This window comes from Macaca fascicularis, chromosome 4 (assembly GCF_037993035.2).
Source record: "Macaca fascicularis isolate 582-1 chromosome 4, T2T-MFA8v1.1".
Taxonomy (NCBI): Eukaryota; Metazoa; Chordata; class Mammalia; order Primates; family Cercopithecidae; genus Macaca; species Macaca fascicularis.
Window position 1 is genome coordinate 170,041,820 of NC_088378.1, and position 107,164 is coordinate 170,148,983.

The following is a 107,164-nucleotide window of genomic DNA, read 5'->3' on the forward strand; positions in this document are numbered from 1 at the left end:
TAGACACTGGGAATCCAAAAGCGGGAAGGGAGGAAAGGAAGTGTTGAAAAACTATTGGGAACTATGCTCATTATTTGGGTGATGAGATCAATAGAAGCCCAAACCCCAGCGCCACACAATATTCCCCTGAAACAGTACCGCCCATGTACTCCTTAAAGCTAAATTAAAGACAAACAAACAAACAAACAAAATAGAAAGAAAAAAGTATCTCCAGGTAGCTATGTTGTAATTTTATTTCATGACAGCACCGTCTTCTCTTTGCCTGCGCCTGGGTCTCCTAGTGTGCTGCTTACGTGATGCCCACGTGCCACAGAGTTATTGCCCGAAGTACCAGGGGGCCGTGCAGGGGATGGGCTCCTCCTTCCAGATGGTCTGCAGCCTCTGGGACCATGCAGCCACCATCTCCTTTCTTTCTTCTTCGGATGCAATTTCAGGAGCAAAATTGATCTGAGGGGCAAGGACTTTAAATCCACAGAAGTGTAATGTGCCGTGCTAAAGCCACAGGGGAGGAAAAGAACTCATTAGAAACTACACCTGTTACATACCATTCAGTTAAATGATGTAAGGGGGGAAATGGTGTGAAACAAACCTTCAAAAAATCATGAAACAACCTTAATGTTACAAGGCAAGTGAAAGCTAAACTTCCCTATGGCTTTAGGATGCAAGCCTTGCATAAGAGCAGTGAAGAAGCTGGGGCAGCTGGAATTTCCAAGTTCTATTTTTATAACTGCAATTAACCTACAATCCTTGCAACTGATTCAGACACCAAACATGATAGTTCTGCTTGATTGGGCAAATTATGGTACATTCACACTATAGATTATTCCAGAATGAGGTTATTCTAGCTGTAATGTGTACCATGGAAGTTTGTTCAAGATATCTGTTAAATGAAAACAACAACGAATTTTAAGCAGTATTTACGATATACCATAAGAGCAGTAAACGTAATAAACCTATAATAAAAATTATGTATGTGAGAAAATATATAGGCCTTAAGAAAATAAATCAAATGATTTAAAGTGATTCTTTCTGAGGTGGGGGGATTAAAGGGACTTTCTCTTTTTATATTTCATATTGTCTCTTTTTGTTTGTTTGTTTGCCATAAAATGTACTTCTGCAAACTGAAAAAAAAGTAAAGATTTTTTTTAAAAGCAAGAAGAATTTGAACTTGGCTAATGACACATAAGAGACCCGTTCGCCTGTGAAGAAGCAAAGTCAGGCTTGTAAATTATGATTTCCTTCAGTAGACTGTAAGGAATTGGAACCACATACTTTCTCCTTTCTTTTTTTTTTTTTTTTTGAGACGGAGTCTTGCTCTGTTGCCCAGGCTGGAGTGCAGTGGCCGGGTCTCAGCTCACTGCAAGCTCCGCCTCCCGAGTTCACGCCATTCTCCTGCCTCAGCCTCCGGAGTAGCTGGGACTACAGGCGCCCGCCACCTCGCCCGGCTAGTTTTTTGTATTTTTAGTAGAGACGGGGTTTCACCGTGTTAGCCAGGATGGTCTCGATCTCCTGACCTTGTGATCCGCCCGTCTCGGCCTCCCAAAGTGCTGGGATTACAGGCTTGAGCCACCGCGCCCGGCCTACTTTCTCCTTTCAAAGAGGATCACTTTTTTTTCTAAAAATATCACACTCAGCCCTCTGCATTACGTCCTTTAAAACCCACACCCTCACCTAGGCCTGCCCTGTCAGGTGAGGAGTGAGAGGCCCACACACCACTTTTTACATTTTTTTTCCCCTCAGGCAACATGATTTTATTTATTTATTTATTTTATGACTCAGCATGAGAGTTTCCATTTTTTCATAGAAAAGTTTAATCTTTTCATAGCTATTGTTTTATTGCCATGTTTGGGCCTGTTTCTTAATTTTCTTCTTTGTCTTGTTTTTTAAATTGACTATGAAGTTTTAATTGAACAGCCAATTAACACATGTAGTTATGCGTTGCATGATGTTTTGATCAGTGATGGACTGCATGTGCAATAGTGGTCCCCTAAGATTATAATGCCATATTTTATTTATTAACATTTATTTAAGATTTATTTTATTATTTTTATAGATGAGGTCTCACTCTGTTGCCCCAGCTGGGTGCAGTGGCATGATCGTAGCTCACTGGGCTCAAGTGATCCTCCTGCCTCAGCCTCCCTAGTAACTGGTACTATAGGCACATGCCACCATGCCTGGGAGGTGGGTGTGGGCTGGCTCCATAGGCCCCTTGCCCGTATGGGGGTTGGCATGGCCAGCAGAGGCCAGCATGCGGCCATCAGAATGTAGGGCCTGGGGCGCCACTTGCCAGGGTCCAAGGGCAGTGCTGCTGTCACCAAGCACTGGCAGAGCATGTGGACAGCTTCACCCGCACGGATCACAACACGCGCAGGGCCACCTGGGGGCTTCTCTGCTGACCAAGAGCAGACATCAGGCTAAGCAGGCTTGGCTTAGCTTCTGCCCAAACTATATCAAAAGCTGTCATTAGGGCACATTTTCCCTATCAGTCAAGCTTTTCAAATCTGTCAAGTAAAACATTTAAAAGGGTCAAAATGTTATAATTTTCTGTATCCAGGGGAGTCCAAATGGTGTGGGGCATCACGCTTCCATCCCATCTCATCTCACCCCTCGGGGAGCTGAGGGCATGTATGTGTGTGCACGCGTGTGTGTGTATAGATGTGTGCATCTGTGTCTGTGTGTGCGTGTGCCAACTAGCAAGGGATCCACTTGCAGCTGGTCTACCTGGAGTGGCCACAGGAAGTATCGAAAATCCCCATTGACTCCCATCTTCGTGTACATTTCGGCCGTGCCTCCTGTGGTTACGGAAAGGAGCGCTAGTTTACCCTGCAAGGGAGAAAGCAGATGCATTTGTGTGGACTCCAGAAGAGGAAGGAAATGTTACTGAGCCTCCAGCACACGGGCTTAGCACAGCCAGCAGGGAACATGCGTGTGGGCACCCTCCAGGGATGGACAAATGTAACACTCCCATCCATAGGTGACAGTGACATCCCAACAGGAGGAGGAGACAATCCAAGTGAATGGACCAAGCCAACACAGAAGCTCTAACATGCCCAGGTTGCTGGTGGAAACCAGGTTTCCATGACGCCATGTGTGATGGATACAGCCAAGGCACTGACCACAGGACAAGGTTCCCAGCACACAGAGCCGCTCAGTAAGTGGTAGCACCATTCGTGGTCCAAGACACATCTTGGTTACTCAGTATGTTTCCCTTACATGCATTTATTTTCTGAAGATTTTAGAATTTAAAAATCATTCCTTTTTTTTTTTTTTGAGAGAGAGTCTCACTCTGTCGCCCAGGCTAGAGTGCAATGATGTGATCTCGGCTCACTGCAAGCTCCACCTCCCAGGTTCAAGACAGTCTCCTGCCTCGGCCTCCCAAGTAGCTGGGACTATAGGCACCTACCACCATGCCTGGCTAATTTTTGTGTTTTTAGTAGAGACAGGGTTCCATGTTGGCCAGCCTGGTCTCGAACTCCTGGCCTCAAGTGATCCACCCTCCTTGGCCTTTCAAATTGCTGGGATTACAGGTGTGAGCCACTGCACCCGGCCTTAAAAATCATTCTTTTAGTAAGAATTCATAGCTACCACGTGTTGCACATCTACCAGGTTCCAAGCTCTCCTCACCCTGCCATGTGGGTGTCACAGGATCTTGGTCTCACAGCAGGCACATGATGCTCAGGGGAGTGAACGTGTGCCAGGCCAGGACTGGACTCTGCACCAAGAAGGAGGTACTCCCTCTGGAGCCAGGGCTGACCGCTGGGTTGCCCACATAAGGTTGCCCAGGTCCCCCGTTACCTGACACCTGGCCCACTCCCTTGTTTGCCATGTGCGTGGTATGCTGTGGATGTGTCTGCAGCCCCACTAGATAAAAAGCTCCACGACTTCAGACATGGCGCCATGCCCACTGTGTGCAGTACATGGTGCTTTGTACATAGTGGGAGCTCAATGAATATTTGCTAAGAAAAGAAAGCAAACTAGAAATATAACTTGATAGAAGATGCATCCCTCCGTCCCCTCACTCCAACTATCCACAGCGATCCTTTTCCAAGAGCCGTACCTGGAGCAAACCGGAATCGTAGAATCCCGGGATGTCGAAGGCAAAGCCCCGGCACAGCACCCTATCCATCCAGCCCTTCAGGATGGCCGGCACGCTGAACCAGTACAGCGGGAACTGTGGGCGACAACACCAAAGAGAAACTGAGGCTGCGGCTCACCTCAGGTTTCCTAGTTTAGTCTATCTGGTGATTTGGAATGAAGCCCACAGCCCTCCTCTTCCCTGGCAGCTGGGCAGGTGAGGGTAACCCGTGTGGTCAGCTCTGAAAGGTGCAGTGGGGACGTGAGACGGGAAGGGGATGACAGTGGTCCTTGTTGCTGTTACAGGTAGCTCTGCATCCCCCAGTGATGACAGCCCCTGATGCTGGCTCCGGGCAGGCAGGGAGGGGATGAGGAGCTCTGCATGACGCTGGCATTGGAGCAGCAGTCTCTGACTAAGCCAATCGAAAGGAAGGGTGGGGAAAAGCATGCCCTTTCCCCTGCCTGGGGCATGTTGTTAGCATCTGGGAGTCGGACTGAGTTAGGTGCTAGCGGCTACGGATTTTGACACCAACTAAAGTCATATGTTTGTATTCCATAGACCAGCTGTAAGATCTCCCTATCCCATAGATGCCCTAACATTACATCCAGTGTTGCCGCCTGGGAAGGGAAATAAACATAGGCAATCATCTGTTATCAAAGGTGGAAGCCAATGTCTCGTGTGCTTTCAATAGAAAACTCACGACTTGGCATTGAAACCCAGGCTCCACAACCTGCTGTTGTGTGACATTGGCAAGTTACTTGACCTCCTTGTGCCTCCTTTTTCCTGATTCATCAAATAGGGCTACTAATAGTTCACAGCTCACAGCATTCTGGTGAGGATTTGAGGACACACCACAGTGCCCCAAACAGAATAAAAGCTCAGTGAGTGGTGGGCTCTGATATTAGTGGTGTAGTAGTGATGAATGACATTTTTATTAATGTTGAATAAAAAAATAACTTATAATGCAGACCCTCTGGACAAAGTATCAGAAAAAAAGAGAAGGTAGGGAAATGGAGTGAAATGAAGTGAAATAAAACAAAGGCCATTATAGAAAGGCCAGGTCTTAGCCTACCCAGCCACCGGGTTATGGGAGTGGAGTGGGAGCGAGGAGGAGAAGCGGGCTCCATGTGGCCGGCCGACCCGAGGGGGACAGGAGAAGCAGGGCAGAGAGCTCAGTGTGGTTCTGCTGGGACCACGTGCCCCAGGATACAGGCCCGTCGTACTGGCATGGTATTAAAGCACAGATGGTAAACTGCATGGTCACCCAGGCCTGAGGACTATGAGTCCACCCACCTGTAATTAGGACGAAGAATATCCTGCACTTTGGCCGAATTAGCAGCTCACGGTCACTGAGTAAAGAAAGGGCTGGTGTCAGGAAAGGGTGCACAGAGGCAAGCCTGGGTAGGGATGAGGCAGCCCTCTTCCCGCACATGCAGGTTGCTTTTCTGAAGGCTTGGGAACCTCATCATTCTGGACATGTGGTTTTGTCTGGAAAGTGGTCACATGCCCCTTATCCCCTGCCTTGCACTCACATGGTGGGCTCATGAGAACAGTGCTCTCGTTCTCCCACCTATTCCCCATCCTCAAGCAGGGTTGGAAAGCAGACACGATCTGAACCAGTCAGATCCCATGCTTGGAAATTCTGGATCTAGGGGATCCAGTCCCTGGCATGCAGTGAGAGAGAACAGAGCCAAGAGGCAGAAAAGAGCAGATGGAAATCCAAGGATGAGAGCAGCTACAGCTCTGCCCTTGGGATCCAGGAGGCCCAAGTGACCAGAGCCCTTATAATAGACTCCCCTTTCTTTCTAGTTGGACAGGAATTTCTGTCAACCCAACCATACCCTCAAAGCTCATGTGTGTACTCTGCTGCCAGGCTTCCACAGTCACAGCCATGCCTGCACATCTTCCTTGCAGGGTGGGAAGTGGCCTGATAAGTGAGCACTCCTGGAGGCCATTTTGTGGGGCCAGTTCACTCTGCAGTGGCATCACCTCCTTCTGAACAAATACAGGAAGGTGGCTGGGTTGGGGGTGAAGCAACCACTCAGAGGATAGAAAGCAGAGATGTTCCTCTTAATGATCAGGATATTTAAGTCAGGCTATTTAAGGAGATGCATTTGGCCTGATTTACCCTGATAAACATTTGTGCATAGAAATGTGGTTCTCAAGCAGCCCCAGAATGTTTCAGGGCAGGAACTGGAAGAGAAGGGAAGCAACGAGACTGGCAGGTTTCAGATGATTCTTGGACCACTGGGCTAATGGAAAGATCCTTCATTCCTATTTACATGGCAGTCGGGATTTGGAGTGAGTGATATTGGCTACATGGATATCTTTACCCCATTAGGTAAAGTGTTAAAAGTAGTGTTACAACTAGGTAAAGTGTTTAAAGTAGTGTTGTAACTAGGTGAAGTGTTGTAACTAGGTGTTGTAACTAGGTTATAATATTTGCTCAGTAAGTGTGCAACTGTGCTAAAAGCACTGATGCCACTTCTAGAAGCAGCACAAAACTCAATATTCAGAAAGAGTTTGTACATAAGATGAATCTGATTCAATATATTAATTGGAGGAAAACAAACCTGAAATATCACTAGGTCAGCCTCCCCAACCTTTTTCTGCTCATCAGTGATGTCGCTAGCCAGAGACTTTTGCTTGTAGGCTTCGTAGGTTTCCACTCCGTAATTGAAAACCTCAGGATTAGAAAGAGCAGCTGTGGGGGAAGAGACCAAACATTCTCACTCCTAGGTGGGCATCCACAGCCCATCCCAACCATCCCAGTAGCACTGTGTATACTGGACTCCTCAGAGCAAGTCAAAGACTTGCTGCAACCTGACCAGAAGCTGCACCCCGGGTCCAAGCTAGGGAAAGAGAAGCAGTCTGGGAGGGCCACTGACTGAGCTCTTCCTACCTAGCAGGTGCTGTGCTCTACACACATCACCTTTCTTCATAACAACTGGTGAATCTGGTGTATTTCTCAATTTACCGGAGAGCAAACTGAGACCTAAGAGAGGCTGGATGTCCTGTTCAATGCCAAGCAGGTCTAAAAAAATAACTCTACACTTTAATTTCATGCTCACCTCCACATTTTTTAGTATTTGTGTCTCGATTTACGCATTTTATATTGTGTATCTCTAACTCTTAACAGGTCACCGTAGTGATTATTGTTTTTGATAGCTTTGTCTGTTAGACTTAATACTAGCAATGAGTGGATTGCACACAACCTAATAGTATTAGAGTGTTCTGTGTACTTACTTTTACTAGTGGGTTTTACATCTTCAAATGTTTTCTTTTTGCGCATTAGTGTTTTTCTTTCATATTGAATTCCCTTTAGTATTTCTTATAAGGTGGGTCTGGTGGTGGCGAATTCTCTCAGTTTTTCTTTGTTTGGGAAAGACTTTCTCTCTCTTTCAGAGTTGAAGGCTAGATTTTCTGGGTACAGTATTCTTGGTTGACAGTTTTGTTCTTTCAGCACTTTGAAAATGTCCCACTCCCTCCTGGCCTGTATGTTTTCTGTTGAGAAGTCTGTTGCCAGATGAACTGGAGCTCCTTTATATGTTATTTGCTTTTAGGATCCTCTTTTTGTTCTTGACCTTTGAGAGTTTAATAATTATATGCCTTGGGGTAGTCCTATTTGAGTCAAATCTGTTTATTCTATGACCAGGATATTTGTCTCTTTCTCAAGTTCCGGAAAATTTTCTGTTATTATTTCTTTGGATAAGCTTGCTATGCCTTGCTCTTGCTCAGCTCCCTCTTAGGCACCAATCGTTCTTCGATTTGGTCTTTTGAGCTAATTTTCTATATTTTATAGGAAATCTCCATACCTTTTTCTTTTTTATCCTCTGTGTATTTTCAAATTGCCTGTCTTTGAGCTCACTGATTTTTTCTTCTGCTTCATCCATTCTGCTGTTGAGAGCCTCTAACGAATTTTTCAGCAAATGTATTTCTAGTTTCAAGATTTCTGTTTGATTTTTTAAAAATTATTTCAATCTTTTTGTTCAATTTAGCTGATACATTTCTGAATTGCTTTTCTCTGTCATCCTGAAGATTACTGAATTTCCTTAAAAGTGCTATTTTGAATTCTTTTTTTTTTTTTTTTTTTTTTTGAGACGGAGTCTCGCTCTGTCGCCCAGGCTGGAGTGCAGTGGCCGGATCTCAGCTCACTGCAAGCTCCGCCTCCCGGGTTTACGCCATTCTCCTGCCTCAGCCTCCCGAGTAGCTGGGACTACAGGCGCCCGCCACCTCGCCCGGCTAGTTTTTTGTATTTTTAGTAGAGACGGGGTTTCACCATGTTAGCCAGGATGGTCTCGATCTCCTGACCTCGTGATCCGCCCGTCTCGGCCTCCCAAAGTGCTGGGATTACAGGCTTGAGCCACCGCGCCCGGCCGCTATTTTGAATTCTTGGTCAGAGAGCCCAAACAGTCCCATCTCGTTAGATTCAGTCACTGGTTCCTTGCTTTGTCTATGTGGAGAGGTTATGGTTCCCTGTTTACTGTTATTTCTTGTGGATGACTTCTATTTATTTCAGTCTTCTATGTCTGACTTGTTTTCATTTTTATTACATATATTTGCTTAGAAAGTCTTTGCAATTTTCGCCGGGCGCGGTGGCTCACACCTGTAATCCCAGCACTTTGGGAGGCCGAGGCGGGCGGATCACGAGGTCAGGAAATCGAGACCACGGTGAAACCCCGTCTCTACTAAAAATACAAAAAATTAGCCAGGCGCGGTTGTGGGCGCCTGTAGTCCCAGCTACTCGGGAGGCTGAGGCAGGAGAATGGCGTGAACCCGGGAGGCGGAGCTTGCAGTGAGCCGAGATTGCGCCACTGCACTCCAGCCTGGGCGACAGAGCGAGACTCCGTCTCAAAAAAAAAAAAAAAAAAAAGAAAGTCTTTGCAATTTTCTTATTAAATTTCTTTTTTTTTTTTTCCTCTACTAAGTCACTGCCTCCTTTTCGGCACTAGATAGTGGTTTATGCCTGGGTTTGCCTCTGCTCTAGTAACTGTTCTGAGTAATGCCAGTCCTGAATATGAGAGGTTCCAAAGGGGATAGCATGGTAGTGTTGGAAGGCTGGCTAACAGTTCATGCCCAGGAAACCTGCTGAATGTACCTCCACAGTGTGGTGCTGCTGAACAGCCACTCTGGTTTGGCATCTCCTTTGGCTAATTTACAGATGAGAGTTTCCAGGGCTGGGGACGATACTCCCATCTCCCTCCTTTGTCTCCGGCTGTTGTCAGGGATATTTCTTCCTTTAGGCACTCCTGATGTTTCCCGTGGGTTGAGGCAGGAACAGGTCTCCTTCCTGCCTGTTTCTGGGAATCCCAGAAAATTGGGAAGCTGATTGTCCACCTTGATCTCTTTTTCCAGTGTAGAACCTCTGATGTGGGAGGAAATTTCCCACACAGTTGGTGCTGGGTAGTTTGTGAGGAGGGGTGTTGTGGATATAATAGTCCAATCTCTTACTGTCTGCTTGCAGTTTTTTCACTTATGTGGTCTTGGGAACTACTTCATCCTCATATTTGACTTCTGGGATATTGCTGGTGATCATCTCAGTGCTATCTATTTGTTTTTGGAAAGTGAAGCTAGCTTGCTTCTATAATGCCATTTTGCAACTGGAAGTCAACATAAAGTAAAAAACATAAAGATGGTTTTTACAAATAGAGCATTTATCCCATGACTCACCAGTGATATCTTTCCTTGTGGCCCTCGGCTCAAAGTTCATGGCGTATAAATCAGACACTGTGACCGTGCAGCCCTGCCTGCTCAGTTCATCTACAGCCACATTCTTCAAGGATCCGTTGAAAGACCTGGGTTCCTCGTGCGCATAGACAATGAGTACTTTCTTCCCTAAATCAGGGTAAGAAACAGTTCCTCTTGAAGAACAACCTCTCTCTGTTAAATTCAGTGGAGACTAAGATGAAAATTGAACATTTAGGTGTGTCATAGTAATTGAAGCTAAGAAATAGCAAATTTTCTTTTCTTTCTCTCTCGCTTTTTTTTTTTTGAGACAGTCTCGCTCTATCACCCAGGCTGGAAATGCAGTGGCATGATCTCAGCTCATTGCGACCTCCGCCTCCCAGGTTCAAGCGATTCTCATGCCTCAGTCTCCCGAGTAGCTGGGACTACAGGTGTGTGCCACTACGCCCAGCTAATTTTTTGTATTTTTAGTGGAGATAGGGTTTTGTGATGTTGGCCAGACTGGTCTTGAACTCCTGGCCTCAAGTGATCCACCTGCCTTGGCCTCCCAAAGTGCTGGGATTACAGGCATGAGCCACCGCACTTGGCCAGAAACACCAAACTTCCTTTTCTTTTCTTTCTTTCTTTTTTTTTTTTTTTGAAACAGAGTTTCGCTCTTGTTGCCCAGGCTGGAGTGCAATGGCACGATCTCAGCTCACTGCAATCTCTGCCTCCCAGGTTCAAGCAATTCTCCTACCTCAGCCTACTGAGTAGCTGGGATTACAGGCATGCACCACCAAGCCTGGGTAATTTTTTGTATTTTTAGTAGAGACAGTTTCTCCATGTTGGTCAGGCTGGTCTTGAACTCCCAACCTCAGGTGATCTGCCCACCTCGGCCTCCCAAAGTGCTGGGATTACAGGCATGAGCCCCCGCACCTGGCCCCAGAAATACCAAACTTTCTAATAGGTAGCAGTTTTAAAGTAATGGGCATTTAAAAATCCAGTTATTCATAGCTCAACATCACTTGAGATTACCAATATACAAAAATACAATGGGTCAAATTATATCTCCTCAAAAATACCACCACTAAATCTTTTAAAAGACCAACTTAATTTGATTGTGCTCTATAAGAAGGTTTAGACCAGCTCCCTAACGTCAAAATAAAGAACAGCTGGAATTAATCTTCCATGCTAACCCACATTTACACATATCAGCTACAGGCACCTTTCAGTGTGGCGTGGTTCTGCGTCCATCTCCCCCGGTCCATCAAAATCTGACACCTAAACAAAACATGAGGAATCAGACCCGCTGGTCTCGCGGGAAGGCAGGGCCACATGGAGCCCATCTTTCATGGTGATGCTGATAACAAAGAGGACTCTAGGAATAGAATCAGGCCTTCCCGGCACTGGCTGTATCGTTCACACCAATACTGCTTCTGGAGCAGTATTTTCCTCATTGTTAAGAGTCTCCAGGATTATATACTGACTTCCTCTGGGAGGCAGCCTGGTGATTTGCTTAATTAAATTTACCCTGGTAACCTTTAAGAGGATGTTAAACTCTTGATTTAAATTTTTCATAATGAGATTTAAGGAGAAAATACACATATCAGTTTGAAGCAACGGGTTTCAGGGCATTGAGCTGGCTGCAAAGGTTGAATTCTGTAAGTCAGATTAATGGCTAACATTTTAACTTCACTTTCTCAGACTCTTATTTCAATAAAGGAACTATACTCAGGGGCTTCACAGGAGAATAGATGCACATGAAATACCTACACCAGTGGTTCTCAACTGGGGGCAGTGTTGTGCCTGCCAGGGGACATTTCTCAATGCCTGGAGACATTTTGGTTTGTCACAGTTAGTGGGGGAGGGGTGCTATTGGCATCTGGTGGGCAGAGGCCAGGGATGGTGCTAAACATGGTGCACAGGATAACCCCCCAAAACATAGGATTATCTGGCCCAAAATGTCGGTAGCGCCAAGGTCGAAAATCCTAATCTACACTATAATGTATAGTATAAGGTGAATCTGTGTGTTCTAACATGAAAGGCTCTCCATGTTATATCGTTAGGTGAAATAAAAAAGTTGCAAGATGGTTTGTTCGTGTATATGTGCATGATAAGCAGTTGCAAAAGTAAAGATAGAATCCTACTGAATTTTTACCCAAGGTGCCTCCTGGGGTTCACCTGAGCCCCTGCTATGGCCCAGGGATAATTTCAGGGCCTGGAGGCACAGCAAAGACAGGATAGGCGGGGCCCCACTTTTGAGGAACTTACATTCTGAAGGCAGTCGAAAGGAACAATAAAACAAGTGAGAAAATAGAAAACAAAATAATCCAGATAGTTTATACACTTCCATGTGGCTTGGATTTTTTATGACAATGTATTCAATTTCTGATTAAGAGTCTAACTCCTGAGCCGGGCGCGGTGGCTCACGCCTGTAATCCCAGCACTTTGGGAGGCCGAGGCGGGCGGATCACGAGGTCAGGAGATAGAGACCATCCTGGCTAACACAGTGAAACCCTGTCTCTATAAAAATACAAAAAAATTAGCCAGGCGCAGTGGCAGGCGCCTGTAGTCCCAGCTACTGGGAAGGCTGAGGCAGGAGAAAGGCGTGAACCCGGGAGGCGGCGCTTGCAGTGAGCTAAGATCGTACCACTGCACTCCAGCCTGGGCGACAGAGCGAGACTCCGTCAAAAAAAAAAAGAGTCTAACTCCTACTTGGAAGGTCAGTGTGGGAGGGTCACTTGAACTCAGGAGTTTGAGACCAGCCTGGGCAATACAACAAAATCCCGTCTCAAAAAAAACCAAAAAAGGTCTTACTCCACAACAGTGAATCATTACCTGCCATGGCGTAAGAAGATGGATTCTTTCCCTCTGATTTGGTGGGTGGCTGGGGCTTTCAAGTACAGTCTCTCTTCCGCGAGCCCAGCAGTCTGAAAGACAAAACGAATCCAGGGGAGGTGGGGAGAGGCACAGGTGAGGTCGGCTGTACCACATCCAGGCGTCACTGCTGCTCCCTGACAGACATGCAAACACATCAGAGAAAGCCCTCTCAAGAGAGGCCAGGAATCTTCTGGAGACTTAGGACTCAGAGGACAAGCCATGCAGGATGTCAGAACCCACTTTTTTTCTTTTTTGAGAGGACTCCGAAACTTCCATCCAGACAGTCATACAGCAAAGGACCTAGGAAATAAGCCACGGTAGGAAGCAGGAGTTGAGCTCCTTGGCCTTCCTGCCTTCCCCAGTTTTCCCTTCAGATCAAGCAGAAGGCTGGGGGATCAGCGAACCGCCACACGGGCAGCCTGCACTCCTCGGCTGGTGCCAGACACTGGTGGGTCAGCAGTGGCAATTATTGGCCCTTCCCCTCACTTGAAAATAACGGGAGTTGGCTTAGACCCAGGCTCTAACCAGAAGTCTCAGAGATTCTCCAGGGATGCAGCGGAGGCCAGAGGAGACCCCCACGTCCGACAGACTTGGTGCAATTTCCAGCTCTGCCCGTTGTAGCTGTGGGCCCTGCAGCACATCCCTCCACCGCTCTGTGCCTCAACCTCCTCATCAACAAAGTCACAGCACGGCCCAGAAGAGTGAGGGAGAGACAGTTGCAGCGTGCGGTGGCTGGCACACAATGGGGCTACGGAAAAATGTGAGCTCTCCCCAGGGGGGCCTTTGGCCTCGCCCCCTCCTGGCCATCTCTGAAATTCTGGCTTCCTTCTGGGAGAGACAAGGAACCTCCAACAAACCCACTCTCCCTACCAGAAAAAACAGCTCAGATAAAACTTAACAACAAAAAAGCAAACAACTCAATGCAAAAATGGGCAGAGGGCTTGCATAGACCTTTCTCCAAAGAAGATGTATGAGTGGCCAGTAAGCCATGAAAAGATACTTAGCATCACTAATCATTAGGGAAATGCAAATCAAAACCACAATGAGATCCCATCTCACACCCGTTCGAAAGGCTACTACTACCAAAAAACCAGAAAATAGCACGTGTGGGTGAGGAGGCAGAGAAATTGGAACCCTGAGCACCTCTGGGGAAAGGTCGAGTGCTGCAGCTGCTGTGGAGGTGCTGTGCCCCCAAAAATTACAATTAGTAAGTTAGAATCAACATGTGACTCAGCGATTCCATTTGTTACTCTGAACCCAAAAAACTGAAAACAGGGTCTTGAAAAGCACTTGCCTACCCATGTTCAAAGCAGCATTTTCCACAACAGCTAAAACATGGAAGCAACCCGAGTGTCTATCAGGACATGAATGAAAACAGCCAGAAAACTCTACCCTTAAAAGTGGTTAAAATGAGGTCAGGCACCGTGACTCACACCTGTAATCCCAGCACTTCGGGAGGCCGAGGCAGGTGGATCACCTGAGGTCAGGAGTTAGAGACCAGCCTGGCCGACATGGCGAAACCCTGTCTCTACCAAAAATACAAAAATTAGCTGGGTGTGGTGGTGTGCACCTGCGATCCCAGCTACTCAGAAAGCTGAAACAGAGCGAGACTCTATCAAAAAAAAAAAAAAGAAAGCAGTTAAAATGGTAAATTTTATGTGAGATGTTTTTTACCACAGTAGGAAAAAATGGGATAAAAAATGAAACAATGCAGAGAGTGTGACTAGGGCTTAGTGTGAGGACACGCATCCTGCGTGTTGTGTCCAAACGACAATGTGAACCTATCAGTGTGTCTTCACAGCAAAACAAAAAGCACAGAGACACACAGAAGTGGTGCTTGTCCACACCAGGACTAGAATCTTGAGCAGGGCCTGAATGAGCATCTTCCAGGGCCTGCTCTCTACCTCCAGCTATCCAGGAGCGCAGGCATAGGTCTGGGGTCTGCAAAATACTGCAAGAAGTGAGGTGGGTGCAGAGGAGTGGGCTCCACCCAGGCCAGGTGCCCTGTGGACATAGAGGAAAAGAAGTTAGTTACATCATTGTGGCTGAAGCTGAGTTGGGGGCAGGCATGGGACTTAACAGAGTGGGGCACTGCCACCCCCCAAGGAGTCAGACAGCTCTGATCACTCCAAACACCCAAAGTTGAGTTCAAATCCTTCCCCGTTTTCTTGACTTCACTGGACAGCTGGGAACCTGCATCTTTGGTGACTGAACATCCTCACTCTGGTTCCCTAAAGACAGACTCTGAATTGATTCCAGGAATCCATGCGTCCAGGGAAACACTACACTTCCTAGGCTGCCTTGCAGTTGAGATGGCCAGTGAGGTGTCAGCAGAAGTGGCAGGCAGGGCTTCCGGGAAACACCCTCAAGAAGCTAACTCAGCTGGGGCTGGGAGGTGTGGAGCTAGTTCCCTCCGGCTTTGTCCCTGGCTCTCTTCCCAGCTGGACTGTGGGTCGTCCTGGGGATGGAGGCTATGCACCAAGGACAGGGAGCAGAAATATCAAAGAAACCTGGATTCCTGAGGCTCTCTGGGGGCTGCAAGATGGTGGTGGTTTGTCAACCGCAGATATTTGTGTTTATGTATTTTCCACGCAGGAACTTCTACAATGGCACTGAGTCTGTAGGGAGGGCTATGGCCTGTCAGTCTGAAACTGCATAAGGGCTCCGGGCACTGGCTTTGTGTCCAAGCACCGCGCTGTGTTTAAGGCACATCACAGCACCGGAGAATGTGGGAGAGGTCACATTCATCCATTCAAAGTGCAGGGAGGTTCCTATTCTGACACCAGCAACACCTACAAGAATGAACTAAAGCTGGGCAGTGAGGACGGAAAGGAAAAAGAAAGTTTATGAATACAGGTGGTATTGTTCGAACCGGTCAGTTGCACTGTAAATCACAATAAAATATCACTAAAACAGAAGAGTTGGCCTCCCTGAGGATGAGGCCTTTGGGTCTCTAGGCATTTGCCAGCTCTCCTAGCCTGGGGCAGGGGCACCTGCACAGCCCTCTGCTTTCCCTAGAATTACCAGCAGCGAGCATACGTCAGGGAGACACAGTTGTCTTAGCACTGAGGCTGAACCCCTGGATGTTCTTGGGAGGGCACTGATTGTGAAGAACAAGCTACTTGTCTAGTCCCTGGAGGTCACTCCTCAAAGCCTCCCGATGAGGCAAGTTTATAAGATCCACGCTCCCCGAGCCAGCAGTGACACCCACGCTTGGCAGTGAGAAGTAGGACTGTAACTTACAGGGTGAGCCAAAATGGCAGGTCAGGAAAGGGATTATCTTAAAGGAAAACGAGAGGAGAGTGAATGACCTCATCATTAGCTGGGAGGCTCAGGAGTGCCCTGGTAGACAGTCACTGCCTGGAGGTGACTTTGTAGAAAGCAAACTTTGGCTGTCACAGCGCACAGGGAGGCCTGGCACAGCCTAGGGAAGCAGGCTGGTCGGTGAGGCCGAGGAGGAGGGGCTTTCTCCTGACCCCACGGGCGTGGCTTGACCAGGCAGCTCAGGGGTTGGCCACCTTCTCAGGTTGCTCTCAATCTATCTGGAACCTGGAGAGAAGGCGGCTGCCCCTGGCGCACACGGTGGAGGGACCCTGAGGCCAGCAGGGAGCAGGTCTAAGGTGAGGCAGGTGCTCTCAGGTTAAAAACAGGGGAAGAATCTGAAGGACAATTACGGACAGGCCCCCAGGAGGAAAGGTCAAGGTGGAGGCGAAACTGAGATTGGAAGGTGAGTATGGAACCCGGAGTCACGGAGGTTCCGGAGCAGGTGACGGTTTCTGAGAAGCTCCAGGCTCTTCACGAGTTCTGTGAAAGCCTCTGGAGTTGGCCGGGCGCGGTGGCTCAAGCCTGTAATCCCAGCACTTTGGGAGGCCGAGACGGGCGGATCACGAGGTCAGGAGATCGAGACCATCCTGGCTAACACGGTGAAACCCCGTCTCTACTAAAAAATACAAAACAGTAGCCGCCGGGCGTGGTGGCGGGCGCCTGGAGTCCCAGCTACTCGGGAGGCTGAGGCAGGAGAATGGCGTGAACCCGGGAGGCGGAGCTTGCAATGAGCAAGCTCCAGCCTGGGCGACAGAGCGAGACTCCGTCTCAAAAAAAAAAAAAAAAAAGAAAGCCTCTGGAGTTGACTCCGTTACTAGCAGTGAGTGGGACAATTCCTAACCCCATACACACGTTCGTTCAGTTGGACCCCTCCTGGCAGAAGGGCTCACCTCTGGGCAGGTGCTGGGGCCACAAGACAGATAAGAAGGGAACTTTGTACTTTTTGGGCAGAGGGCAGGGGTGGGCAAGAAACAATAAACAAGCCAGCAAAGAAAGTGCCACAGAATTCCAGGTGGCGGTAAGTACCAGAACTGTGGTACCTAATAGAGATAAGCAAATAAAGTACTCTAATGGACCAAACAGCAGGGGAATGTTTGCTATTTTAGATAAGTGGTCCAGGAAGGTGTCTCAGAGCAGAGACCGGTGACCTGGAACCAGCCACCCAAAGATCTATAAACAAAAGTCCAGGTAGATGGGATAGTAAGTTCGGGCCTGAGATGGGTGCTGGTTTCAGGTTCAGGAAACAGCAAAAAAGTCTGAGCTAGGCTCAGTGGCCTATGCCTGTAATCCCAGCACTTTGGGAGGCTGAGGCAGGAGATCACTTGAGCCTAGGAATTTGAGACCAGCCTGGGCAACATAGTGAGATCCCATCTCTACCAAAGATTTTAAAAAATTAGCCAGGTGTGGTGGCACATGCCTGTAGTCCCAGCTGCTCAGGGGGCTGAGGTTAGAGGATTGCTGCACTCCAGCCTGGGTGACAGAGTGAGACTCTGTTTCAAGAAAAAACAGGGCCGGGCGCGGTGGCTCAAGCCTGTGATCCCAGCACTTTGGGAGGCCGAGACGGGCGGATCACAAGGTCAGGAGATCGAGACCATCCTGGCTGACACGGTGAAACCCCGTCTCTACTAAAAAATACAAAAAACTAGCCGGGCGAGGTGGCGGGCGCCTGTAATCCCAGCTACTCGGGAGGCTGAGGCAGGAGAATGGCGTGAACCCGGGAGGCGGAGCTTGCAGTGAGCTGAGATCCGGCCACTGCACTCCAGCCTGGGCGGCAGAGCGAGACTCCGTCTCAAAAAAAAAAAAAAAAAAAGAAAAAACAGAAAGTAAAAGAAAAAAAAAAAGCCTGTTTGGCTGAACTATGGTTAAAAAAAAAAAAAGAGTTGGGTGGTGGTAGATGCAGTCAGGGAGGTGGGAGGGGTCTGACCCCTCCTAGGGTAGGGGTGAGATTTTATTCTAAGTCTGACAGAAAGCCCTTGGAGCCTCTTAAGCTAGAGAGTAATATGGAATGATGGCCAGTTGTGGTGGCTCACACCTGTAATCCCAGCATTTTGAGGGGCCAACATGGGGCGATCACCTGAGGTCAAGAGTTTGAAACCAGCCTGGTCAATGTGGCAAAACCCCATCTCTACTAAAAAATACACAAATTAGCCAGGTATGGTGGCACGTACCTGTAGTCCCAGCTACTTGGGAGGCTGAGTCAGGAGAATTGCTTGAATCTGGGAGGTGGAGGTTGCAGTGAGCCAAGATTCTGCCATTGCACTCCAGCCTGGGCAACAGAGCAAGACTCTGTCTCAAAAAAGAAAAAAAAAAGAGTGATACGAAATGATTTACCTTTGTAAACGTTGCCGGTGTTTCTGCAGCCTGGAGGAACACCTTATCCTGATTCCCAAAGTGATTGCCCGCAGACATGTTGTTTGTATGAAATGCTTCATTTTCCCTCTTCTAGACAGCGCATCCATTCTTCAGTGTCCCCAGCTCACCACACCCTATTGTATTCCTTGGCCCAGTTTACATGTTTACATCATATGCCTGGTGGCATGTGAGTCTGTGACGTCTGTCTCCATCCCCCTAGTGGTTAAGAATAAGAATCTGAGGTCCAAGAGCTGAGTGACTCAGCTCTATTTGAGTGACTCAGCTCTATTTTCTATACTATTTGAATTAGTAGAGAAAGACTCCAACCCAGGCTCTTGACTTGCAGTGCGTCACTGTTCACTTCACCCCAGGCACTTCCCTTGGCACCCCATCCACAGCAGTGACAGTTCTCTCCCTTGTTATAAACTATGCACCTACCCAGGCCTACAGGAGAAAAGAGCCATGTGCTTATTAAACTGTACATACCAGGTCAAATGGGCTCTGATATTTTTGATGTGTACGTTATTTGATTTTAATCAGCATGCAGAAGTTATTTTGTAATGTTTTCACTTTATTTCCTGTGCCTCTTTCCATGTGGACAAGTCCCCCTGCTGGGCATTCTAACAGACAACACTTCACAGTGTATTCAGTGTGTATTCATGCTGCAGCTAAACCATTGCCTGCATACCCTTGTGTGCCCATCTTCCTATTTCTGGGACCTTAGATTATTTCCATTTTTTTCCCAGCCCTATAAACAGCACAGCTAGAAGTGTTTATTATCTAATACATATTCCTTTTCATGTATTTCTTTGGCTGAGATCTTCGGAGATTAAAGGTTAAACTGATTTATTTTTTCACAGATTAAAGGTTAAACAAGCTGATTTTTGGCCAGGCATAATGGTTCATGCCTGTAATCCCAGCACTTTGGGAGGCAGAGGCAGGCGGATCACCTGAGGTCAGGAGTTTGAGACCTGCCTGGCGAACATGGTGAAACCCCATTTCTACTAAAAATACAAAAAATTAACCGAGCGTGGTGGCGAGCACCTGTAATCCCAGCTACTCGGGAGGCTGAGGTAGGAGAATAGCTTGAACCTGGGAGGCGGAGGTTGTAGTGAGCTGAGATTGCGCCATTGCACTCCAGCTTGGGCAACAAGAGCGAAACTCTGTCTCATTAAAAAAAAAAAAAAAAGAAAGAAAGAAAAATGAGTTCAAGACCCGCCTGGCCAACATGGCGAAACCCCCGCCTCTACTAAAAATACAAAAATTAGCTGGGCATGGTGACGGGCGCCTGTAATCCCAGCTACTTGGGAAGCTGAGGTGGGAGAATCACTTGAACCCGGAAAGCAGAGGTTGCAGTGAGTGGAGATTGCCCCACTGCACTCCAGCCTGGGCAACAGAGTGAGACCCTTCTCAAAAAAAAAAAAAAAAAAAAAACAGGGCCGGGCGCGGTGGCTCACACCTGTAATCCCAGCACTTTGGGAGGCTGAGGCGGGCAGATCACGAGGTCAGGAGTTTGAGACCAGCCTGACCAACATGAAACCCGACTCTGCTAAAAATACAAAAAATTAGCCAGGCGTGGTGGCGCGTGCCTGTAATCCCAGCTACTCAGGAGGCTGAGACGGAAGAATTGCTTGAACCCGGGAGGCGGAGGTTGTAGTGAACCGAAATCGTGCCACTGCACTCCAGCCTGGGCGACAGAGCGAGACTCCATCTCAAAAAAAAAAAAAAAAGCTTATTTATTTTTTTTCAGAGAGATTATAGGTTAGAGAAGCTGATTTTTTTTTTCCAGACTGCCACAATATCCTTGACAAAGGCAGTGCAAAACAGTGGTTCACCTGCACCTTCAGGGCAGCGCTGGGCAACGCACGGGCCTAAACCCCGGTACCCGCTTTACAGACTGACCTCGGGCCCGCTGATTCCTACTTGTAATGTGACTATGATACCAGCACCCGCTCCATAGGGTTGACGGCAGATTCAACCAGACGATTCGACACCGGGGCCCTGCGTGCGGGCGCGTTCAGTTACAGCCAAGTACGATCCTATGTTCAGAATGGTTCCTGGCCTGGGCGCGATGACCCACAGGGCCATATGTCCGGCCAGGTGAAATCCCAGGGAGCGTTCTGGCCCTCCAGTCCGGGAACTGTCCCTCCCAAGTCCCCCGGTCCCCGACCGGGGATCACTCACCCTCCGACCAGCGCACGCCCCAGTAGGAGCCTCAGGGCTGGGACCCGCGTCTCCCCAAGGACCGCTCTCGGAGTTGCCCCAGGTTCCGGCCGCACAGGGCCGCGCACTCGCAGACGCCTGGCGGGCGGGAGCGCTGCGACTGCGCCCTCGGGGACCAGGGACACGCGCCAACCCAAGCAGCCCAGAACCCGCCCCGAGACGCGGGACTGCAGGCGTCTTTCCGCAGCACGCCTGCTACACTGAGGCCCCGCCCACTCCCCGTCCCGCCCATGATCCGCGCCCCGCCCCGCCCACACCCCGCCCCCATAGCACCGCCCACTCCCCGCCCCATAGCACCGCCCACTCCCCGCCCCGGAGCCCCGCCCACATCCCGCCCCGGCGGTGCACCGCCTCGCTCCACGCCCGCCCACGCCCCGGCCCCGCCTCCACGCCGGCGTCCCGCCCCACCCACACCTCGCCCCGGCCCCTAAGCTCTGTCCACTCCCCGCCCCTGAGGTCCGCGCGGGGCCTCGCCCCGCGATCCAGGATTGGGGAGGACCCTGCTGGCTTCCAGGGAGGTGGAAACTGGATTGATAGAAATCCAGCGCGGGGACGCTGTGCCGAGAAGAGGGACGCCCCTGCCCTGCGCCTCCCGCTCCCCATCCCTGGCAGGTATCCCGGTTACAGAATGAGGGTCCGTGGTGCAAAAGAAAGAATGAGCCACTGATACACTCATCAGCTTGCTCGGATCTCCCAGGGAGTTAGGCTGGTGAGAGAAACCAGTCCCAAAGGTCACTCACCCACGGCGCCGCTGGTGTACTGGTATTATGCAAGATGCTCCCCCAAAGGTGCATCTTGGTTCATTTCTCCAAAAAACAGAGGAGAGAAATGCAGTACTTATTAGCGGTACCCAGGAGTTAGGGAGGCGGGTGCGTGTGGCTATAAAAACGCAACCCAGGGGTTGCCTGTGAAGGAATCTGTGTCCCGCGGAACGCAACATGCCGTTGGGATACTGGACCGTCCTTTGTGAGATGTCACCATCGGGAGAAACCGGATAAAGGGTGCATGGCTCCACAGAAAAAGTTCAATTAAAGGAAAATGGTTTAAGGTCAAAGAAATGCCTAGAAAATGGGAAGTCTTGGAACCAGAGCCAGTGGGGGGTTGGGGGCAGTGCTGGTGAACAGTTTGGGCCGATTGTCTTTCTCCAGCGCTTGCTGGATTCTGCCACCTCATTTGGCAGCCACCTGCCACTGTGACCTCTCCCAGTCCCTTCTCCAAACTCTATACCTTGATTTCTGGTGTCCCAGAAATAGAGACCAGAAACATTGATGTCCCACTCCAACAACAGAGCAGAAGGAAGGTTTCCCCTGTGTTTAGAATGTGCCTAACGAAAATAACTGCAACTGTTGATTGCACTTCCTGAGGGTCGTTGGGACTTTCCCTCTCATATACTTACTGGTTCACTCATTCGTTCATTTTGCTTCAACTCACAGTGGCCCTGCCCATCCTAAGGTGCAGTGCTGGCATTGATTGGTCTATGTGTTGATGATGTCTTCAGAGGTGAGAATGTGCCCTCTCTCTGAGATGCCCTCTTGCCCCTAAGCTCCCCAGCGGGGAACAGGCTGCCTTGTCTGGTGAGTCCAGATCCTGGGAGCAGCTTTCATTTAGGAATGCAACGGCAGGTCCTGGGAGCATTGGCGCCTGCGCGCCCATCAGGCGAGTCTGTGATGCAACGTCACCACCTTGTGGCAGCGAGGAGAGATCACAACGTGGACTGAGCAAGTTGCTCCCTGCTTGGGGTTGGAAGCTGGACTGGCCTAGTTCCCTGGGTCTTTTGAATAGTGTAAGTTGAACGGTGGTAGATTCCAGGACAGTTCAGGAGGACCCCATCGTCAAAAGGAAAATAACAGAACTTCCTGCTAATCTGGTATTGGAGCTGAGCAATTACTGCAAACAAATGAGATGTGACCATAATTGCATCCTGAGTTTGAGGAGGAGGTCATGCTACTAAAACGAGATAGTCAGCTCCAACGACAAACATCGTATCTGGGGGTTTCCAGATTCTCACTTTTCATTTAATCCCCAGCCTTAGTGGAATGCAAGAGTCGGAGTCGGCATTCTGGGCAGGGAGGCAGGTGAGGCAGGTACACTTCTCTTCTCCCCAACGCCCCATGTTTCTAATTCTGGATAAAATGGACCATCATGGTGCTAAGGTAAGGCTAAACTAGCTGAGCCACCTCCTGAAGAGGTCATTGCTTTTGTTTTTATTTAATGAAATTTATTTTCCTTCTGCTACCAGCATCCCCATCCCTTTGGAAAACTGCTTATTCATAACAACATAAAGGTTTTTGGATTTTTTGTTTTGGTTTTTGGGTAGCAAAATCTGTATAACATGAAATTTACTATTTTCACCACTTTAAGTGTACAATTCAGTGGCATTAATTACCTTCAGAGTGCTGTGCAATCATTACAACTATTTATTTCCAAAACATTGTCATCATCCCAAATAGAAACACTCGGGTCGGGCACCATGGCTCATGCTTATAATCCCAGCACTTTCAGAGGCAGAAGTGGGCAGATCACCTGAGGTCAAAAGTTTGAGACCAGCCTGGCCAACATGGTGAAACCCCGTCTCTACTAAAAATAAAAAAATTTGCCAGGTGGTGTACACCTGTAATCCCAGCTACTCAGGAGGCTGAGGCAGGAGAATTGCTTGAACCCAGGAGGTAGAGGCTGCAGTGAGCTGAGATCGTGCCACTGCACTCCAGCCTGAATGACAGAGACCCTGTCTCAAACAAAAACAAAAACAGGCCTGGCGCGGTGGCTCCCACCTGTAATCCCAGCACTCTGGGAGGCCGAGGCGGGCGGATCGCGAGGTCAGGAGATCGAAACCATCCTGGCTAACATGGTGAAACCCCGTCTCTACTAAAAATACAAAAAAAATTAGCTGGGCGTGGTGGTGGGCGCCTGTAATCCCAGCCACTCGGGAGGCTGAGGCAGGAGAATGGTGTGAACCCGGGAGGCGGAGCTTGCAGTGAGCGGAGATGGTGCCACTGCACTCCAGCCTGGGAGACAGAGCAAGATTCCGTCTCACAAAAAAACAAAAACAAAAACAAATAGAAACACTGCACTTATTGGATAATAAATCCCCATTCTGCCCTCCTTCCACTCCTGGTAGCCTCTAATCTACTTTCTGTCTCCATGAATTTGTCTATTGCATATATTTCTTTTTTTTTTTTTTTTTTTTTTTTTTTTGCATATATTTCTTATAAGTGGAATCCTACAAGATGTGGCCTTTTCACTCCACTTATTTCCCTCAAAAACCTTGTTGCTGAGTTTCATCCATGTTGTAGCATGTATCAGAAGTTCATTGCTTTTTATGGCTGAATAATAGAAAAATGTGTATACCACGTGGCCAACATGGGGAAACCCAGTCTCTACTAAAAACACAAAAATTAGCCGGGCGTGGTGGTGGGCACCTGTAATCCCAGCTACTCGGGAGGCTGAGGCAGGAGAATTGCTTGAACTCGGGAGGCGGAGGTTGCAGTGAGCTGAGATCGTGTCATTGCACTCAAGCCTGGGCAACAAGAGCAAGACTCTGTCTCAAAAAAAAAAAAAAAAAAAAAAAAAAGGAAAGAGAAAGGAAGGAAGGAAAGAAGGAAGGAAGGAGAGAAAGAAAGAAAGAAGCAACGAAGGAAGGAAGGAAAGAAGAAAGAAAGGAGAGAAAGAAAGAAAGAGAGAAAGAGAGAGCGAGAGAAAGCAAGCAAGCAAGCAAGCAAGCAAGCAAGCAAGCAAGCAAGCAAGCAAGCAAGAAAGAAAGAAAGAAAGAAAGAAAGAAAGAAAGAAAGAAAGAAAGAAAGAAGCAACGAAGGAAGGAAGGAAGGAAGGAAGGAGTATATACCAGGCATTGTTTATCCATTTATCCACTCATCTGTTGTTTGACTATTGTGAATAATATTGCAATGATTATTGGTGTACGAGTATCTGTTTCAGTCCCCGTGTTCAGTAATTTTGGTTATACACCTTGGAGTGGAATTGTTGGTATTACAACAATTCTATGGTTATTCTATGTTTAGCTTTCTGAGGAACAGCCAAACTCTTTTCCACAGTGTCTACACCATTTCACATTTTCACCAACAATGTACACAGGTTCCAACTTCTCTACATTCTCACGCACATTTGTTATGTTTCTTTTCTTCCCTCTAAATTATAGCCATCCTTGCTAGTGGGAAGTGGTATCTCATTGTGGTTTTGATTTGCATTTCCCTAAGGACTAATGACTTTGAGCATCTTTTCAGGTGCTTATTGGCCATTTGTATACCTTTCTTAGAGAAATGTCTGTTCAAGTCCTTTGCTGACCATTTAATTGGGTTGTTTGTCTATTTGTTGTTGAGGTGTAGGTTTTTCGTTTGTTTTTTGAGACAGAGTTTCACTCTTGTTGCCCAGGCTGGAGTGTAGCAGCTTGATCTCCACTCACTGCAACCTCTGCCTCCCCGGTCCAAGTGATTCTTGTGCCTTAGCGTCCAGAGTAGCTGGGATTACAGGAATGCGCTGCCACACCTGGCTAAGTTTGTATTTTTGTATTTTTTAGGGACAAGGTTTCTCCATGTTGGTCAGGCTGGTCTCAAACTTCCGACCTTAGGTGATCCACCCACCTCGGCCTCCCACCACGCCGGGCTGAGTTGTAGGTGTTCTTTGTATATTCCGGATGTTATCAGATACAGGATTTGCAAATATTTTCTCCCATTCTGTAGGTTGTCTTTCACTTTCTTGAAAATGTCCTTTGATATAAAAGTTTCACATTTTTTATGAACTCCAATTTACCTATTTTTTGTTGTTTCTTCCTGGGCTTTTAGTGTCTTGTGTAAGAACCCATTGCCAAACACAAGATCATGAAGATTTACTCTTACGTTTTCCTCTATATGACTTTAGTTGTTATATTTAGGTTGTAAATTATTTTTCACATATGCTGTGAAGTAGAGCCCAACTTTAGTCTTGCATGTGGAAATCCATTTCTCTCACAGCATATATTAAAGAAACTATTATTTCATCAATGAATGGACTTGGCACTCTTGTCAAAAATTCATTGGCCACAGAGGTATGGATTTATTGAGGATCCCTTGTACATCTCTTGCGGCTTTCAAGATTCTCCCTTTGTCTTATACAGGCATATCTGCCTTATTCTGCTTCTCTTTATAGGACTTCCAAAGATGTTGCATTTTTTTACAAATTGAAGGTCTGTGGCAATCCTGTGTCAAGCAAGTCTATCTATATGTGATCAATATTATTATCAATTATTATATTGTGAGTCCTCAGAAAGGTTACATAATCTGTTGACACCTCTAGCATGGGGTGGTGACACATATAACAGATACTGACACCCTGTCTGTCACCGAACTGTGTGTGGATTGATCAAAGCAATCCTTGAGTGAGTCTAGTTTCCCCTCTGGTAAGACCTACCTAAATGGAGAAAAAATATTTTCTCAGCATTTACATTAATCTAGATTTAGATATAGTTGTCCTCCTGTATTTGTGTGTTCCATATCTGCTGATTTCTGTTGATTCAACCAACCTCCAATGGAATATATTTGAAAAAAAAAAAAAAAAGCAAAACAACAATAGAAAAATACAAATAAAAAAATACAGTGTACCAACTATTTATATAGCATTTACATTGTATTAGATGTGTGAGATTACAATGGAATCTAGAGATTATTTACAGTATATGGGAGGATGTGCAAAGGTTATGTGTCAATACTATGCCATTTTCTATCAGGGATTTGAGCATCTGTGGATTTTGATGTATGTGAGGGGTCCTGGTCCCAGTCCTCCATGAATACCCAGGATTGACTACATATTTTTGGATGTTAAACCACCTTGCAGAACTTAAAAAAAAGTTATCAAGTAAACAATCTTCAGGTGAAATAGTCCATATCAGTACCATCCTTCAAGTATTAGTTGTTTATCAGTCAGATTACTAGTAAGACTGACATAACTTTGATCAGACCATGTTTCTGAACAATTCATATGCCTAAACTGAACATTAGTTTCTCATTCTCATGCAACACAGAGCCTGTTTTTCTTTGCACATTGTCTGATTTTCATATGTGCTTGACACTTATAAGTTCCTATGGCTTTACTAGTGTGTAGGATTTTCAACTGTATCACAGGACTTGGGAATATGGAGAGAATGGCAGGGCACAGTGGCTCACGCTTGTAATCCCAGCACGTTGGGAGGCCAAGGCGGGCGAATCACGCGGTCAGGAGATCGAGACCATCCTGGCTAACACAGTGAAACCCCGTCTCTACTAAAAATACAAAAAAAATTAGTCAGGCGTTGTATCGGGCGCCTGTAGTCCCAGCTACTGGGGAGGCTGAGGCAGGAGAATGGCATGAACCCGGGAGGCAGAGCTTGCAGTGAGCCGAGATCGCACCACTGCACTCCAGCCTGGGCCACAGAGCGAGACTCTGTCTCAAAAAATAAAAAATAAAAAAAAAGAAAGAAAATGGAGAGAATGGAAAATGTAAGAAGGAGTGTAGACACTAAAATCTTAGACTCAATACCCTTATAACACATGGCCTTCTAAGGAGGGTAGGTTCCTGTCTTAGTCTGTTTTGTGTTGCTGTAAAGGAATACCTGAGCCTAAGAAATTTATAAAGAAAAAAGGTTTATTTGGCTAATGGCTCTGAATGGTTGGAACGTTCAAGGTTGGGCATCTGCGTCTGGTAAGGGCCTCAGATGCAGATGCCCTACTCATGGTGAAAGGCGAAGGAGAACTGGAGTGTGCAGAGATTACATGGCAAGACAGTAAGCAAGAGAGAAAGGAGGGAAGTCCAGGATTGTTTCTAACAACCAGCTCTGGAAGAACTCACTCACCCCTGAGGGAGGGCATTCATCTATTCATAAGGATCTGGCCTTGCAACCTACTCACCTCCCATTAAGCCCCACTCCAACACTGGTGATCAAATTTCAACTTGAGGTCAGGCTTGGTGGTGCTCACCTGTAGTCCCAGCTACTCCGGAGGCTTAGGTGGGAGGACTGCTTGAGCCCAGGAGTTCAAGGCTACAGTGAGTCATGATCACACCACAGCACTCCAGCCTGGGTAACAGAGCAAGGCCCTGTCTCTATGAAAACAAGAAAAAAGATGAAACAAATTTCAACATGAGGTTTGGAAGGAACAAACATCTAAATCACAGTAGTTCCTGACCTGAAGCTATTGTCATGTTATTGATGTATATAATTTAGAAATATGTCACTAACAGCCAATACTTAGGTCTAGAAAACTCTTAAAGTGGCCAAAGCAAGTGCTTTGAAACCAAAGTGGCATTAAAAAAATAAAAAATAAAAAAATCTACTGGTTTTCTTAGAAAGTCTTGAAACAATGAGCTATAGAGACCCTGTCTTATCTATACAGCTAGAGAGCATAACAAATTTTACTTTTATCACAAATAAATTTTGCCTTAATATGACTTTTATTTATATTTATCTTTTTACATTTCAAAAACACTGTTATTCATTTGAATGACTAATAATTCTTGAGTTCCCTGGACACTGTATTGTCATTGTCAGTTATTATATTTCACATGCATTACTTAGTAAAGAAAAATTTTTACCAAGGCCTGATTTCTCAGGCATATTGATATAACATATAATTAAAGGTGTTGTTGATAAACAAGAAGTTTCTCAAGAATATTATTTGTTTGTTCATAAATTACTACGGTAAAATTAAATCCCTCTTTTCTGCTGACTATTTTTAAAATACTTAGGCTGATATTAATGAAAAAACTGTGAAACCCAAATGAAGCCTGGAGTTAATAGTAATGTACCAGTGTTGGGATCTTAGTTTCCACAAATGTATCTATTTTACTTTAATATCTTTAAGATGCAGAGCACCCCCACAATGATTAGGAGACACACAGGATAGAAATAGTTTATTACTCACAGGTCCGGGGGTACATGGCATACTTGGAGGCCACATTCACGGAAATCGGGGAGTGCAGGCAGAGAGACCAAGAGAGCAACCCATGGGCCAACACCTTTATTGGGTCCAGGGTGCTATCCCAACAGGTTTCCCATGGGGAGTTTTATTTGGTCGTTTACAGCAAGCAGGCATGAGTTCCAGGAGGATGCACAGTGACTCAGTGGTGGGCCCTCCGGCATATCTGCACATTCTACGTGGGGTGTGAGGGTCAGTATGGCCAATAGGTTGTATGCAGCTGTGCCATAGGGAAGTGGTCAACAGGAGGTAGTTGTATGAGGCAGATATCTGGATCTACCACGTAAAAGAAATGGGAGAAGGTAGAGAACCAGCAACTTTGTCCAGGGTGATTGAGCCTTGATTTTGGTATGGGAAGTCCAATGTATATTCAAAATGGATGGGGAGGCAACCTGACATAAGAATTCACAACACTACCATGGTAATATGTTACCACTGGGGAAACTGCGTTAGGGGTATATGGTAACTACCTGTATTATCCAACTTTTCTGTGAATCTAAAGTTATTCCAAAGTAAAAAAAAAAATTGTATTAAAAATAACTATTATAGGGCTGGGCGTGGTGGCTCACGCCTGTAATCCCAGCACTTTGGGAGGCCGAGGCGTGCGGATCACAAGGTCAGGAGATCAAGACCATCCTGGCGGTGAAACCCCGTCTCTACTAAAAATATAGAACATTAGCCGGGCGTGGTGGCGGCGCCTGTAGTCCCAGCTGCTCGGAAGGCTGAGGCAGGAGAATGGCGTGAACCCAGGAGGCGGAGCTTGCAGTGAGCCAAGATTGTGCCACTGCGCTCCAGCCCGGACAACAGAGACTCCGTCTCAAAAAACAATAATAATAATAATAATAATAATAACTATTATAAATAAAAGTTTAGTGACACTAAAATCCCTGCTTTAAAATATCTTGTGAGCTAGCAGAGTACATTTCTAACTTATATATGCTGTTAACTATGAGAAGATCTCCCCCAAAATCATGTTTTTCTAATTTCTTATAAAAATACAAATACAAACCTGCTTATTGACTGCACCTCATTAGCTGTTATTCTTTTGGACTGATTGAATTATTCTAAGTTGCTTTTCCAGTTTCATCTAATAAAAAGAAAGATTGGATCTGACACGAACGGTGTATAAATTAGTACAAGAAAATCTCTTTTCTGAATCAAATATTGATCCTACAGTTTAGGATTTTATTTATTTGTTTAATTTATTTTGAGACAGGGTCTCATTCTGTTGCCCAGGCTGGAGTGCAGGAGAGCCGTATCTCAGCTCACTGCAACCTCCGCATCCCGGGCTCAAGCAATTCTGGTGCCTCAGCTTCCTGAGTAGCTGGGACTACAGGTGAGCACCACCATACCCGGCTAAATTTTTTATTGTATTTTTAGTAGAGACAGGGTTTCATCATGTTGGCCAGGCTGGTCTTCAACTCCTGGCCTCAAGTGATCCACCAGCCTCAGCCTCCCAAAGTGCTAGGATTACAGGAGTGAGCCACCATGCCCAGCCTAGTTTAGGATTAAACAACGGTTCTATGCCTTAATGCCAGATATAGAACATAGTAATAACTATTTTATTACAATTTATGTAATTATTTTAATTATTTTATGTCTTTAAGAAACATTTTGCCTCTGTCACATCTCACATTACAATGGCAAAAAAATTCCTTATGTTTGTGTTCTAACAAATTAAAAGTTGTGTGTCACTGTGAATTCAAAAAGAGAATCGGGTGACAAGTGAACTGGGATAATGGAAACCAAATCAGAATAAAGCAAGCCCGGCACAATACTATCTTGGAGGCTGACCAGTTAGAAGGTCTTAAACATAATCTATTTTAAACAAACAGTAAAGGGAAAAAGATTAACCTAGAAGCCTCAGATCATTAAGATTCAGTCAGGCAGGCATTCCCTTAAAAAGTGTTTACTGGCCGGGCGCGGTGGCTCAAGTCTGTAATCCTAGCACTTTGGGAGGCCCAGACGGGCGGATCACGAGGTCAGGAGATCGAGACCATACTGGCTAACACGGTGAAACCCCGTCTCTACTAAAAAAATACAAAAAACTAGCCGGGCGAGGTGGCGGGCGCCTGTAGTCCCAGCTACTCGGGAGGCTGAGGCAGGAGAATGGCAGGAACCCGGGAGGCGGAGCTTGCAGTGAGCTGAGATCCCGCCACTGCACCCCAGCCTGGGCGACAGAGCGAGACTCCGTCTCAAAAAAAAAAAAAAAAAAAAAAAAAAAAGTGTTTACTGAGCACCTTCTCTGTGTCAGTCACTATTTGGGGCATAAAGGACTCACTTCTCAGCAAAAACAAACTCTCATTCCCTGGTCTCCTTGAGTCATGGAGCTGGCAAGCTAGTGAGAAAACCGGGAACTGGTGCAAAGAATGACTGCAAAATAAATTGTGGTCACCTTGAAGACACATGCATGCGTATGTGGGTGAAGCTTTTTAAATAAAGAAGCTTTAAGTAGGGGAAATTACACGATTACACGATTTCTTCCCTTAGTGCAAATATATACAGCCTGTCTTTTTGAAAGGGTCACGGTAGATGATAATTATGCTCTGTTAACCTCATTTGTTGTCAGGGAAAATTAAAACTATTTAAGGGTAGTGTCAGCAGGAATCTTGGTTCCTGCCAGTTTTGTTGTTTGTTAGCATATCTTCCTTTACAGGTAGCATGGTTTCATTTTTGTAAAAATGCTGCATAAATATAGCTGGGTCTGTTACCCATCGTAGTGCCTGCTGATTTCTCTGGACCGACTCTGCTTTTGTTGCCCCATGCGATAGCATATGTGACAGAGCTAAATCCCTACTCAGCTTTAACTCTGCTTATTTTCAGGAAAAAGAATGCCTGGGTTCTGAAGTCCCTTTTTAGGATGAAACCAGCTGAAGCTGGCGAAATCCAAGATGACACCTCTGAAGAACCTCTGGCTTCATTATCATCCTGTTTTCACGCTAAGTGACACTCCCACCAGCGCCATGACAGTTGACAGTCGCCGTGACAACGGCTGGAAGAGACCAAGAAGGGACAGAAAAAAGGGGTTCCTTGATTCCAGGAAAATCTCCGTCCTTTCTCAAGAAAAGCATGAATATTCCCCCCCTTGCTCTTAATGCCCCGCCCCTTCATTTAAGGCAACTTACGCCTTTAACTTCCCAGCTCTCACAAGCTAAGCTGATTTCAGATCGTCTAGTTCCACAGCCATTGAATAAAGCCTGAACTGCTTGATACTCACTTTCAGTTTCGTGTATTGGCCTCACCACACAACAGGAAAGGCCCCCTTTTGGGATAACCGGGACTCCCAGTAACATTTCCATATATACATATCTTAATATATGCAAAGACGTCTGGGGGACAACGCAGAAGTCTGTTTCATTCTTTACTTTCTATAATTCTGGATTGCTTGAGTTTGTCACAAGGACACATGTTACATTTGCAACATTTTTAAACTAAAGTGTATGCATTATAGAACAGTCCTCTGGGCTGAGCTTGGACTTCAAGTGGAAAGGCTTACCTTTGCAGAATTAAAAACAGCATCGTAACATTCTGTGGCAAGAAGTCCTGCGAGTCTTCTCGCCCCAGCCCGGTTTCCCGCAGGCCTCAGCCTCATCCCCCAAGGCCCCATCCTGAGAGCCCGCAGGCCCCAGCCTCATCCCCCAAGGCCCCATCCTGAGAGCACGCAGGCTCCAGCCGCGTCCTCCCAGGCGTGGCGAGCCGGGTGGAGGGAGCGCTCCGCCACCCGGGGGCAGTGCGGCGCCGACCGCGGGCTGCTGGCCCGTCCCAGGGCACCCAGGCGCGCTCCGCTGTAGAGGGCCGGGCGCTGAGGGGCGGGCCCTTGCCAGGCAGCAGGTGCTCCGGGCGCAGCTGGGAGGAAGGAACGCCCCCGGGAGTGGGCGGCGGCCGAGGGACCCTGGAACGGTCCTCCCCGGCGGAGCGCCCCGCAGCCCCCGTCACCCCGCGCGGACCGGGGGTTGGGGTTGGCCTGGGGTCTCCCACTCCGCGCAGGAAGGAGCCGCTTGGCAGCGCGGGCGGTGCCTGTTGCTTTCAGAATCCCCAAACCGCTTTTGTCTGGGTGTAGCTCAGCTCACATCCCCGATGCAAGTCTCTCCCCGCTCGGCTCCGCCTCCCTCTCGGTGACTCACCCACACCGAGCCCTGCGACTCACCCTGTCGCTTTCTTTGTTCATCCGGGAGCGCGGCGCCATCTCTGAGCCCCGCCTCCCCTACAGTGCTCTGTGCTGAGGTCGCACGTTCTCTCCTCCCTCTCCGGGCTGGGGAGGCGCAGGTGGAGCTCCCTGGCTCTTGGTCCTTCCCCAGGCCACCAGGCAACAGCAGCCTCCGCCTTCGTTTCCCTTGGTCACTTCAGGCGCATGCTTGGAGGATTTTAGCCTCTGACTCAGCTTCCCCGCGGTCCTTCCCTCCACCAGCATCCAGTCACGCCTCTGCAGCCTTCAGTGTCCCGGAGAGGACTGACCAATCTGACCATCAGATCCTATCCAGCCCAAATGGAAGGCCACTGCGGCTCAACAGTGGCCACCCACTCCTGCCCCACCTGGAGCCCCAAACTGCTCAGCTCCTTCTCTAAAACTCTCCCCTCTTTTGTTTGTTGTGAATAACTCTCTTCCCTGGTTCTTTGCACACCTCTCTGGCCTCTCCTTGTCTCTTTCTGGTTATTTTTTTCCCTATTCTCCCTTATGCACTGGCCTTCCTGGGGGTCCCTGCTCTCCCTGCAAAACCTCACCACACCCATGACTTCAGCTATATCCATTTCACCTCACGTTAACATCTGGTGCCTAGACCTCTCTCCCAAGCCTTTCACACTATGCCAAAAAGGAAATGCATTTTCTCCTCTAAATTTGCTCACCTTCCTGTTTTCTCAATCTTATTTATTGTCACAGCCATTCCTCTGCTGGTCCAAGTCAGCAGTCTGAGAGTCATGCTAGACTCCTCCTTCCTTATCTACCCATCCACCAATCACCAAGCCCTGTCTATCCTCCTTTTTTTTCAGTCGGAGTCTTTTTCTGTTGCCCAGGCTAGAGTGCGATGGCACCATCTCAGCTCACTGCAACCTCCGCCTCCTGGGTTCAAGTGATTCTCCTGCCTCAGCCTCCTGAGTAACTGGATTACAGACGCGTGCCACCACGCCCAGCTAATTTTTGTATTTTTAGCAGAGATGGAGTTTTGCCATGTTGGCCAGGCTGGTCCTGAACTCCTGACCTAGTGACATGTCCACTTCTGCCTCCCAAAATGCTGGGATTATAGGCATGAGCCACTGTGCCCGGTCATCTATCCTCCTTTTTAAATAGCTCTGCCATCTGTGCCTGTCTCCCCTGACAGCTCACCCTCACCCTATTTGTCCACGTTGCTGCAGAGTCGTCTTTTCCATACACCAGGAGTCCCCAACCCCCGGGCCACAGACTGGACTGGTCTGTAGCGTGTTAGGAACCAGGACACACAGCAAGAGATGAGCCACCAGCGGGTGAGCTAGTGAAGCTGTATCTGTATTTGCAGCTGCCCCCATTGCTTGCATTACCACTAGAGAGCTCCGCCTCCTATCAGATCAGGCAGCATTAGATTCTTACGGGAGCACAAACCCTACTGTGAACTGCACACACCAGGGATCTAGGTTGCGCACTCCTCATGAGAATCTAATGTCTGGTAATCTGCCATTGTCTTCATCACCCCCAGATGGGACCATATAGTTGCAGGAAAACAAGCTCAGGGCCCCCACTGAAAATAAAGTGCACAATAAGTGTAATGTGCTTGAATCATCCCAAAACCATCCTCTCCCGTCCATGGAAAAATAGTCTCCCACAAAACCCGTCCCTGGTGCCAAAAAGGTTGGGAGGGCTGCCATATATAACTCTAATGATGAGACCATGAAGCTCAGAATCCTCCAGAGGCTCTCCACTGCCTGTAAGATGAAATAAAACTTATAGGTATGACTTATCCATAAGTGCCCAGTCTAAACTGCCTCATATTTAATTATATAGTAAGCTATTTGTTTCCTTAAACGTGTATTTTGGCCCATTTCCCAGTCTTCTAGGTTGGAATATGCTCCTGTGTCACCTGGCCAGCTCATGCTCTTTCTCATTCTCAGCTCAAGTGTTAGGGACTGTATGATACCCTTCTTGATTCTCCCAGTCAGATGTATTGTTGCCACTTTTTCTTATCACTTATCCTTTTATCCTTAGCACCATTAAAGCAAATATCACATCATATTTCACTTGTTTGCACATCTGTCTGCCATCTTGAACCTAGGGACCGTGTTGCCTGTCTTCATGTCCCCAGTCCCTAGTGTAGCTCCCAGCCTATAGAGAGTCCAGAATAAAAGTTTGTAGAACGAGGCTGGGCGCGGTGGCTCATGCTTGCAATCCCAGCACTTTGTGAGGCCAAGGTGGGCAGATCACGAGGTCAGGAGTTTGAGACCAGCCTGACCAACATGGTGAAACCTTGTCTGTACTAAAGACACAAAAAATAGCCAGGTGTGATGGCACGTGCCTGTAATCCCAGCTACTCAAGAGGCTGAGGCAAGAGAATCGCTTGAAACCAGGAGGTGGAGGGTGCAGTAAGCTGAGACCGCACCACTGCACTCCAGCCTGTGTGACAGAGTGAGACTCCGTTTCAAAAAAAAAAAGTTTGTAGAATGAATGAAACAGTTAGTCACACCACAGTTAGTGAGTCCTCGTTACTTCATCAAGGCTGGGTATTTTGTGTAATAAAGTTATTAAAGCTGATAAGCAGAGATCAAGTTACCCAAAGAATAGCACTGCCCATAATCTAAAGAACTTTGCCCTCAGGTTGCTTAGGTAACGGGAAGGAAAAGAACTTCCCTCTGTTCTTGGGCGGATCTTACATTGCTTTTGGAAGAGGTAATGGACTTGGGAAAGAAAGGAGTATGTGTATTGAAGGAATGGTTAGGTGGGAGGAGTCAGACAGGAAGGCTGCAATAGCCCGTCACTCAACCCTGGCTGCTTTATCGTTGGGGCTCAGTGAACAGATTATCTGTTTTCATGGTAAGAGGTTGGGGTTCTCTACTTCAGGTGGGCACTGAGAAAGTGAATTGCTCGCCTTTGTTTAAAAATAATGAAAATGGGCCGGGCGCATTGCTCATGCCTGTAATCCCAGCACTTTGGGAGGCTGAGGCAGGTGGATCACTTGAGGTCAGGAGTTTGTGACCAGCCTGGCCAACGTGGTGAGATCCTGTCTATACTAAAAATACAAAAATTAGCCAGGCATGGTGATGGTCACCTGTAATCCCAGCTACTCGGGAGGCTGACACAGGAGAATCGCTTGAACCCAGGAGGCGCAGGTTGCAGTGAGCCGAGATCTCGCCACTGCAGTCCAGCCTAGGTGACAGAGCAAGACTCTGTCTCAAAAACAAACAAACAAAAAACCAAAAATAATGAAAATGTCTGCCCACCCTTCACTAAGTAGACATAATGAAAATGCATATCTTGTGCCCTCTTTTGCTTTTATTCCGTGATACCCAAGCCCACGTTTTGGAATTAAGCCCCACACCCTTTGTGTGAAAGCCACGCGGCTCTTCAAAGGACCCCTTTAGGGGGAGCATTAAGTTTGCCCAAGGAGGCACCCTTCTGGGTCTTCAAGGCCACCTGGCTGCAATGCAGTCCAATTCCAGCCTGTGTCTCCCAGAGCACCCCCTGTGCCAGGGTGGCAGGGTCCGAGGGGTGTGTCCACCATGGCACCAGACACACACCTGTAATGTGTGTCCATGTGAAGAGACCAGCAAACAGCCTTTGTATGGGCAACAAGGCTGTTTGTTTTACCTAGGTGCAGGTGAGCTGAGTCCGAAAAGAGAGTCAGCAAAGGGTGGTGGGATTATCATTAGTTCTTACAGGTTTGGGACAGGTGACAAGTTAGGAGCAATGTTTTGCAGGCAAGGGGTGGATCTCACAAAGTACATTCTCAAAGGTGGGTAGAATTACAAAGAACCTTCTTAAGGGTGGGGAGAATTACAAAGAAGCTTCTTAAGGGTGGGGGAGACTACAAAGTACATTGATCACTTAGGGTGGGGCAGAAACAAATCACAATGGTGGAATGTCATCAGTTAAGGCTATTTTCACTTCTTTTGTGGATCTTCAGTTACTTCGGGCCATCTGGATGTGTACATGCAGGTCACAGGGGATATGATGGCTTGGCTTGGGCTCAGCGGCCTGACATTCCTGTCTTCTTATATTAATAAGAAAAATAAAATGAAATAATGGTAAAGTGTTGGGGCAGTGAAAATTTTGGGGGGTGATATGGAGAGATAATGGGCAATGTTTCTCAGGGCTGCTTCGAGCAGGATTAGGGGCAATGTGGGAACCTAGAGTGGGAGAGATTAAGCTGAAGCAAGATTTTGTGGTAAGGGGTGATACTGTGGGTTAGAAGAAACATTTGTTGTATAGAATGATTGGTGATGGCCCGGATACGGTTTTGGATGAATTGAGAAACTAAACGGAAGACACAAGGTCCAAATAAGAGAAGGGAAAAACAGGTATTAAACGACTAAGAATTGGGAGGACCCAGGGCATCCAATTACAGAGTGCCCAAGGGGGTTCAGCGTAATTACTTGCTTGGTTGGTGAGTTTTTGGGCTCTATCCTTGACCCTCCTTTTTAAGTAGGAGGCTGAGCTTGGTGAAGTGTGTTTTTAAAAGACCATTAGTCCGTTCTACCTTTCCTGAAGATTGAGAACGGTAAGAGGTATGAAGGTTCCACTGAATACGAAGAGCCTGAGAAACTGCTTGGGTGTTTTGACTAATAAAGCCTGGTATGTTATCGGACTGTATAGAGGTGGGAAGTCCAAACCGAGGAATTATGTCTGACAAAAGGGAAGAAATGATCGTGGTGGCCTTCTCAGACCCTGTGGGAAAGGCCTCTACCTTCCAGTGAAAGTGACTACCCAGACCAAGAGGTATTTCAGTTTCCTAACTTGAGGCATGTAAGTAAAGTCAATTTGCCAGTCCTGGGCGGGGGCAAATCCCTGAGCTTGATGTGTAGGGAAGGGAGGAGGCCTGAACAATCCCTGAGGAGTAGAATAGCAGATGGAACACTGAGAAGTGATTTCCTTAAGGACAGATTTCCACGATGGAAAGGAAATGAGAGGTTCTGAGAGGCAGGCTAGCGGCTTGTAACCTACATGGAAGAGGTTATGAAATGATGATATTATAGAATGGGCTTGTGAAGCTGGAAGGAGATATTTTCCTTTGTCCAAGAACCATTTGCCTTGTGTGGGAAGAGACTGATAGATGGAAGTTTCAGTGGGGGAGTAGGTGGGAGTGGCCAGATGAGAAGGAGAAAAACTGCCGTGAGGGATAGAAGTTGGAACGCTAGCTGCTTTTTTAGCTACCTTATCAGCATAAGCGTTGCCCTGAGCAATGGGATCTGATGCCTTTTGATGGCCCTTGCAGTGAATGACTCCAGCTTCCTCTGGAAGTAAAGCAGCCTTGAGAAGAGTTTTTATCAAGGAGGCATTAATGATGGAGGACCCTTGCGTAGTGAGGAAACCTCTTTCTGCCCATGTAACAGCATGGTGGTGCAGGATATGGAAGGCATATTTACAGTCAGTATAAATATTGACGTGTAGTTCCTTTGCAAGAGTGAGGGCCTGAATTAAGGCAATGAGTTCGGCTTACTGAGAGGTAGTAGAAGGGGGCAGAGTGGTAGCCTCAATGATAGATGTGGAAATACCATAACATAGCCTGCCTTTGCTGGTGAGTTGCAATCAGGACTGGTGGAACTGCCATCAATAAACCAAGTGTGATCAGGATGAGGAACAGGAAAGAAGGAAATATGGGGAAATGGAGTGAATGTTAGGTGGATCAGAGAGATACAGTCAAGGGAGTGGGGGCCAGCCTAAAACAGTAAGGTCAAGTTGGACAGAAAGGCTACAGGGCATGGTCCCAGCTCTTGTGTAAGGATTTTGATCACATGGCCCTGTACTTTGGCTGTGTGAAATGAAAAGGGTTGGGATGAATTAGGGAGAGCTAGTGTGGGGGCAGCTTCTAGGGCTGTTTTTAAGGAATGGAAAGAGGAGTGGCAAAAGGATTTAGGATCTGTGGGGTCAGCTAGGTTTGCTTTTGTGAGTTTACATAATGGTTTAGTCAGGATGGTGAAACTAGGTATCCAAAGGCGGAAGTACCTAACCATGCCTAGGAAGGAAAGGAGTTATTTTGTAGAAGGGGTTCAGGTTTGTGAGATTAGCCAGACATGATCAGCAGGGAGAGCACGTGTGTTTTCATGAAGAATTATGCCGAGATAGGTAACAGATGAGGAAGAAATTTGGGCTTGACCGAAGTAATGGGGGCTGTCCCTGAAGCCTTGTGGCAGTACAGCCCAGGTAAGTTGCTGAGGCTGATGGGTGTCCAGGTCAGTCCAAGTGAAAGCGAAGTGAGGCTGGGATGAAGGGCGCAAAGGAATAGTAAAGAAAGCTTGTTTGAGATCCAGAACAGAATAACGGGTTGTGGAGGGAGGTATTGAGGATAGGAGAGTTTATGGGTTTGGCACCACGGCGTGGATAGGCAAGACAATTTGGTTGATAAGGCGTAGATCCTGAACTAACCCGTAAGGCTTGTCTGGTTTTTGGACAGGTGAAATGGGGGAATTGTAAGGAGAGTTTACAGGCTTTAAAAGGCCATGCTGTAACAGGTGAGTGATAACAGGCTTTAATCCTTTTAAAGCCTGCTGTGGGATGGGATATTGGCTTTGAGTGGGGTAAGGGTGATTAGGTTTTTATGAGATGGTAAGGGTTGCATGATCGTCGCCAAGGAGGGAATAGAGGTGTCCTATACTTGTGGATTAAGGTGGGGAGATACAAGGGGAGGATGTGAAGGAGGCTTTGAACTGGGGAAAAGGGCAGCAATGAGGTGTGGCTGTAGCCAAGGAATAGTCAGGGAAGCAGATAATTTAGTTAAAATGCCTCAACCTAATAAGGGAACTGGGCAGGTGGGGATAACTAAAAAGGAGTGTTTAAAAGAGCATTGTACAAGTTGACACCAGAGTTGGGGAGTTTTAAGAGGTTTAGAAGCCTGGCTGTCAATACCCACAACAGTTATGGAGGCAAGGGAAATGGACCTTCGAAAAGAAGGTAAGGTGGAGTTGGTAGCCTCCATACTAATTTAGAAGGGGACAGACTTACCTTCCACTGTAAGAGTTACCCAAAGCGTCTGTGATGGTCCAGGAAGCTTCTGAGGCGATGGGGCAGCGTCAGTCTTCAGCCGCTAAGCTGAGAAGATCTGGGAAGGAGTCAGTCAGAGAGCCTTGGGCCAGAGTTCCAGGGGCTCTGGGAGTGGCTGCTGGGCGAGTTGGACAGTCTGATATCCAGTGGGGTCCTGTACAGATGGGACACAGCTTAGGAGGAATCCTAGACTGCGGGCATTCCTTGACCCAGGGGCCAGATTTCCGACACTTGAAGCAAGCTCCTGGGGGAGGAGGTTGTGGAGGAAGCCCTGGCAGCTGCGGTTCAGGCGTTTGGAGTTCTTGTGTCCTGGAGATGTGGCTGGGGTTTGTCTCACAGTGGAGGCAAGGAATTGCAACTCAGAAATACATTGCTACTTGGCCGCCTCTACTCTATTATTGTACACCTTGAAGGCGAGGTTAATTAAGTCCTGTTGTGGGGTTTGAGGGCCAGAATCTAATTTCTGGAGCGTTTTTTAATGTCAGAAGTAGGTTGGGTAATGAAATGTATATTGAGAACAAGACAGTCTTCTGGCCCCTATGGGTCTAGGGCAGTAAAACATCTAAGGTTGTTGTCAAACGGGCCATGAATTGGGCTGGGTTTTTACATTTGATGAAAAAGAACCTAAATGCTAACTGATCTGGGAGAGGTCAGATAAAGAAAAAGGAGCATTAACCTTGACTATGCCTTCAGCTCCAGCCACCTTTTTAAGAGAAAATTGTTGGGCAGGTGGGGGAGGGCTAGTCTCGGAAGGAAACTGTAAGACAGACAGGGTGTGAGAAGAGGAGGTGATAAAAGGATTATAGGGTGGAGGACTGGAGGCTGAGGAAGAATTGGGACCTGGCTCGGCCTGGCGAGGAGCAGCCTGGGGAGGAGGGGAAAGGTCAGATGGGTCCATAGAAAAGAAGGATTCAAAGGACTCAGAGCTTGGGATGGAGACTGAAGGAGAGAAAGAAGGAAGATTTGGGACGAGTGGCATTGGGGGCAGAGACTAGGGAGGGACCAATGGGTAAAAGAATGCCTGGACGTCAGGCACCTCAGACCATTTGCCCATTTTTCGACAAAAATTATCTAGATCTTGTAGGATAGACAAATCTGGCCACTTGGAACTACGGTCCAGTTTGTATTGGGGCCAAGCGGTATTGCAGAAGAAAATAAGGCATTTAAGTTTTAGGTCAGGTGTGAGTTGAAGAGGTTTTAAGTTCTTGAGAACACAGGCTAAGGAAGAAGAAGGGGGAATGGAGGGCGGAAGTTGCCCATAGTGAAGGAAGCAAGTTTAAAGAGAAAGGTAGAGACACGGAGAAGGCGGTGGGTGAGCAGCCCTGGGCTACAACATGGGTGAGCAACCAAAGCAGGCATCCCCACAATTGACTTTCCACCAAGGGAATGTGGGTGAATGACCAGGGCAGGTGTCCCATGGTGATCTAGAGACACCAGAGTGTGGGTGAATAACCAGGCAGGCGTCCCTGTAGTGATTAAACACCAAGAGAAGGCTGCCTTCCTGAGTCCATGACCGGCGCCAGAGTTTTGGGTCCACGGATAAAATGTGTCTCCTTTGTCTCTACTACAGAGGAAAAAGAACTGGAATTGGAAGGACAGGGAGACTGAAGGATAGCGAGAGAGAGGCTGGAGAAGAGAGTGAAAAGACCGCTTACCCGATTTGAAATTGGTGAGATATGCCTTAGGCTGGTTGGTCTGAGGACCCGAGGTCGTAGGTGGATCTCTTCACGGAGTGAGGGTGAGGACAGGGGACTGGTCTCCAGAAGGAGTCCCTCTGACCCCGGTCTTCGGCACCAAATGTCACACGCGTCCGTGTGAAGAGACCACCAAACAGCCTTTGTGTGAGCAGCAAGGCTGTTGATTTCACCTGGCTGCAGGCGGGCTGAATCCGAAAAGAGAGTCAGCAAAGGGTGGTGGGACTATCATTAGTTCTTACAGGTTTTGGGATAGGCGGTGGAGTTAGGAGCAATGTTTTGGGGGCAGGGGGCGGATCTCACAAAGTACGTTCTCAAGGGTAGGGAGAATTACAAAGAACCTTGTTAAGGGTGGGGGAGATTACAAAGTACATTGATCAGTCAGGGTGGGGCAGAAACAAATCACAATGGTGGAATGTCATCAGTTAAGGCTATTTTCACTTCTTTTGTGGATCTTCGGTTACTTCTGGACATCTGGATGTGTACGTGCAGGTCACAGGGGATATGATGGCTTAGCTTGGGCTCAGAGGCCTGATAACACCAGCTGAATGTAGCCTCGTAATTGCTGAGCCCTGTTCGCAACATTTTTGTTTTCATGTTTACTTTTTCAGTTTTAGGAGCTTTGTTGTCACAGGAGCTTTGTATCCCTGGTCAAAACTACTCTGGTGAAGCTCTCTAGGTGACTCTAACTTGGCACAGGAGGAGCAGTTTTCCTGAGTTCCTCATGCAACTTGACCCCACTCCCTTCAGCAAAGTCCTGGGAGCTCAAGGGAGGCTGCCTAGTCAGCTGCAGCCCATCCAACGCATTGGGGACCTGCCCACTTGGCTCTTAATTTGCATTTTGAAATGTCACCTAAGTGATTTCAGACCAGATAAGAAGATGAGCTTCTCTTGTTATGGAAAAAGGAAGACAGACAGAGAGAGAAACCTCTATTTTGTTATTTAGCTATTCCTCAAATTCTTATGACCAGTGATATTAAAAAAAATCTCTAGAACAACACAATTATTTACATTTAACTCAGATTTTATTTTTATTTATTTATTTATTCTTGAGATGGAGTCTCGCTGTGACACCCAGGCTGGAGTGCAGTGGTACAATCTCGGCTCACTGCAAGCTCAGCTTCCCAGGTTAAAGCGATTCTCCTGCCTCAGCCTTCCAAGTAGCTGGGATTACAGGTGCCCACCACGTCTGGCTAATCAATTAATTATTATCATTTTTTGAGACGGATTCTCACTCTGTCACCCAGGCTGGAGTGCAGTGGTGTGATCTTGGCTCACTGCAACCTCCACCTCCCAGGTTAAAACGATTCTCCTGCCTCAGTCTCCTGAGTAGCTGGGATTACAGGCACACACCACCATGCCTGGCTAATTTTTTTTTTTTATTTTTAGTGGAGATGGGGTTTCATCATATCGGCCAGGCTGGTCTCAAACTCCTGACCACAAGTGATCCACCCGCCTCAGCCTCCAAAAATGCTGGGATTACAGGCATGAGCCACCGCACCTGGCCTTAACTCAGATTTTAAATATGAGAGTGTCAATTTGTAGGGGTGGAAGAGGTGTGACACCTCTCCTCACACACTGTGTGGGTCACAGCCAAGGCTCCTATCTCAGAAGATACAGTCCCACCTCCAACTCCAGTTCGCCTTCTCATTCATCCCAAATAAGTCTCTTGAAAGAGAATTCTAAGATGACTTTCTCCATGTGTCTTCAGGCCTGGATCGGACTCAGTTTTTGCTCATCCCACCTACCGTCCCTTGGTAACTAATGACTTGGGAATGAGAAATGCCGTTTTCAATTCTGACTCTCCTCTTCCTCTTAGCACCAGCAGCAGATGCTGACCTGGTTCTCTGTTTCTTCTGTCTTCTCCTTCTCTGTCCTCTTCACTATGTGCTCTTTTCAAAGTTGTCTTTTAAAATGTTTGTTGCTGGACCAAGGAGTTTCTCCCCCAGCTTCATTTAGCAGCAGTAACTCTTACCTTTGTTGTAATTTCTCCCTGACCTCTGGACATCTTCGCCTACATGTTCACCAGCACTCTAAGCCCCTTTTGACTCAAACTGATTATTTGACCCCTAGGTCCGATCCTCCTCCCTCTATATACTCTCTTTCATGTATCCAGTTCTCTGAGTTAGAATAAATACAAACCATCTGGAACTCTGCCCTTCTCTCTCAAAATCCACTTGGTCAGTATAGCCTGTGATTTCTGCTCCCTAACTAGCTCTCTGTCTCACAGGCATCACCATTGCCAGTGCCTGGCTGAGGCCCAAATTACCTGTGCTCTGGGCTCCTGAGGGCAATTTCTAACCAGCCCCCTGCTGTCACTGTCTTCTGCACCCTGCCCATCCTAAGACCTGATGCTGAAGTTGGGAAGGAAGAAAAGAAGGAAAGTAGCGGGTGTGGTGGCACATGACAGTAGTCCCTACTCTGGAGGCTGAGGCAGGAGGATTGCTTGAACCCAGGAGGTAGAGTCTGCCACAAGTTATAATCACACCACTGCACTCCAGCCTGGACTATGGAGTGAGACGTGGAGGTCGGAGGGGAGCGGGGAGGAGGAAAAGAAGAAAGGATGGAAAAAAGAGGGCAAGGAAGGGAAAAAAGAGAAAGCAATCCTCTCCTCTTATTAAAATCCTGTGCTGGTTCCCCAATGTCTGAGGGATAAAACCCAAATTTCCTAGAATGGCACAAGGACTCTTTCCCAGCCCATCCCTGACACACCATCCAGCCCTACTCAGCCTCCCTGGGGGCCCCTCCCCAGCCCATACCCTTCTCTCCTGTCTTAAAGCACACTCACCCTTTGCCCCTGTGAGCTGTCACACTGCACCTTTCTGTGGCCTGTGGTAAAAAATAAGTGAATAAAGGGCCGGGCGCGGTGGCTCACGCCTGTAATCCCAGCACTTTGGGAGGCCGAGACGGGTGAATCACGAGGTCAGGAGATCGAGACCATCCTGGCTAACACGGTGAAACCCCGTCTCTACTAAAAAATACAAAAAACTAGCCGGGCGAGGTGGCGGGCGCCTGTAGTCCCAGCTACTCCGGAGGCTGAGACAGGAGAATGGCGTGAACCCGGGAGGCGGAGCTTGCAGTGAGCTGAGATCCGGCCACTGCACTCCAGCCTGGGCGACAGAGCAAGACGCCGTCTCAAAAAAAAAATAAAATAAAATAAAAATAAATAAATAAATAAATGAATAAATAAATAATTTGATGATCCATGATACTTATTAAAACACAGTAAAGAAGTCTTTATTCAGGACCAACTCGATAGGGTTAGAAACTGTTGTAGTGCAGGAGAGAGATTGGACTTAACCAGAAACGCAGCCTGAGGAAGTGGGGATTTACAGCCAAGGAAAGGGTGGGGTCAGTGGATGGAAAATGGGTGAGGAGACACATCAGGAGTCAGGGGGATTCTGGCTAAACCGGCCTCACCGGATTCTTGCGGAAGGCAGGTCAGGGGGATCAGACAGCCCCTGGGAGGTGGGGGAGGATGAGGAGCCTGATCAGATATCAAGGGTGATTGTGAAAGAAATCAGGTACATTCCTCCATATATCTCCCAACTCCCTGAGCCCAGCACAAACACATTCCTCCATATATCTCTCTCAACTCCCTGAGCCCAGCACAAACACATTCCTCCATATATCTCCCAACTCCCTGAGCCCAGCACTAACACATTCCTCCATATATCTCCCAACTCCCTGAGCCCAGCACAAACACATTCCTCCATATATCTCCCAACTCCCTGAGCCCAGCACAAACACATTCCTCCATATATCTCTCTCAACTCCCTGAGCCCAGCACAAACACATTCCTCCATATATCTCTCAACTTTAGAAAAACACCACCTGGGAAATCTCCGATAAGGACACAGCGGGAACCAATAAAAAATGCTAAATGTATAATGTTAACCAATTGTAATGCTGTAACCAAGAGAATTACCTTGTTCCCCTGTAACTTTACATATCCTGTTTACATCGGGCTATAAAAAGCAAGCACTCGCATTGTTCGGGGCCCTCTTGTATGCTGTGGAATGGAGGGACCAAGTTCGAACTTGCAGTAAAAGATCCTTGCCGCTTGGCTTTGACTCTGGACTCTGGTGGTCTTCTTTGGGGGAACAAAAGGTCTGGGCATTACAATTGCACACTGAAACTGGGGAGTTCTTTGCTAAAACTAGATTTTACATGGAAGTGCACAGGTAGACCTAATAGAAGTTTCAGAAACCTGGCTAATGGGCCAGGCGCAGTGGCTCACGCCACCAGCACTTTGGGAGGCCAAGGTGAGCGGATCGCCTGAAGTCAGGAGTTCGAGACCAGTCTGGCCAACATGGTGAAACCCCATTTCTAGCAAAAATACAAAAATTAGCCGGACATGGTGGTGCATGCCTGTAATCCCAGCTACTCCGGAGGCTGAGGCAGGAGAATCGCTTGAACCTGGGAGGCAGAAGTTGCAGTGAACCAAGATTGCACGATTGTACTCCAGCCTGAGTGACAGAGCAAGATTCCATCTCAAAAAAGAAACCTGACTAATGTTTGACCAAGCTAGGAATCTTTGTCACTTGCTTGTTCTTTCTCAACTCTGGAAAATTACTCTTCCTATGAGTCTGAGCTCAGCTGATGCCCCAGGGAACACATCCTGAGGCCCACAGAGCCGTTCTTCCAGGCTTCCGTTCTCACAGGTGCTTGCGTGACCGGTTAGAGCAGCCACATGCCCTTCTGTGGGCACAGTGCCTTTCCCAGCCATCTGAGCTCCTGAAAAAGGAAGGACCATGCTTCCTGCAATTCTATGTCTCAATTCTCTGTGATCTGATACAATGCTCGTGCAACAAAGATTAGTGCACGAAGTTATGGGGAACTAGTCACTAGTTTGTCTCATATGATTTTCCAGCTCTGTTACTTAGTGAGGGAGGGACCTCAAGTATATGCATTTGCTGTGGGAAGGGTTTACAAATTCCAGGCGTAGGAGAGTGTGGCCTGGTTACATTTCTGGGTCTTTCACCCACTTCAATGAACTACTTGAGTTGTACGAGTGAGAGAGACAAGTCCATGCTGGACTTGTCTCAAAATTCCAGGGAGCAGGGAGCAAAGCCAATATTCGGCCTAGATTGAAGGACCATGGCTTTACCTCACTTCCAGGTCTACTCTCACAGGTAAGGGAAGAAAGGGTCTAGCACTTAGTCCCTGCAAATCTGGAAGGAAGGCTGGGGAGCGATCACCCACAAAAGTAAGTCCCAGTGTCTCTCAACCCTCCACTAAGACATTTCAGAAAATAAGGCAGGTTGTTTGCTTCGGTACTAGAAAACTCTGGAAGGAAGCTGGGCTCTTTGCAATAAATGCAGGAGCGGGGAGCGTGGTGGCTGCTCTCACAAGCTAGGGATGGTGCAGGGAGCGGAGCTTAGGGTCTTCCCCAGCCTGACCTTGCAGAGGAGACACAGAGAAGCCTGGGGCCTGCTTTGTGGTTGGACGCTCACGGCTGGTGAGAAGCAGAGCGGCCTGTCAGCAGCCCCTGAAGTGTTGTTCCAGAAGCTTTCCTGGGGCAGAAAAAATCGGGACCTTAGTCTTCCAAACACTTTTCTCTTAGGAAAGTGGGTCACCACCTCTCAGAGGAAGAGAGTGAATCTTGTATTTGCCGATTGCCTGTGGTCTCATCCGATCTCTGTTCCTTGTGTCTTGCACCACTTTGAACAGCATCTTATTTTAAACTCTCCTCCTTGACTTCCTTACACTGGCAGGAGAGGTTACATGAATTTTGTCCGTATTCATGGCCTTATAGCAGGTTCTCTGCTGCCTGCCTGCTAGGTGTCCTTTAGAAGTGATCCATGATCCAATCAGGTTTACCAAGCGGCTAACTGGGAGTGGTTGCTTTTTTTTTTTTTTTTCTAATGGGCCCTCAGATATGAGAGCTACAAAGTGTTACCAGACAGGGGTCCCAATCCAGACCCCAAGAGAGGGTTCTTGGACCTCTCACAAGAAAGAATTTGGGGCAAGCCTACAGAGTAAAGTGAAAGCAAGTTTATCAGAGAAGTAAAGAAACGAAAGAGTAGCTACTCTGTAGGCAAAGCAGCAGCAAGAGCTGCTCAGCTGACTATACTTACAGTTATCACTTGATTCTATGCCAAACAAGGGGTGGATTATTCATGAGTTTTCTGAGAAAGAGGTGGGCAACTCCCAGAACTGAGGGTTCCTCCCCTTTTTAGAGCATATAGGGTACCTTCCTAACATTGCCATGGCATTTGTAAACTGTTCTGGTGCTGGCAGACTGTCTTCTAGCATGCTAATGCATTATAATTACTGTATGATGAGCAGTGAGGAGGACCCAAGGTCACTTGGGTCATCATCTTGGTTTTGGTGGATTCTGGCTGGCTTCTTTACCTCAAGCTGTTTTATCAGCAAAGTCTTTGTGACCCCTATCTTGTGCTGACCTGTTATCTCATCCTGTGACTAAGAATGCCTAACCTCCTCCTGGCAATGCAGCCCAGTAGCTCTCATATTTGATGATCCATGATACTTATTAAAGCACAGCCTTATGTGACCTACCTGTATTCAAGATGGAGTAGGTCTGGTTCAAATGCCTCTGACAAAAGTATAGAAACACTGCTGATTGGTATTGCTATATGTCATTTGGTTAATTTTTCTGTTGTTCCTAGGAAACATTGCAGTGTTTACTACTGTTGATGAAAAGAGGTAAACTCTGTAAAACATTTGAAAAGATTTATTCTGAGCCAAATATGAGTGACCAATGACTCCTGACACAGGAAATCCCCAACCCTAGGAAATCCTGAGAACATCTGCCCAAGGTAGTCGGGCTACAGCTTGGATTTATGCAATCTAAGGAAACATAAGACATCAATCAATACATGTAAAATGTACGTTGGTTTGGTCCAGAAAGGCAGACAACTGGAAATGGGGGCTTCCAGTTCATAGGTGAATTCAAGAATTTTCTGGCCAGGTATAGTGGTTCATGCCTATAATCCCAGCACATTGGGAGGCGGAAGCAGGAGGATCAATTGAGCCCAGGAGTTCGAGACCAGCCTGGCAACATAGTGGGACATTGTTTCTACAGAAAATAAAAAAATTAGTCTGGCATGGTGGCATGTGACTGTAGTCCCAGCTACTTGGGAGGCTATGGTAGTAGGATTGCTTGAGTCTGGGAAGTTGAGGCTGCAGTGAGCCAAGATCATGCCACTGCACTCCAGCCTGGGCAAGAGAGTGAGACCCTGTCTCCAAATAAATAAATAAATAAAATAAAATAAAATAGAGCTCTAATTGGCAATTATTTGAAAAGGGTTATTATCTAAAGATTTAGACTCAGTAGAAGGGAATGTCTGGGTGTCTGGGTTAAGATAAGGTGTTGCAGAGACTAAGGTTCCTGTCATGCAGATAGAATCAATAGAAGAGAATGTCTGCATTAAGATGAGGAATTGTGCCTGGATTCCAAAGGCAGGTGTGTATAATGAGAATGAGGCATGTTTGGCCTCACTTTTCATCATGGCCTGAACTAGTTTTTCACACTAACTTTAGAATGGCCTTGGTGGAGAGGTCCATTTAGTTGGCTGGGGTACTTATAATTTTATTTTTGGTTTACATTATCTATAAGGAAAACAAATTAGGTGTAGGTAGTTGCCTAGGAACTTATGTCCTCTATTGGAGGGCAGGGGTTCTAGCTCTGGACCAATCTCAATGTTTGCATTGTAGTTGTATGATAAATATTCAATTAACCAAATAGAGTGAACTAGGATGTTTTATCCATTAGGGTAAGTTTTTTACTCATCTCTGGCCCCAGTTTATTGTTTATTTACCATTTAGACACTGAGCCTTCCTTGGTTCAATTCACTGTGACCTAGTTTTTTTAAAGTATTGCTAAATAAATTCAAATCCATCTTTACCATTAACATCAAGGTAGAAATGCTCTTTAAGTTTTACCAGTCTGTTAATCCATGAAATTCTGAGAAATTTACAAGGAGAATGATAACATTACATAATGTAAGTGTCACGGTGAAATAGTCACAGTTATTCAGGAGAACTCCTTTTCTCCCTTTTTGTGTTAGAGCTGATATGTCAGCAGAACAGAATGTACTCATTCACAGCGATCTCTTAGTTGCTGTTCTTTGATTTGGTCATGGGTGAGTTACAGTGCGGTGTTCTTACACCGAACCTGATTTGTGTTAGATGAGCTGGTTTGTGGGTTACACATTCTTTTTGAATGTGTTTTTGTCAATCTATGATTTCTAACATTTGAAAGGGGAAGTGTTTCAAAAAATAAAGTGGAGCAATACAAAATATTTACTTGCAACAATCCCAAATTCAAAAGTAAAATGAGATGTGTTTAGTACCCATGACCAAGATCCCTAGTAAATCTTTTTTATTTTTATTTTTTTAAGCTTCAGGGACACATGCTAAAGCTGGCAAATCTCTATTTCCAATTTCCTGATTGTAAATTCAGACTGTCTTGTAAACAGCTGTAAACTAAAAATAAAACTCTCAGCTCTGCAAGCATCTGAATGGACCCCTCCTCTTGGTCAAGGGCATTCCAAAGTTAACCTGAAAAACTAGTTCAGGGCATGATGGGAAGAGGGGGCAGGACTTGCTTTCCTCCCACTGGAATTCAGACACAACTGACCAACATTAACGTTAAAATAGAGATCTTAATATTAGTGAAACAGCTGTTTTGTTTGTTTGTTTGTTTGTTTTTTGTAGCAATCAGACACCAAATTCCAGCCTGGCCCTCATATAGCATCACATGACAAACAGCAGGCCCTGAAAGAAATCAAAGTATTTTACCCCAAAATATATTTATTTGGCATATTTTGAAATTGGCCCTGCAAAGCTGTCTCTTGTGGGGGAAATCTACATTTTGTAGAGAATCCTTTCCCTTTTCCAGGTCTTTTTCCTGATCCAGGAGAGAATTAACTATGAGTCTGGCACATTTTAAGTCTGATGAGAGACATTTACAATCTGTCCTCTCTGAAGCCTGCTACTTGGAGGCTTCATCTGCATAATAAGAACCTTGGTCTCCACAACTCCTTATCATAACCCAGACACTTCCTTCAACTGAATTGATTCCAGGTCTTCAGATAAACTCTTTTAAACCAACTGAAAATCAGAACATCTTTGAATCTACCTATGTCCTGGAGCCTCCCCACCTGCTTATAGTTGTTTCACCTTTTCAAACCGAACCAATGTACATCTTATATGTACTGATTGATGTCTTATGTCTCCCTAAAACGTATAAAACCAAGCTGTACCCCAACCACCTTAGGCACGTGTTTTCAGGATCTCCTGAGTCTGTGTCATGGGCACGTCCTTAACTTTGGCAAAATAAACTTCTAAATTGACTGATACTCGTCTCAGATACTTTCTGGTTTACACACCAAGAAGGCTTTGTTTACTTTTATTTCACATGGAGTACTGAAGTCCTTTCAAACCAAAACTGAACTAGTCCCCATCCAAAGAAGTTTGAGAAAAGAAAATGTCATGCTCTTGCTAAGTAAAACCCATGTGTTTTCAGTCACGGTTAGCAGCAGGGACCAATGAAGCTGGTGGGAAAGAAAAAGACTTTTCCTGAAGGGCAGGTCTTTGTTATGGCATCTTATGTTTGAAACGAATTTTCTGAACATTACACCAATGAATCACCGAGTTCCGTGGAATAACGATTGTGAGCGTGATCCTCTGCTAACAGACTAGGACGTCCTGCCTTCAGCTCTCTGGTTTCCTCTAACAGTGGCATTAACCTCTCCTCCAGCCACCACCTGGCACTGAGATAGCTTAGAGGCACCCTGAACTCAGTTTTCAAGACAGCTGCCTGGGACATTTCCTGAGTGAAGGCCCAGTCCCTGAAAAGTTCTGAGGAAAACTAAAATGAGACTCAGAAGTCCACTGATTCACCCCTGCTCATCTTTCCTTCCTCACTCTGGGTCCAGAGAGAGGGCGAGGCTCTCCACCGGGAGGTTAGCCCCAAGGGTACATTGCGTGATTGACCAATTCCCTGTTAAATGAGAAAGAGGAGAAAGAGAAAAAACATAGAAGAGCCTGAATGTTACCTTTAGAACTTCAGGCGTGAGGCTCTGGAGGCGGGTTTTCCAGGAGAAAACTGTCTTTTTTTGGAGAATGCCGGCATCCCCTCTCCTTTCCCCTCTGAAAATGGCTAAAGAGGGGAAAAGTGGCCTGTATGCATTTCCAGTGGTGCCACATCAAACTGCTTTTTCACGAAAACCCAGGCCTTTGTCCCACGAGCATCAGAACCACTCATCGGAGTAGTTCTCCAACTGTGCACTCATTTATTACTAAAAACCTGGTTACTTTTGGTTTTGATTGCTTTTCATTATAAGCCTGTTAGAATACGATGTAATGAAAATGTCATAAACATGTACGAAACAACTTTTTGCCAGATATGTCTCTCTAGGAGGATGCTGAGCCCAGAATTATTAACCTATGTAATTTGGAAATAGTTCTTCAACCTAATTTAAATCCAGGCGGGACGGCAGAGAATGCCAGACTACAGAACCCCTTCCTAGGTCTCCCTGCCCAGTAAATCTATTTTGAGAAGAAGCAATTAAGTTACGAACAACTTGCCCTTTGGTGAAGCCAAAAGGGCTTCACCCTTTCATTTTGTAGATACTAACACCACAAATGGTCAAGCAATTTGCTCCATTGAAGGTATCAGCCAATGCAATCAAATAAGAGAAAACGATTAGAGGGATGAACATTAGAGAAAGAAGTACAACTATTTCTATTTATAGGTGATATAGTATAGCTATGGATGACTTAAAAGAATCAATAAAAAATACAAATAGTAAAAAAATTAAGTAAGGAAGCAGGTTATAAAGTTAATACATAAAAACAATTAATTTTCTCATCCACAAACAAAAGCTAGTTGGAAAATATAATGGAAGAAACTTGCTTACATACAATACCAGCGAAGAGATAAAATAACTAGGAATAAACTAAACAAGAAATGTGCAAATCTTACATGAACAAAACTTTAAAGGAAAAAGGAAAAAAATTATATGAATGAACAGAAAGACCCAGCATGTTCTTGGCTAGAACAACTAAATCAAAGTACAAATGTTGGTTTATAACAGGGTAATATGTAAATTCAATATGTTTCTAATAGATTACCAACAAGACTTATTTTTATTTTCATTTTATTTTATTTTATTTATTTTTATTTTTATTTTTTTGAGATGGAGTCTCACGCTGTTGCCCAGGCTGGAGTGCAGTGGCGCGATCTCGGCTCACTGCAAGCTCCGCCTCCCGGGTTCCCGCCATTCTCCTGCCTCAGCCTCCTGAGTAGCTGGGACTACAGGCGCCCGCCACCGCGCCCGGCTAATTTTTTGTATTTTTAGTAGAGACGGGGTTTCACTGTGGTCTCGATCTCCTGACCTTGTGATCCGCCCGCCTCGGCCTCCCAAAGTGCTGGGATTACAGGCTTGAGCCACCGCGCCCGGCCTTATTTTCATTTTATTTTTTATTTTTATTTTTTGAGATGGAGTCTCGCTCTGGTGATCCACTCACCTTTGCCTCCCAAAGTCCTGGGATTGCAGGCATGAGCAACTGCACCTGGCCTGCTTGACTATAGTTGAATTTTATTTTTTAAAATTTTTATTTATTTTTCTTGAGACAGGGTCTCACTCCATCACTCAGGCTGGAGTATAATGGCACCATCTTAGCTCACTGCAACCTCTGCCTCCCAGGTTCAAGCAATTCTCCTGCTTCAGCCTCCCAAGTAGCTGGGATTATAGGCACACGCCATCAGGTCCAGCTAATTTTTGTATTCTTAGTAGAGATGGGGTTTCACCATGTTGGCCAGGCTGGTGTCGAACTCCTGACCTCAAGAGATCCACCTGTTTTGGCCTCCCAAAGTGGTGGGATTACAGGTGTAAGCCACCATGCCCCACCAACAAGATTTTTTTTTTTTTCCAGAGCTAGACAAGTTGACTCTTAAGTTTGTATGGGAGAGGCTAGGCGTAGTGGCTCATGCCTGTAATCCCAGCACTTTGGGAGGCTGAGGAGGGCGGATCATGAGTTCGGGAGTTCGAGACTAGCCTTGCCAACATGGTGAACTCTCATCTCTGCTAAAAATACAAAAATTAGCTGGGCGTGGTGGCATGTGCCTGTAATCCCAGCTACTCGGGAGGCTGAGGCGTGAGAATCGCTTGAACTCAGAAGATGGAGGTTGCAGTGAGCCGAGATCACACCACTGCACTGCAGCCTGGGCGACAGAGTGAGACTCCATCTCAAAACAAACAAACAACAACAAAAAAGTTTGTATGGGAGAAAAAGCAGCAAGGATAGACAGGAAAATCTGAAGCAGAAGAGCACTAAGGAGAACGCACTGTACGAGATATTAAATCATATGAGGAAAACTCTAAAATTGAAAGAATCTGACCAGTAGAACCAAATTGAAAGTCCAGAATCAGACCCAAGTATATGTAGCTCTTTGATACATAACATATGTGGCATGTGAAGACATTAGTGAAAATATGGTTTTTCAATAAACAGAGGTGGAAAAACTGAAAGTCACTTGAAAGCGAGTTAAAATTGGATCTATATCTCCCATATACCAGAATAAACTTTAAATGGATCAGCAATCTAAATATAAAAAATAAAACTGTACAAATACTAGAAGAAAACATTGGTGAACTCTATAATCTAGAGGTTTTTTTTTTTTTCCTAAAAGATACTGCTCCTTGTGAATAGAGAAAGTTTTTCTATGACTCAGAAACAATAAAGGAAAAATCATTAAAGTTGACTACATTAAAAGAGTGTATGCCAAAATCACCAGAAGCAATGTCAGAAAACAGACGACAAGCTGGGGGAAATATTTGCAATTTATATCACTAAAGACTAATTAAGCCACAACTAGGGAGGGGCGTGTGGTTTGCTACTGGCATCCACTTGGTGGATCTCCACCAGAGATTTTGTGAAACATCTGTAATGCCTGGACAGACCCACAACCACAAGTTATGGGGTTCATGCAGTCAGCAGTGTTGATGTTGAGAAACTCCGCCTTAGGGTAAGGACAGAAGGAGTAAAACAGCTCGAGTTCTCAAAATTGAATTCACGTAAAATACCTGGCTAGCATTTTCCCTACTTCCATTGACGCTAGATGTTTCTGTTTTCCAAGTCTGCTCCATCTGAGATGGCAGATGGAATGGAGTTTTTACACTTCCTTGGCTAACCTGTCAGTACCCTGGGGTCTAATCCCTATGGGCCTGGAGAGAACCGGAAGTCCTTAACACACCGCTCGATAGTACACACAATTTATTTTTAAATTAAAAAAATATATATCTATATTAGTTTTTTATTTCCACAGGTTTTTGGAGAACATGCAGTATTTGGTTACATGGCAAGTTTTTTTTTTTTTCTGAGGTGGAGTCTTGCTCTGTTGCCCAGGCTGGAGTGCAGTGGCATGATCTCAGCTCACTACAACCAACCTCCGCCTGCTGGGTTCAAGCAATTCTCCTGCCTCAGTCTCCTCAGTAGCTGGGTCTACAGGCGTGTGCCACCATGCCTGACTAATTTTTTTGTATTTTTAGTAGAGATGGGGTTTCACCATGCTGGCCAGGCTGGTCTTGAACTCCTGACCTTGTGATCTGCCCACCTTGGCCTCCCAAAGTGCTGAGATTACAGGCATGAGCCACCCCACCCTACCAAGTAAGTTCTTTAGTGGTGATTTGTGAGATTTTGGTGCATCTATCACCTTAGCAGTATACACTGAACTCAATTTGTAGCCTTTTATCCCTCACTCCCTTCCCAGCCTTTTCCCCCAAGTCCCTGAAGTCCACTGTATCATTCTTATGCCTTTGCATCCTCATAGTTTAGCTCCCACTTATGAGTGAGAACATACAATTTTTGGTTTTCCATTCCTGAGTTACTTCACTTAGAACAATGGTCTCCAATCCCATTCAGGTTGCAAATGCCATTAATTCATTCCTTTTTACGGCTGAGTAGCATTCCATCGTATATGCACACTACAGTTTCTTTATCCACTCTTTGATTATGGGCATTTGGGTTGGTTTCATGTTTTTGCAGTTGCGAAGTGTGCTGCTAACATGTGTGTGCAAGTATCTTTTTCGTATATTGACTTATTTTCCTCTGGGTAGATATCCAGTAGTGGGATTGCTGGATCACATGGTAATTCTATTTTTAGTTATGGAAGGAATCTCCACACTATTTTCCACAGTGGTTTACATTTCCATCAGCAGTGTAGAGGTGTTTCCTTTTCACCGAATCCACGCCAACATCTATTGTTTTTTGAGTTTTTGCCTTTTGGTGATGGCCACTCTTGCGGGAGTGAGGTGGTGTCACATTGTGGTTTTGAGTTGCATTCCCTAATCATTAGAGATGTGGAGCATTTTTTCATATGTGTGTTGGCCATTTGTATACACTCTTTTGAGAATTGTCTATTCATGCCAGCCGACTTTTTGATGGGATTGTTTTTTTCTTGCTAATTTGTTTGAGTTTCTTGTAGATTCTGGATATTACTGCTTTGTCGGATGTATAGATTGTGAAGATTTTCTCCCACTCTGTGGGTAGTCTGTGTACTCTGCTTGACTATTCCTTTTGCCTTGCAAAAGCTCTTTAGTCTGCTTTTTTTTTTTTTTCCTTTTTTGAGATGGACCAGGCTGCAGTGCAGTGCAGTGGCACCATCTCGGCTCACTGCAACCTCTGCCTCCCGGGTTCAAGTGATTATCCTGCCTCAGCTTCCCCAGCAGCTGGGATTACAGGCACGCGCCACTACACTCGGCTAATTTTTGTATTTTTAGTAGAGATGGGGTTTTGCCATGTTGGCCAGGCTGGTCTGGAACTCCTGACCTCAAGTGATCCGCCCGCCTCGGCCTCCCAGAGTGTTGGGATTACTGGGGTGAGCCACCGCGCTGGCCCCTGGCTGGCTTCTTTGCCGCAAGCTGTTTTATCAGCAAAGTCTTTGTGAGCTGTATCTAGTCGGCTCATTTTTAAATGCGTGCTCTGCACTCCCCAGTGAATGGCCGTGTATCAGGAGCTGGCCCTTTTCTGGAACCAGGCCAGCATTCAGTCTCTCCAGAGGCACCATAAACACGCCGCTGGGGCCCTGAACCAGTCAAAGCCAAGGCCTCCGGGCAGGGTGGGGTTGACCCGCGCGTCCCGCCCCGCCTCTCTCTCAGTGCTCCGGACCCGGGACTCCGCCCGCCTCCCCGCGGGTATTTGAGGTCCGGGGTGGCTCCGGCGTCTCTACCCGCCGTTCCCCTCGCTCCCCGCCCTGGGGTAAGTGTCTGGCTTGGGGGCCGCTCGGACACGCTGGCTTGGGTTTGCCGCTCCCAAGTCGGGAAAGCAGGGGGCGCGAGCGTGTGTGGCGGGAGAGGGAGTGGGGCGGGGCAGAGGGCGGCGGGGCCGGGAACGCGCGTGGGTCAACGGCGCGCGGGGACGCGGGAGCCCCGAGAATGGGGCGTGGCCGCGCGGGGCTGTGACCCTCGCCGTCCCAGCGGGGCGGGATCCCGGGCGAGCGTCCGGCTTGGGTTCCCTTCCGGAGCCTCGCAGCTGCGGAGGACGGCGACGCGGCCGGTGAGTCGTGCGTGGCCGCGAGCTCGGCCGGTGACGCCGCTGACGCGGGGACCCCGGGCGCACAGGCCCAGCGCCCACGGAAGAGGCGGCCGGCGCGGGATGGGGGCGGCGCAGAGCCTCCCGGGCCACAGGTGACCCCCGTGGGCCCCGCGGCCTCCGTGACCCCTCGCCTGCTCCGCGACCCGGAGGACGCGCGCTCAGCCTTGGGGCGCCGAGTGTCGGGAGCCCGGCGGGAGGCGGAGAGAGGCCGAGGGATCGGCGCCGAACGCTGCCATCCGGCCCCCTGCGTGTGTTCCCTGGACTGGCCGTGCTGGGCTTGGCCAATTCCGCAGCCCTTTCCAGGTCGCCCAGACCTGTGAAGACAATCGTGTGGTCCAGCCCGGATCTCCTTACCCCTCTGTGTTTGAATTAAACTTCCTACAGGCAAACTATTACGAGCTTTGATGTCTTCAAGGCAAAGAGGAAACTTTAACCACAAATTGGCATTTAAGTTACTTTCTTCCTCCTTTTTTTTTTTTTAACCTAAAGTTTGGCTTTGGAAAACTGAGGTACAGAAAATTAATAATTAATGTTCACATGCTGTCCGAATACTCAGATGCGAGGGGGCACCTGAGTCCATTTTTTTGGGCACTTTTGCTTTCTGGGATGCCCTTGTGCCTAATGACAGGGATACGCCCTGCAGCTGCCTGCATCCTTTCTGGTGTGGGTCAGGCCTGATGAGATGAGATCTGATGTGTTCAGTGACCTTCTAGTTAAGGTCCTGGGCCGGCCTTGTATTGCTGGGGCTGTTATGTGTGCTGGGATTAACACCAATGACTGCTGTTATCAGCATAGATGGCTTGTGTTCTCATTGCAGGACCGTATCTGAGTAATTGCATCCATTGTGATGTGGTGCCACCAAAGAGAAAAGTTCTTTGGTCATACTCGACTATGTAAACTAAGTATTTTAAGTTAAGGCCAATTCCAATGCATTTTATTACAATTCAGCATGAAACAGTTAACACAGACCAGTAACAGTAGAGTGAAATTAGAATGAACAGAATCAACATTCTTTTCCATATATGTAATCATAAGGGCACCCAAGCTACTGCATCTGCGGTCCTTGCACTCCTTGGCTTGAGGCCCCTTCATCTTCAAGGCCAGTGGAGGGGCCTTTTGCTTTATTCTTTGCATTGCTTTTTCCCGTGAGATCTCCCACTGCCTCCCTCTTAGAAGGACACCTGTGGTTACATTTAGGGCCAACTGGACCACTCCAGGATAATCTCCCATCTCAAGAGCCTGAATTTAATCATGCCGCACAGTCCCTTTTGCCATGTAAGAGGGCATTCACAGGTCCCAGGGATTAGGACCCAGGTATCTTTGGGGCACTTGTTCAGCCAACCCCAGCTATGAATGTAAAGGCATGCATGGTGGAGAACTGGTTAATTCAGCATCTCCTCACAGGGCCTTCAGTAGGCACCTCCTTCCCTCTCCTATGTGCTCCAGGAAATATCTGCTCCAGCTTCTCGCCTTCCTTGTTCTGTGGGTTCCCACTCACTGCTCAAGTGAGTCACTGGGACTGTCTTAGAATGCTGGCATTCTCCGAGTGGGACATATTCATTTGGTAAACATTTGAGAACTGTGTCAGAGCAGGCAGGCCCCGCATCCCTGTATTCCCGCGTCCCCTCCTCCCCATCCTGACTGCCTGTGGGGTCCTTACCTGCCCCTGTCCTCTCACCTGATTCTGCAGATTCTTCTTGAGCAGTAGCCCAGACAGGGCGTTGGCGCTGCGTTTCAAGCCCAGCTACTTCTTAGCTTCACTTCTGTCAACTTCACCTTCTCTCTAGTGCAGTGGGGCATTGAAGGTAGGTCTCTCTAAGGACTTACTGGGCTTTAACACGTTGTGATTCTGTGATTCCGACTTGCCTGAAGATACCCAGCTCCCCCGCCCCGATGATCCAGCTGTATTCCTGCTCTGGACCCTGCTGGGGCTGCCACACCCCCTGCACGGCGGGGCTTGAGAGATGTGTGCAGCCTGACCCTACCCCTGCGCCTGTCTCTGAAGGTGGAGATGGGCACGCCCCCATAGCCCGGGAGGCAAGGTGGTGCCCTGAGTGTGCTGTGAGTTCAGGAGCAGGAAGGCCTGGCTTGTGGCAGCAGGAGGTCTCCAAGCGTGGTCTAAGATTGGGGCTTTGCCACCTGCAGGGATTTCCTAGAAGGAGATCCAAGGGTCAGGAGGCATTTGAAAGGCTTTCACGCATCTTTGTGTGTGGCTTGATTTATCTTCTTTTATTTTAAGGCTCTTGTTACCCTGAAATGGGGTTCTCTCTCTCATTATAAACACATTTGGCCATCTTTTCTTGTGTAACTGTCAGTGAATTTATCATTTTGAATATTTTTCAAATTAAAACAGTACATTTAAGCCCACAAAACACACCAAAGAATACAAACGCAGAAGCCAAAGGCAATACCCTTCTGTAATTCCATCCCAAGAAAGTGACTCCGGGACAGGGTGCCTCCTCCCGCACTCTCTCCGTGTGCGGGCAGGCGTGCACGAGGAGTCCTCACAAAACGGGGCTGCATTACACATAGAACTCTTGTTTTCCACACTTAACATTAGAAACACACACAATAATTTGGAGGGTCCTAAAAAGAAACACCCCGAGTTCTGTGTGTGTGTCTGTTTGCCCGCTGAACCACAGCGTCGGCGGTGACTATCAGTAAGGCGTGTGAGATGCAGTCCCGTGGAAGCTGTGCTTATGTGATTCTGATTTTAAATCTTGTTCCAGGTCTGCCATCATGGATATTCTCGCAGAAGCAAATGGCACCTTTGCCTTAAACCTTTTGAAAACGCTGGGTAAAGACAACTCGAAGAATGTGTTTTTCTCACCCATGAGCATGTCCTGTGCCCTGGCCATGGTCTACATGGGGGCAAAGGGAAACACCGCTGCACAGATGGCCCAGGTACAGCTTCAGGGCAGCCACGGGTGCTATTAACTGTCAAGTGAGCTGCTCCTCCACATTCCAAATCGCAGAGGGATTGCTGGAGACGGATGACTGTGCAGTATCGCAGGGTGTGGATGGAGAGTGTGCAGGGAAGGGCATGCCGCCCATGCTGGAGCACCCTGGGGACAATACCCTCACTGACCCGTAGGGGTGGAGAGGGGGTGCCCGATTCAGGGGAATGAATGATTTCATCATCACATGGCTTAGCTTGTTCATGAGTTTGTAGATGGTTGTAAAGTCACAAGGTTCAGGTTGAGTCCTGTGATGATCTTTGGGTGCTGTCATCTGGTTTTTGGTTGTTAGGGGTCTTTATTTTCTCGTTTGCGTGTAAACCCTTCTTAGAATGGCATTTGTCAGCTAAACATGTTTTCAGTAGTGTTCTGGTTATTTGAGGTTGTGTAACCAGCTGTCCCAGCTCAGCAGCTTTCCTGGTTGTTGAATCCGGGTGGATTGAGTGGTGCTTCTGCACCACTTGGCACTGGGTGGGTCCCTTGTGGGGCTACGTCAGCAGGGGCTCAGGAGGGGGTTGGGGCGTCTTCTCTGTGGCCTTCTCCACTGGGGCCTTCCACACGCTTCCTTCAGCAGGGTTGCCTGGGCTCCCGCAGGCCAGGCGGCTGGGTTCTGAGTGGAAGTGCTCCCAGAAGACAGGCTTGAGACAAGGGCCTATCAAGCCTCCACGTGCGTCCTGCTTGCCAAGGCCCCAGTGCTAAAGGCAGGCGCATCTCTGCGTCTGAGGGCTGAGCGAGGGTGTGCACACCAGAGACGTGGCTGGTTGGGGCCACCCATGACTGCTGTGGTCTGCCCTCTGGACCTGGTGGTTCCCTGGGAGTCTGAGATCCAGGTGTGGGCAGGGTTGGTTTCTCCTGCAGCCACTCTCCTTGGCTTGTAGACACTGTTTTCTCCCTGTGTCCTCACGTGATCATCTCTGTGTGTGTGTCTGTGACCTCATCTCCTCTTTTTATAAGGACATGGGTCCTATTGGATTAAAGCCCAACCTAATGGCCTTGTTACCTTAATCCCCCCTGTAAAGGCCCTCTCTGCAAATGCAGTTCCATTCTGAGACACTGGAGTTGGGACCTCAGTGTGTAAATTTGGGGGGACACATGTAGCCCATCACAGTAGGCATGGGAGGCATGTGGCCGTCACTGCACTGTGGCAATTCCCAAGCCGAGCCGGGCACCTATTGTCCACCCCTCAGCCCTGGCTGCAGGGCGTTCCTTGATGAGCCTTGATGAGCCTTCACTGCGGCTTCCGGGAATTGTCCCTTGTCCGCTGCTGCCCTGGCCATGCTCTGCCCTCTGTGTCCTGCTGTCGCTCTTGGCAGCTCCTTTCCTGTTCTGTAAGAAATGGCCCGTGCTTGCTGCACTCCCAGCCTACCTCCCACCTGTAGAACGTGGGCACCCAGAGGCCTCCCTGCACTTTGAGCCGTCTCTCCCTTTTAGTCCAAGCTGTTCCAAGTGCTTGAAAACCACTGTGGGATTTCTATCAACTTAGAATTCTGCTTCCCTGGACAAAAATGCCCCCCTGCCCCCACCCCCATCCTGAGTGCTCCGTGTTGGGTTGGGAGTCAGGGTGCCACGGGAGAGCCTGCCAGAGGGTCCGTAAGATGCTGCCTGAATCTTCTAAGTTTTAACGAAGTGGATTTGGACCTCACCCTTAAGGCCAGTGTCTGGGATTTGATCTTTGCCCTGAGGCCATCTCTTTTAGAATCTTTTGCCAGCTGGAGAGGTTGGGAAGAAGAAACATTTTTATTCTCCACCTAGCACATCCTGGATTGGAAACAGTTCCTTTAAATTCTGCTTGAAAATGGAACAGTTCCTTCTTTTCATCTTTCTCTTCCCATGTGTTATCCTAGGCAGCAAAAAGAAGCCAGGTTCATCCTGGACCCCTTAGCCAGATGCTGGAGTTCACAGGGGAGACACCCCATCTTCCCTGTCACTGCGGGTGACCTTCTTTCTACTTCTTCAGCTGGTACACGCACGGCCCCCTTTCTCCAGCCCCCAGGAGTCATTTCGTCCTGTCCGTCAGGGTCTGGCTGGGTCCAAGGGCAGGGCCACATGTTTTAGGTTTTGGTCATGGCAGAATTCCACTTCGGGATGGCTGCATGTGTCACCTGTTGCCACAGAACAAACCATCCCAAACTTAGTGGCTGGAAATGACAATGATTGATTATTTCTCAGATTCTGTGGCCTGAGTGGGCAGGACTGCTCCCAGGAAGCAGTGCGGGTCTCTCATGCAGCTGTTTCAGTGGACACCTGGCCTGGAAGGTTCAAGAAGGCCTCTCTCACCCCTGAGACCTCGATTCTTTTTTTTTTTGAGACAGAGTTTTGCTCTTGTTGCCCAGGCTGGAGCACGATGGTGTGATCTCGGTTCACTGCAACCTCTGCCTCCTGGGTTCAAGCGATTCTCCTGCCTCAACCTCCCGAGTAGCTGGGATTACAGGCATGCACCACCACGCCAGGCGAATTTTGTATTTTTAGTAGAGATGGGGTTTCTCCATGTTGGTCAGGCTGGTCTCAAATTCCCGACCTCAGATGATCCTCCGGCCTCGGCCTCCCAAAGTGCTGGAATTGCAGGTGTGAGCCACCGCGCCTGGCTGGAGGCCTTGATTCTTCAAACAACTCTCCCCACAGGTGGTGGCACTTTCTCCAGGGCTTTCCATGTGGCCTTCAGCAGGATAGCTTGGACTTCCTTCTTTCATGGTGGCCAGGGTAGAGAGTGAACATGGCAGCTGGCAGGCCTTTTAAACAGGGCCTAGGCCTGGAACAGCATCACTTCTACTGAATTCTACCTACTGTATCATTAGTCAGAGCCAGTGACAGGGCCATTCCAGACCCACGGGCAGGAGGGAGCCTGCCCCTTCTGACGTCAGGAGCGGCCTGCGTTTGCATAGATGGGAGGTCTGGTTGGCACCCTTGTTTGCCACCAGACTCCAAGTACTGAGCATCAGGAGACTGGGTTTGTGGAGGGCATTGCAGCTCATGCCAGCACTGACAGGGTACAGGGAGGGGCTTTCAAGACCCTTCTGGCCTTTAATCTGATGGATCTTTTTTTTTTTTTTTTTTTTTGAGAGGGAGTCTCACTCTGTCGCCAGGCTGGAGTGCAGTGGCATGATCTCAGCTCACTGCAACCTCTGCCTCCTGGGTTCAAGTGATTCTCCTTCCTTCACTTCCTGAGTAGCTGGGATTACAGGCATGCACCACCAGGCCTGGCTCATTTTTATATATTTAGTAGAGATGGGGTTTCGCCTTGTTGGCCAGGCTGGTCTCAAACTCCTGACCTCAGGTGATCCGCCCACCTTGGCCTCCCAAAGTGCTGGGATTACAGGTGTGAGCCACCGTGCCTGGCCTTGGATGGATCTTTTAAGCAGTAGTAAGGGTCTGGATGGTTGTTAGGCTGAGTTTGGGGTTGCCTCATTTCCTGAAGTCAGAGCATACAGGAATGATGTGTTTTCATTCTGTTTTTGATTTCAGGTACTTTCTTTCAATAAAAGTGGTGGTGGTGGAGACATCCATCAGGGCTTCCAGTCTCTTCTCACCGAAGTGAACAAGACTGGCACGCAGTACTTGCTTAGGACGGCCAACAGGCTCTTTGGGGAAAAGTCTTGTGATTTCCTCTCAGTAAGTCATACTTGCTGTTATTCACTAAAGAAAGAAAGGTGGCCAGGTGGTGGGGGCTGGGGTCCAGCAGGAAACGTGTGGCTCTAAATGCCACTATGCCATACGTAAGCTTTTGTAATTTGTTTCTTTTCACCTGCCAATATGTTTTAAATTCTCTGCATTTCAATAAGGTAGGTCTACTTCATGCTTTTGAACTGTCTTGTCAGCATCTTGTCCGGCAGCTACTTGATGCATGGCTGCTCCCTTAAAGGATCCAGCAGTTGGTGAAGTTTGTTTGATATTCAGAGACTGATTCAACTTCGGTTTTTTTTGTTTTTTTTTTCTGAGTCAGAGTTTCGCTCTGTTGCACAGGCTGGAGTGTGGTGGAATGATCTCAGCTTACTGCAACCTCTGCCTCCTGGGTTCAAGTGATTCTCCTGCCTCAGCCTCCCGAGTAGCTGGGATTACAGGCGCCCGCCACCGTGCCCGGCTAATTTTTGTAGTTTTAGTAGAGACAGGCTTTCGCCATGTTGGCCAGGCTGGTCTCAAACTCCTGAGCTCACATGATCCACCCACCTCGGCCTCCCAAAGTGCTGGCATTACAGGTGTGGGCCACAGTACCTGACCTTGACTTCGTTTTTAAGCTAGGATTAAATATAGCTAAAGCTAGGAAGTTGTATTTCAGGTTAAGTCCTCATATTTATTTGTAAATTATGTATGTCAATCATAAAATTATAGATTTTCTGATTTGGTGCAATGAAGAAGGAGGCCGTTGGTGTTCATCATTTTTGTAGCCAGGCAGTTACGTCACTCTGTCTATCCTAGTCTTTTAGAGATTCCTGCCAAAAATTCTACCAAGCAGAGATGGAGGAGCTTGACTTCATCAGCGCCGTAGAGAAGTCCAGAAAACACATCAACTCCTGGGTAGCGGAAAAGACAGAAGGTGAAAATGTATTGCTTTCTACTCGTAACAGCATCTGAACCCATTTTATTGTCAGTTCCTTCACAAGACTTCACAATCTTCACAAGATTCTAAACAGGAATGATGATTTTTTTCTCTGAATAACTGCAAACTTAAAAAATCTGCTTCTGAAATCAGTTGCCATTATTTGACATTTTGGAAATGCTGGATGTGTGCTGTTGTCTCTGGCTTCTCCCTGCGTCCTCAGCGTACCCGTGATGTCTTTCAGTATTTGGTACACCTCTTCTGGACCAATCCACATTTCAATTTTGAGGAGGGGGTTCATGTTAATATAGTTTTCCCTTTCATAAGTAACATAAAAGATTCAGTATGGATCTCAAGCTGCCTCGCTCTTGGGTAGTACGGTCTACAGTTTTCATGCATTGCGTGGGACACTGGGTCATGCCCTGGTCTATCTACGGTTCTTAATTTAAACATTTTTTTTTTTTTTTAGAGACAGGGTCTCCCTCTGTCACCCAGGCTGGAATGCAGTGCCACAATCACAGCTCACTGCAGCCTCAATTCTTTTTCTTTTTTTTTCTTTGAGATGGAGTTTTGCTCTTATTGCCCAGGCTGGAGTGCAATGGTGTGCTCTCAGCTCACTGCAACCTCTGCCTCCCAGGTTCAAGCGATTCTCCTGTCTCAGCCTCCCAAGTAGCTGGGATCATAGGTGTGTGCCATCATGCCCAGCTAATTTTTGTATTTTTAGTAGAGACGGGATTTCACCATGTTGGCCAGGATGATCTCAATCTCTTCACCTCGTTATCCGCCCGCCTTGGCCTCCCAGAGTGCTGAGATTACAGCCTCAATTCTTGGGCTCAAGCGGTCCTCCTGCTTCAGTTTCCCAAGTAATTGGGACTACAGGTAGCACCACCATGCCCAGCTAATTTTAATAATATTTTTTTAAAGAGATGAGGCCTCACTATGTTGTCCAGGCTGGTCTCAAACTCCTGGCCTCAAGTGATCCTCACACCTCAGCCTCCCAAAGTGCTGGAATTATGGGTGTGAGCCACTGTGCCTGGCCTAACCTGTTCTTTAAGCTTATAAAGAACATCTTTTGACTGCCCACCTTTTTGACAATCCTTTAACTTCCTGTCTTTAAGTCATAGGCACCCACGACTGCTTCCTATCTCATGTGTTATGAACTCATCCTGCATAATTAACATGTATTTGTTCACTTTGTGTGTTTTATTCAAATGGTGATGTTTTTCTTATCAGAAGTTTTTGTTGCTTTGCTTTCAGGACACGCATCCCTTTATATTTGGGGTACAGTGGAACTCTCTATCCGTGCACTTGACTGCTGAAGAGGGCCTCAGCCGATTCCTGGTGTGTCCGGGATCAGCAGCCGCTCCTGCCTAACGTGGTCTTTAATTCTCTGCTCAGGTAAAATTGCGGAGTTGCTGTCTCCGGGCTCAGTGGATCCACTGACGCGGCTGGTTCTGGTGAATGCTGTCTATTTCAAAGGAAACTGGAATGAACAGTTTGACAAGGAGAACACCGAGGAGAGGCGGTTTAAAGTCAGCAAGGCGAGTAAGGTGCCGTGACGGGTGACGGGGGCGACTCCCGGAGCAGCGCCTGCGTTCACACGAGCGTCCCGGACTTGGGGCCCGCCTGCCGAGGGCCTCCACGGGCCCTTTCCGCCCCTGCCCCTGCCCCTCCTGTTTGCCATCCATCGGGTGGCCGCTGTCCCTGGGCTCCTGGCATCCCCCCTGCCACCTACAGGGCAAGTCTGAAGCTGCAGCCCCCAGGCTCCATCAAGGTCCTCAAGCTCAGACTCCAGATACGGTGTGCCGTCTTCTAGCGGACATTTCCCCCTGATCTCTAGCGTCATTCTCACCCGGACCTACACGCTCCTTTCTCTCCGGCGGCGTCCCGGGAAGCCCCGGGCCAGCCCTCCCGCCGCGCTGCACACGGCTCCTCCGCGCCGCTACCGCGCCTCCTGCTGGCCGCCGTGCCACACTGCAGGGGCGGAACCACTCCCTGCTGAATTGAGGCTGAGCAGGGAGGACGTCTGACAAGTGCCAGGCACGTAGCTGGTGCCTAGTAAATGCCAAACCAATGAGTGATATTCAGTCCTCTCTTGATAGTAAGGATAAGTACAGATTTTTGTTTTAAAACAACCAAACCGGCCGGGCGCGGTGGCTCACGCCTGTAATCCCTGCACTTTGGGAGGCCGAGGCGGGCGGATCACGAGGTCAGGAGATCGAGACCATCCTGGCTAACACGGTGAAACCCCGTCTCTACTAAAATACAAAAAATTAGCCGGGCGCGGTGGCGGGCGCCTGTAGTCCCAGCTACTCGGGAGGCTGAGGCAGGAGAATGGCGCGAACCCGGGAGGCGGAGCTTGCAGTGAGCCGAGATGGTGCCACTGCACTCCAGCCTGGGTGACAGAGTGAAGACTCCGCCTCAAAAAAAAAAAAAAAAAAAAAAAAAAACAACCAAACCAACCATGTAGATAGACACGGAGATTAACCACCTCCAGCTTGGAAGATGTCATTTGCTGATGGCCCTTTATCTTCCTCTCACTGAATCCACTTTATTGTCTCTGGTTTTGTTTATCTTTCACTATAGAAATTTTTGAACATAGACAGAGTAGACAGAATATATTAATTACAGTGTATTCTTGATCATTGACCACAGTTAGATCTTCCAGGCTAACTTGAACTTGAGCCTTCAGTTTCTCAAGAAATTAATTTTCATTGTTTATTCTCCTTGCAATTCAGAAAGAATTATTTTCTTTCAAACTTTTGTTCTGAAATGAACTGTCCTATTTTCCCCTGGCAAAATTATTTCTCTCTTTAATCATTAACAAGATGTACAAGGGCTTTGTTTGACTACAGGTAACAGAAACCGCAGTTCACCATGGTTTAGTTCCTAGGAGCTCATCTCCCCTACCAGGAGGTCTGGAGGCAGGTGAGACCTGGGCTGGTCTGGCACCAGCTGATGATCCCAGGGAGTCTGCTCCGCCATCCTCAGCATGTGGTCTTCTTCCTCATGGTCACAAGATGGCTCAACTGGCTTCAGCAGTCCAGGTGGCAGGGACGGGGAGGAGCAAGGGGAGGAGAGCCTAAACCTTCGCCTTGGTGGTTCTGCCTTTCAGAAAGGGAAAGCTGCTTTCTATATGGTGTAGGCCAGAGCTATAGGTCCCGTGGGTTTGGGGAGATGTGGAATCCTGCCGGGCTTTCTGAGCTCTGCAGTGAAGAAGGATGAAGAAGGGGCTGCAGTATTGAGTGTCCCTCCAAGGGAACAGATTTTGAGTTGACACAGATTCTTAATTTCATTTACTTCTATATAAAATGGAACTTGTCTACATAATTGTGTATTTAGTGAATCATTCAGTCACTAAGGTTAGATCTTTTTATATTACAAGATTGGAGGCTTTGGACCCTGAAGCGGTGCAGGGAGGAATTACTGAAGGCAGGGGTCAGCAAACTACAGCCTACAGCAAAGCCAGGCCACCACCTGTTTTTTTTAAAGTTTATTGAAACACAGCCATGCTTATTTTTTTATTTTTATTTTTGTTATTATTATTTTTTTACTTTTATTTTTCCAAGACAGAGTTTCTGTCTTGTTGCCCTGGCTGGAGTGCAATGGTGTGATCTCAGATCACTGCAGCCTCCGCTCCCAGATTCTCCTGCCACAGCCTCTTGAGTACTGGGATTACAGGTGTGTGCCACCACGCACGGCTAATTTTTGCATTTTTAGTAGAGATGGGGTTTCACCATGTTGGTCAGGTTGGTCTCGAACTCCTGACCTCAGGTGATCCACCCGCACCGGCCTCCTAAAGTGCTGGGATTAGGCGTGAGCCACCGTGCCTGGCCCTTGCTTATTTACTTACTTATTTCCTCCTGTAACAGCAGTTGACTCATTGTCACAGAGACGGTATATGTAGCCACAAACCAGAAAATAGTTCCTGTCTGGTCAGTTACGGAAAAAACATGCCTACCGCTGGCCAAGGAAATGAGTGGGGCCACCGAGGCCCGGAAGACTGCTCTAGCCAAAGGCTAAGGGCCAGCCCAGGTGAGCCTCTACCACGTGAAAGCAGAAAGCTGCCGCTGCAGTGTATTTTGATTGTTCAATTTAACACAGAAGAATGTGCTACACCAGAGACTGGAAACCATGCAGCATCTTTGACTGTGCCTGTTGCAGGGTATTTACTCAACTCACAGGAGCAGCTTGGAGTCAGGAAATGAGAAGGATTGGTGGATGGGGTGTGGTTCCTGGCCTCCGGCCTTTCTCATTGGCTGGCTGGGGTTGGTGACCAGTGCAGTTTTTTCTGGTGAGATGTGTAAATGTTGCCTGGCCTTTTCAGCATCCCAGCTCATTAATTCATTTATGCATTTATGATTTATTCAGCAGAGGTTGACTGAGTGCCTTATTTTTATTTTTATTTTTTTTTTGAGATGGACTCTCGGTCTGTCTCCCAGGCTGGAGTGCAGTGGTGCAATCTTGGGTCACTGCAACTTCTGCCTCCCAGGTTCAAGTGATTCTCCTACCTCAGCTTCCCAAGTAGCTGGGATTACAGGAGTGCACCACCACACCCAGCTAATTTTTGTATTTTTAGTAGAGGTGGGATTTCACCATGTTGGCCAGGCTGGTCTCGAACTCCTGACCTTAGGTGATCCGTCTGCCTTGGCCTCCCATAGTGGTGGGATTACAGGCATGAACCACCATGCCCAACCTGACTGAGTGTCTTCTGTGCATCAGGCATGGTGCTAGGTATTTTTCAGCCATGCACAAAACCAGCAAAGCATGCTTGCCCTGGTGAAGCTTATGCTTTCTTGGGGGAGAGACAGCAAGCATAAATAAGAAAATAGGAGTGTATTAGACAGTGGTAAATGCTACAGAGATATACCAAGGGAGGGGATAGGAAGCTGTTTTTGGGGTGGGGGTGTAGTGTCAGGTAAGATGATCAAGGACAGCTTCTCTGCCAAAGTGATTTTTGAACAAAGACCATAAAGAGGCAGAAGTTCACTCTCCAGGTATTGGAGGACAAGCTTGCTGTGTAGAGATGAGATGAACCGGGTTTGCTGTCAGTGCAGTGAGGAGGCCTCTGTGACTGTAGCAGATAAACAAAGGGAGAGGAAACTGGGCTTAGCTCCTAGAAGCTAAACCACGGTGACCTGGGGTTTCTGTTACCTGTAGTCAAACAAAGCCCTCGTACATCTTGTTAGTGATTAAAGAGAGATGAGCTATCACAATTCCAGGTCGTTTTAGGGACTTTCAGCTCCTGCTCTGGGTAAACGGGGAGCCAGGGAAGAGTATCCTGCCAAAGAACCATGTGATCTGACTTAGGTTCTACCCGGTCCCTCTGGCCGCTGTGCCGGGAACGGTCACAATCATATTATCACAATATTCCAGGGCTAGGCTGGCAGCAGCAGAGGCAGAAGGAACAGGTCAGATTTTGGTTATGTTTTCGAGATAGAGCCAATATAATTTACCAGTGAGTCAGACACAGGCTGCGAGAGAAAGACAGGAGTCGGCACTCGAGGGCTTTTGACCACTGGACGGCGACGCTGCACTCAGCTGAGATGGGCAGAGCTGTAGTAGACAGAGCTGACCTGAAGGATCTACAGAGCGTCACATTACAGGTGGCATCGGGAGTTTCTTTTATGTCCAAACGTAGGTGTCAGGTGGGCAGTAAAATGCAGGAGTCCCAAGGACAGGGCAGAGGCCCAGGCTGGAGGTAAATTTGGTGCGATATTGTGTTTAAAGTCATGAGGCTGAGTAAGAGCAATGAGAGGAAAGACATGTCGGGTTTGGGCCCCAGGCACGCCGGTTTCTGGAGGCTGCGGTGATGAAGATGGCAGAGAAGGTGCTGCCGTGTGTTCTGGAAGCTGGGGAGAAACCGAGCTGCATTCCTCCCTGCAGAGAGTGGCCGGCTCCGACAGGTTTGTCCCATGTGTCAGTGGGGTCTTGCTTCAGCTTAATGTTTGTCTGTTTTCTTTGTAGAATGAGGAGAAACCTGTGCAAATGATGTTTATGCAGTCTACTTTTAAGAAGACCTATATAGGAGAAATATTTACCCAAATCTTGGTGCTTCCGTATGTTGGCAAGGAGCTGAATATGATCATCATGCTTCCGGACGAGACCACCGACTTGAGAACGGTAACAGCTAAGCTGTGAGAGAGGTGTGCTAGCGAGGGAGCCGCTCGCGGGTGTCTGCCGTGGCTGCTTTCCCCACTTCGCGGTCAGCCATTTAACACCAGACCGCTGCTGACCATAGCCACGCTGCCACCGGTGTCCGGCATCCGCAGCACAGCACAGGGCCCTGGTGGGCAGCAGCACCCTAGGTCTTAAAGTCTTCAACTGTCTCCCTCTAGGTGGAGAAAGAACTCACTTACGAGAAGTTCGTGGAATGGACGAGGCTGGACATGATGGATGAAGAGAAGGTGGAGGTGTCCCTCCCTCGGTTTAAACTGGAGGAAAGCTATGACATGGAGAGCGTCCTGTGCAGCCTGGGCATGACCGACGCCTTCGAGCTGGGCAAGGCAGACTTCTCTGGAATGTCCAAGGCAGACCTGTGTCTGTCCAAGGTCGTGCACAAGTCCTTTGTGGAGGTCAACGAGGAGGGCACGGAGGCCGCAGCCGCCACAGCTGCCATCATGATGATGCGGTGCGCCCGATTCGTCCCCCGCTTCTGTGCCGACCACCCCTTCCTTTTCTTCATCCAGCACAGCAAGACCAACGGGATTCTCTTCTGCGGCCGCTTTTCCTCTCCCTGAGGACAGGGCGGCCTCTGTGCAGCCCCTCTCCTTTCTGTCCCCTACACTCCACAGTGTGCCTGCGACCCAAGTGGCCTTATCCGTGCCGTGGTGGCAGTTCAGAAATAAAGGGCCCGATGGTGGGATGCCGCATTTACTCTGTGTGTTTGTGTGCCCGCGTGGGAGATGTTTCCTAGGATCTGAAATGGCTGCTCTGGGTCTGGGCCACTTTAGGGCGGCAGTGACCACTTAGCTCACCCCTGCCTGGGGAAGGTGTTGCCCACCCCCCACAGCCATGGGGACCCCATGACTTCACTGTGGGCGGGCAGCTGCCCTTGAGGGCGGTGGTGCGACTCTTCCTGGGCTCAAGAAGATAAATGGTGCTTCTCTGTCTCCTCTACTCAGTAGTGGAGTCTCATCCCACTTCTAGGGAGAGAAAGGGGGGAAATGGAGTGCTGCAAGGAGGTGCGGGGAGCTCAGTTCCAAAACTGCCACAAGCTCTCCGGAAGCCCGCACGGAGGCTGGGGGAGCAGGTGAGCCAGACGAGGGTGACAGCAGTCCCCTGCCCTGTGGGTGTTTCTGTTTTCCTGGGGACTGGTGGGTCACATACCTATTCACACACACACACTGCCCACTTCTGAAAATGTCAAATGATGGTTGTGTTCCCTTTATAGTAACGGAGTTTATGGCGACTTCACGAGTCAGCACCAGATGCCTTTCTGTTTCACTCAAGTATTACAGACAGAAAAGACAGCTAAGGTTTCTGGGGCCATTTGTGTTAGTTGCTGGGAATGTGATCCCTGCACCCAGCCATCCAGGAGCAGAAGGGCGGGTCAGGCTCCAATGGAGGAGCCACGCAGTGTCCCAGGGAGGCAGGAAGGACTTCTTTTGCAGGCAGTGGGAGCCTGCCCCTCCTTTACCTGGTGCAGCTGTGCTCCCACTCTTCCTGGTCCTCTTTCCCCTTAGTGTCCAGGCTGGGGTGACAGATGGGACTCAGGAGCAGCAGGAGATGTGGCAAGGATGAGTGGGACAGCAGGGAAAAGAAAGGCTGGGTAGTGCTGGTTTTGTCCCTCACACTCCCTGCTCTGCACAGCATTATTGTTGGTTTTTTTGTTTGGGGTGGAGTCTCACTCTTGCCCAGGCTGGAGTGCATTGGCGCAATCTTGGCTCACTGCAAGCTCCACCTCCTGGGTTCAAGCGATTCTCCTGCCTCAGCCTCCCGAGCAGAGTAGCTGGGATTACAGGCATGTGCCACCATGCCCAGATAATTTTTGCATTTTTAGTAGAGACGAGGTTTCACAATATTGGCCAGGCTGGTCTCGAATTCCTGACCTCAGGTGATCCGGCCCGCCTCGGCCTCCCAAAGTGCTGGGATTACAGGTGTGAGCCGCTGCGCCCAGCCTCAGCTCATCTTGTATTTTTAGCAGAGACAGCGTTTCCCTATGTTGGCCAGGCTGGTCTTGAATTCCTGACCTCATGATTCACCCACATTGGCTTCCCAAAGTGCTGGGATTATAGGCATGAGCCACCATGCCCGGTCCATTCCTGTTTTTTGTTTGTTTGTTTGTTTTGTTTTGTTTTGTTTTGTTTTTAAGATGGAGTCTCCCTCTGTCGCCCAGGCTGGAGTGCAGTGGCCGGATCTCGGCTCACTGCAAGCTCCATCTCCCAGATTCACGCCATTCTCCTGCCTCAGCCTCCTGAGTAGCTGGGACTACAGGCGCCGCCACCACGTCCGGCTAATTTTTTGTATTTTTAGTAGAGACGGGGTTTCACCGTGTTAGCCAGGATGGTCTCAGTCTCCTGATCTCGTGATCCACCCACCTCAGCCTCCCAAAGTACTGGGATTACAGGCATGAGCCACCGTGCCCGGCCCATTCCTGGTAGTTTTTAAAGAATGGGGACAAGAGGACGTGGAACAAGGGTTCTGAGGGTGGGGCAGGGTCCGTTTATGTGATGCTTCCAGCACCACGGAGAGGGCCGCCGCACCGCAGCTGGCAGCCGCCGCCCTGTGCCCAGTTCTTGGGGAGAGGCACAGGGTCTGCATCCCCTTAGGGTCTGCTCAGGGGCAGGGATGGGGGCAGGCGGTGGGGTAAGTGGAATAGTCTCTAACCATCCAGGTGTCATGGTATCATTCCCTTTCCCCGGGATAAGGATGGCATCAGTAGTGAGTTAAGGTGGACATTCAGGGTCCCGTGTGTTACCTCTGACAGGGGAAGAGAACAACCAACACCACACATCCTGCTCTGGAAGGCTCCCGGGTTCCCACTGAGTTACCGCCCCTTAGCTGTCGTGACATCACCTTTGAAGGATTTTCTGTCACTTTAAGATACAGTGAAAGGCACAACCGTCTGAGTAATGCCTCTACATCTTTTAGGAAATGGCACAAGAAGGCCTTGGGGGGATTTTTGTTTAATTTTAAAATTTTCCATTGTGAACATGTGTTCTTGGATAATCAGAAAAATATTTTATTTATTTATTCATTTGTTTAGAGACACAGTCTCGCTTCATTATGTGGGCTGGAGTGCCATGATTCAATCTCGGCTCCCTGCAACCTCTGCCTCCTGGGTTCAAGCGATGCTCGTGCGTCAGCCTCCCGAGTAGCTGGGGTTACAGGCATGCCACGCCCAGCTAATTTTTGTATATTTAGTAACGATGGAGTTTCGCCCTGTTGGCCAGGCTGGTCTAAAACTCCTGACTTCAAATGATCCTTCTGCGTCAGCCTCCCAAAGTTCTGGGGTTACAAGCGTGAGCCACCGTGCCCGGCCAGAAAAATATCTTTAAACTGTGTACAGTGAAGTAAGGGTTTCTATTATATGCAAATCCTGTGGGATTGTTTGTGCGAGGGGAGATCTGTTCTTTCTCTGCCACTCACTGCATCCTCACCTGCTCTTCCTCATGTGGCTCCCACCCTTACCTTTCTCTCCCCTGGGTTCATGCTGTTCTTCTCATTTCAGTTCACTCTCCCTGAAAGGACTTAGCCTTCGCTAGCCTGTGCAGGCATGGTCCTGGGCTGGATGGCCCTCTGAGCTTGGCCAGGCGGCTGACCGTGGTCATGCAGATGGTGGTGGGATCCTTGGGTGCACTCATCTTCAGTAAGGGACTTGGACCTCGTAGTGTTCCTCCTGAAGCTGCGGTGGATAGTCTCGGGGAAGGAAAATGGAATCACTGGCTCAGGCCCGCCTAGGTTGCGCACACACTGGGCCTTGCTTCTATTCACTCCCACACTGAGACTGTTTGCATCTGGATGCACAGGGCACACATCCAGTTCCCACATGGATACTGTGTGTGGCTCTCAGGACACAAATCATTCCAATCTTAACAGATGCAAGAAGTAAAAGGGAGGAAACACTCTTTAGTTCATTGCATATTGACGAGCACAACCTTGATAAGGTTGTGTTTGGAAATTATGTATGGGAAGGGAATTACGTATGGGAAGTAAGCTTAACCCAGGAATATGAAGTGGATGTAGCGTGATAAAATGCATGCCATCTGTTCCATTATAGAAGAAAGAAACGAGATCGTAGGGTCATATCCCTTGATGCAGAAATAGCTCTCTCATTCTAAAGGAGAACACGGCAGCCGATAGACACAAGCCACAGTCCCATTAATTGATAGGGCTGTTTTTTCAGTCAGCCCTGCCAAATGCAAAGGGTTTTACATACACTGAGTAAAATTACATTTCCAAAGCAACCTTTTGAGGTGGATATCAGCTCTATTATTGTGGTTTTTAATCTGTAGACAAAAGTTTGGATGAATTTTTTTATCCTTACAAAAGTGTTCTCTAACCTTTTAGTCATTTAGATACTTTTATAGAATCAAGGGCAATTATGTTACCATTATTCTTGAATTTCACGAGTATACAATTATACACTTGGGACAGAAAACTATACCTTAAAGAAAAGAATAAATGAAAGAGTGAAGTTTGAGTTCACTTTTCTGTGTCAATTTTGGAGACTTTCTGGAAGGACAGGCCAGCCATTAGGCCGGTAATCGTGTCTATTCTGGCCGTTTCATCTGGCCATGCATACAAGTTCAAGTTCAATTTTTGGCAAACTTGAAAACACGGTAACTTTATGCATGTTTCTAGTAAAATATCCCCTTTCTTTTTTTTTTTCTTTTTTGAGTCGGAGTCTCACTCTGTCACCCAGGCTGGAGTGCAGTGGTGCTGTAGCAGGACAAGCCGTAGACAAAACTCCTCAGACACCGAATTAAAGAAGGAAGAGGTTTTTTATTCGGCCGGGAGCGTCGGCAGACTCACATCTTAATAACTGAGCTCCCCGAAAAAGAAATGCTTGGCCTTTTTAAAGGCTTACAACTTTAAGGGGTCCACGTGAAAGGGTCGTGATAAATCGAGCAAGCGTGGGAAACGTGACTGGGGGCTACATGCATCAGCTAACAGAACAGAAAGTTTTACAATGCTTTTTTCATACAGGGTCTGGAATTTACAGATAACACAAGTAGTTTAGGCCAGGGGTTGATGTTATTATTATTACTTTGTTTAACTCCTAGGGCCGGGTGGTGGTGCCAAGGTTGTCTGGCTACTTATCTTACTTTTGTTTCTTTCTCTCTTTCCTCCTGTCTTGTGAACTAGGCAAGGTAGGGGGAGGAGGCAGCAGAAGTAGTAGTGGTCTCCTTCCTTAGTGCGACCTTAGCTCACTGCAACCTCCACCTCCCAGGTTCAAGTGATTCTTGTGCCTCAGCCTCCTAAGTAGTAGCTGGGATTACAGGCCTGTGCCACCACGCCCGGCTCATTTTTGCATTGTTTTTGTAGAGACAGGGTTTCACCATATTAGCCAGGCTGGTCTCAAACTCCTTGTCTGAAGTGATCTACCCACCTTGGCCTCCCAAGGTGCTGGGATTACAGGAGTGGGCCACTGTGCCCAGCCAGTTTCTCCTTTCTTAATTAAAACCCAGAACCTCCTAATTTAGCTCTTACAATATACCCTGCTGGTGGTCAAGGGCAGCTGGGGACTTAGCTTCTCAGGCCCTCCCATGCCCGCCCCCAGCCCCTGTCTCTGCGCACAGGGCAGCCAGATGCACACTCATGTGACTTTGCTAAAAGGTGAGGGGCCACAAAGGGAAATTAAAGTTGAAAGGAAGTGCTATGGCTTCTCAGTGAACTTGGAGGTCATTTAAAATATCCTTTTTAGAAATAACACTTCCTCTCCCCCTTATTCTTAGAGGAAACAGATAAGCGCTCAGCAGAAATCTGATTAAAGAACAACCTGCGATTTTTTTTCTGAAAACATAGTCAGAGCTTGCGTTTGTTTCAGTATACGAACCCTGTCACGGGTGAGCAGCACCTTTCAGGGCCATTGGTGCTGGGGTAAAAGAATTTCCCAAGACAGTTGTAGGTAAAGAAAGGCAGATTTATTAGAGAAAGTGGGATATACATCGCAAGGTCAAAATGAGCAGAATCAGCAGGAGAGGAGCTGAGTGCAGGGAACAAAGGCTTGCTGAGGGTTTTAGAGGATGGTTCTCGGGCTGACTGATAACACCAAGGCAGTAGGCAGCTTGCTTGCATTCTTCTGTCAGCAGAGGTGTTTGATGATAAGTTGAAGTGCTTGATGATAAGCAGGACGTTTGTGAGTTATGTACATTATTTGCACAGGAGGACCGTATGTCCTGGGCCAGAAAGAAAAGCAAACCTACAGCTTATCTGCTTTCTCTCTTTGCTTTCCCCTGGTCCTGCCAGCCTGACTCCTTTTTCCTTATTAGGACTCCACAAACCCTACATGGCATCTACACAGTAGTTACCAGTTATTGAAGGTTTCACTTTCCAGTGTTTCAGTTACCCATGGTCCAAAAATAGGTGAGTACAGTTCTGTGTGTGTGTGAGAGAGAGAAGGAGAGAGAGATCATATTTACATAACTTCTTTTTTTGAGACGGAGTTTTGCTCTTGTCTCCCAGGCTGGAGTGCAGTGTGATCTCGGCTCACTGCAACTTCCGCCTCCCTGGTTCAAGCGATTCTCCTGCCTCAGCCTCCTGAGTAGCTAGGATTATAGGGGTGCACCGCCATGCCCGGCTAATTTTTGTATTTTTACTAGAGATGGGGTTTTAACATGTTGGCCAGGTGGTCTCGAACTCCTGACCTCAAGTGATCTGCCTGTCTCAGCCTCCCAAAGTGCTAGGATTACAGGTGTGAGCCACTGCGCCTGGCCCATATTTACATAACTTTTATTACAGCATGTTATTGTAAACCAAAAATAAAATACTTTTTTTTTTTTTTTTGAGATACAGTTTCACTCTTGTTGCCCAGGCTGCAGTGCAATGGCCCTGGGTTCAAGCGATTCCCTGCCTTAACCTCCTGAGTAGCTGGGATTACAGGCATGCACCACCACGCATGCCTGTATTTTGTGTTTTTAGTATAATTTTGTGTTTTTAGTAGAGACAGGGTTTCTCCATGTTGGTCAGGCTGGTCTTGAACTCCCAACCTCAGGTGATCCGCCCGCCTCGGCCTCCCAAAGTGTTGGGATTACAGGCGTGAGCCACTGTGCCTGGCCCAAAAATAAAATTCTAAGTGTCCCAACCAAACGGACCCCTCCTCTCAGCCAAAGGCATTCTAAAGTAAACCTGAAACACTAGTTCAGGCCGCGATGTGAAATAGGGAGGAGAGGCTCAGACATGCCTCGTTCTACCTTCCTCCCTTTGGAATTCAGGCACAGCTGACCAGCAATTACATTAAAACAGACCTTAACACTGACAAAACAGACTCTATCTAGCAATAAGCTACCAACATAACAGACAATAGGCCCTGAAAGAAATTGAAGTATTTTACCCCCAAATATATTTCTTTGACATATTTTGAAATGGCCCTGCAAAGCTGCATCTCGTGGGGAAAATCTACATTTTGTAGAGAATCTCCTTCCCTTTCTGGGTCTTTCTCCTGATCCAGGAGAGTCTGATAAGAGACATTTACAATAGATACCCTCTGAAGCCTGGAGGCTTCATCTGCAGAATAAGACCCTTGGTCTCCACAACACCTTATCTTAACCCACACACTCCCTTCTACTGATTTCAAGTCTTTAGATAAACTTTCAACCAATTGCCAGCCAGAAAATCTTGGAATCCACCTATGACCTGGAAGCCTCCCCCCGACCACCACCACCTTGGGCACATGTTCTCAGAATCTTCTTGGGCTGTGTCACAGGCCATGGTCACCCACATTTGGCTCAGAACAAATCTCTTCAAATACTTTACAGAGTTTGACCGTATTTCAATTTTATTGCATATATTATATTGCATATGAGTTTAACTCATATTTTATTATGAGTTGTTAATCTCTTACCGTGCCTAATGTATAAACTTTATCATATATATGTATAGGGAAAAAAACACTGTATATATAGGATTTAGTACTCTCCATGGTTTCAGTCATCCACTGGAGATCTCTGAACATGTCCTTTGCAGATAAGGGGGGAACTGCTGTGTACTTCCATATAATGTGCTGCATGTGAAGTGTAGCCAAAATGGGAAATCTGAAAATGAAAGGGGAAAATGAACACAATTAAGGTTTTATTTATTTACTTTTAGAGATGGGGTCTTGTTATGTTGCCCAGGCTGGCCTCAAATTCCTGGGCTCCAGCAATCTTCCCACCTCAGCCTCCCAAGTAGCTGGGACTACTGGCATGTGCCACCACGCCCAACTTGGGTGGTTTTATTTTTTTTAATTTATTTATTATAAATCATGTTGGCTATAATTAAAAACAACACATTATATACTTGAAAATGACTAAGAGATTTGAAGTGTTCTTGTTAACGACGTGTGTCTGCAGCTATCTGGAGGAACTCGGGAGTGGCGACTTTGCAGCAATCTTGGTCCTTTGTACTTCTGAAGGAAATAACTCAAATGAGAGACAGACAAGGGTTAAAGCACAAGGGAACGTTTATTTTAAGCAATGTGAGAGTTTATTGGAGAAAGTAGGCTTGGAAGAGGGTCAAGCAGGAGATCTGAAAAATCAGGTGCTTCTTCCGCTTCAATTTTTTTTTTTTTTGGACGGAGTCTCACTCTGTCGCCCAGGTTGGAGTGCAGTGGTGCAATCTTGGCTGACTGCAACCTTTGCTTCCAGGGTTCAAGCGATTCTCCTGCCTCAGCCTCCTGAGTAACTGGGACTACAGGAACATGCCACCTCGCCCGGCTAATTTTTTTGTATTTTTAGTAAAGACAGGGTTTCACCGTGTTAACCAGGATGGTCTTGATCTCCTGACCTCCTGATCCACCCACCTCGACCTCCCAAAGTGCTGGGATTACAGGCGTAAGCCACCACCCCGGCCTGCTTAGATTTTTATACCCCTTACCCTTTTCCAGGCTCTCTGTCTCTGCTTTTCGTTCTCCCCCTGGGCGGGCTGTCGCTCAGTTACTGCATGCCCAGTAGCCCTGCCAGTAGGCGCAGGATGCTTGGGAAGAGACGCAGGCGCAGTAGAGTTACTGAAGTCGTGCGCATGCCCATTAGACGCAATTCTCCCTTACTGGTCGAGCGCCCCTAGAGGAAAGTCATATACCGGGTAAAAGTCACCCTTTGCTATTACTGCACATGCTCAAAACCGTGTCTGGGACTGTGGCTTGCTCACTCCAGGTGTCTTCTGTCTGTTGCAAGACTCCTGTTATTCCCAGCGCCAGTCATGGGCCACTTATTACCCTAGAGAGATAGTTTTATGCCCTTCTGTCCCCGTCCCAATGAGAACCAGACAGCTCTGGGGTCCCTCCTTGTCCTGCTCATTATTTCGGAGGGACAGATTTATAATTGTCAGACCGTGGCTTGACAAATGTCCAACATTCTTGGGGACCCTCGCGTGCCCTGCTCACGTCTAACCGCCTACTCTGACATTGTCATCACACACACAAAAATGCAGATGAGGTAACGCATATGTGAATTAGCTTGTTGTAGCCATTCCACTGATATGGAAGGATGTGCTCCCTTTAAATGACATGGAGGGGGGAAAGGGCGTGGTCCCTGGCTAGGGCTCCAACCCTGGGCCTGTGCCCATGGACCTAGTTGAGGACAGGCATTTTGTTTTCCTACCCAAATGTTGCATTTCTCAAGACCACCCTGGCCTGCCACGCCCCTACCGTGTGCCTGTAAAACCCCCTGAGACCCTAACAGGCAGACACACAGGTGGCTGGACATTGAGAGGAGCACATCAGTGGAGGAATACATGAGCGGCTGGACGTTGAGAGGAATGGGACGCACTGACAGGCACTGGCATGCAGGCAGGCCATCGGCCGGCAGAACAACGTGGAGTTTGGCTGGGGCAGGCGGAGGAGAGCCTGGGACGCCAGGCTTACCTTGCACTCATTCTCCAAGCCCACATGTGATCCGATTCTTCTGGTACATCAAGGCAAGAACCCGGGGATACAGAAAGCCCTCTGTCCTTGCGATAAGGCAGGGGCGTGACTGAGCTGGTTAACACAAGCCGCCTATGGATGGCTAAAAGAGCACCCTGTAACACATGCTCACTGGGGCTTCAGGAGGGTGAACATTCACCCCTAGGCACTGCCGGGGTTGGACCCCACAGCCTGCCTGTCTGTATTCTCCCCTAAAGTTTGGAGCAGCAGGGCACTGAAGAAGCGAGCCACAACCCCAGCACATGCTCTGCAAGGGGAACAAGGGAACTTTTCCCGTTTCACTACCATGTATCCATATATCAAAACATCACATCGTATACCCTGACATATACAATTAAAAGTCTATACAATTTTTACGTGTCAATTTTTTAAAAATTAAAAAATTGTTGACTGCCAGAGCAATTTTTATTAAAGAGGACCTAAAAATAATTCTTGTCAAATATTCTTTAAAAATACATTTTTTCCAAAAGATTAAATTCAACACATCTATTTTTTAAAATCAAAAAGTTTAAAAATATGTTGACTATTGAAATATTTTTAAAGTACAGAATAATTATTTGCTATGGAATGAATTGTGCTCCTCTCCCCTCCACAAATTAATATGTTGAAGCCCTAACTTCTAATGTAATCGTGTTGAGAGTTAGGGCCCACAAGGAGGTAATTTAGGTTAAATGAGGTAATAAAGATGGGACCGCAATCTGATGTAATTTGTGGCTTTATGAGAAGAAGAAGAGAGATCTCTATCCATCATGTGAGAACACAGTAAGAAGGTAGCTGTCTGCAAGCCAAAAAGAGAGCCATCACCAAAACCTACTGTGCTGGCATCCTGATCTTGGACTTTCCAGCCTCCAAAACTGTGAGCGAATACATTTCTGTTGTTTAAGCTGCCTAATCTATGGTATTTTGTATGGCAGCCTAAGCTTACTAAGACAGTATTCTTGGTGCATATTCATATACTGTAATTCATCCCTTAGCTGAATCTACCTTTATCAAACATCACTGGTATTTTTCCTCAATAAGGTATTTTTCAATAGGATCTTATTAAGAAAATTTTTATAAAATGCACTTTATTGTCAATAAATGTAAAATTACTATCATGGTCAATTGACTCTTGTCTGTTGACCATAGGTCCTGTGTGACCTATGCAGCCATGCAGGGCTCCTCACTCACAGGGACACAAACTTGGATGGATGTTTTACTGTCATCATTTTGAAATTATTTATAGTTTTTGAACAGAGGATCCTGCATTTTCGTTTTGCACTGGGCCCTGCAAATCATGTAGCTGTTTCTGCTGTTAGACTATGACATTTTTATGGAGGAAGCATTCTTCAGGAGCTGAGAGATGTGGTAAGCCCAGAGCAAATTCTGACAAACGAAGAACTGTCTCAATTCTATTTTTTCTTATATTAAAATGTACAAGTATTTCAGTCTGAATATTTCCACAGTTACAATCTTTTTGCCTGCATACAATGTGTTTCTTTTCCAGATACTTTTATCAGACAAAGCTTATGAACTGACTGACTTAAATAATCCTTTTGAAGTTTTCACCAAATTTTTGTGCAGTGAACATTTTGGACATCCCGGTTTCACTGCATTCTAGTATAGCCTATACATTTATCCAATTGAAAATAGGAAGCCCATCTAAAGATTCTTCCTCCAAATCAAGATATGCCAAAACTCAATTATAGAATTTCAGAAAGTTAAGTCCTATATACTATTAAGCTGATGCTGTTTAATTAGTTTCTCCTTTGGTTTCGTAGAACTTTGAATATCTTCCTGTTTGCAAATTTTGTTTTCAATGATTTCAAGTAACTAAAAGCTTCCAAAATTAAATTTTTGGGGGCTTCACTCTGAATATTTTGACTAAATATTCCTAACTGATTTTAAACAAAATGCACCTGAAATTTAGAGGACTCAGTTCAAAGAAGGTTAATAACATGATAGAACTTTTAGGCTGATTTAGAATCGTGCTCCAAAAAAGCACACACAGCTGCATTCCAATTGCTCGTGGGCAGCAAAGAGGAAAAGCAGGCGCTGCCATCAATACATCACCAATATCATATCGTATTTGTATTTATCAGCAGCTTCATCACAAATATTTTGTAGTTGTAACTATATAAAGGAAATTTGTAAATTTTGGTAACTATAAATGCTATTTTAAACAGAAGAATATTGCAGCTTCATTAATAAAATTCAAAATGTGTGTTCGTCTTAACCAACTCCAGGGTTGTGACTCATCAAAATTTGATTTACATGACTCTATGAAAATCTTCCCTGATACACATTTTAACTACATTTTTTTTTTTTAGATGGAGTCTCACTCTGTTGCCCAGGCTGGAGTGCGGTGGCGCCATCTTGGCTCACTGCAAGCTTGGCCTCCCTGGTTCACACCATTCTCCTGCCTCAGCCTCCCGAGTAGGTGGGACTACAGGTGCCCGCCACCACGCCCGGCTAATTTTTTAGTAGAGATGGGTTTCATCATGGTCTCGATCTCCTGACCTCATGATCCGCCCGCCTTGGCCTCCCAAAGTGCTGGGATTACGGGCCTGAGCCACTGTGCCCGGCCAAGTAATTTTTTTTTTTTGAGGTGGAGTCTCACTCTCTTGCCCAGGCTTAACTAAATTTTTAACAGCATTTATTCACAACATATTATATATTTTCCCTGTAGGAAAGGGAACTTCTAAAAGCTTATTTTTAATTCTATCCATGAATTAGATGAAAAACTTACACTGCTTTTTAATTGGAAACATCTGATGAAACTTACTTGAACAAAACAAAAGATTTTCTTCTGCTAATGGAGTCAATGCTTCCATGTATTGCTTTACTTTTTGAAAATGACAGAAATTAACTTCAAATAACAGTCATTTGATAAAATGAACAGCCTGCTTTACAAACTAATGTATAAATATATCCTCTGCAATGTACTTGATAGATTTTTATCTTTGGACAGAAATTTCTTTCTTTCTTTTTTTCTTTTGGAGACAGAGTTTCACTTTGTCACCCAGGCTGGAGTTCAGTGGCATCTATCTTGGCTCACTGCAACCTCCACCTCCCAGGTTCAGGCAATTCTCCTGCCTCAGCCTCCAGAGTAGCTGGGACTATAGGCACCTGCCACCACACCTGGCTAATTTTTGTATTTTTAGTAGAGACAGGGTTTCACCATATTGACTAGGCTGGTCTCAAACTCCTGACCTTGTGATCCACCTGCCTCGGCCTCTCAAAGTGCTGGGATTACAGGGGTGAGCCACCGCGTCTGGCCAGAATTTTCTTAAAATAACTTCTAACTTTTGAAGGAGGTGCTAGTACTTCCTTATAGATTAGCATCGTATAGTTTTTACATGGTCAGAAATAGCACTATGGTACCACTGGTGGGTGGTAAGCAGCAACATTTTGTGCACACTAAACATTCCACCTCTTGTGATATGAAAATTCAGTACTTAATTTTTGAGCTCACTGTTTGCTAAAAGGATTTATTGCAAAATTAAAGTATAGCCAAACAAGCTGGGCGCGGTGGGTCTTGCCTGTAATTCCAGCACTTTGGGAGGCCAAGGTGGGTGGATCACCTGAGGTCAGGAGCTCGAGACCAGCCTGGCCAACATGGCAAAACCGTGTCTCTACTAAAAATATAAAACATTAGCCAGGCATGGTGGCAGGTGCCTCTAATCCCAGTGCTCGGGAAGCTGAGGCCGGAGAATCGCTTGAACCTGAGAGGCAGAGGTTGTGGTGAGCCGAGATGGTGCGACTGTACTCCAGCCTGAGTGACACAGTGAGACTCTGTCTCAAAATAAATAAAATAAAGTTAAAAAGTATAGTCAAACAATAAAATAAATAAATGGCTGTAGATTTTCCTATATAATGAATAACAAAACCACTGTAGCAAGAGAGTTTGGGCTTTTTTCTATAATAATTTATAGCTTCTATTTCCACTATTAAATATGCCTCTATTTTACAGAGCCTCTATTTAAATATGCCTAATTATAGTTTAAACTATGTACCTAAACTATACTTTTCCACGTTTCCAACTGACCCTGCCAAATGATGACTTCTCAAAAGCCACAGCATGAGCCACGTTACAACCAAGTGGCTCTCAGGGGAAAGCAGTCCTGAATAATTATCTCCTCAGTACTAGAGTCCAGAAGGACTTAGCTGTCCCTAGCTGCTTGTGAACAAGGATTAAGTTGTTTTATCAGCGACTGAGTTCCTTATGTCCTGTCCTTGAAGGGGGAGACTTCTGAAAAGGATCAGACTCAGAAGTTGTCTGTCAGATTTAACCACAGATTAAAGTGAGCATCCTACGCCTGTGAGTCACCTACCAATTTATTGTCTCTTGGCTCCAGAGCCTCCTCACAGGACACATCTGCAACCCTGGAGTTGCCATTACTTCGCTGGATGACACAATGCTACGCTTCGTCACTAGAGGACGCCAGTGAGACACTGCCAGGAAAGCCCAGTAGGAAGACACTGTCCTTCCAGGTTCTGGTCCTCCTGTGACCACTCAGTGCAGGGTCCAGCAGCCCACACGGACCATCTCCAGCCACATTCTCATTCTTTCTCCACGCAACAGCCTTTTCTGCAGTCACAACAGCTGCAACCTCAGGCAGCTGTGTCCCTACCTGGCCTTTTGCTTCTGCACATGGCTCTGGCAATGGCAGACAGCTCCTGGTGGCCCACTCTGACCCATGGACTCTGCCAGCGGCAGCTGCATGTTTCTGTGGCAGCTGCATCCTCTTCAAAAAGATCTGAGTCTCAGCCCGAAGTGTGTGCAGGGTGGGGGTGGGGTGAAGTTCTCCTAAGACTTTAGTCTTTCCTCATCCACTCTCATTGAGCCTATGGGTAACAGCTGCTCCTTTTTCGCATGCTACTTTGTGCCCCTTTTCTTAACTAACAATCCTTTCTATTCTCCTCTGTTCACATAACTGATGTGGCTGTGTCTCCTGAGTGGACCCTGACAGGTGTAACTGTAGTGGGAGCTCACAGCACAAAGTAAAGGCCTATCAACCCTCCTCCTGTAGCTGTTACTAACAATACTTCATTGAAAATGGAAAGCCTGTGACAAATGCTGACCCAGGCAGGACACCAACGCAACAGGTATAACTGGGACTGTCCCAGACAAGCCAAGTTGGTTGTATGGTCATCCTACTGATATGCTGTATTCCAAGAGGAGATGAGGATTATATTTCCTATTTAATTTTCCTGTCTGCACTGCATCCAATCAAAGCACCCCATAAAGGAATGGATACATTTAGAAGACAAACAGGCCTCCCTAACTGCCACCCAACTCTTTGTCATTGAATCCTTCCAGGTAATGCCCCTGGAATTAATAGGGCTTCTCATTCGACAAGGCACTAAGGAGACGCTAATGGCAGCTTCCAGGTGGGATCATGTCTGAAACACTTGCTTCTCTCACCAGCTCCTTCAAACAGAAAAACCCGACAAACTAATCAATGTGATGCTTTTCGAATTGAGGACCACTGGGTTCCACACATTCCCGGGTCAGCAAGCATTCTCCGGCATTTCTCTTGAGTGACCTGCTTTCATTTGCTAATGTTCTCTAAAAAGAAGGTTCGTTAATTTGATATTTACCTTTTTTTTTCTTTTTGAATAGCAAGTATTCAATAATACTTGCTTTTTTTTTGGAGACAGAGGCTCACTCTGTCGCCCAGGCTGGAGTTCAATGGCATCTATCTTAGCTCACTGCAACCTCCGCCTCCCAGGTTCAGGCAATTCTCCTGCCTCAGCCTCCAGAGTAGCTGGGACTATAGGCAAATGTAATGATCTGTTCTGTGAAAAGTGGCTGTTAGTGGGATACCTAGAAAATATTTTTGAAAAACTACAATTGATTGCCCTTGTGGGTAAAGATGCATCTTATCATGAGTAAGAAAAGAACTGCTTTTTGAAAGAGTGTGGAGTGATCATTTTAAAACACGTATTTGGACGTTTTTCTTTCGCTTGTTAAATGACGTTATTGCTACAAAACGATGTTAAAACTCATATACTCATTTTTAACACTTGGAAATGTAATTTTATAACCTTTAAAAGACTCTTCCAAGGGCTGGGCGTGGTGGCTCAGGCCTGTAATCCCAGCACTTTGGGAGGCCGAGGTGGGCAGATTGCCTGAGCTCAAGAGTTCGAGACCAGCCTGGGCAATACGGTGAAACCCTGTCTCCACTAAAATACAGAAGATTAGCCTGGCGTGGCAGCGTGTGCCTGTAATCTCAGCTACTTGGGAGGCTGAGGCAGGAGAATTGCTTAAACCTGGGAGGGGGAGGTTGCAGTGAGCTGAGGTTGCACCACTACACTCCAGCCCGGGCAACAGAGCGAGACTCCATCTCAAAACAAACAAAAAGCTCTTCTGAAAAGAAGAGGTTTGGTTGGTTTTAAATAATTTAAAATATAAATATATATAATCTTAAATATTATAATTAGACGTAGATTGGCCATCAAACATCAAGGCTTAGTAAACTTTTATCAATGTTTTTACTTTATTTAAATCAACCCATATAATCCCAGTGCTTTGGGAGGCTGAGATGGGAGGATTGCTTGAGTCCAGGGGTTTGAGCCCGAAGTTAGCTATTGTCAGGTAAGCAGGAGCCCAGGAGAGCCAGAATAATGCCATTTTAAGTTCAGCTTCATTTTGAGACTAACAAGACACATTCCTTTCCAGTCACCACCCATAGTCATAAGATATTTACACTTAAGGAAACGGCTTAAAGACACCCACAGGGACAGAGTCCTACAGCAAGAGAAAGTCAAGATGTCCCAATGCCCACAGCAATATATGCTTTCAAGATAATAATTATTGTTATTGTTTGAGACAGAGTCTTGCTCCTTCCCCCAGGCTGGAATGCAGTGGCATGATCTCAGCTCACTACAACCTCCGCCTCCTGGATTCCAGTGATTCTTCTGCCTCAGCCTCCCTAGTAGCTATGACTACAGGCGCATGTCACCACACCTGGCTAATTTTTGTATTTTTTAGTAGAGACAGGATTTCACCATGTTGGCCAGGTTGGTCTTGAACTCCTGACCTCGTGATCTGCCTGCTGTGGTCTCCCAAAGTGCTGGGATTACAGGCGTGAGCCACCACGCCTGGCCACTTTCAAGATAATTATATTTATGCTTTGATGTATGTACACACTAACAAAACAAAAAAACAAAAAAAAAACAAGGATAGTTTTCTTTTTTTTTTTTTTTTTTTTGAGACGGAGTCTCGCTGTGTCGCCCAGGCTGGAGTGCAGTGGCCGGATCTCAGCTCACTGCAAGCTCTGCCTCCCGGGTTTTTACGCCATTATCCTGCCTCAGCCTCCCGAGTAGCCGGGACTACAGGCGCCGCCACCTCACCCGGCTAGTTTTTTGTATTTTTTAGTAGAGACGGGGTTTCACCGTGTTAGCCAGGATGGTCTCGAACTCCTGACCTCGTGATCCGCCCGTCTCGGCCTCCCAAAGTGCTGGGATTACAGGCTTGAGCCACCGCGCCCGGCGGATAGTTTTCTTTAAATCAACAGAATAATAAATTTTGTCATGCTGTCAGCCTACCCACACATAGACATGGCTTAGCTTAGCTTTTACATAGACAAGACCTGCTATATAAGAAAAACTTAAAGATGAGTCCCTTGTTTTGCTTTCTGAGGATGCTGTACTCTGCATCTGAGTAGCTTTCAATGAACAATGTCTTCTCATTGCACCCTGAGACTTGCCTTGAATTTCTTCCTGCATGAGTTCCAAGAACCTCTCCTGGGGTCTGGATCAGGATCTCTTTTTCTAGTAACACTATGATCGCACACAGCACTCCAGCCTGGGCCACAGAACCCACTCTTGTGGGTTTGAGTGTAATTCTGTGTTGTGTGTGTGTCTGAGAAAGTGTCTTTTTTTTTTTTTTTTTTTTTTTTTTTGAGATGGAGTCTTGCTCTGTCACCCAGGCTGGAGTACAGTGGTGTGATCTTAACTCACTGCAATCTCCGCCTCCCAGGTTCAAGCAATTCTCCTGCCTCAGCCTCCCAAGCAGCTGGGACTACAGGTGCGCACCAACTGCAGTGGTGTATTTTCAGTAGAGTCAGGGTTTTGCCATGTTGGCCAGGCTGGTCTTGAACTCCTGACCTCAAGTGATCCACCCGCCTCGGCCTCCCAAAGTGCTGGGATTATAGGCGTGAGCCTCTGTGCCCAGCCAGGTGAATGTCTTTTGTGGGTATCAGACAACGGGATTGGCTCCTCTCAAGTGAGAAATTCCAAATGAATTTTTGTTTGCAGATTGATCAAGCCCAGCCAGTGGAGACAGGAAGCACCCAGCTGCTTCGGTGTGGACACTTGGGGCTTGTTTGTTGCTGCATCAGTTGGATTGTGTTTCGGTGATTGTTTGGTGTGTGTCGATACAGTCCTGGGAAATTTGAATTTGATAAACTGATGTTCTTTTGTGATACTGTTTAACCCCAATATTCTTTGGAATCTGGAGTTTGCTGTTGAATGAGAAAGTGGGATGGAGGTCCCTGTATGCAGGTGTTTACGTGGCTGTTCTAAGCGGGGTTGGACCTGGTTAGCAGGTTTCAGGTGTTGTTCTTCTGTGGCGCTGTTTGCCCCCAGTGTTCTTTAGAGTCTGAGGAGGTTTTGGCCTTTAAAAATCAAACTGTCATGAAAATTGCTTTATTCAAAATCTCGGTTCACAGCCTTCATTGGATTACCTATCCAGGAAAAAAAAAGTGTAGCCGTGGAAACCAGTGAGTTTGTTTTTACCTATCCAGGAAAAAAAAGTGTAGCCATGGAAACCAGTGAGTTTGTTTTGCTATCTCATGACTAGAGTTCTGAGGTAAAAGCTATTGGATTCTTGTTTATGTGTGTGTATATATGTCTAAATGTGTTTACATATGTACATTTATTATGTCATATGTCGCGTCTACCAAACTGGCTTATAAATGAAAGAGTGCTCAGAAGTAAATCCAAAGTATTTTTTTCAAGTTTATGTGACTTAAAAAAAAATCTTTACTAAACAAGCTGGCTTTCAAATATCTTCAGAATAGTCAGCATACATTTCTGCCTGCGTTTTATATTTGTCTCTACTAGATATTTGGAGGTGTCATAGCTTGATATAGAGGGTTATAAAACAGTAAACCCAGCCAAAATGAAATGATCTTGGTTTGTGTGCCGTTTTTGATAAATAAGACTAATTTAATGTTGTTAGCTAAATCTTCTGAGTTATTGGCAAAAATATCCAAATATTTAACTTTAAGGTTCTTACTTCTGTGAACGCCTGATGTTCACTGACTGTTAAAAAAGTTATTAACAAGGAAATTACTAACTTTAAATGATGACTAGCTGTGTCTAACATCTCAGTTTTCAGAAGTCATCTAGGTAAACTGTTTACAATGAAATAACTGAGTACATGTATATAGGATAAATGTTGCAAGTGATCTTTTTTGTAATTTAAAATCTTAAAATTATTTTTGATGCTCATTGGATGTCTGGAACATTTCCAATTAAGAAGAGGTTATGATGTGGGGAAACATGTTTCTTTTTTTTTCACATACACTTGTCTTTTCGTTTTATTTACAAAATTAATATATAGTCCTTTATTTACAAATTTGATACACGGTTTTTTTGTTTGTTTGTTTTTACTATACTTTAAGTTCTAGGGTACATGTGCACAACGTGCAGGTTTTTTACATATGTTTCCATGTGCTGTGTTGGTGTGCTGCACCCATTAACTCGTCTTTTACATTAGGAATATCTCCTAATGCTATGCCTCCCCCTTCCTGCCGCCCCACAACAGGCCCTGGTGTGTGATGTTCCCCTTCCTGTATCCAGGTGCTGTCATTATTCAATTCCCACCTATGAGTGAGAACATGCAGTGTTTGCTTTTCTGTTCTTGCCATAGTTTGCTGAGAATGATGGTTTCCAGCTGCATCCATGTCCCTACAAAGCACATGAACTCATCCTTTTTTATAGCTGCATAGTGTTCCATGGTGTATATTTGCCACATTTTCTTTTTTCTTTTTTTTTCTGAGATGGAGTCTCGCTCTGTCGCCCAGGCTGGAGTGCAGAGGCATAATTTCGGCTCACTGTAAGCTCCGCCTCCGGGGTTCCTGCCATTCTCCTGCCTCAGTCTCCCGAGTAGCTGATACTACAGGTGCCCACCAGCATGCCCAGCTAATTTTTTGTATTTTTAGCAGAGACGGGGTTTCACTGTGTTAGCCAGGATGGTCTCAATCTCCTGACCTTGTGATCCACCTGCCTCGGCTTCCCAAAGTGCTGGGATTATAGGCGTGAGCCACCGCGCCCAGCTGTGCCACATTTTCTTAATCCAGTCTATCATTGATAGACATTTGGGTTGGTTCCAAGTCTTTGCTATTGTGAATAGTGCTGCAATAAACATACATGTGCATGTGTCTTTATAGCAGCATGATTTATAATCCTTTGGGTATATACCCAGTAATGGGATGGCTGGGTCAAATGGTATTTCTAGTTCTAGATCCTTGAGGAATCGCCACACTGTCTTCCACAATGGTTGAACTAGTTTACAGTCCCACTGACAGTGTAAAAGTGTTCCTGTTTCTCCACATCCTCTCCAGCACCTGTTGTTTCCTGACTTTTTAATGATTCCCATTCTAACTGCTGTGAGATGGTATCTCATTGTAGTTTTGATTTGCTTTTCTCTGATGGCCAGTGATGACGAGCATTTTTTCATGTGTCTGTTGGCTGCATAAATGTCTTCTTTTGAGAAGTGTCTGTTCATATCCTTTGCCCACTTTTTGATGGGGTTGTTTGTTTTTTTTCTTGTAAATTTGTTTGAGTTCTTTGTAGATTCTGGATATTAGTCCTTTGTCAGATGAGTAGATTGCAAAAATTTTCTCCCATGCTGTAGGTTGCCTGTTCACTCTGATGGTAGTTTCTTTTGCTGTGAGGAAGCTCTTTAGTTTAATTAGACCCCATTTGTCAATTTTGGCTTTTGTTGCCATTGCTTTTGGTGTTTTAGACATGAAGTCCTTGCCCATGCCTATGTCCCAAATGATAATGCCTAGGTTTTCTTCTAGAGTTTTTATGGTTTTAGGTCTAACATTTAATTCTTTAATCCATCTTGAATTAATTTTTGTATAAGGTATAAGGAAGGGATCCAGTTTCAGCTTTCTACATATGGCTAGCCAGTTTTCAATATGGGGAAACATGTTTCTAAAAATTGTTGTGGGGAAAAGAGAGAGAGATAAGGTTGTTACTGTGTCTATGTAGAAAAGGAAGACATAAGAAACTCCATTTTGATCTGTACTAAGAAAAATTGTTTCTGCTTTGAGATGCTGTTAACCTGTAACTTTAGCCCCAACCCTGTGCTCACAGAAGCATGTGCTGTGTTGAATCAAAGTTTAATGGATCTAGGGCTGTGCAGGATGTGCCTTGTTAACAATATGTTTGCAGGCAGTATGCTTGGTAAAAGTCATAGCCATTTTCCATTCTCAGTTAAACCAGGGACACAATGCACTGCAGAAACGCAGGGACCTCTGCCCAAGAAAGCCTGGTTTTCCCCACACTGAGACAGCCTGAGACATGGCTTCGCGGGAAAGGAAAGACCTTACATCCCCCAGGCCGACACCCGTAAAGGGTCTGTGCTGAGGAGGAGCAGTGAAAGACGGAGGCCTCTTTGCAATTAAGAGGAAGGCTTCTGTCTCCTGCTCCTCCCTGGGAATGGAATGTCCTGTGGCTAGAGGCGAGATATGCTTTGTCATTCTTTGCTACACTGAGATGTTTGTGGAAAGTGAAACATAAATCTGGCCTACGTGCACATCTAGGCACAGTACCTTTCCTTGAACTTATTCATGATACAGATTCCTTTCCTCACATGTTTCCCTGCTGACCTTCTCCCCACCTGTTGCCCTGCTACACTCCCCTCACTAAGACAGTAAAAATAATGATCAATAAATACTGAGGGAACTCAGAGGTCGGCACCCGTGCAGGTCCTCTGTATGCTGAGTGCCTGTCCCCTGGGCCCACTGTTCTTTCTCTATACTTTGTGTCTTATTTATTTTCTCAGTCTCTCGTCCCACCTGACGAGAAATACCCCCAGGTGTGGAGGGGCTGGGCCCCTTCGAATTGTCAAATGGTTCTCATCTATAAAATGCTAATATCTGATAGGCAGCTTCCTAGGTTCTCACTATAATTGAAGGTTACCGAGGATAGGAATTATAGTTAATATATAATTCTGTATATAAAATGTGCCAAAGAAGATGTGTTCTTAGTGAGATAAAGAATAATTTTGTCTGATTTAGAAGTTATCTAAAGGTTAATTCAAATTATGGACTTGAAGAGGTTATTTATGAAAAGCGTAGTAAGCAACGAGTAAGTAGGGAAGAAAGATGGGAAGAAAGTTATGTATGTGAAGATGTATTTTTGTTAAGGAAGGTTATAAAGAAAAATAATAATTTTGTATGAGAAAGGATCTTGTATGGTGAATTTTTGTCCTAAAGTAAAATGACTCATTATTAAAAAATAGAGAGAAAATTTAGGACAAAATGGAATATCCAAGGATGTCATAGATGGTCTGTTTAAATCACATGTAATTTTTTTCTGTTTCTGTGTCTGTCTTCATGCACATACCAAAAAAAAAAAAAGTTGAAAAAGTTTAGGTAAAATATTCTTTAAAACCTGATATAAAATTGAAGACGTTTGGCTAATTAATATTGTTCATAGTTAAAGCTCTTAGTCTTGATGTAGGCAAAATAAGAAATATTACAAAGAAATACATTGCCAGTGTGGCAATTCTTTTTAAATGTAGTTAAGCATGAAGCCAGATTACCGTGGAGCCAAATTTCACACACATGCTTGCATTGCTTCACACTATATTTGCCATTCTGCATAGATAGTACTAGCACTAAAGTAATTACTGGTTACATATCCAAAGTGAATTCCTTAATTGCACAAAATATATCATGTTACTGATAGACTTAAATACATTGAATTGTATATCAGGAACAAAATATCCATTATCTGTTTCTTTAAGACACTGGTTAACACTTTAGCCTCTAAGATAAACTGAGTAGGAGAACAATTGAGCTTAGTTTCCTGTTTATTTCCTTTTGCTTCTAATTTTCATTTACTTGCTGTTTGTTCTCCTTTGGGTTTTACATATATATGCATATATAAAACCATTGATGTTTTTAAGTTTCCAATGGAAGTCTTTTATTTTGTTCTATAAATAGTCATTTTGTTTCCTATGCATTTCCAACAATTCATCATTTGTTTTATTTATCTAAAATTCCTAAGCCCCTTTGGCAAGCATCCAAGAATTGATAAAGGACATCAGCCATTTAAATTTTGGTTGGTTTTGCTTGATGATGGGGAAAGTTACAAGATCTCTAAGGCTCCTAAAATATATAAAGGCTCCTAAAAATATAAAAAAAGACTTATTTTTGCAAGTTCTGCACATTATAATAGCACATTATTTATTTTGTTACTTGAAGAAGTGGGTGAGAATGAAAATATTTAAATGGTGTTTATTTCCAAGGTAATTCAATTCAGTCAATAATTTCAGGTGGTTTCAGATCTTTCCTTTAGGTATTGAGGAAACGCTGGATATGGATACAACATTTTAATGTTCAGGAAAGATTGGCTGTATCCTTAATGAAATTGTATTGCTTAGGATTTTTCTGAAACTAATTTAGTTTGTTGACCATTATTAAAATTTTGTCATATTGGCCATTATTTAGTTGTGTTGACATTCACTTGAATTAAGTAGTAATAAAAAGGTGAGACTTTCTAGTGACTTTTGATCTCAAACGGTTTATCACTGATGGGCTTGCACTTGGAAAAAATATGTATAAGTGTTGCACTGGTTTGAAGATCTTGGTGGTGAAAGTTACTTAATTGGTTCTCAGTACTGTATCTAGGAACCAATCTTGGAAATATGTGATGATGCACTTTAAGCATACCTGAAATGAAATTACTGTGTGCTTGCTCTTATCTCGTTTTGGCTCTGTTGTATACTATTTAAGTGAAAGGAGCTTATTTATCCTCATTGAATTTCCAAAACCGATATTTGCATTTACCATTTTTTAACGATGGAGAGAAAAGACAAGGTAGTTGTTTTGATACGTTTGGCATAGGACCTATCACTTTTGGATACTTTGGGTCACAGTTCTGTCACTAGAAGGCTAGCAACTAGATACATGCAATGAGTAACCTAACTACTTTAATACAGTGGTTTGGAGCGTGCAGGCAGTAACTACTGAATGCCAAATCACGATATTTTAATTTGTGACATGTTAGAATGATAGAACTTTCTGTAGTCTAAATAATATCCCTTTAACTAATCCTTGTGCTGTTAAGTTACAGGCCTTTGACTCCGGGGTCTGAAAAAGACACCAACCCCTGCTAAATTTTGAGCACTGATACCTGTCAAAGCCTCATCTTCAGACCCTCAGATCGGGGAAAAGATGACAATCAAAATGAACTGCTTTTGTGAGACACAGGGCCAGAAATGAATACTATTCAACCCCTCTAGGCCCAGGGACTATTGCAGAAGAGCTGAGCCTATGAGACTGTAAGGGCCAATTCTGAGGGATAACATTAGTTCTATAAATTAAACATTAATATCAAAAGCGCACTGGCACAAGGCTAGCATCTAGGCCCATATGTCTGAATAACAGGGTTTCTTGGAGCATTGATCTGTTCGTTAATAGAAAATCATAAAAGGTTATAAAAAGTATATGGTAATCTTACCTTATGGTCAAATTGATTAAAATTAGATTTGTTTGTAAGGTTTTATCAAAATTAGCTTTAACATTAATAATACACCATACAAAGGTAAAATTCTGATTTTCTCTTTTGATCAAAATATTTGTGTAATATTAGTGAGAGATAAAAGATTTTTGTATACCTTTTATGTAAACCAAAGGGAAAAAATGGAGGGGGAGAGGCAGATTGAGTTGGCCTCATGCTGTGTTTATTAGGTTTTATTGTTTGGGAAGCTGAATCTCCTCTCCATCAAAAGGTAAATGTTTTTGTTTTATCATTTTGGCTAAATAAATGACTATTTTATAGTGACCTGTGGTTCTATTTTGTGATATCAAGTATCTTTTTTTTTTTTTTTTTTGAGACGGAGTCTCGCTCTGTCGCCCAGGCTGGAGTGCAGTGGCCGGATCTCAGCTCATTGCAAGCTCCGCCTCCCGGGTTCACGCCATTCTCCTGCCTCAGCCTCCCGAGTAGCTGGGACTACAGGCGCCCGCCACCACGCCCGGCTATTTTTTTGTATTTTTTTTAGTAGAGACGGGGTTTCACCGTGTTAGCCAGGATGGTCTCGATCTCCTGACCTCGTGATCCACCCGCCTCGGCCTCCCAAAGTGCTGGGATTACAGGCTTGAGCCACCGCGCCCGGCCAGATATCAAGTATCTTAACACTGATATTTGGCAAACTTTCTAACAGCAAAATTTCAAGTTCTAAATTCAGTCTTTTTGACCTCGAACTGACTTTTTTGAATATTAGATTCCCTAAAGCCCAAGAAAGACAATTTAGGCTTATTTCTTATGTTAGAATTATTCAGAAAGCATTGTCAAATCCGAGGTGGTGTTTAGCTTCCTTTGGGTTATATTTATATAGATATGTTGTCAATATGCGTTCCAGGATTGTGTAAGATTCCTAAAATTCTGATCTGTCTTAGTATATGTTGTCAGTAAGAATTATGATTATTATGTTAAATTGTTGTATGCCACAGATATAACCAAATGTCATTGACAACTGTATCTTTACAGCTGTCTTAAGACTTTTGTCATTCACAATTGTTGTTTTGCTTTGATCCTTCTCAAAAAGTGACTTCTAATCGGCTATAGTCCAGGGTTTTCTTCTTTGGAGAAGTTCATGAAAAGAACTCTTGAAGGCAGGTTGCTGTTAACTTTGAAGATTGTACCATCGGATTAGAGAGGATATTTCCGGGGTACTAGTTGAAAGGCTGATGTGCTTATAAAGATTGCTAACTCAATATGAAGCGGAGCAGGAGTTGATTGCATGGATTGAACTAACGGAGGACTGAAATAATTTTTTATGGCCTTTTCTGTTTGTTTGTTTGAAGCATTGCTGATTCTTCAGAGTCTGGAGAACATTTTTCCTTTTGAGCTATTTATAGCCTTTAACAATTGAGAAGATTATACTTTTGTAAACTAAAATTAAGGCATATTGTGTTCTCTGCCTAATTTCTCCAGAATTTGTAATTCATTGATGAATATTCTTAATTCATGGCAATGCGTTTGTTTGCATAACTTCAATTCGAATCTGTTTTCTTGTATACTGGGACGCAGTGGAGGAACTGGCTGTTTTCCCAGGGCTTTGACGGAAACGGCCTTGTGAGAGGTTCCAGTCAGTCCAATCTAGGAGAGCCTATGTGCACAAGGATTCTTGCTGTGCTTTGTGTGGGTAACCAGGCCACCTGTACGGGACTGAAGTTTCTTTTGCCTGTAGGTTGTTCCTGCTGTTACTTGTCTTTGGTGGAAGTGAGGCCTGGAGAGAGAAAGATTGTGTTTCAGAAGAAAACCCTGTATTAAGTTAACCTTTGATTTCTGGGTGGCCACATGGTCACCCCTGGTATGGAGCTGCCCACAATGCCGCTCCTCAGCATGAAGCAGCCAGAAAGATCGACAGCCAGATTCCCCAGGGTTGAGGAATTGATCAGTAGAAAAGTGGGACTGAAACCGACCAAGAGTCCCACAGACAGGTTTTTTTGTTTGTTTGTTTTCGTATTTGTTTTATTTTTGTTTTTATTTTTTGTGTAAACATGGAAATTGACCCTCTGATCATAAATCTTGAAACTTGTATTTGTTTTATCTGAATTCCTTCCTCAAGAAAGGACCCCTAGGCCTCTCAGAAGGTATCAAAGAACTGAAACTGATCAGACTGCTGTATGCAAACAATCAGACACCAAACCTCTGGTTCATCATGATTGCTTCTTTATCCCTCCCGAGTTCCTGTTTCCCATACATAGTCCATTTTTCCCTGCTATGTAAACCCTTAGTTTTAGTCAGTCGAGGAGATATTTTGAGATGGATCTCCCATCTCCTTGGCTGCAGCACCCAATTAAAGCTTTCTTTCTTGGCAATGCTTGTCTCAGACATTGGCTTTCTGAGCAGCGAACAGCAGGATCTAGACTCAACCCCTGGTGTTTCAGTAGCAGCAGTGATGGTGATGGTAGTGGCAGGAACCTCCCAAGTGCTGGAGTCTTGGAAGTGTGGGTGCCATGGGCGAGCTAGGACTCCAAGTGAGCTTAGGGAAAGGAAAGGAAGCAGACTGAGGCCTGAGGCAGGTACGGGGGAGTGGAGGGAAAGCTCCAAGTGCAGGGGTCACAGGGAGGAACTGCTGGAGAGGAGGAGTCACAGGTAGGGAGGAGCTGTGGGCAGGGAGAAGCCTTGGGTGGGGAGGAGCTACTGGCATGGAGTTGCTGTGGGTGTGGTGGCTGGGGAGTGGCCATAGCAGTAGTAGGAACAGCACCGGGCAGGGTCCGCCAGCTGGGCAGCAGGCAGCAGGCAGCGAGGATGGGCTCATTGCTCAGACATGACGTGCGGGCCCCAGGTAGCAGGGGCAGTGGGTCTTGTTGCTCTGGGTTGGTGTGGGCCAAGGTGTCACCGGATAGGAGGAGGGAAAGTCCTGACATGCTCACCGCCCACAGTCTACAGCAACCGTCTCATGTTTGTAAGCCAAAAGTAAAATTCTAAGCTTCCCAACCATCCGAATGGACCCCTCCTCTTGGCATGGACATTCCCAAGTTTACCTGAAAAACTAGTTCGGGCCAGGATGGGATGGGGGAGCGGGACGTGCCTCATTATACCCTCCTTTCTTTTGGAATTACTGATAGAACAGATTCTTTAAATCTGGTAAGAAACATTTACTTGGCCAGGCACCTGTAATCCCAGCACTTTGGGAGGCCAAGGTGGGTGGATCATTTGAGGTCAGGAGCTCAAGACCAGCCTGGCCAACATGGTGAAACCCCATCTCTACTAAAAAAAAAAAAAATACAAAAATTAGCTGGACATGGTGCCTGTAATCCCAGCTAATTGGAAGGCTGAGGCAGGAGAATTGCTTGAACTCAGGAGGCGGAGGTTGCAGTGACAAGATCGTACCACTGCACTCCAGCCTGGGCAACAGAGTGAAACTCCATCTCAAAACAAACAAACAAACAAACAAAAACATTTATTTTACTTTAAATCTGATTTTAAAAAAATTTACAATCTATTTTCTCTGAAGCCTGCCACCTGGAGGCTTCACCTGTGTGACCAAACCTTGGTCTCCACAACCCCTTATCTTAACCCAGACATTCCTTTCTGTTGATTTGTAAAATCTTTGGACCTGCTTATGACCTGGAGGTCGCCACTCTGAGTTGTCCCTCCTTTCCGGACCAAACCAATGTACATCTTACATGTATTGATTGATGTCTCATGTCTTCCTAAAATGTATAAAACCAAGCTGTGACCCAACCACTTTGGGCACATGTTCTCAGGGTCTCCTGAGGGCCGTGTCATGGGCCATGGTCACTCATATTTGGCTCAGAATAAATCTCTTCAAATATTTTACAGAGGTTGACTCTTTTGGTTGATATGTTGCTACTGCTTTTTTAAAAAAAAAAAAATCTTTCATCTTCCTTCTTCATTGGCAGCTCCCCTCAGCTGGAAACACGCCTCTTCCCTGCTGCCCTCGTGTGGCGTCCAGCAGCCCCCTCCCTCCACATCTCACTTCACCAGGGGCTTTCCTGACCTCCCCCAACCTTCCCTCTCAGGCTGCCGCACACTCTCTCAGGTACCCAGCCAACTTCAAATGTTGGACATTCTCCTGAATTGGCTGGATTTCTTCTCATGGGTCTCCACTATAACCTCCAACTAATTTCCTCCACTTACATAGAACTTCCTGGCACAGGGATGCAGGTGGCATCCGAGGTCTCTCTCTAGAACTGGCACTCATGCCAACGCCCTACTGTTCCTGGAAAGGGGTCCTGAGACAGACCGTAAGAGAAGGTTCTTGGATCTTGCACAAGAAAGAACTCAGGGTGAGTCCATGGAGTAAAGTGAAAGCAAGTGTATTAAGAAAGTAAAGGAATAAAGAATGGCTACTCCATAGGCAGAGCAGCCCCAGCGGGTGCTGGTTGGCTATTTTTATGGTTATTTCTTGATCATATACTAAACAAGGGGTGAATTATTCATAAGTTTTCTGGGAAAGGGGCAGGGATGTCCTGGAACTGAGGGTTCCTCTTCCTTTTAGACCACATAGGGTAACTTCCAGACATGGGTAACTTCTTGCTGTGGCATTGGCATGCCATGGCACTGGTGGGAGTGTCTTTTAGCATACTAATGCATTATAATTAGTGGATGATGAGCAGTGAGGAGGACCAGAAGTCATGTGGTCACCATCTTGAATTTGGTGGGTTTTGGCTGGCTTCTTTATTGCATCCTGTTTTTACTTATGTTTTGAGACAGGGTCTCACTGTGTTGCCCAGGCTAGAGTGCAGTGGCACAATCATGGCTCACTGCAGCTTCAACCTTCTGGGCTCAAGTGATCCTCCCACCTTGGCCTCTTGAGTAACTGGGACTGCAGGCACACGTGTGCCACCACGCCTGGCTAATTTTTAAATTTTTGTTGTTGTTGTCGTTGTTGAGATGGGGTTTTGCTATGTTGCTCAGGCTGGTCTCAAACCCCTGGACTCAAGAGATCTACCTGCCTTAGTCTTCCAAAGTTCTGGGATTACAGGTGTGAGCCACTGCACCGGACCCTGCATCCTGTTTTATCAGCGGGTCTTGGTGACATGTATCTTGTGCTGGCCTTCTGAGAAGGGCTAAATACCTGGGAATGCAGCCCAGTAGGTCTCAGCCTCAAATTACCCAGCCCCTGTTCAAGATGGAGTTGCTCGGGTTCCAACTCCTCTGACACTACCTATATTTACATTGGATTATCCTGGGTTGTCTTTGCTTACAGGTGCAGCTGGGATGTCCCACGTGCCTCCAGTGGAACACCCCCACTCCCACGGGGCTGCCCTGGGTGTAAATGTTGCTGGAGCCTCTCAGAGCAGTCCCCGCCTCCGCCTGCCCCCTGACCTGTGCTAGTCATGGCAGCAGCTCGTGTCCTAATTCTCCAGCTGCATCCCGGCAGCTGCAGGTCTATGGCCGCACACTGCTGACAGGCGCCCTAGCTTTTCCACACCAGACGGCCGTCCATACGATTTCCCTAAAACTCCAAAGTAACTGCATCCAACATTTGTTTAAAAGCACTCATGACTCTCCAGACGACTCCAGATAGAGTTCAGATGCCTGAAGCCGGCTGCCCTGCCAAGAGGGTTCCTGGGAAGTTTGGGGTTTCCCGTGGGTCTCGCCACTGCCCCTCTGACAGGAAACAGCAGACCTTGGCTCCCCCAAAGCTGGCTCTTCCTGCTGCGGGCGAGCGTGTGGCTGACCCACAGTGGCAAATTCCTGTATGCACCCTCCCCTCTGGTGTGGGCTCCAGATCATGTTCTTCCCCCACAAAAATGTGAGGGAAGGTCTGTATCAGTGCCCTTGGAATAAACTCATCGGCAGGAGTGTGTGTGGGGAGAGAGGAGAGCAGACGCCTTGTTTTTTTATGTGTAAAAAGGAAACTAGTTTGATGCCAATGTATGTATTTACTTATTTATTAGAGAAGGGCGTCTCATTATACTGCTCAGACTGGATTTGCACTCCTGGACTCAAGTGTTCTTCCTGCCTCAGTCTCCAGAGTAGCTGGGACTACAGGCTCATCCTACTGCACCCAGGCTGGAATTTCAATTTCAATTTCAATGGCTGGAAATCAAACTTTTCCTATTGCAGTATGCTTATGGTGCTGTAGTGTTGTGGCGTGGGCACAACCAGTATTGTTTTGTATGCTGTTAGAATGAATGCCTTCCAGATTTATTGGGAGAGGTCCATCCACGTCCAAAGTTCCAACTCTCTTACAATCTTTAATGTGCAAACGGGAGTGGAGTCCCAAGAAGAACCTGAGAGAGGCGGAGAAGAGAGTCACCCTGTTGTCTCCCTCCAGTGTCAGCCTGACCATCAGTGTGAACTGGAACACACCCCCAAGGTGCACTTATGTGTGAGTGTGTGCATGTGTGTGTGTCATTGCTGTGGGGGAGATAATGGCCAGTACCTACAGGCTGGAAAGGAAGGAGGCGAGGAAGTGAGAGGGAGGAAGAGGTAAGACAGGAGAGGCCAGAAGTAAGTGACTGTAAGGAATTAAGAGCAATTTAATGGAGAGTCAACATTGACGAGTTTTGCCGAACAGCTTTGCCTGTTCGGACAGGATGATTACACACACACACACACACACACACACACTCCAGCCTAGGTTTATGACTGCCTCACCTGGATGGCAAAGCTCCACTTGCAGGTAGAGTCAAATTCAAATGGTATTTGGGTCTCTGTCATCTCTGTTTTACTTACTTCTCTTCCTCATTGAGTCTCTTTAGCTGCTGCCATCCCTGGTGGGCCAGTGCCTCTAGTGTGAATATTTCTTCTGGCTTCCTAGCCTTTTACTTCCTTCAAGAGTAAGGTGAGATTGAGCATGGCAGAAGCAGCCTGGACACAGACCAGACCCTGCTGTGCTGGGGACACGACAGATACCAACCTTCTAGCAGCCGCTGCCCTGGAAGGCTCCCGAGAGGCTTGATTATTTGAGGACAATGCATGAACTTTCACATTTTGTTCTAGGTCATTATGTGACCTATTATGTGTAGGGTACTCTTGTGTAAATATCACTATGATGGCATTTTCTTGGCTGACATTTTCACTCATTGAAATGAAAAAGAATTTGCACTGATTGGGCTGTTGGTTATTGTGTATTTAAAAATGGCCTTCACACCTTTTTTAAGTTTGAGGCACTCCCTTTAAAAAAAAATATTTTAGCAGGAAGCTAAAACAAAACATCTAACAGTGGAGGTGCACTCTTTGAAATAATTGCCTCCCATCTCCCGCCCCATCCACTCAGTTCCTTTTTCCTCCCACCGTGCCCCTGAGAGACTCAGAAGACCCCTGCTAAGGCTTAAGGGAGTATAGCCTCCCAATGCAGGGTGAGGCACTGTGCAGTCCTCTGGGGATCTGGAAGAAGGAAGATCAGGGGATGATACAACTGTTTATAAAAGTCAGCATGTGCATGATGATCCTTATCTCTGCGTGGAGTTTTCCATAATTCTTGCTTTGCGTATTTTCTAATTTTCCAAATGGGAACATATATTTCTCATTAAAAAATGTGAGCAAAATATACATGCATATGAAAAAAAGAGAGGATAACATAATATAGAAATATAGCTTGCAGGGTTATTGGATTGTGGATGATTCGTCTCTTCATTTCCTAAAATGTCCTCAATAGTAACAGCAAAGAGACTTTGGGAGACAGAGGCACATGGATGAATTTTAATGTTTTCTTGAATAGTGACCCAGCCGAAGAGAATACCTAACATTATTAGGTAAGGCTTAATAGAAAGATATGATTAGACCAGGTGTGGTGGCTCACACCTGTAATCCCAGCACTTTGGGAGGTCAAGGCAGGTAGATCCTTTAGGTCAGGAGTTCGAGACCAGCCTGGGCATCATGGCAAAACCCCACCTCTACCAAAAACACAAAACTTAGTTGGGCGTGGTGGTGCAGGTCTGTGATCCCAGCTACTCGGGAGGCTGAGGCAGAAGAATTGCTTGAACTCGGAAGGCAGAGGTTGCAGTGAGCCGAGATCATGCCACTGCAGTCCAGTCTAGGTGATAGGGCAAGACTTTGTCTAGGAAAAAAAAAAATGAATGTTGGACTTACAAAAATTTGCTAAAATTATATTAACTGATAGTAACTTGTAGTAACTTTTGATTTAGTAATGAAGTTTCTCTCAGGCACATCTTTTCCTTCTAGTTTCCGGGGTACACATGGGTGATCCAGCCGCTCTCACATGGAGGCACGCCTCCTGGACCTGCCCCAAGAGATGCATCGGCTGGCTGCAAATCAACGCCTCCAACTCAAGTTTCCACGTGGGATTTGGGCTTCGTGTTTGATGTCTATGCCAAGGCTGCCCTGGACAGCTGCCTCGCCTAGTTCCAGCAACTCCGGGGGAGATGGTACCTCTCTGTGAACTCTCCCTGATTTAAAGTAACCGTCTCTTCAACATAGACCATATTTTACATTTCAAATGCACCCTTCAGTCTGGTGAAAACTGTCCAGCTGTTTCACATGACATGGTGACAGAGATGTAGTGTTTAGTTTTATTTTTTAGAAATGTAGCTTTGACCGGACTCACACCTGTAATGCCAGCTCTTTGGGAGGCCGAGGCAGGTGGATCACCTGAGGTCAGGAGTTCAAGACCAGCCTGAGCAAGATGTCGAAACCCCATCTGAACTAGAAATACAAAAATTAGCCTGGTGGCGCATGCCTGTAATCATAGCTACTTGGGAGGCTGAGGCAGGAGAATCACTTGAGCCTGGGAGGCAGAGGTTGCAGTGATCTGAGATTGCGCCACTGTACTCCAGCCTGGGCGACACAGTGAGGCTGTCTCAAAAAAAAAAAAAAAAAAAAAAGACAGAGAGAGAGATATATAGTTTTTATTTACAGAGAATTACATTCTTTATTCACAGAATAGTGGTTATAAATTTTATTAGTGACACCAAATTGAGAAGGAGCTAGCAGCAATCAGGGGATTTTATGGAATGATCGAGGATGCAGGCTGTGGAATCAAACCACAGTTTCCAGCCCTGACTTCACTGACAGCAACCACCTTGGAGATCTGGGACAAACTCATTCTCCTCATCTTGGTAGTTTCTCACTGCAGGGCCTCAGTGTGTGGTAGTGAGGGTTAGCTGAGATGCACGTGAAGAACTTAGGGCAGTGCCTGTTTGCACTAGCGGCGGGTGCAGCCAGCTGGTCTCTGAGGGTGCCTGTGAGCCCGGCAGCAGTCCTGTTGCTGAGGCCCCGTACTGGCTACTCTGTGACTAAGTCAGTGTATTTGTTTCCCATTGCTGCCATCACAAACTACCTCAAACCTCAAATGGCTGAAAACAATCCAGCTTTACACCATACAGCTCTGGAAGTCGGAACTCCAGAATGGGGCAGCTGGGCTGGTTCCTCCCAAGGCTCCGGGGAGAATCTGCTTCCTGGCCTTTTCCAACTTCTAGAGGCTGCCTGTGTTCCGTGTGGCTCCACATTGCCCTAACCTCTGCATCTGTCCTCACATCTCCTTCTCTGGATGTGACCCTCCTCCCTCTTTCATGAGGACCTGTGATCACACTGAGCCCACCCAGATGATCTGTAAGAATGATTTGTGATCCTAATGTCTAAAAATGGAGTGGCTTCTGTCATGTGTGTAAACCAAAAACAAAATTCTAAGCCCTCAGTCATCTATACGGACCCCTCCTCTCAGCAAAGGCATTCCAAAGCTAACTTGCAAAACTAGTTCAGGCCATGATGGGAAGGGGAGCCGGACATGCTTCATTATACACTCTGCCCTTTTGGAATTACTGATAGAGCTGACACTTTAAGTCTGGTAAGAAACATTTACAGTTTATTATCTCTGACACCTGCTGCCTGGAGGCTTCGCCTGCATGATAAAACCTTGGTGTCCACAGCCCCTTATCATCATCCAGACATTCCTTTCTACTGATTCAGAAAATCTCTGATGGACACACCTGGGGAAAACCATAAAAACAGCAAGGAACTGACACTGCCAGAGGCATCCTGAGAATTCCTGCCTGTAGGAACTTAGATGCCGCCTCCGGATGAGACAGCGGCTGCCCAGAGGCTGTGTGTGAGAGGAGTGTCTGCTGTGCTAGCCTTCTGAGCCACTGCTTGGGTTTGCCATTCCCCTCATTACTGCTTTTAGTAATCGGATCATGTCATTCCCATCACTCACGGGAAAATAAACAATGAAAAAACATTGTATTGTGAATGTGTGCTTGATTGGGTATATGTGAGTCTCTGGCAATAAACCATGTTTAAGCATTGCACATTGGTTACTGGGTCATTGTGAAACCTGACTTTGATCTTAGTTAGCACACAGGCCACACAAGAACCCGATTACAGTAACAATTAAAATGAACAAAATACCAGATAACCAGCACGTCTCCCATCTCAAGATTCTTAACTAGAGTGATCACATCGGCAACATCCCTTTTGCCATGTAAGACAGTCACCGGTTTTGGGGATTAGGAGGTAAGACATCTTTGGCAAGGGGCATTATTCTGCCGGCTACACCCCAGTGCCCACTGACTGGGGACTGACGACTAGGTGGCCATAGAGGGCTTGGTTGATGTGCTCCTGATCCAGACCTTCCCTGATGGATGAATTCAGGTGCAGATGGCACTTTTTTTTTTTTTTTGAGACAGAGTCTCACTCTTTCACCCAGGCTGGAATGCAGTGGCGTGATCTTGGCTCATTGCAACCTCCACCTCCTGGCTTCAAGTGATTCTCCTGCCTTAGCCTCCCAAGTAGCTGGGATTACAGGTGTGTGCCACCACACCTGGCTAATTTGTTGTATTTTTAGTAGAGACGGGGTTTCACCGTGATGGCCAGGCTGGTCTTGAACTCCTGACCTCAAGTGATCCACCCGCCTCGGCCTCCCAAAGTGCTGGGATGACAGATGTGAGCCACCGTGCCCTGCCCAGATGGCACTTTTGCCATCAGTTTATAAAGGAGGAGGGTGATGAGAGCAACTCATGAAATGTGTTTTTCTTGCCCCTGAGCATCTCCTCTGCCATGGCCATGGTCCTCATGGGGACAGGTGGCAGTGTACCTATCACGTGGGGAGAATGACGGCAAGTTTTCTCCTGTGTTTCCACAGTGGGGCCTTTTCATACCTTCACATCAGCCGGTGAAAGCTGGGGTGGCCTGTAGGTGGCAGGAAGGACCTCATGATAGCAGAGGGCAGACATGGATAGAAAGGTGAACTGTGCAGGATAAGGAATCTCCATCAAGTGATGAAGTTCTTTTCTCTAGACAAAAGCATCCATAAATCATAGCAAAATTGCATCTTTGATAAGTAAGGTAAAGCTATTCCACAAAAAGACAAAGAATTTCAATTTTATGTTTTAAACTTTTGCTAAAAAATGTGTTTAAAATAGAATTGCAGCTGTCAATGAACATTCCGTAAAATGGGTTATTTTTAGTGGATGATAATGAATACGTGAAAAAAGAGAAGAAAAAACACAAATGCGAACGTGTATCTTCTGGAGCGTAGAGGGCAAATATATTCTGACTGCTCCAAAATGGATGATGAGGACGATAAGTACAAATGAGGTAGTGACTACTGCTTTAGGGAAGCAGTCCTTAACCTTTTTAGTCTCAGGTTTGTTCAGTAATCTGGGGAAGTGTCTCGGCGCGTTACCACCTGTGCACTGTTGTGCAAGTCACATTAGCAGTATCTGGCTGACCTCTCCAACTGCATCCACAGACCCCAGCTGAAGATCCCCCTGCAGCTGTTTCTTCCAGCTTCTGGTGGAAGGGCCTTTGGGCTAAGGGTGGGAGGGAGATAGAGGAACAACCTTCATTTTCACTGTGGCTTGACACTTAAATCATAGTGTTACCTAGAGAACTTCTGTAAAATTACTGGTGAAACATTTTCAGTTTGATGTCTGCTCTTTCTTTGTTCCTGGGGCCATGTTAGATTTAAATCTGAAGACTTTTTTTTTTTTTTTCTGTTCTGTCTTCCTCCTGTTATCGAGGCTTCCTAGCATGAATAAACCTGCCAGACCCATGGTTCTTACCTAGGGGGCAACTGTGCCCCAGCCTGGAGGACATTTGGCAATGTCTGGA

At 46.5% G+C, this 107,164-nt stretch overlaps 2 protein-coding genes and 2 long non-coding RNA genes across 18 annotated transcripts; 1 reads left to right on the top strand and 3 right to left on the bottom strand.

Annotated features, from left to right (window-relative positions):
• Nucleotides 1-209: 209 nt before the first annotated feature.
• Nucleotides 210-33,365, bottom strand: NQO2 (N-ribosyldihydronicotinamide:quinone dehydrogenase 2). 6 transcript variants are annotated; one of them, XM_065544498.1, is made up of 9 exons: nt 20,480-20,622; nt 18,112-18,229; nt 14,524-14,623; nt 12,578-12,669; nt 9,746-9,910; nt 6,649-6,779; nt 4,058-4,171; nt 2,722-2,823; nt 210-492 (listed from the first exon to the last, which is right to left on the bottom strand). In XM_065544498.1, the coding sequence occupies exons 4-9, from the start codon at nt 12,582-12,584 to the stop codon at nt 316-318; spliced, it is 696 nt and encodes a 231-aa protein (XP_065400570.1). In that variant the 5' UTR covers nt 12,585-12,669; nt 14,524-14,623; nt 18,112-18,229; nt 20,480-20,622; the 3' UTR covers nt 210-315. The 6 variants fall into 6 exon arrangements, with proteins under 6 accessions (XP_065400570.1, XP_065400571.1, XP_073895036.1 ...); XM_065544499.1 differs by lacking the exons at nt 14,524-14,623; nt 20,480-20,622 and adding an exon at nt 33,301-33,365; XM_074038935.1 differs by lacking the exons at nt 14,524-14,623; nt 20,480-20,622 and adding an exon at nt 31,952-32,507.
• Nucleotides 33,366-35,893: 2,528 nt separating this feature from the next.
• On the bottom strand, nt 35,894-41,592 carry LOC123572871 (uncharacterized). The gene is made up of 3 exons (XR_010586575.2): nt 41,272-41,592; nt 39,578-39,770; nt 35,894-36,629 (listed from the first exon to the last, which is right to left on the bottom strand). It is a non-coding gene; the product is annotated as an uncharacterized lncRNA (long non-coding RNA).
• A 4,793-nt stretch (nt 41,593-46,385) lies between these two features.
• SERPINB6 (serpin family B member 6) lies at nt 46,386-71,240 on the top strand. Of its 10 annotated transcripts, none has more exons than XM_045390451.3 (8): nt 56,476-56,541; nt 58,568-58,682; nt 59,607-59,781; nt 63,297-63,443; nt 64,248-64,365; nt 65,767-65,909; nt 70,336-70,491; nt 70,707-71,240. In XM_045390451.3, exons 3-8 carry the CDS (start codon nt 59,617-59,619, stop codon nt 71,106-71,108), a joined length of 1,131 nt encoding a protein of 376 aa, XP_045246386.2. In that variant the 5' UTR covers nt 56,476-56,541; nt 58,568-58,682; nt 59,607-59,616; the 3' UTR covers nt 71,109-71,240. The 10 variants fall into 10 exon arrangements, with proteins under 10 accessions (XP_045246390.2, XP_045246391.2, XP_045246386.2 ...); XM_045390454.3 differs by lacking the exon at nt 56,476-56,541 and adding an exon at nt 56,791-57,386; XM_074038936.1 differs by lacking the exon at nt 56,476-56,541 and adding an exon at nt 56,791-56,969.
• Nucleotides 71,241-75,730: 4,490 nt separating this feature from the next.
• LOC101866160 (uncharacterized) lies at nt 75,731-79,447 on the bottom strand. Its single transcript, NR_145680.1, is given in 3 exon segments — nt 75,731-76,712; nt 78,377-78,566; nt 79,387-79,447. It is a non-coding gene; the product is annotated as an uncharacterized lncRNA (long non-coding RNA).
• Between the last annotated feature and the right edge of the window lie 27,717 nt (nt 79,448-107,164).

Coding starts and splice junctions, on each gene's coding strand:
- SERPINB6 (XM_045390456.2), top strand. CDS start 46,411: ATGGCTTTACCTCACTTCCAGGTCTACTCTCACAG. Junction 46,446..59,606: donor TTCCAGGTCTACTCTCACAG/GTAAGGGAAGAA, acceptor ATCTTGTTCCAG/GTCTGCCATCATGGATATTC. Junction 65,910..70,335: donor GGCGGTTTAAAGTCAGCAAG/GCGAGTAAGGTG, acceptor TTTTCTTTGTAG/AATGAGGAGAAACCTGTGCA.
- NQO2 (XM_065544499.1), bottom strand. Junction 6,780..9,745: donor CACAAGGAAAGATATCACTG/GTGAGTCATGGG, acceptor CTTCCCCCACAG/CTGCTCTTTCTAATCCTGAG. Junction 4,172..6,648: donor CTGACCTAGTGATATTTCAG/GTTTGTTTTCCT, acceptor TGTCGCCCACAG/TTCCCGCTGTACTGGTTCAG.